The 119,764-nt window shown below is 36.8% G+C and overlaps 6 protein-coding genes, 1 long non-coding RNA gene and 1 pseudogene across 7 annotated transcripts; 1 reads left to right on the forward strand and 7 right to left on the reverse strand.

Annotated features, from left to right (window-relative positions):
• Positions 1–5,100: 5,100 nt before the first annotated feature.
• Positions 5,101–6,481, reverse strand: LOC102920196 (olfactory receptor 4C15-like). The gene is made up of 2 exons (XM_006996951.3): positions 6,468–6,481; positions 5,101–6,040 (listed from the first exon to the last, which is right to left on the reverse strand). The coding sequence occupies exon 2, from the start codon at positions 6,031–6,033 to the stop codon at positions 5,101–5,103; it is 933 nt and encodes a 310-aa protein (XP_006997013.3). The 5' UTR covers positions 6,034–6,040; positions 6,468–6,481.
• Positions 6,482–30,321: 23,840 nt separating this feature from the next.
• LOC102925472 (olfactory receptor 4C15-like) lies at positions 30,322–31,232 on the reverse strand (annotated as a pseudogene).
• Positions 31,233–50,835: 19,603 nt separating this feature from the next.
• On the reverse strand, positions 50,836–51,768 carry LOC102920506 (olfactory receptor 4C15-like). Its single transcript, XM_006996952.4, has one exon. The coding sequence runs from the start codon at positions 51,766–51,768 to the stop codon at positions 50,836–50,838; it is 933 nt and encodes a 310-aa protein (XP_006997014.2).
• A 101-nt stretch (positions 51,769–51,869) lies between these two features.
• LOC143272719 (uncharacterized) lies at positions 51,870–57,975 on the reverse strand. The gene is made up of 3 exons (XR_013050332.1): positions 57,530–57,975; positions 52,913–53,015; positions 51,870–52,053 (listed from the first exon to the last, which is right to left on the reverse strand). It is a non-coding gene; the product is annotated as an uncharacterized LOC143272719 (long non-coding RNA).
• A 13,340-nt stretch (positions 57,976–71,315) lies between these two features.
• LOC121829088 (olfactory receptor 4C15-like) lies at positions 71,316–111,256 on the reverse strand. The gene is made up of 4 exons (XM_076569854.1): positions 111,143–111,256; positions 77,339–77,380; positions 75,855–75,991; positions 71,316–74,159 (listed from the first exon to the last, which is right to left on the reverse strand). Exon 4 carries the CDS (start codon positions 74,115–74,117, stop codon positions 73,182–73,184), a length of 936 nt encoding a protein of 311 aa, XP_076425969.1. The 5' UTR covers positions 74,118–74,159; positions 75,855–75,991; positions 77,339–77,380; positions 111,143–111,256; the 3' UTR covers positions 71,316–73,181.
• LOC121828723 (olfactory receptor 4C15-like) lies at positions 86,057–111,254 on the reverse strand. Its single transcript, XM_076569855.1, has 7 exons — positions 111,143–111,254; positions 108,552–108,615; positions 108,406–108,472; positions 95,098–95,201; positions 92,628–92,739; positions 91,137–91,237; positions 86,057–88,982 (listed from the first exon to the last, which is right to left on the reverse strand). Exon 7 carries the CDS (start codon positions 87,842–87,844, stop codon positions 86,909–86,911), a length of 936 nt encoding a protein of 311 aa, XP_076425970.1. The 5' UTR covers positions 87,845–88,982; positions 91,137–91,237; positions 92,628–92,739; positions 95,098–95,201; positions 108,406–108,472; positions 108,552–108,615; positions 111,143–111,254; the 3' UTR covers positions 86,057–86,908.
• On the forward strand, positions 96,854–99,066 carry LOC143272923 (coilin-like). The gene is made up of 2 exons (XM_076569856.1): positions 96,854–97,543; positions 97,579–99,066. Exons 1-2 carry the CDS (start codon positions 96,855–96,857, stop codon positions 98,588–98,590), a joined length of 1,701 nt encoding a protein of 566 aa, XP_076425971.1. The 5' UTR covers position 96,854; the 3' UTR covers positions 98,591–99,066.
• On the reverse strand, positions 107,230–108,378 carry LOC102921423 (olfactory receptor 4C15-like). The gene has a single exon (XM_006996954.3). The coding sequence runs from the start codon at positions 108,280–108,282 to the stop codon at positions 107,347–107,349; it is 936 nt and encodes a 311-aa protein (XP_006997016.2). The 5' UTR covers positions 108,283–108,378; the 3' UTR covers positions 107,230–107,346.
• Positions 111,257–119,764: the final 8,508 nt, after the last annotated feature.

The raw sequence follows: 119,764 nt of genomic DNA on the forward strand, positions 1-119,764 counted from the left end.
ACACCTTCCCTTTCTTTGTACAATTCTCCATATCTGTTTCTGCTAGTAATACAGGGTAGAATACCATGAGCATTAGCAAAGATAATATAATAAATATATTTATATTTAGTGCATGTACATATGTATACTAGTACTTCTGCGATTGATTCATATTAATAGAAGTTGATATAATTCTTTCATACCTTCATATTTTGTGATTTTCCAAATAAAATGGTCTAAGACTCAAATTTTAGATTTGTGGTTTTCTGTCATGAGGAAAATTTCTTTCCAGTTGTCATGGACGACTTTGAGTGTGAGTACCTAGTGATTTCACATTTATCCAACCTTTCCATATTGTAACAGCTTTCTTCTAATTTCCATTAAAGCTTGGTTTAATTGTCTTCATCATAAGTACACTCACAACTCTCATTTTCATATCTTTAAATTCATTTTCATTAGTAAAGACTATGTACTTTGATTTCCTTTTCATCATGTACTCTAATAACTATTTATTTTTATGTATGTATGTGATGTAGTCATTAGTTTCTTTGTGTGTGCATGTGAGTATACATGCAGAAGTAAGAGGTCACCAATATGGTCTCATCTTCTATTCCTCTTCACCATACTTTTTGAGATAAGAGATTTCCCTGAACCTCAACCTCAACTATTCAGTTAGGCTCACTGGGCAGTGAGATTTGAGAGTACTCATGCCTCCATCACCCCAACACTAAGATTGCAGGCATTCTGCACCATTCCTGGATTTTTACATGGCATCTAGGTATCTGAACTCAAATTCTCACAATTTGCAGTGAGATCTTTATCAAATGAACTATCTCCAAAGTCCAAAATTTATTTTGCATATTTGCTGAAGTTATTTGTGCTATTATCTTTTATAGTTTTTATGTTTACTGATTGTAGAGGATGAGGAAGTAAAACAACACCATATTAAGCAAGAGACAGATATGGAATTGTTACAGGATAAGAGAGGTTATGGGTGTGGGGATGACTCAAGACCCACTGTAATAGCAAGAATATCCTGAGAGATAACTATGACATGTTCTTAGCACTGTTTTAATCTAATTTATGTTTTAAGGAAGTATTTTCTAAAGCATTCTATTATTTTAATTAGAAAGCATCTCTTTATGGCCTTTTTTATCTCTATACATATTTTCATTCTGATATTATCACTCACAATGTATTTCTAAAAATAATGTTAGTACATAATTGGCTCATGCCTTTAAACTCACCACTGAGGAGGCACAGGCTGGGCCATCTCTGTGAGGTCTAGATCATGTGGACTATGCAAGTGCCAACCAAGTACTGCCGGGGCTATATAAGTAAGCCTGTCTCAAAAAAAAAATTCTTTAAATAACTACATCACCTAAAATAAGCAAATTAAGTATTAGCAAACAGGTATACTGTTTGCAATATTAAAACTATTTTAATGATTCTGAAAAACACCTAAACAAAATCAAATAGAGAATAAAATGGAAAGTCAAAACAGCAAAATCTTAGGTTGAATTTAATCTTTAAACTGCTATGAATAAAAAGATAAAAAATGGCTTTCAGTAATTATTTCTCAGCTAAAAATTTAATTTTTTTAAATATCATTATCAAGGTCTACAACTGGACATTTGGAGTTAAGATTACTTAATAATATTTCAATTCAATGTATGATTGAAAAGAGTGGATCTGTTTGCTTCCTGTGTAGTAGTCAGAGTAATATTTTATCTTGTGGCTTAATTTCCTACACTGGAATCAAAGCTTCATAAGGTATTGAACAATCAGTATCAAACCTTTATTTCTTAAGTTAATTCTTAGGGTCTTAATGATAAGAACATTTATGTGTAGGGCACTGTAGCAGGAATCTTAAAAGTTCTTATTAATAATAACAAACTTGGAGCCAGGTATTGGGGTGAATGCTGGAAAATCAGAGAAGCAGAACAAGCCACAACTTCCTCACGTCGGCAGTTCCTCAGCTGATCCTGTTTCCTTAGACTCGAAGCTTCTGAGTCTTCATCCAGAATGAATCTCAGCTGAACTGCTGCTCAAAACCTAAAAGCTTAACTAGCCAAATGCTTCTTGTTTCTGGTCTTCACGCCTTATATATATTTCTGTTTTCTGCCATCACTCCCTGGGATTAAAGGCTCACTTTCTGGGATTAAAGGTGTGTGTAACCATGCTTGGCTGTATCCCTGTGGCCTTGAACTCATGGAGATCCAGACAAATTTCTGCCTCTGGAATGCTAGGATTAAAGGCGTGTGCCTAACCTCTATGTTTAATATTGTGGCTGTTCTGTCTCTGACCCCAGATAAGTTTATTACAGTGCACAATATTTTGGGGAACACAATACCACCACAGGGCACCAACATGACTGTCCAAATGTGAACTGAACAAGGATAGCATCAATGAACAAGTCAAACTGGATCCATAAAACCCACAAGGCTTCAACCCTAACAAAGAACCATAGGCAGCTGGGGAAAGCTGGAAACAGAAGTAACCTTCACAGGAAAGAACACGCCAACTGGTTGACTAGTGACAGTCAACATTAAAAATATGCCTACAAGTAGCACTACAGTGACTGAACAGTTTATATTTAGTAATATAAATATATTATATATATGCATGCAAGAACAATTAGTTTTTTTTAAGAGACCATAAACTTGTAGGAGAATCAGGAGGGATGTGGAAGGGTTTGGAGGGAGGAAAAGAGAAGGATAAAGTCTGTAATCAAATTATAATCTCAAAATAAAATGAAAAATGGAAGTGTATCTGCTATGGGTCATACACCAGGGATAGATCCTCATCCCACCGTCAGGGGCCCCTAAAAACATTAAACAGTTTAACACAATGTGTCATGTGCTTCTCCTCTATTAACACACCACAGGAAATGCAGAACTCTAGTGACTCACAAAAACAACAGCAGCAGCAATAACAAAAACAGCTATGAATATTAGTCCTCAAAAACAGCAGTTCTGTAATAAAAGAAGTCAAGACACAATGTTTACTTTCTTTTTATTTAAATTTTATTCCTGCATCCAAATAAAAATAAACACATACCATGAATTATATTCCATTTCAGGTAAGATTTATTAGGTAATGGTCAGCAATCAGAAACTAACATTTTTATATCCATGACTGTCATTTTAAACCATTTTTGGCATTTTCAACTTGCTTTGCTCAGTTATCTATTATTTCTGTTAGAAACAGAATAGAATAGCAAGCTAACAACAATGTGTGAAAAACGCCTTAGGAAAGAGAGTGTAAGAAAGAGTGCTAAAATTACTGAAAAATTTAAATATCAAAACAGAGTTAAGAAGAAAGAGAAAGCTACTTACAAACAAGGGAATATATGCAATAGTCTTGACATGACAGTTATCCCTTCTAGAATAGATCCAACATCCCACAAATTCCTAATGATTTAAAATCCCATCTCCTATGAACATGAATGTGCACAAGTTTAATTCTTGCACACCAAAGCAGAGTCCTGAGAATTTGATGCTAGTTGGGGCTACATAGCCAGTCAGGAAGATGGTGAGATGCCCTGTGAAAAATAAATCTCATCTTCACGTATTAAATTTGAAAAATAAATAATATAAGCTTTCTCATTTATGTTCTTCTCTCTGTATTTCTAGTCTGTATAATATCAATGTCATCAAGAAACTTATATTCCCCTGGGATATTTTCAGCATATTTCTTCTCCCAATTTCTTTTTGTTTATAGTGGATTTTTCTTTCTTTCTTTCTCTCTTTCTTTCTTTCTTTCTTTCTTTCTTTCTTTCTTTCTTTCTTTCTTTCTTTCTTCCTTTCTTTCTTTCTTTCTTTCTTTCTTTCTTTCTTTCTTTTGTTTTGTTTTAGTTTTTTGAGATAGGGTTTCTCTGTGTAGCCCTGGCTGTCCTGGAACTCCTTTTGTAGACTAGGTTGGCCTCAAACTCATTGAGGTCCACCTGCCTATACCTCCCAAATGCTGGAATTAAAGGTGTGTGCCACCAATACCTGGCTTCACTTCCTAATTTCAAGACCAATTTTCTAATAGGTATTCTAATATCTAAATCCCTTTGCATAATTCCTTAGATTTTTTTTTTTTTTTTTGGTTTTTCGAGACAGGGTTTCTCTGTGTAGCTTTGCGCCTTTCCTGGGACTCACTTGGTAGTCCAGGCTGGCCTCGAACTCACAGAGATCCACCTGGCTCTGCCTCCCGAGTGCTGGGATTAAAGAATTCCTTAGATTTTTAAGAATACAGAGTTCAACTGACTTTAAATTTCTTTTTATTATTTCTTAAGATTTTAATTTCTTCAAAAATGTTTGCAAAAACATAAAAACATCCCACACCATAATTAATCAGACTCCAAATCAATACAACTCATGAGTTATGAAATATATAACTATTATTTGTGTTGTATTTTTTAAAATTCAGTCATGGATATTTTGTTTTTATTGATTGGTAAGTGCATAAAATACATTCAATATGAATACTAAAAATTTATTGTGAAGCTTCACTACATCATTTCTGGATGTCAATTATAATGTATATGTTCATTGAAACTGACTTTAACTTGTATATGACAATCTGTGTATTCAGTGCATAGCAAAGGTGTGATCTCACAAATGGATTTCTTATATAGAGTGTTAATGCGTTCACTGTAGAATAGAGGTGTATATTTTTAATGTGTATAATTACGAAGAGCTTGCACAGGTGAGTGTGGATTTTCTATTCTTTACATTAGGTTTGTGAAGTGTATTATTTGATTGGTGTGTGTATGTTTATTGGGTGCATGTATGTGTTTAATGTGTGAGAACATGTAGGAAATGCTGGTACCAATGCACATGCCTGAAAAGCATTAAGGAGACATTGAACATTGTTTTCTATCACTCTCTACCTCATATCCTTGAGAAAGTGTCAGTGACTGAGGCTTGATCTAGGTGTGTTATTCAGAGATTTGATCTGTTGTTCAGTTCATTCCTGGGACCTGTATGATTCAGTAACAGTGGGTAAAAGATGATCTACCATACCTGACTTTGGACATGACTGCTAAGGATCCAAACAAAGCTCCTCATAATTAAACAGTAAGTACTTTTATCCACTGAGCCATCTCCTCAGTCATGAAAGTACAGTATTTTATTATTTATCAGAAACCACTATCAGCCTCCTCCTCATTTTCCTGATGGCATTTATCATTTCCTTATTCCTAAAAGTATATACCATAGGATTGAGCAAAGGTGTCAGGACATCTGTAAATACAAACACATTTTTCTCAAAAGAGAATGGAGATGTAGGTCGTGCATATATTAATATACAAGGAATAAAGAAAAAAGCTACAACAGTAATATGGGATCCACAGGTGGATAGAGCCTTACGTCGCCCTTCAGAGCTGTGACCTCTCAGAGAGAACAAAATGACACCATAAGAAACAAGCAAAAAGGAGAATATAATAATGCAGATGGATCCACTGTTGGCAAATACCAAAATGACAAAAATGTGTGTGTCAGTGCAGGCAAGCTTCAGCAATGGGAACAGGTCACATATGAAATGATCAATGACATTGGGTCCACAGAAGGGCAAATGCAAAGTGAAGGCAATTTGTATGATAGAATGTAAGAATCCTCCAGCCCAGGCTACACCCATCAGAATACCACAGAGCCTCCTGTTCATGATGAAAGAGTAGTGTAAGGGCTTGCAAATGGCCACATAGCGGTCATAGGCCATGGCTGCCAGAATGATGACTTCCACTGCAGCAAAAAAGTGCACAGCAAAGAGCTGTGTCATGCAACACTCAAAAGAGATGGTCTTCTTCTCATAAACCAAATCTACAATCATCTTTGGTGTAACAGCAGAAGAGACACATGCATCGAGAAAGGAGAGGAATGCCAAGAAGAAGTACATAGGGCAGCCTAGCAGTGCAGGGCTGTAGACAATGGTCACCACAATCATCACATTACCCACAAGGGTTGCAAGATAGACCAATAAAAATATTACAAATGATATTTTCTCAATTTGGGGGTTCTGTGAAAGCCCCAGGAGTATAAACTCATTGACAAAGCTTTGGTTATGCATGATTTTCCTGAGGACTTTTAAAGAAAAGTATATGAAATCTGCAATTATAAGAAAAATATTTCTTACAAATTTACAATAAAGCATCAAAAATATGGTGCATATTTAGGTAAAATTATCTTTCTTAATTTTATTACCACTTAGAACAAAGTAGCAGAAAGTTTTTTGATAAGTATCACTAGATATCACATAGATTTAAGATAGAAATAATTGAATAATTTAAATAACTATCATAATTTTAATATTTTGGGATAAAACCATCTGTGTTAGAGAAACCCATATTGAATTTTCAGCTTGTGTCAATCTCTAAATGTTTCTTGTAGTAAAATATTGAAAGTCAGTGGGAAATCATACCTAAATAATAAACAAAAGACTACAATTTATTAATCACGTTTACCATCTGCATTGAACAAGTAATGTATGGCTGAGTCATCTGCAGTGATGAATTGAAGCTCCATCTATGAATAGAAGAGATAAAATGTATTTGAAATCCATGACAACATTTTGCGTTTAGTTTCAAAGCACAAGGTATACTAGAATTCGAATCAAGTAATCTACTGTTCATAATACAGAAAATTTTGTACAGAGTAACTGCTATTAACATGATGCTAATATAGAACTTGTTGAAACTTCATTTGAATTCATCAATTTTCTGTGTGTCAAAATCTTATAAAAATAATGTTGTTGTCTATAATGACTAAATAGAGTCAAAACTGAGCCTGGGCAGGACTTGGCCTCCTAGTTAGATATGTAACAAGTGAAAAACTTTTAACTAAATTTACAGTTCAAGGAAACAAGATGTTTAAACTTGGATGACCTCTCCTGAAAATTAACAAGGTAAAGGGTGAGATTTTTTTTTTTTTTGGTTTTCCGAGACAGGGTTTCTCTTGTGTAGCTTTGCGCCTTTCCTGGAGCTCACTTGGTAGCCCAGGCTGGCCTCGAACTCACAGAGATCCGCCTGCCTCTGCCTCCCGAGTGCTGGGATTAAAGGCGTGCGCCACCACCGCCCGGCTAAAAGGGTGAGATTTTTAATTAAACAATGAGTATTTCCGAGTAGATGTGGTCTTTGTACCTTCTCCCTCTGTCTATAAAGGTACCACATCTTATTCCATTGTCATGTGTGAGTTAGGATTTTTAATAAAAGTAACAAGATAAATGATTGAGAATTATAAGATGATCAACAAATCACCTGTATGAAAATTATATAGCTAGAGAGAAGAAATTAATTGTTGAATATATTTTAGAGTTCTGCGATTGCTTACAAAATATTTATACAATTTTATCTTTCTTGGAAAGATATAATTCTACAAAAATATTGTTTCATATTCATATAAATTAAGTATAAAACATGTTCCTAAACATATTACTTACTCACTTCTAATGACAAGTAGGAGAAACAAATTTGACAATGTTAAAATGTTACTCATCAATTGGAGGTGTCCCTGGTTTGATATCAATGCCACTCCCAAAGGCTTTTAGTTCCATTTCAGACATCTTTCCTGTGGCTGCCATCATGCTATGCTGTGCTCCAGCAGGGATTAAGCCTCTGAAAGGCTGGCTGACTTGTACAGGGAAGCTCAAGCTTGGGCCTGTGCTTATGGTGTTGTGTGCTGTAACTGGGGCTGAAGTGTCTGAGGCAAAGCAATCAGAGGCTGTCCTGCAGATCCAAAACTAGTCAAGGAGAGCTGAGATGCTGGTAAAGGTACTGTAACCTGAAGAAGATGTGTATCAATCAGCTGAGAACTTCCTAGTCCTGATGCCTGCCCCAGTTGATGTTCATACAGTATAGGGATAGGTTGAGTATTTGAAGTCTGCTGAAAGGCAAGACCCGATTGTGCTTTGGCAAGTCCCTGGTGCTGGACAGTTGGGAAGTTGTGGATAGCTGTACCAGAAAGGACCACACAAGGCTGGGACAGACTGCTTTGCATAATGTCTCTACAATTTTGTTCAAGTGACTGCAGAACCTGGAAAAGCTGTTGCTGCTATTGATGTATAACATACTGCTATTATTGGTCTTTTTATATAAATATAAATATAAATATAAATATATATATATATATATATATATATATATAATTTGAATTTTTGGAAGCTAGCTGTGCTGTCAACTTTGGAAAAAGGTATCCTTGTTTACCGTGTTGAGTTGGCATTGTACAGAAATTAACAGCCATATTGGTCTAGAAATGTTGAACTTAATTTTTTTCCATTTGTACAGGGGTAACACACTGTATTAAATATGTAAGGTCTTATCTACATTGGTTTGATTACAAAAACTAATAAAGTATTCTCTAAATAAAAAAAAGTTATTCATGATATTCCCCTTATAATGCTAAAAGTAATCTACTCACTTGTAAACTCAGCTGCATCATGTGGATCATCTAGACAAATATTCCAGTTCTTGAACATAATTTTCCTGGGAGATCCAGGCTTTAAAATGTATTTGTATCTTCTCCTGAATATAACAGAAATGTTTTGCTAAATATACATTTCTATGAGAATATCTGTATGAATATACACACAAAGATATAAATGCATATGTATATATGTTAATGCATATCTGCAAGTAAAATATAATGTATTTATACAGAGAAGAAAATGGTGGTGATTTTAATGACTTGCAATTGTAGTCATAGTAGAAGAAGAAGAAGCATACATCTACTTTGAAACAACCACTTCCATTACCACTTCCATGATATTCCTAGTGCAGTTCTTCACTAGTATCTATAATGTGAACTCTGTTTCCATTAATAAGCTACAACCAAAGAAAACATTAAAAAAATAAATAAATAATCTAAATTTCCCTGAGTCACTGGATTAGGCAGTAATCAGTTAAGATGATCACCTCATAATTTATAAGTTGTCATTCTGTTCTAAATCAAAATGAACAAAGAACCATAGTGAGTAAGGAGATCATGGAGGGTGGTATCTATGTAGGAAATGTCAGAATGAAACTCCTCATTCCTTAAAATGACAATACATGGACATAAAAGAAAAACTGCTCCAGATTCTTGACATTTTTTTCTCTGATTTAGACCTCTAACCTTTCTTGTAGGGCAGGTCTGGTTACATGATGTTTTGAAAATTTAATAAAACTAGGGACACTGAAACCTTTTTGTGAAAACCAAATCAAATTAATGGTGTAAGTGGAGGTGTAAGAGGAGATGTTGAGTGTTAAGGATATTCTCCAATGGAATCTCACTGAGTATATTAACCACACTTAAGGACAGGCCCCATGTCCAACTGTAGATGGCCACCATGAAATGCACTCAATGTTGTTTTATGAATATTTGTCTCATATTGGTGTTTGGGTATTTTTTAACTTACTGCTCTTTTGTTTGTATATTACAGTTTCTGATTTTATGTTTTTATGGGTTTGTATATGTGTTTCTTTTATATTTTTTGTGCTTTTCTTTTTTTGATTCTCGTTTAGTTGATTAAAAAAAAGGATAAGGGGAATTTAGATAATGATGCAGAGCAAGGAAGATTATTTTATATGAGGTTCTTGCTTTTCCAAACCAAAGTTTCTAAGTGTTTTTCTTCATATTTTTCCCACGTGTATAATATTTGGTTCTATAGGTTTATATGAAATATGATGATTTTGATGGTTTCAATGCAAAGGATGGTCTGATATTCTTAATCAGTAAGGAAATGCTAAAGCTCTGTCCTCACTCACAGACACTCCTGTTTTAACAGCTCTCTTATACAACAAAACAGAGCAACAAAACTGAGTGGAAGTTTTCAAGGGAAACAAAGGCCAATATTAACTTTAAAACTAAATAAATGCTAGCTTAAACTTTTATGCTTACTTAAGATGCACATCAGTTCTGATGGAAAGGATGACCCCAGCTTGGACTATTAGAAATATTGGAGAGGGTCCTTGAACTGAACTGGCTTACCCCAGTGACCAGATCTGTAAATACCCTAACTGTCATCACAGAGCTTTTCTCCAATGACTGATGGAAGCAGGTGCAGAGATCCACAGCCAAACACCAGGCAGAGCTCCAGGAATCCAGATAAAGAGAGGGAAGAGGGATTCTATGAGTAAGTGCATCAAGATCATGATGGGAAAACCTGCAGAGACTATCAAACCAAACTAGTGGGAACTCATGAAAGTTAGATCAACAACTGTGGAGACCTGCATGGGACTTGGATAGACCCTCTGCTTGGCAAGACAGTTGTGTAACCTGATCTGCTGGGTGGTAGGATCAGAATTCATTACTGGTGCATGAGCTGGCTCTTTGGAGCCTACTGTCTATGATGGGAACCTTGGACTTACCTCTACTTGATGTGCCTCCCCATGGGAAGCCTTCTCTTCCTGTGGGGAGGACTGGGGGGGCGGTTCAGAGGGAGAGAATGGAGTGGTGGGGGGATGGAAGATGGGGATTTTTCATTAGTGTGTAAAATGAATGGAAATTTTTTCTTAATTAAAAAGAGAGAGAGAGAGAGAGAGAGAGAGATATGACATGGTCATTCTTCAGATAGTAATTTTCATATAGTATTTTTCTAAATTTGTAGTCACTATGGTTTATGATCATAAGTTATGATTTTGTATTATTTAGAAGCTGATATGCCTAAACAGAAGCTGTAGTTTAAATTTATACCTATAAGATAAAAGACCAATAGTTGAAAATTGAGCTAAAACATATAAAATCTCTTATTTGGTTAAGATATATATATATATATATATATTTGTTTATTTAATAATCTTGTAAAATAAACTCATTAAAAAACAATGTCAGTGTCAACTGAAACTCAATAATTAATAACCTGAAATCTGCTTTTCTACTTATTTATGTTCATCTAAAATGAGAATAAACATAATGTTAAGTAGAAATTTTAAAAAAAGTTTTAAACTCAGCTATCAGCTATGGGAGGACCAAGTTGGAATGAGAATGGGATGGATATGAACAAAGTACGTTGTACACATGAAAATCTCAAATAGTGAATAATATATTTAAAATAATTAGCAAAACTGTTTCATGTGTAAATAGTCATATGATTGGACAAACTATCGTATCTCGAGCATTATAATCCACCATTACAAATGGGGATTAACACTTTTTTTTTACAGCCAAAATGGACACAACATCATTCATGCTTACAATGTCTTTGAGCTCTTCAGCCTCCAGTTTCAATCTTAGGGATCATAGGATTGCAATCTTATGCCACCTTACACAACCAAATTCATTGTGTTTACTCATATTTTAAAAACCATAAGAAAATGTAACTGCAACTACTGATATCAACATTACATTTAGCAGTGCTTACAAAGCCACACTGGGATGAAATATTGAATCAGTCAAAAGAGAAATGTTTTTTATTATAATTACATCATAAATTATTCCAATTGCAATGAAATATATTCACTCATTCAATACATTTAAAAAATGTATTGGAAATTATTCCGGAATCCTATTTGTAATTCTGAAATATTATTTCAGTTTTCAAATTGTACTCTGAAAATAGAATGAGAGGAGGGAATTTCGCAAAAAATAATCTATATTGTCACAAAATGCAATGCTGTCAAAAATAATAAAATATAAGGAATTTTGAAAACATTCATGAAGTATATAACATGAAAATAAGAATCTAACGAGCCACTAACTCACACTAGTATAAATAAAACATTAAATCATGAAAGATAAAGCATTTTAACAGTTTGTTAAGATATAAAAGCAGGCTAAATTGATTGCCCATTTTTATAATTTAAAAACAATGTTGTCTAGAAGACAACAGTAATTATTATGTATTTCATTTGCAACAAAAACATCAAATAAATCCCACAAATCAGTTTTTCTTTAAATTTATGACAAAAGGTGTGTGAGCTTTACAAACTATCCAACACATTAACAAAAGTGGAAGTATTGGGTTAGCATAACAGCATCACATAGTTTTATGCTATGATCTTTTTATGAATGACCTTGCCATTAGCTCAATGCATTTTCTTTCTTTTTTTTTTTTTGGGGGGGGGGGTTCGAGACAGGGTTTCTCTGTGTAGCTTTGTGCCTTTCCTGGGACTCACTTGGTAGTCCAGGCTGGCCTCGAACTCATAGAGATCCGCCTGCCTCTGCCTCCCGAGTGCTGGGATTAAAGGCGTGCACCACCACCGCCCGGCTTCAGTGCATTTTCATTTCGAATTCTCTTTAATTTTAGACCTATATTCTTTTTTTTGGTTTTTTTTTTTTGTTTTTTTGTTTTTTTGTTTTTCGAGACAGGGTTTCTCTGTGTAGCTTTGCGCCTTTCCTGGAGCTCACTTGGTAGCCCAGGCTGGCCTTAAACTCACAGAGATCGGCCTGGCTCTGCCTCCCGAGTGCTGGGATTAAAGGCGTGCGCCACCACCGCCCAGTTTAGACCTATATTCTTATGTGTGAACTAGCTCATTTTCTTTGTATTTCTCCTGAAATATTCTATTACCTTCTTTTCTCTAACAACCATGAATTTGAAAATTCTATAACTATTTCTGATCTTGCTCAGGGACCCTCAGAGCAAGAACTATGGGCACTGAGCCGAGTCCTGAGCAGTGTTCTTGAAAAGGGTTCTCTCCAGCTCTACTAGACACAAGACGTACTATATTCTTTCTATTGATTTTGTCAAGAAGCAGCAATGTATCTACAAATAATAAATGTTCTTTGTTAACTGTGAAGTGTACATAACTCTCAAAACTATAAAATATATGAGCAGAATGGTTGTCATTATAAGTAAATACTTCTAAATGTATCTTTAAAGAATTGTCATTTAAAACAGACATTAATAAATTAAAACCCTATTTGAAATTGCTTCAATGTTGAGTTCCATAAATACATCATATTATTCATCAAAGATTATTATGTGCAAAGCAAAGATTTATCTCTTGTGTTTGTAGCTAAGCAAATTCCTCTCTGTGACTGTGAAATACATGCTTCCTAGATTATTAATGACTTCTATCTCTCATCAATGTTGTTCTGCTGTATTCTCTAAATGTCTTGATTTTTACTTACCTTTTGTTTCTGGTATGTAGGGGAAGGGATTTTTCTTGGTTCCCTTCATGTTATTCCTATTGGGTTTCTGAAACTTCTTCGATGTCTTGGTGATTCAGTTCATCTTAAAAGACAGGCCACACCAGAATTATCATCAATATTCAAGTTCAGAGCTTAAACCACTCATGTTTCTGGGCAGTTCTGAGGTAGAGAACTCATGTTTATTGACACTTAGATGGACACAATCTCACTTTCTGACATTTAGTGTCCTTCATTATAGCAAGTGCTAGTATGCATTTGTGTAATGAGAGAGTTTTATACTTGACCTGAATAACAGTCTGTGGTATGACAGCACTTCCATTCACCATGTTCCTAGTTTAAAAAAAATCTATAAAAATCACAGAGCCTACTCTATTCCAAATTGAACACCACATTTTATATGTACTAGTACATAAGTGACCACATATTTAGAGGAATAAAAGAAGTATTGGAGGGAGGTATGGAGGGAAGAAGGGAATTAAGAAAAGGACCACGGAAGAAAGGAATCAAAGAAGGAAGAGATTTTGTCCTTCAGAAAGGGCTATTTGAGCACTGTGGACATTTGAGCAATTATTAATGTGAAGTGTTGTTCTCTTGGCTCCTCATGTATTGTTTTATTTTGTGCTAGAACCATGAACTTTGGTCAGATCTTGATGAATTTAAGGAATCTGGTCATTAGATTTTATCCAACTCTCTCAAAAACAAGTAGTTATGAAGTGAAAGTTCCATTGTTTTATTAAACAGTAACCTGTCAATGGTATTCTAAGGTTTACATCAATATCACAAGTTGGATTCATTTCTGAAATTACAATTGTGAGCCCTGTGAGTTTCACCTTATATCAGTGCTCAAAATATATGAAGATATATGTTTCCTATTCTCTATGATTTAGTGTCCAATCAGTCTTAACTAAAACTATTGCTTCCATCTCTTCCATCCACATCTAAGGGAGAGCAAGAGAACAGCTCTGTGAGAGGGGAACATTACCTCTGCTTCAAAAATGCTGTGTTCATCGTGGTTGATGAGCAAAACCTAAACAAAGGAACCAAAACTCTTCCTTCACTGTATGCAGAACTTAAAGATGTTTCCGTGATACATCATGAATTTGTGAGAGTTATTTTAATCCCCTTAGGTGTTTCAAAAATGCCTGGCCTCATGGGATCTAAGACACACTTTTTGCATAATTATAATGATAACAATATTCACAATGCTTTTATGTTCATACAAACTTATTTTGAGTGTTTTTTAAAAATTACATTTTGGTTTTGTTTGATAATGTTTTTCTAGACAATGTTTTTTCAGATATAGAACACAATTTTATAATGGATGGAATACTGTATCTCTCTGCAATATTTAACCAAAATTCCTTCTATCACAGGAATGTTTTAATATATCTGTCAGGAAAATAATCAAGATTTTGAGAAACAATAACAGAGATTTTCTTTTAAGGAAAAAATCATATGTATATATTTACATAATATGTCATTATATATGAAATACTAATGGAAATATGTTTACTTTATCTAAGATTTTCTTGTTTTATTTTTACTAATTTTTGATAATGACATATGTGTAAACATGGATAATATTGACCACATAACTGTCTCTTCTTCCCATCTTGTAGATCTGCTTCTTTTCAAGTAATCTCCTCCTACATTTATATGTCTTCATTGACCAATGAGTTATTTGTGGCTGCTCATATGATCATGGATATAAAGCTATGACTGAACCTTTAGATAGTTACTAGTGGCTACATACATGTTGACATCTTTATTAGTATCCACTAAATTCAGGAGTGGTGGAATCTCATGAGTCCTTCCCCAATTTATAATGGAATATTTAAGGATAAATTATGTGCTATTGTCATGCAGGCAACCACAACTTGATGTTTGTTAAGGATTAAAATGGCCATATCACAACTAAAGGCCATGTATCATAACACACCTCCCCATCCTCTAGGTCTTATATTCTATATTGTCCTCTACTTTGAGCTATTTCTTGCTCTGTGAAGAGTTGAAATAGCTGTCCAATTTCTGCATGAACATTGAACATTTACTGATTCTCAGCACTTAGCTGAAAATCTCTGCATTTATACTTACTACAAAAAGAAGCTTATCTGTCTAATCCTGAAAATAGTTGAGTGATATAAATACGGATACTTAGAAGGCAGTTTGATGCTTTGTTCATTTAGACAAAAAATAGCTGTAGTTTCTTCATGAAGACCTGTGACCTCACTAGCCATAGGCATTTGACAAATTTTACATTACCAAGTATGTATTACCTCCTGTAGCACATGATTCAAATCCAATCTGGAAATGATTGATGACCCTACACACTAATAGGCATAGTTTACTTGACACCTCCATGTTTGAGCACTTATAGGCCACAGCTAAGGATGACATTGGATTCCTCTTCTCCTCTTAAAGCCCACATTGCACCTTCTGGAACTACTAGTCAGCCGAAAGTTTTTCCCTTGTGAGTTCTCAATTGTGAGCTCCCGTGAAATAAAATATGTCACATACATCAAGCATACAATGACATGGAGCCCACCTTCCCATTTTAAATGGGACACAACAAGGAAAGAGATCACCAGACAAAACAACAACCTAGCAGAATAAACACAAGATCCTGGGTACCCATATCTTGTGGCATCTGGAAAATGTGAAGGATCATCTGAGTCTAAAGATGTTATTATCTCCTACCCTGTCAGTAAGTTCCATTTGGTCTGGTAGGTACAGTACTCTAGTACTCTGTTGCAGTCCTCATGAGTAAAAAAAAAAAATCAATACCATATTGACAATTCTCTCAAAGTTTTCTGCCAGCTTGAAATACACCCTTACACCCCAGTTCTACTACTTGAGATCTCCTATATGCTACCTCAGTGGAAATATATTTTTAAGCAGTTATTTCTTAGAAAGTGATTCCTTCAGCTACATTCTCAATTCATGTTCTCTCCTATCAGATAGGATTCAAATGTTAAAAGGCAGATCATTTGATGGATGGTATTTTGCCCTCAGGACTTGTTTTCTATTATCTTAGTGCAAAGCAGAGTTTTTCTTTGAAAGAGAGAATTTTTTTCCCCTAAACACACCTTGTCAGCCAAATTTAACTTCCTCAAATTCCCCCCAACTCCCTTGACAATCAGGATATTTTAAAATAATCTTTCTGCCCATAGTTTTCTTTTTTAAAATAATTGGGAAATGGACAGATGCAGTAAAAGGTACCTATAGCAACGATGCAATGTTCCCCTGTACTGAAATTTCCTCCACTGAACAAACTATCATCTTAAAGTTCTATTTTGCTGAAGTTCTCAGGACACAGGCACAAGGAAGTCAGAGTCTTGAACAATGTGTCACACAAATGGGCACCAGTAGAGTTTCTGACTGCATATCTTTATGACTATGGAAACCATTCTACTTCTATGCATACTTCTTTCTGCATTCCTGTTGTTTAAGCTTCCACAAGAATGTTCTACTAAGCACTGCCTCCATCATGCTAGTGTTTTTCTATATAAATATACCAAACTTTTCCACGTTGAAGCCACAATTCCACTTGAAATATTCAAACACACACTGTTTATTTTTATCAGAGCAATAGCCCCATTTCTTGCATCAATTTTATCTGTTCCTTGTTTCATTGCTGCAACAGGATTCCTGAAAACAACATTTCTTAATTAGTAAAGGGTTTATTTTAGCACAGACTCATCAACTAAATAAATGAAAAAAAGTGCTTACTGGCCTTCTTCAGCCTGATCTCATCAACAAAATTCCTCACATGAGATTCTGAAAGCTTGCCTCCTAAGTGACCCCCGATCCTATTAAATTGACAGTCAATTTATATTATTCATTATATATAATAATGAAGAATATCTGTCACTCTTCATACACAGTTATTTGCCTTGCCTCATTGCTTTAGCTAAAACATCAAGCACTGTATTGAATCAAAGTGTAAAGAGTGGACTACACAATGTTGTCAAGATTTTGATCTGGATCCTTAACGTTTTCACTCCTTGAAGAAGCTTCATGTGGAGAATCTATAATTCTTTTAACATTTTTTTAGAAATGGTTCACTTTCACACAGACTTTCCTGGAACTTGCAATGATCTTCCCAGCCCAGCCTGTTGGGTTGTCAGATGTAAATCAAAGTATCCATTCCTATTTTGAATAATAATTTAAAATACTAAAAGTGGAGAATCTAGACACTGAAGAAAAATTTCACCTTTCATTTTTTTTAAATTTTATTTTACAATACCATTCAGTTCTACATATCAGCCACAGAATCCCTTGTTCTCCCCCCCCCAGCCTCCCTCCCCTTCCTCCCAGCCCAGCCCCCAATTCCCACCCCCTCCAGCGCAAAGCCTCCCCCAAGGACTGAGATCAACCTGGTAGACTCAGTCCATGCAGGTCCAGTCCCCTCCTCCCAGGCTAAACCAAGCAGCCCTGCATAAGCCCCAGGTTTCAAACAGCCAACCCATGCACTGAGCACAGGACCCAGTCCCACCGCCTGGATGCCTCCCAAACAGATCAAGCAAATCAATTGTCTCACCCATTGAGAGGGCCTGATCCAGTTGGGGGCCTCTCAGCCATTGGTTCATAGTTCATGTGTTTCCATTCGTTTGGCTATTTGTCCCTGTGCTTTATCCAACCTTGGTCTCAGCAATTCTCACTCATATAATATCTGTTAGTTGATATGAATGCATGTTGACTGTGGAAGAACACATCTACACAATATAAAATGCATGTGAGCAACCTGTAGAAGTCACAGATCAATGTGATTTGTTTGTTTCGTTATGTTTTGATGTTTGTTTACTTTTTTGTTTTTATGTACCAACCAAGTTCCCCCTCCTTCCTCTTTACCCTTTCCTCCTCATTTCCCTTCACATCCACTCCTCCTCCACTGTTTCTCTTCAGAAAAAGGTTGATGTCCCATGTATATCTGCCAGCCAGGGTGTTTAAAGTTACAGTCTAGGCTCCCCCTCTTCCAATAAGGCTGGATGAGGCAATCCAGTTTTAAAAAATTTATTCCTGCTCCTCTTGGACCTCGTTACACACATAAAAAATGCAGAATTTAAATTTCCCAGTAAAAGATTACAAATAATAATACCCAGAATCACCAAGACTTCTACTGTTAATGGATTTAAGATACAAGGGCTATTTCCTTATCATTCAAATTTTACATATTTGTTCCAACACAGATGAATCACCTGATATGTTTCATACTCTATTCTATATCAAGTGTCATTTATTAAATAACTTTTAGCAATTGTTACTAACAATATATGTGTCTCAAACTCTCAGTTTCAGCTATTCTGAGCATCTCCTATTTTACACCTTGCCTTTCTTTGTACAGTTCTCTATATCTGTTTCTGCTAGTAATTCAGGGTAGAATACCATGAAAATTAGCAAAGATAATATAATAAATATATTTATATTTAATGCACATACATATATAGGTATATTATTGCTTCTGTGATGGATTCATGCTAATAAAAGTTTATATAATCTTTCATAACTTCAAATTTTGAAATTTTTCAAATAAGATGGTCTAAAATTCAAATCTTTTTTATGGCTTTTGGTCAAGAGGAAAATTTCTTTCCAGTTGTCATGGATGACTTTGAGTGTGAGTACCTAGTGGTTTCACATTTATCAAATATTTCCATATTGTAGCAGCTTTCTTCTAATTTCCATTAAATTTTGTTTAATTGTCTTTATCATAAGTACACTCACAACTCTTATTTTCAAATCTTTAAATTCATTTTCATTATTGAAGACCATGTGCTTTGATTTTCTTTTCATCATATATCATAATAACTATTTATTTTTATATATGTATGTGCAGTATATTCATGAGTTTCTTTGTGTGTGCATGTGAGTATACATGCAGAGGTAAGAGGTCACCAATATGCAGGAGGCATTTGTTTTATTTTCTTACTCATCCTCTACAATGACTAAACATAAAACTATAAAAGATAATAGCAAAAATAACTTCAGTAAATAAAAAAAAATAAAATCTTGGACTTTGGAGATGGTTCATTTGATAAAATTCTCACTGCAAAGTGTGAGAATTTGAGTTCAGATGGGCTGCATCTGAAAAGCCATGGGGAAGGGTGTCCTCCACCTTCATCCCAGCCTTAGATCTGGAGCCAGTCTGCCATTCTGGGAGTCACTGGACACTTTGATCCCAGAATCCCATCACACTACAGTTGTTTCTTATCCTTTCTCATCTTCTTGAGCCTAGGAACACTGCTGCTTCAGTGGGCTCAGAGCCTGAGAACAGCTTTTTTTTTGAGATGTTAAGAAATGTTTCTTTGTTAGTTAATCATCTTAGGAGACCCAATGGAAATCCTGGAAGGATTTAGATCTCTTCTTGTGAGTTTGGTGGGGAAGGGCATATAGATTGTATGTTTAAAGAAAGGTATATATGAATAGGTCTATATATAATATGACACAGAAATAAATCTATGAGAAATCTGTGTAGAAAAAAAGAAATAAAACAACATCATTTTATCCAAGAGACATATGGAAGTGTTACAAGGTAAGAGAGGTTATGGGTGTGGGGATGACTCAAGACCCACAGTAATAGCAAGACTATCCTGAGAGATAAGTACCAAAGGTTCTTAGCAAAGCACTGTTTTAATCTATTTCATATTTTGAGGAAGTATTTTCTAAAACACTTTATTCTTTTAATTAGAAAGCATCTCTTTATGGCCTTCTTTTAGATCTCTATACATATTTTCATACTCATATTATTACTCACAATGTATTTCCAAAAATTATGTTAATACAGCCAGACATTTTGGCTCATGCCTTTAAAGTCACCACTGAAAAGGCACAGGCTGGGCTATGTCTGTGAAGTCTAGACCATGTGAAATATGCAAGTGTCAAGGCCACCCAGAGTTATATAAGTAAGCCTGTCTCAAGACAAAAATTCTTTAAATAACTACATCACCTAAAATAAACAAATCAAATATTAGCAAAGAGTTATACTGTTGCAATACTAAAACTATTTTAATGATTCTGAAAACACCTAAACAAAATCAAATAGAAAATAAAATAGAAATTCAAAAAAACAAAATCTTAGCTAAAATTTAATCTTTAAACTACTATGAATAAGCAGATAAAACGGCTTTCAGTAATTATTTCTCAGCTAAAGATTTATTTTTTTATGTGCATTGGTATGACAGTTTCAGATTCCCTGGAACTAGAGTTACCATGTGAGCTGCCATGTGGGTACTGGGAATTGAACCCAGGTGTTCTGGAAGAGCAGTCAGTGCTCTTAACAGCTGAACTATCTCTGTTCAGCCCATGAATCAAACTCAGAGCTTCAGGATAGCATGACAAGTGCTCATCCTCACTGAACCATCTGCTTGCTCTTGAATATAAGCTCTGTTTTTAATCTGGCTGCCACTCCACACTAGTTTCATTGTTTCATTCCTCACTAGACTTCCAGTAAAGTGTGCCAAGTCACAATCCTTTGTCTCCATGGAGAATTTCCAGCCAGCCTGGAACATCTCTGCAATCATGTAATGTTTTGGCTTTGCTTTTTACATTTCCCTTAATCCACCACATTTCTCATGACTGCCAGCTCCTCTCACTTTTTTCTCTATTCTTGTATGAGTTTAATGTCCTCCTATGTTTACATTTATAATTATACTTGAAGCTTTGCTTTGATATTTTAGCCTCAAATTGTGTTTTCTTATAGAAAATGAGAATTTTAATCTGTATATTTCATATTTATGACACTGTATTATTCATAATAAATACTATATACTGATTTTAAAAGATTTATTTTTTTGAAATATCATTTCCAATGTCTACAACTGGACATTTGCAGTTAAGATTACTGAATAATGTTTCAATTCAATGTATAATTGAAAAGAGTGGTTCTGTTTGGTTCCTATGTAGTAATCAGAGTAATATTTTATCTTATGGCTTAATTTCCTACATTGGAATCAAAGCTTCATAAGGCATTTGAACAATCAGTATCAAATCTTTATTTCTTAAGTGAATTCTTAGGGTCTTAATGATAAGAACATTTATGTGTAGGGCACCAACATGACTGTCCAAATGTGAACTGAACAAGGATAACACCAATGAACAAGCCAAACTGTATACATAAAAGCCCACAAGGCTTCAACCCTACCCAAAGAACCATAGGCAGCTGAGGAAAGCTGGAAGCAGAAGTAGTCTTCCTAGGGAAGAACATGCCAACTGGTTGACTAATGACAAATAGTCAACATTGAAACATGCATACAAGTTGACTGAACAGTTTATATTTAGTAATATATATATATATATATATATATGCAATAAAAATTAGTTTTTTTTTAAGAGACCATACATTTGTAAGAGAATCAGGAGGGATATTGAAGGGTTTGGAGGAAGGAAAAGGGGAGAATAAAGTCTATAATCAAAATATAATCTCAAAATAAAATGAAAAAAAGGAGGTGTACCTGCTATGGGTCAGATGAGAGACATAGAGACTAGATGGGCAAAGCCTGGCATATCCAAACTTTTGTTACACATGTGATTCATATACATTGTTCAGATATTGCTTTTGACCCAAACGTTAATTCTTTAAACATTTTCCAATGATAAATCAATATAATCTCACAAAGCTTCTGTATGCTAGGATACATTGGCTCAAGCACCCAGTATTTAGTATTTTTGGCTATAGAACTCAATTTGCATGAGGTTGTGTTGATTATGAAAGGAGATGTATGTTATACAAACTTAATTTCCTTCAAATTACACTTGACAGTCTGAATATATTGAAACATAACTGTGACATGGAATAAAAATGTGTAACTTTCAATTATCTTTCCTGATAATTATTTGAATGTTAAGTACTTACATTTGTAGTTATAAAGTTGATAATATTAAAATCATGAAATTGATTAAAATACATTGTTCTTTGAAGTAATAATTTTATTTTTCTTTCTTATTATATTTTCATGATTAAAACAAAATTTTAAAACTTGACTATGTTCTTCCCTGCCTCAAGTCCTTCCAGATATTCTATCCTTCCCTACCCACCCAACTTTATGTTCTTTCTCAAAAATACAAAAGCAATACAATAAAACCCCCAAAGCCTAAAAGACAAGATAAAATACCACTCAAACAGGAAAAAAGAAAAAAAAACATAAAAAATGTAAGCAAATGAGAACACACACAAAGAACTGTAGAGTCCATTATATGTTGGTCAACTACTCCTGAACATGAGGCTGCACTGAAGTGGTTGATATACCCAGTGTCTCTCCATTGGAGAAAGTTGATTTTCCCTCTGCCAGCAGGTATAAATGATAATTCATTTGTTAGTCTTTCCCCTGGTGGTTAGGTCTTCATTTATTTATTCATTCATTTTTAAAAACATAACAAAATAAAATGCAATAAGATACAACAAAACTATCACATCAAAAATGGACAGGACAAACCAATTGAAGAAGAAGAGCCCAAGAGAAGAATCAGAGACCCATTCTTTCTCACACTATGGAATCCCAAACAAACACTTACCGTGAAATCATAATATATGCACAAAGGACCTGGTGCAGACCCCTGCATGACCAGTGCATGCTGCTTCAGTCTCTTTGAGTTCATACAAGCTTTGATAATGTTGATTTAGAGGGCCTTGTTTCCTTAGTGTCTTCCATCCCCTCTGGATTTTAGACTCTTTCAGCCTCCACTCCTGCAAGATTCCTTGAGCATGAGGAGTTTTGAAGGAAACATCCCATTTAAAGCTGTGTGTTCCAAGGACTTTTCCCCTCTGCATGTCTGGCAGTAGCTCTCTGCTTTTATTCCTATTTGTTGAAAGAGGAAGCTTCTCTGATGAAGGCTGAATAAGGCACTGATGTATGAGTACAGCAGAATATCATTCGGAGACATTTAATTACAATTTTTTTAATTTATTTTTTTTTTAGAACAATGGTATTGGGTTTTACCCTAGATCCCTAAGCTAAAATCTGTTGACTCTGGATTATTTTTCCTTCTATTGGGGTAGGAGGCACATGATCACTATATTAGCATCTTACATCTGGTATTGATGGGAAAATAATGCCCATCTTCATCTTTCCTTGTTTTTTTTTTATTTTATTTTATTTTTTATTTATTTTACAACACCATTCAGTTCAACATAATAGCCACAGATTACCCTGTTCTCCCCCTCTCGCCCCCTCTCCCTCCCCCCAACCCACCCCCCATTCCCACCTCCTCCAGATCAAGGTCTCCCCCGAGGACCGGGGTCAAACTGGTAGACTCAGTCCAGGCAGGTCCAGTCCCCCCCTCCCAGACCGAGCCAAGCATCCCTGCATAAGTCCCAGGATTCAAACAGCCAACTCATGCAAGGAGCCCAGGACCTGGCACCAACCCACAGCTGCCTCCCAAATAGATCAAGCTAAATGACTGTCTCACCCATCAGGGGGCCTGATCCAGTTGGGGGCCCCTCAGCCTTTGGTTCATAGATCCTGTGCTTCCATTCATTTGGTTATTTGTCCCTGTGCTTTATCCAACCTTGGCTTCAACAATTCTCGCTCATATAAACCCTCTTCTTTCTCACTAATTAGACTCCCAGTGCTCCAACAGGGGCCCAGCCGTGGATGTCTGCATCCAGATTCCTCAGTCCTTGGATGGGGTTTATGGCACAACTATCAGGGTGTCTGGCCAGCCCATCACCAGAGTAGGTCAGTTCCTGCCATCTCTCGACCATTGCCAGCAGTCTTTTGCGGGGGTATCTTTGTGGATCTCCGTGGGCCTCCCTAGCTCTCTGCTTCCTCCCCTTCTCATGTGGTCTTCATTTACCATGGTCTCCTATTCCTTGTTCTCCCTCTCTTTTCTTGATCCAGCTAGGATCTCCCACTCTCTTTCCCTCGACCGTCGCGCTTCATTGTTCCCACTCATGACCAGGCTGTTCATGTAGATCTCATTCATTTCTTCGTGTCTTTTTTGGGGTCCCGTTTTCCAGGTAGCCTCACTGGTGATGTGAATAGCAGTCCAGTCATGCTTGTTCCACATCTAGCATCTTCCTATGAGTGAGTACATACCATATTTGTCTTTCTGAGTCTGGGTTACCTCACTCAGGATGATTTTTTCTAGATCCATCCATTTGCCTGCAAACCGTATGATGTCATTGTTTTTCTCTGCTGAGTAACACTAACCAAGCAAGTGAAGGACCTATATGACAAGAACTTTAAGTCCCTGAAAAAAGAAATTGAAGAAGATGCCAGAAAATGGAAAGAACTCCCATGCTCATGGATAGGCAGGGTTAACATAGTAAAAATGGCAATCTTACCAAAAGCAATTTACAGATTCAATGCAATCCCCATCAAAATACCAACACAATTCTTCACAGACCTGGAAAGAATAATACTCAACTTCATATGGAAAAACAAAAAACCCAGGATAGCTAAAAGAAACCTGTACAATAAAACAACTTCTGGAGGCATCACAATCCCAAACTTCAAGCTCTACTATAGAGCTACAGTAATAAAAACAGCTTGGTATTGGCATAAAAACCGACATGTGGACCAATGGAATCGAATTGAAGACCCTGACATTAACCCACACACCTATGGACATATAATTTTTGACAAAGAAGCCAAAAGTGTACAATGGAAAAAAGAAAGCATCTTCAACAAATGGTGCTGGCATAACTGGATATCAACATGTAGAAGGCTGCAAATAGATCCATATCTGTCACCGTGCACAAAACTTAAGTCCAAGTGGATCAAAGACCTCAACATAAATCCAGCTACTCTGAACCTGCTAGAAGAGAAAGTAGGAAGTAGTCTTGAACGCATTGGCATAGGAGATCACTTCCTTTCCTTGTTTTTGAACAGGAGATCCTTATGGATATTTTTCCATAGAATCAGGTAACAGAGCTATGTAAACGTACATTTCTCTCCCTCCCACCTGTTCCCATCAGCTGCTTTCAAATAACCACACAGAGGCTTATATTAATAATAAATGCTTGGCTGGTAGCTCAGACTTATTGCTAATTAGCTCTTTTTTATTTTATTTTTCTTTATTAAGAAATTTTCTACTCACTCCTCATGCTATCCACAGACCCTCCTCTTCCCTCCTCCCACCCCTCAGCCTTCTTTCCCAAGCCACCATGAATCCCCACGTCCCCCAAATCGAGGTCTCCCATAGGGAGTCAGCAGAGCTCTTACACTTAAATTAACCCATAATTCTTACCTATGTTTAGCCACCCATGTAGTTTAGTATCTTTTCTCAGTACAGCAATGTAGTGGGTAGCCATTCCAGTGTTGATCTGCAAGTTCCAACCCCCATAGAGGCTTCAGTAACTGTTACACCTACAAGGCGGGCCGAGAGAGGGCCCTGAAGAACTGAGATCTGGATTCGCGGGCTCTCTTGGTTCCTGGACCCTGGATGCTGGCAGTAGATCAAGCAGAGTTCTCCAGAGAACACTGCTGGACTGTACCATGCCTTTCCCAGACTCTGTAAACTATCCATTCACTTGTAAGTTACCCTGCAAAATAAACCTCCCTTTTAACTATGTGGAGTAGCCTTAATACTTTCACCAATACCTGGCACCCAATGTGGAGCAAATTCCAAAGGCCTGGGTGGCTCCCACCCTCAGCCTCCTCCCCAGCTGGCAGGCACTTAAAGCTGCAGGATACCACCTGCAGAGCTCCTTAAAACCAGGAAAAACCTACAGGGTTCCATTCCTGAAAAAGAGTTAATCCTGTCTCAATTCTGCAGCAAGTTTATCCCCCTTCCTCCTTGAACACTGGCTCCCCACCCTAGCCAGAGGCTTCCACAGTTTCACCTAGTTAAAATAGACTTGACACTGTCCCTGGCAGGGGTTTGGAGCTGTGCCTGCTGGCAGACCTATTGTCTGTAGAGGCAGAGAGGAACTTAGAGCAGCCTGGAGCTCTCTATTCCCTAAAGATCCAGGGAGTCACAGGAAAAACTGCCTACTGCCTGTGCTCACTCTGCCTCCAGTGAAGGCATTCTTTAACAGGACCTGCTTTGGAGCTATACCAATGCCTCCTGCTGGCTGAAAAGTGCTACTACACCTCCACATACCACGGAAAGGTAAGACAGGCAAAGCAGCGTCTTATTATACTTATTAAAAATATTTGATAATTTTACACCTTAAAATTGACTAACAAATTCTGAGTAATTCTTGTAATATGGCTTACAACATTACCTCACAAAAATTTAAAAACCTTTTTGCCTGTATGATAAATGACATTTTCTTGGAAATATATGACCTTTAAGGCATATCTGGCTTGTACCTTTTTGGCATTCATCATAATAATTCACACAGTGTTAAAACACTGGTTTAATAATAAGAACAAAAATGAGTCATTATTGGGAATGATACAGGCTTTAAAAGATAACAATGAAGGCTTACAAAAAAGATTCTCTCTCTGGAATCTGCTAACCAGGCTTTACAGGCTTTCAAAGATAGCAATGAAGGCTTACAGAACAAGATTCTTTCTCTGGAATCTGCTAACCAAGATTTACAAAACAGGCTTGTGCCCAAAATTGATTTTATTGATAATAAGTATAGTTATTTAATGGATAGAACACTAACTCTCCAGAGTAAAGTTGTGGCTACTCAGACACTATATAAGGAAAAAAATTATCATTAATTGATAAGATAAGGTCCATGGAATCATTGTTTTGGAAAAACATAAAAACTTCCATGATTCTATGAGAAATCTGAAATCCCTTACAAGAGAAGAGGTTTACTCTCTAAAACAGACCCTAGGTGCTCATTTACAAGCCCTGGAGGAAACTGAATAAACATGACAAGAAACCTAATAAAGAGAAGGACAAGACAATACAGGTTGTAACATCTCCAAATGGCTCTCATACAATGGCTTATCCAGTTATCACCCATGAAAAGCCAACAGATAACACATACCCCGAGCCATATATGACATATACATTACAACCAATTTCAACAAGAAACTTTAAAAATATAAAGAAAACAGTAGTTAAATATGGGATACATTCCACATACGTAAGACAGATGTTAAATTCATGGTCTACCTCACATAAAATCATTCCAGGTGACTGGCATCAGTTAATTTCAGCTGTTCTAGAATATAGCCAGCAGTTACAGTAAAAACCATGGTAATCATCATCATATTACACTTGGTATAAGATATTATGATAGATTATTGTATATACTAGTTAATGTAGCATGAATCTTAAAGGTTCTTACTAATAAAATCAAACCTGAGGCCAGTTATTGGGGTGAACACTGGAAGATCAGAGAGACAGAACAAGCCACAGCTATCTCGCCTTGCCAATTCCTCAGCTGGTCCTGTTTCCTCAGGTTGGAAGCCTCTGAGTCCGCATCTCAGCTGAACTGTGTTGCTCCAACGCCTGAAAGCTTAACCAGCCAAATGCTTAACCAGCCATATGCTTAACCAGCCACATGCTTAACCAGCCAAATGCTTCTAGTTTCTGGTCCTCACGCCTTATATACCTTTCTGCTTTCTACCATCACTCCCTAGGATTAAAGGCTTGCTTCCTGGGATTAAAGGCGTGAGTCACCATGCCTGGCTGTTTCCAATGTGGTCTTGAACTCACAGAGATCCCAGATGGATTTCTGCCTCTGGAATGCTAGGATTAAAGGAATGTGCTATCACTGCCTAACTAGTAGCTTTTCTGTTCTCTGACCCCAGATAAGTTTATTAAGGTACACAATATTTTGGGGAACACAATACCACCAGAAGTTAACAAATTTAATAAAATAGCAGCCTTAGATAATTTGCACTGTTATGGATTCTTATATGTTGATACAAATGTGAACTATTTGTATATTCCTGTTTAAGATAATTTGTATATTGATACAAATACAGAACTATATTTGTTATAATATACATATATTTCTACTCTTATTTGAAATATTTGTATATTGATACAAATATAAATTTATATCTGTCATACTGTATGTATGTACTACTTCTGTTTAGGATATTCTGTATATTGATATATATTTAAGATGATTGTCATATTGCATATCACACTATACATTCCTACCTCTGTTATAAATATCTTGTGTATTGTCATCATCCTTTACCATACATTTGCTTATAGACTGTTTACCTTGTTTACATGAAGCCTTAGTCTTTAGGTTATTTCAGTAGATAAGACTATAGATTTATAGTCACTTATGCTTGTCATGTCTATAGTTATGTTAGTTAGGTTACAGATTTACAGATACATAGGTCACATGGACAGGTAATCTTCAAACACTTCATAGACCTAGAGAATATGGCATTTAAATAACTTAGAATTCTGTTGCCATGAGACAAATTGCTCCTGGCAGCATCAATTTGATCCCGAGAGAACATTGGGCTTCTTGGCACAAAATGGCCAATTGGGCAAAGAACTGCCCTTGCCTCAACTATTGACAATATGAGTGCTGCCCTTCTGGACAAGTGAGACACAGGGAAAAGTGACTTCTGAACTTGCCAAGACAGGGTAAGATGGTCTTTCAGAATTCCTGCTTCTAAAAATGGTCTGTCAGATACTCTAGGTCTGTAGCCAATTTAAATGCACCCACAATGCTGAGAAACATTAAGTAACTGTCCAGGCTGCCAGCTGTCTCTGTCTACTCTTGTAAGATTCCCAAAAGTTGGTTGCATCTATCTACATTTCTCAGGTACCATTATATTCCGTCTCAGGTCTTTGACGGGATTAAAGACTAGCAGTTATAGTTACAACTTTATATATATATATATATATATATATATATATATATATATATATATACACAACATTTGATAACTATATATATATCTTAGAACATATTAAGTATTAGATTAGATTAAGGTTCTTTAGAATAGGACACCTTTTACCTACACTCTAGACTTCTCTGGATTTCAGTATGTGTTTCTTGCTTGATATTGTTCGCATTGATTGTAGTTCCATCTTATCTAGGTCATTATCCCTCATTATCCTGTACAATATTTGATAACTATTCCTTTGTATATAGTCTTGTATTAGGTTAGAACCTTCTTATTTAGACAAAAGGGGAAGATGTAGTGGGTAGCCATTCCAGCCTTGATCTGCAAGTTCCAACCCCCACTGAGGCTTCAGTAACTGTCACACCTACAAGGCAGAGCCAAGAGAGGGCCCTGAAGAACTGAGATCCAGATTCACAGGCTCCCTTGGTTCCTGGACCTTGGACACTGGAGGTAGACTAAGCAGAGTACTCCAGAGAACACCGCAGGACTGCACCACGCCTTTCCCAAACTCTGTAGACTAGCCATTCACTTGTAGGTCACCCTACAAAATAAAACTCCCTTTTAACTTTGTGGAGTGGCCTTAATAATTTCACCAATACAGCATTTTCATCTTGCTTGCTCTGCATCTGGTTGGTAATTCCTGACTCTGCCTTTCTCCTTTCCATCATTCTTTTTTAGGTTGCCCCACTTATCCTTCTTGCCTGGATACTGGCCAATCAGCATTTTATTAAACCAACTCAAGTGACAAATCTTTACAGTGTAAAAGAGGATTATTCCATAGCAAGATCCCAGTGAAGTAGATGATGCAGGGGTACCTAGAGATAAGGTTCAATTTGGGCTCCTCTCTCTACATTTTAAGGTTCTGAGGTCTCACAATGTTCTATAGAAACCAATTTTCCCTTGGAAAGATTTCAATTTTTCATCACCTAATTTCAATTATTTTTTATTATATTTTATTTTTTGTCACCTTTTAAAATGAAAAGTAGTATAAATGCCAACAATTCCAATAGTTTCAATAATTATAGTTCCTTTCAATATTTCACTGGATTCAGGAGAGTATAAAATTGAACTGGTTTTAATTATCAAAAATAATATTGCATAGTCAATTCAGAGTGAACATTTCAGCTCAGAAAAACAATTTTTATCACCCATTATTGTTTTATACTTTATAAATGATATCATGTCTTCATAATGAGCTAATAAATGGCATATCCACCCAAATCAATATTGACATCTTTTTTTTCCTTGCTTTCAGTTTTCTAAGTGTACATTTTTACTTATGTTGATGTATGTGTGTGTTGTGTGGTGTGATGCACATATATGTGTATACATGAGGACTGGATACTATTTGTCTCTATGCATGTAAACATAGAGTCAAAAGAGGGTACTGACTATGACTATCTATGACAGTAAACATCATTGCCTGTGCCAAGGTATCCACTATATCTTGAACCAACTGTTGTTAGAACTGATTAACAGTCTGGCGAGCCCATCTAATCCATTTGTTTCAATTTTGTGAGCATGTACTGACATGGCTGTTCTGATGGGTTCTGAAAATTCCCACTCATATCCTAGCAATGGATTAACAAGTACTCATACCCATTGATCAATCTCCTCAGCAAAGTATATGTAATATTTTTATAATTGTAAAAAACAACTATCAATCTCCTCCACATTTCCCTGATTGCATTCTTCATCCTTATTTTTGAAAATGCATTTCACAAGACTGAGCAACAAAACCACAACCATAATATGACATCCACAGTTAGAGAGAACTTTATGCTGCCCTTCATAGATGTGGGCTCTCAGAGAGAATAAGGCAACACCATAGGAGACTAGCAATAAGGAGAAGATAATGATGTAGGCAGATCCACTATTTGCAAATATAGCAATGACAAAAAGTGTGTCTGTCAATGCAGGCAAGATTCAGTAGTGGGAATAAGTCATGAATATAATAATTAATAATATTGGGTTCCCAGAGGGGTAGCTTCTAAGTAAAGATAATTTGTGTAATAGAAAGCAAGAATCCCCTGCCCAGGCTACCCTCACCAAAATACCACAGAGTCTTCAGGTCATGACGGAAGAGCGGTGGGAAGGGGATTGTAAATGGCTACATAGCACTCATAGGCCATATCTGCCAGGAAATTTACCTCCACATCAGTGAAGAAGTGGACAGCAAACAGTTGTGTCATGCCACATTCAAAGGAGATGCTCTTCCTCTCATAGAAGAAGTCTACAACCATCTTTGGTGTGACAGTAGTAGAAGTGCACACATCCAGTGTGGACAGGAATATCGAAAGAAGTATGTGGGGGACACCAGCAGTGCAGGGCTCTAAATAATGGTTGCCACAATTATCATGTTGCCACCAATTGTTGTTAGGTAGACCAAGTAAAACACAAGAAACAGTATTTTTTCAATCTTTGGGTTGTGAGAAAGCCTTAGGAATTCAAACTCATTGATAGACCTCTGGTTTTGTGACATTCTGAAGAGGAAGATAGAGACAAAGTATGTTCATGTAAATCTGTATAATCTGTATCGTGATATAAATATATCATAAAAATTATATTTCTTTTTTTTAAGAATTATTTATTTATTTGATGTATGAGTATTCTATCTGCATATACAACTTTGTGCCAGAAGAGGGCAACAGATACCACTGTAGGTGGTTGTGAACCACCATGTGGTTGCTGGGAATTGAACTCAGGACCTCTGGAAGAGAAACCAGTGCTCTTAACCTCTGGGCCATCTCTCTGGACTCCATATTTCAATCAGCAAATTTTTGCAAAACTATCTTCAATTTCATAGAATCAATAGAGTATGTAGGTTTTTTCCTAGTGAGAATGTTATTGTACTGTTCTATTAGACTTCTCTCTATAAACATTAAAACATCTTTTTATATTGTTTATGTGGATGAAGCATATTCATAAATCAAAGTAACCGCAGATTCAGAGGGTAATGGACAAGTCACTTACATATGAAAATTTACAAAAACACATAGCTGAAAATAATTAACTTGTTAAATATAATTTAGACTCTTGAGGATTAATTTTTTTCTTTAGGGTAAGCAAATGCTATTATTTATTTATTTATTTATTTATTTATTTATTTATTTATTTATTTATTTATTTATTTTACAATATAACTTAATTTTACATATCAGCCATGGATTCCCTTTTTCTCCCTCCTCCCGCAACCCTCCCCTTCCCTCCATTCAACCCCCATTCCCATCTCCTCCATGGCAAAGACTCCTCCAAGGATTGAGATCAACCTGGTAGACTCAGTCCAGGCAGGTCCAGTACCCTCCTCCCAGGCTGAGCCAAGCATCCCTGCATAAGCCCCAGGTTTCAAACAGCCAACTCATGCAATGAGCACAGGACCCAGTCCAACTGCCTGGATGCCTCCCAAACAGATCAAGCCAATCAACTGTCTTACCCATTCAGAGGGCCTGATCCAGTTGGGGACCCCTCAGCCATTGGTTCATAGTTCATGTGTTTCCATTCATTTGGCTATTTGTCCATGTGCTTCATCCAAACTTGGTCTCAAAAATTCTTGCTCATATAAACCTGTTTTCCAGATAGCCTCCCTGGTGTTGTGAGTAGCACTCCAGTCATCCTTGTTCCACATCTAGTATCCTCCTATGAGTGAGTACATACCTTATTTGTATTTCTGAGTCTAGGTTACCTGACTCAAGAAGATTTTTTTCTACATCCATCCCTTTGCCTCATGATGTCATTGTTTTTCTCTGCTGAGTAGTATTCCATTGTGTATATGTACCACATTTTATTTATCCATTTTTCAGTTGAAGGGCATCTAGGTTGTTTGCAGGTTCTGGCTTTTACAAACAATGCTGATATGAATGTAGATGAGCATGTGTTCTTGTGGTATGATTGAGCATTCCTTGGGTATATGCCCAAGAGTGGTACAGCTGGATCTTGGGGGAGATTGATTCCCAATTTTCTAAGAAAGTGCCATATTGATTTCCAAAGTGGTTGTACAAACTTGCATTCCTGCCAGCAGTGGAGGAGAATTCCTCTAGTTCCACATCCTCTCCAGCATAAGGTGTCTTCAGTGTTTTTGATCTTAGCCATTCTGACAGGTGTAAGGTGGTATCTCAGAGTTGATTTGATTTGCATTTCCCTGATAATTAGGGATGTTGAGCAATTCCTTAAATGTCTTTCAGCCATTTGAGTTTCCTCTGTTGGGAATTCTCTATTTAGTTCTATAGCCCATTTCTTAATCGGACTGTTGGGCATTTTGATGTCTAATTTCTTGAGTTCCTTATATATTCTTGATATCAGTCCTCTGTCAGATGTGGGGTTGGTGAAGACCATTTCCCATTCTTTAGGCTGTCACTTTGCCTTGTTGACCATATCCTTTGCTCTACAAAAGCTTCTCAGTTTCAAGAGGTCCCATTGATTGATTGTTTCGCTCAGTGTCTGTGCTACTGGTGTTATATTTAGGAAGTGATCTCCTATGCCAATACGTTCAAGACTCCTTCCTACTTTCTCTTCTAGAAGGTTCAGAGTAGCTGGATTTATGTTGAGGTCTTTGATCCACTTGGACTTAAGTTTTGTGCACGGTGAAAAATATGGATCTATTTGCAGCCTTCTATACCTTGATATCCAGTTTTGCCAGCACCATTTGTTGAAGATGCTTTCTTTTTTCCATTGTACACTTTTGGCTTCTTTGTCAAAAATTATATGTTCATATGTGTGCAGATTATTTCAGGGTCTTCAATTCGATATTGGTCCACATGTCAGTTTTTATGTCAATATCAAGCTGTTTTTATTATTGTAGATCTATAGTAGAGCTTGAAGTCAGGGATCATGATGCCTCCGGAGGTTGTTTTATTGTACAGGATTCTTTTGGCTATCCTGAGCTTTTTATCCCATATGAAGTTGAGTATTATTCTTTCCAGGTCTGTGAAGAATTGTGTTGGTATTTTTATGGGGATTGTATTGAATCTGTAGATTGCTTTTGGTAAAATTACCATTTTTACTCTGTTAATCCTGCCTATCCATGAGCATGAGAGATCTTTCCATTTTCTGACATCTTCTTAATTTCTTTGTTCAGAGACTTAAAGTTCTAGTCATAAAGGTCCTTCACTTGCTTGGTTAGTTTTACCCCAAGACATTTTTTTTTTCATTTTTTTTTATTATTATTATTATTATTATTATTATTTTACAACACCATTCAGTTCAACATAATAGCCACAGAATCCCCTGTTCTCCCCCTCTCGCCCACCCCTCCCCCCAGCCCACCCCCCATTCCCACCTCCTCCAGATCAAGGTCTCCCCCGAGGACCGGGGTTGACCTGGTAGACTCAGTCCAGGCAGGTCCATTCCCCCCTCCCAGACCGAGCCAAGTGTCCCTGCATAAGTCCCAGGATTCAAACAGCCAACTCATGCAACGAGTCCAGGACCTGGCACCAATGCACAGCTGCCTCCCAAACAGATCAAGCCAACTGACTGTCTCACCCGTTCAGGTGGCCTGATCCAGTTGGGGGCCCCTCAGCCTTTGGTTCATAGATCCTGTGCTTCCATTCATTTGGTTATTTGTCCCGGTGCTTTATCCAACCTTGGCTTCAACAATTCTCGCTCATGTAAATCCTCTTCTTACTCACTAATTAGACTCCCAGTGCTCCACCAGGGGCCCAGCCGTGGATGTCTGCCTTCAGATTCCTCAGTCCTTGGATGGGGTTTATGGCACCACTATTTGGGTGTCTGGCCATCCCATCACCAGAGTAGGTCAGTTCCTGCCGTCTCGCGACCATTGCCAGCAGTCTTTTGAGGGGGTATCTTTGTGGATCTCCGTGGGCCTCCCTAGCTCTCTGCTTCCTCCCCTTCTCACCTTCTCATGTGGTCTTCATTTACCATGGTCTCCTATTCCTTGTTCTCCCTCTCTTTTCTTGATCCAGCTAGGATCTCCCACTCTTTCCCTCGACTGTCGCCCTTCATTGTTCCCAAGACATTTTATATCATTTGTGGATATTGTAAATGGTGATGTATGTCTGATTTCCTTCTCAGCCTGTTTGTCAATTGTATATAGGAGAGCTACTGATTTTTTGAGTTGATCTTGTATCCTGCTATGTTACTGAAGGTGTTTATAACCTGTATACTTTCCTTGGTGGAATCTTTGTGGTCACTCAAGTATACTATCATGTCATCTGCAAATAGGGAAAGCTTGACTTCTTCCTTTCCAATTTGTATCTCCTTAATCTCCGTATGTTGTCTTTTTACTCTGGCTAGAACATCAAGTCCTATATTGAATAAGTATGGGGAGAGCAGATAGCCATAGCTCATTCCTGATTTTAGTGGAATTGCTTTGAGTTTCTCTCCATTTAATTTGATGTTGGCTGTTGGCTTGCTGTAAATTGCCTTTATTATGTTTAGGTATGTTCCCTGTATTCCTGATTGCTCCAAGACCTTTATCATGAGGGGTGTTGGATTTTGTCAAATGCCTTTTCAGCATCTAGTGAGATGATCATGTGGTTTTTTTCTTTGAGTTTGTTTATATGCTGTATTACATTGACGGACTTTCATATGCTGAAATACCCTTGTATCCCTGGGATGAAGCCTACTTGATTATGGTTCTTGGAGTCTGTTTGACAGTATTTTAGTATCAATGTTCATGAGGGTGAATTGTCTGTAGTTCTCTTTCTTTGTTGTATCCTTGTTTGGTTTAGGAATCAGGGTAATTGTAGCCTCATAGAAGGAATTTGGTAATGTTCTTTTTATTTCTATTGTGTGGAACAATTTAGAGAGTATTGGTATTAACTCTTCTTTGAAGATCTTGTAGAATTCTGTGCTGAAACCATCTGGTCCTGGGCTTTTTTTAGTTGGGAGACTTTTAATGATTATTTCTATTCCCTTAGGGGTTATTGGACTATTTTTATTAAAATTGTTTATCTGGTCTTGATTTAACTTTGGTATGTGGTAGCTATCCAGAAAATTATCCATTTCTTTTAGATTTTCCAGTTTTGTGGAGTAGAATTTTTTGAAGTATGATCTGGATTCTCTGGATTTCCTCAACGTCTGTTATGATGTCCCCCTTTTCATTTCTGATTTTGTTGATTTGGATTCTCTCTCTATCTTTTGGTTAATTTTGATAAGGGCTTGTCTATCTTGTTGATTTTCTCAAAGAACCAATTCTTTGTTTCATTAATTTTTTGTATTGTTCTCTTAGTTTTTATTTTATTAATTTCACCTCTCACTTTGATAATTTCCTGGCGTCTATTCTTCCTGGGAGACTTTGCTTCTTCTTGTTCTAGAGCTTTCATGTGTGCTGTTAAGTCACTAGTGTGAGATTTCTCCATCTTTTTTATGTGAGCATTTAGTGCTATGAATTTCCCTCTTAACACTGCTTTCATGGTGTCCTATAGGTTTGGGTATGTGGTGTCTTCATTTTCTTTGATCTCTAGGAAGTCTTTAATTTCTTTCTTTATTTCTTCCTTAACCCATTGGTGATTCACTTGAGCATTATCCAGTTTCCATGAGATTGTAAGTTTTCTGTAGTTTTTTTTTTTTTCTTGTTGAAATCTAACTTAAAAACCATGGTGGTCTGAGAGAACACAGGAGGTTATTCCAATTGTTTTATATCTGTTGAGATTTGCTTTGTGGCCAAGTATGTGGTTGATTTTAGAGACGGTTCCATGGGGTGCTGAGAAGTTATGTCCTTTTTTGTTAGGATGGAATGTTCTGTAGATAACGATTAAGTGATTTGAGTCATGACATGAGTAAAGTCCTTTATTTCTCTGTTGTTTCGATTTGGGAGGTCTGTCCAGTGGTGAAATTGGGGTGTTGAAGTCTCCCACTATTAATGTGTGGGGTTTTATATGTGGTTTAAGCTTTAGTAATGTTTCTTTTACATATGTGGGTGCCCTTGTGTTTGGGGCATAAATGTTCAGAATTGAAACTTCATCTTGGTGGATCTTTCCTGTGATGAGTATGTAATGCCCTTCTTGATCTCTTTTGATTGATTTTAGTTTGAAGTCTATTTTGCTGGATATCAGGATGGCTACACCCGCTTGTTTCTTAGGACCATTTGATTGGAAAATCTTTTCCCAGCCTTTTATTCTTAGGTATTGTCTGTCTTTAATTTGAGGTGTGTTTCTTGTATGCAGCAGAAAGATGGGTCCTGCTTTTGTATCCGTTCTGTAAGCCTATGTCTTTTTATAGGTGAATTAAGTCCATTGATATTAAGGGATATTAATGACCAGTGATTGCTCATTACTGTTTTATTTTGGTGGTAGTGTGTGTGTACTTTTCTTCTTTGGGATTTACTGCTGTGGAATTATCTATTGCCTATATTTTCAAGGGTGTATCTGACTTCCTTTGGTTGGAATTTTCCTTCTAGTGCTTTCTGTATGGCTGGGTTTGTGGATAAGTATTGTTTAAATCTGGCTTTGTCTGGGAATGTCTTGTTCATTCCATCTATGAGGACTGAAAGTTTTACTGGGATATTAGTCTAGACTGGCATCCATGGTCTCTTAGGGTCTGCATTACATCTGTCCAGGTCCTTCTGGCTTTCAAAGTCTCCATTGAGAAATCAGGTGTTATTCTGATGGGTTTGCCTTTATAAGTCACTTGGCCTTTTTCCTTTGCTGCTCTTAATGTTTTTTTCTTTATTCTGTACGTTTAGTTGTTTAATTATTATGTGTCAAAGAGAATTTTGGGGGGGTCTAGTCTGGTGTTCTATAGGCTTCTTATATCTTCATAGGCATTTCCTTCTTTAAGTTGGGAAAGTTTTTTTCTATGATCATGTTAGATATATTTTCTGTGCCTTTGAGTTGGTATTCTTCTCCTTCCTCTATCCCTATTATTAGTAGGTTTGGTCTTTTCATGGTGTCCCAAATTTCTTGGACATTTTGGTTCATGACTTTGTTAGCTTTGTGTTTTCTTTGACTGATGAATCTATTTCTTCTACCATATCTTCAATGCCAGAGATCCTCTCTTCCTTCTCTTGCATTCTGTTGGCTATACTTGCATCTGATGTTCCCAATCTTTTACTCAGATTTTCTATTTTCAGCATTCCCTCTGTTTGTGTCTTCTTCATTTTATCTATTTCCCTTTTCCAGTCTTGGACTGTTTCCTTCATCTGTTTCATTGCTTTTTCATGATTTTCTTTCAGGGCTTTATTGTTTTCTTCCAGGGCTTTATTGTTTTCTTTCACTTTATTTGTCCTTTTCTCTAGTTTTTTATAGCATTCTTCCCATTTTTTTTGTCTTTTCCTCTATATAAGCGTCTACCTTCTTCATGATCTTCTTCTTCTTCTTCTTCTTCTTCTTCTTCTTCTTCTTCTTCTTCTTCTTCTTCTTCTTCTTCCAATTTTTGATGTTCAGTTCTAGATGTTGGAGGAGGTCTAGGTTCTGGTGATGCTGTATTGCTCTTCATTTTGTTGTATGTACTTCTGCCTTGATGTCTGCCCATCTCCTTGTGGTTAATTCTTGGTCTTATCAGTGCACTTGGTCCAGACAGAGCTAACAGATTCAGGAAGTCTCTCTCTCTCTTGTCCAGATGGGAGCTCTCTTGTCCAGGTGGTAAGTTTAGGGCCGGATGGGAGCTCTTGTCCAGATGGGAAGTCAGGACAGGATGGGAGCTGGGGGCCGGTCTCTAATTCTCAGGAAGTGGCTGGGGTCTCAGGCGATGATGGGTGTGGTGGCCAGAACCTGGGGCCAACTTGGGCATGTCTTCCCCGGAGTGGCTGGTGCCCAGGGATGAGATCTAGTCTTGAGGATTAATTAATTAATTTATTTTATGTATGAGTATGCTTCCTGCATGTGCAAATTTGTTCCAGAAGAGGACATCAGATCCCACTATAGGTGGTTGTGAGCTACCATGTTGTTGCTGAGAATTGATTAATTAATTAACTATACAATGTTAACTTGTTTGAGAAATTACTATTCTATAAAACATGATTTAAAATTTATATGAATTTACTGTAAAACATGCTCATCTCTAAGTGTTATCAGAGGGTCAAACTGAAAATGTTAAAATATCCCTCATGGTAATGTTTTCTTACCATAATAAGGGAAGTTTATTAACTTGAAGGTGCAGCTGCTTTATTCATAGACAGCCCTTCCATAAATACTACACAAATAGTCTAGCTTTAGCATCTGTAATATGAACTCTGTATCCACTCATGAGCTAAATTCAAGGAAATGGCAGGATAAAAAGAAATCTTACTAGTGATTGGCTCAGACAGTGATAAAAATGACCAATAAGTTAATTTACCTGTTATCATTCAGTGAAAAAGCAATAAGTACAGACAAGTGCAATGAATAAGCAAAGCCTAGGGCATGCTACACATGCATGAAAATATCTTAATGAAACTCAGCAATTCTTACAATGATGATACTTAGATATAAAAAGGAAAACACTCTAGATTCTTAAGATTCATATTCAGATCCAGATCCATGCCATTTCCTATGGCATAGATCAGGTTACTTTATGACTCTAAAATTCTGTAAGTCTTAGATTTTGATTATAAAATCTTTTATGAAAATCACATAAAAGTGATGATGAAATAATAAATACAATAGGAGAAATTAAGTATTAAAAATAAGTTTTTCCCTAAAAATGAGACATAACTGAGAAGATAATTTTAGTTTTGAGTATTACATTTGCATAGCCAGAGCTCATAAGTAATTTTGTTCTTCTTTTTTTTTTTCAAAGTAAACTGTTTTATCTCATTGATTGCAGTAAAATATGATGGTTTCAGCAGGCAATGCATGCTGACATTCTCAATAATCATCTGTGTAGTGGTTTAGTCCCCATACTCACTCGCAGGCATTTCTATTCCAGGCAGCTTTCTGTATGGCTGGATTTGTGGATAAGTATTGTTTAAAATGGATAAAAGGAAATCAAATTAGGTAAGAGGTTCCAAGGGAATAAAACCACCAAATGTAGATATTAACTAAATCTTTATCTTTTAGTTCTATTTAAGATGCTCAGTAGCTCTTAACTAATGACACCACCATTTCTGCATTACAGAAATTTCTAAAATATAAAACAGTCACAATGGAAGGAATATTGCAGTCATGATTTATGATCATAGAGTTCATGATAATATCATTTAGGAGATAATTGACTTAAACACAAGGTGTAGTCTGAATTGAACTACACAACTTATGAAGAATAATAACTGATACTCAGTCTTAACATAAATAAAATTTACTATTGAGATGAGGCAATTGTGTAACTATATTTCACTGTATAGACAAATATATAGATGGTAAAAAGGTGTGAAATTACAAAATGAAACTCAGGGAGTGATATCCTAGAACTTTCTATAGTGTTTTATTTGTGATATTCAAAATTAGGCTATGTAAAAAATATTAAGGAGAAGTTTTTAAATATTTATTTTCTCTGTGTGAGGCTCTAAGACGAGAAATGGATATGGTTAAAATACATTATGTATATGTATGAAATTATCTTAAAATGGATGAAATATATTTTCAGCAGTGCTGCCCAGTTTTCAGATGACTGCCATGTCAACAAATCAAGATAAACCTAACACAGATAAATCCTCACCGGAATGCCCAGAGTCTAACGAAAAATTTCCTCACATGTGTATCTGGAGGCTTAGCAACTTGATGGTTCTAAATCCTGTCCAGTCAACTTTCCACACTGACCATCATAGTATTTACTTGTTACCTAACTATATTGAACATCAATAGACAGAGTAGACATTCTTGTCTTATTCCTGAATTTAGTGAGAGTGTCTCACTCTTTCCTCCTATTGCAAGACTGTTCTCAACAATCCATAGCTCTCTTGATTTGTGAGAACTTTCTCATTTTATGGACCATGCTAGCCTGATACTTGCATGAATTTCAACACTCCGCATTCTGGATGGTTGACCTGAAGACACAAGTCAGTACACCAAGCTTGAGCTTTAATTTCAAAACAGTAAATAGCGATTCTAGAGAGTGAAAGAAATTTTCTCCTTTCACATATTTGGCTGATAATATTAAAGCATGTTTAATATGAGGGGACAGAGCATTATGTGCACATTTGAGGGAAAGCTTGCACTTGTATATTAGAACCTACTCAGAAAGGGAGCATCCTAAACAGTTTGGTACATTAAACAGTTTTTTTTTAACTTAAGAAAAAAAAATTATTCATTTTACATAACAATCACAGATCCCCCTCTCATACCTCATCCCCACTGCTCTGCCGCCCCCACTCACCCTCCATCCCCTCCTCCAAAAGGGCAAGGGCTCCCATGGGAAGTCAGCAAAGCCTGGTACATTCAATAGAGGCAGGACCAAGCCCCTCCCCCACATCAAGGTTGAGCAAAGCATCCCACCATAGGTAATAGGCTCCCAAAAGCCAGCTCATGAACCAGGGATAGATCCTGATCCCACCATCAGGGATTCCTCAAACATGAAACAGTTTTAACACAATGTTTCATGTACTTCTGTTCTATTAACACACCACAGGAAATGCAGAACTCTAGTGATTCATTAAAAACAACAACAGCAACAGTAACAACAACAACAAAAAAACCTATGAATACTAGTCCTCAAAAACAGCAGTTCTATAATAAATAAATTCAAGACACAACATTTACTTTCTTTTATTTAAATTTTATTCCTGCATCACAATACAAAATAAACACATAACATGAATTATATCCCGTTTCAGGTAACATTTATTAGGTAATGGTCAGCAAACAGAAACTAACATTTCTGTATCCATGACTATCATTTTAAGCCACTCTTGGTATTTTCAACCTGCTTTTCTTAGTTATCTGTTATTTCTGTTAGAAACGTACTGAATACCAATATAACAACAATGTGTGAAAATGCCTTAGGAAAGAGAGTGTAAGAAAGAGTGCTAAAATTACTGAAAATTTTAAATATCAAAACACAGTTAAGAAGTGAGAGAAACCCCCACCCACCCTCCAAGACTGCAACTGTTTCTGAGACACAGCCTGCCAGCACCCAATTGGACCAATGGGTGAGTCTTTATCCACATACCCGAACACACCAGCCCCTAGGCTTTGGGCCCAGGGACATAGCCCTGCGCCCCTACACCACCACCCATTGCAGTCTCAGTTACAAGACAGTTAGCAGGCAGACCTCCTGCAGACAGGTCAGACTACCACCATCCCCCATCAGACCTTGTAATCCACAAACCTCACCTCCCCCAAATCCCACCCACCCTCTGAGACCGCAACTGTTACCTGAGACAAAGCCTGCTAGCACCCAATTGGTCTAAGAGATGAGTCTTTATCCTCATACCTGAACACAACAGCCCCTAGGCTTTGGGCCCAGGAGCACAACCATGCACCCCTACACCATTACAATTCCAGTTTCAAATTAGTCCACAGGAAGACCTACTGCAGAGAGGTCAGACTACCACCATCGCCCACAAGACTTTGTAACCCACAAGCCACACCCTTACTAATCCACCCACATACCATTGCAGCTACTTCCTTAGACAAAGCCCACGAGGACCAATTGGACTAAAAGCTGCTCTTGAGACAAAGAGTCCATCAGCACCAATTAGACCAAGAGCTCCCACTGGACCAAGAGTATGGATCAGCCCAAGAGAGGCTCCCTCAGACACAGACACTGCTTGCACCAAGTGGAGAAAGAGATGGGTAGATGCCAGTGCAAATAGACAGTCAACAACATAAAAACTGTGGTGGTATTGTGTTCCCCAAAATATTGTGCACCCTAATAAACTTATCTGGGGTCAGGGCACAGAACAGCCACTAGATACAGAGGCTAGAAAATGATGGCACTCACACCTTTAATCCTAGCATTCCAGAGGCAGAAATCCCTCTGTATCTCTGTGAGTTCAAGGCCACATTGGAAACAGCCAGGCATGGTGACACACACCTTTAATCCCAGAAAGTGAGCCTTTATTCCCAGGGAGTGATGGCTGAAAGCAGAAAGATATGTAAGGCAGGAGGACCAGAAACTAGAAGCTTTTAGCTGGTTAAGAATTCAGGCTTCTAACAGCAGCAGTTCAGCTGAGACCCATTCTGGATGAGGACTGAGAGGATTGCAGACCAAGATTCAGAGCAAGAGAGGCTCCCTCAGACATAGACACCACTTGAAACAAGTAGAGAAAGAGATGGGTAGATGCCAGTGTAAAAATACAGTCAACAACATAAAAACCAATATGGCTCCATCAGAACCTACATCAGCAAAACCTGAACATCCCAACACAGAAGAAATGGAAGAAATTGACCTTAAAAATGACCTGAAGAAGATGATAGAGATCTTTAAAGAGAAAATAAAAAATTCCCTTAAGGAATTCGAGGAAAAGTAAAACAAAAAAAATGGGAAGAAATCAATAAATCCCTTAAAGAAAGTCAATATAAAGCAATTTAAAAAAATGAGGGAAACAGTTCAAGATTTGAAAACTGAAATTGAGACAATAAAGAAGACACAAACTGAAGGAATGCTGGAAGAGGAAAATCTGTATAAATGAACAGGAACAACAGATGTAAGTATAACCAACAGAATGCAAGAGATGGAAGAGTAGATCTCTGGGGTTGAAGATACGACAGAAGAAATAGATCTATCAGTCAAAGAAAACACTAAAGCCAACAAAGCCATGACCCAAAATGTCCAGGAAATTTGGGACACCATGAAAATACAAAAACCTAAGAATAATAGGAATAAAAGAAGGAGAAGAATACCAACTCAAATGCACAGAAAATACAGACAACAAAATCATGGAAGAAAGCTTTCCCAACCTAAAGAAGGAAATTCCTGTAAAGATACAAGAAGGTAACAGAACACCAAATAGACTGGATCCCCAAAAAAAGTCCCCTTGCCACATAATAATCAAACCACTAAACATACAGAATAAAGAAAAAGTATTAAGAGCTGCAAAAGAAAAAGGCCAAGTAACATATAAAGGCAGACACATAAGAATAACCCTGATTTCTCAATGGAGACTCTAAAAGCCAAAAGATCCTGGACAGACTTTATGCAGACACCAAGAGACCATGGATGCCAACTCAGATTATTATACCCAGCAAAACTCTCAATCAACATAGATGGAGTAAACAAAATATTTCATGATAAAACCAGATTTAATCAATATCTTTCCATGAATCCAGCCCTACAGAAAGCACTAGAAGGAAAAAAAATCAACCTAAGGAAGTTAGATACTCCCATGAAAACATAGGCAATAGATAGTCCCACACCAACAAATACAAAAGAAGGGCAGCATATGGCACTACAACTAAAAAATAACAGGAATTAACTACCTTGGTCATTAATATTCATTAACATCAATGGTCTCAAATCACCTATAAAAAGACACATGCTAACAGAATGGATAAGAAAACAAGATCCATCCATTTGCTGCATATAAGAAACACATCTCAACTTCAAAGACAGACACTACCTTAGAATAATAGACTGGGGAAAGACTTTCCAATCAAATGGATTTAAGAAGCAAGCTGATGTAGCTATCCTAATATCTAATAAAATAGACTTCAACCTAAAATCAATCTAAAGAGACCAAGAAGGACATTACATATTTATTACAGGTAAAAACCAACAAGATGAAGTCTCAATTCTGAATATTTATTCCCCAAGTACAAGGGCACCCACATTTATTAAAGAAACATCACTAAAGCTTAAATCACACATCAAACCCCATACACTAGTAGTGGGAGACTTCAACACCCCACTCTCACCAAAGGACAGGTCTGCCCGACTGAAACTTTACAGGGAAATAAGGGAACTAACAGACAGTATGACTCAAATGGACTTAATAGATATCTACAGAATATTCCACCCTAACACAAGAAAATATACCTTCTTCTCAGCACCCCATGGAACCTTCTCTAAAATCGACCACATACTTGGCTACAAAGCAAATCTCAACAGATACAAAAAAAAAAAAAAAAAAAAAAAATTGAAATAACCTCCTGTATCTTATCAGACCACCATGGCTTAAAGTTAGATTTCAACAACAACAAAAACTACAGAAAACCTACAATCTCATGGAAGCTGAATAATGCCCAACTGAATCACCAATGGGTTAAGGAAGAAATAAAGAAAGAAATTAAAGACTTCCTAGAGATCAATGAAAATGAATAAACTACATGCACAAACCTATGGGACAGTATAAAAGCAGTGCTAACAGGAAAATTCATAGCACTAAATGCCCACATAAAAAAGATGGAGAAATCTCACACTAGTGACTTAACAGCACACCTGAAAGCTCTGGAACAAAAAGAATCAAACCCACCAAGGAGAAACAGATGCTAGGAAATAATCAAATTGAGGGCTGAAATCAATAAAATAGAAACAAAGAGAACAATACAAAGAATCGATGAAACAAAGAGTTGGTTCTTTAAAAAATCAACAAGATACACACACCGTTATCCAAATTAACCTAAAAGCAGAGAGAGAGCATCCAAATTAACAAAATCAGAAATGAAAAGGGAGACATAGCAACAGAAAACGGGGAAATCCAGAGAATCATCAGGTCATACTTCAAAAACCCGTACTCCACAAAATTGGAAAATCTGAAAGAAATGGATGATTTCCTGGATAGGTACCACATACCAAAGTTAAATCAAGACCAGATAAACTATTTAAATAGACCAATAAACCATAAGGAAATAGAATCAGTCATTAAAAGTCTCCCAACCAAAAAAAGCCCAGGATCAGATGGTTTTAGTGCAGAATTCTGCCAGATTTTCATAGATGATACCAATACTCTTCAAATTATTCCACACAATAGAAACAGAAGGAACATTACCAAATTTTTTATGGGGCTACACTTACCCTGATATCCAAACCACACAAGGATACAACAAGTAAAGAGAATTACAGACAAATCTCCCTCATGAACATTGATGCAAAAACAATCAATAAAATATTAGCTAACTGAATCCAGGAACACATAAAAAAATTGTCTACCATGACCAAGTAGGCTTCATCCCAGGGATGCAAGGATGGTTCAACATATGAAAATCTGTCAATGTAATACATCATATAAACAAACTGAAAGAAAAACTAAAAACCCACATGATCATCTCACTAGATGCTGAAAAGGCCTTTGACAAATCTAATACCCCTTCATGATAAACGTTCTAGAGAGATCAGGAATACGAGGAATATACCTAAACATAATAAAAGGAATTTACAGCAAGCTGACAGCCAATATCAAATTAAATGGAGAGAAACTCAAAGTGATTCCACTAAAATAGGAACAAGACAAGGCTGTCCACTCTCCCCATACTTATTCAATATAGTACTTGAAGTTCTAGCTAGAGTAATAAGACAACAAAAGGGGATCATGGGGATACAAATTGAAAAGGAAGAAGTCAAAGTTTCACTATTTTGCAGACGATTTGATAGTATATATAAGTGACCCCAAAAATTCTACCAGGGAACACCTACAGCTGATAAACTCCTTCAAGAAGGTGGCAGGATACAAGATTTACTCAAAAAATCAGTAGCCCTCCTATATACAAATGATAAATCGGCTGAGAAAGAAATCTGAGAAACATCACCCTTTACAATAGCCACAAATAGTATAAAATACCTTGGGGTAACCCTAACTAAGCAAGTGAAAGACCTGTATGATAAGAACTTTAAGTCTCTGAAGAAAGAAATCAAAGAAGATATCAGAAAATGAAAAGATCTCCTATGCTCACAGATAGGTAGAATTAACATAGTAAAAATGGCAATCTTACCAAAAGCAATCTAGAGACTCAATGAAGTCCCCATCAAAATCCCAACACAATTCATTACAGACTTGGAAAGAACAATACTCAACTTGATAGGGAAAAAAAACCAGACAGCTAAAAGAATCCTGTTCATTAAAGCAATCTTTGGAGGCATCATAATCCCTGACTTCAAGCTCTACTATAGAGCTACAGTAATAAAAACAGCCTGGTACTAGAATAAAAACTGACATGAGGACCACTGGAATCAAATTGAAGACCCTGACATTAATCCACATACCTATGAACATATGATTTTCAACAAAAGCCAAAACTGTACCATGGAAAAAAGAAAGCATCTTCAACAAATTTTGCTGGCAAAACTGGATGTAAACATGTAGAAAATTGCAAATAGATCCATATCGGTCACCATGCACAAAACTGAAGTCCAAGTCACCATGCACAAAACTGAAGTCCAAGTATGTAGATGTAAACAACCATCTTATTAAGTAAGAAACACAGAGCCAACACATAAATAAAAGCCTAGAGATCAGAGCAATAGCTAAGAGCTAAAAACCTTACCCTTCACTGTCGCTGTAGTCCTATCTCTCCAAAAGAGACCTACTTCCTCTGTGTGTTTGTCTTTTTTTATAGAGTTTCTGTTCTGCCTTCTCATTCCCCACCACATGAACTCCTAGTCACTGCCTGTCTGTACAGACCTCCAGATCTTCTATGGTTGGTATTGAGATAAAAGGCATGTGTCTCATGCTGGCTGTATCCTTGAACACACAGAGATCTACTTAGCTCTGCCTACCAAGTGCTGGGATTAAAGGCATGCACCATCACCGCCCAGTTTCTGCTATGGTTTGCTAATAGCTCTGATCCCTGGGCAACTTTATTTACTACCATACAATTCACATTTTAGTACAAATAAAATATCACCATACAAGTGGATCAAAGACCTCAACATAAATCCAGTTACACTGAACTTGATAGATGAAAAAGTAGGGAGTAGTCTTGAATTCACTGGCACAAGAGATCACTTCCTAAATATAACACCAAGAGCACAGACACTGAGCACAACAATTAATAAATGGGACCTCCTGAAGCTTTTGTAGAGCAAATGACATATTAAATAAGTCAAAACGACAGCCTACAGAATGGGAAAAGATCTTCACCAACCCCACATCTGACAGAGGGCTGATCTCCAAAATATATAAAGAACTCAGAAAGCTAGACTTCAGAAATACTGAACAATCCAATTTAATAATTGGGCAACAGAGCTTAACAGAAAATTCTCAACAGAAGAATCTCAAATGGCTGAAAGACATTTAAGGAATTGCTCAACATCCTTGGTCATCAGGGAAATGCAAATCAAAACAACTCTGAGATACCATTTTACACCTGTCAGAATGGCTAAGATCAAAAACATTGAAGAGAGCTTATGTTGGAGAGAATATGTAGCAAGGGGAACACTCCTACACTGTTGGTTGAAATGCAAACTTATATAGCCACTCTGGAAATCAGTATGGCGGTTTCTCAGAAAATTGGGATTTCCACAAGACCCAGCTGTACCACTCTTGGGCATATACCCAAGAAATGCTCAATCTTATCACAAGGACACTTGCTCAACTATGTTCATATCAGCATTATTTGTAATAGCCAGAACCTGCAAACAACCTAGATGTCCCTCAACTGAAGAATGTATAAAGAAAAATGTGGCACATATACACAATGGAGTACTACTCAGCAGTAAAAATCAATGATATCATATAATTTACAGGCAAATGTATGGAACTAGAAAATATCATGCTGAGTGAGGTAACCCAGATCCAGAAGGATAAACATGGTATGTACTCACTCATAAGTGGATACTAGATGTAGGGCAAGGGATAGCCAGAGTGCAGAACACATCTTTGGAGAGACTAGTTGACAGGGAGGGGCCCTGCAATAGACACATAAATTGCCCAGTGAAGTAGAAGTGGATGGGTTCTGCATGAGCATGCTGGGGGTCATAGGGTGTTGGAGGGCAAGGCATAGGGGGTGAGAACATAGGGAAATGGGAGGGTTGAGCTGGAGTGTTGACCGAATGGGAGAGCAGGGAAGGAGATATCATGATAGATGAAGACATAATGGGAGTAGGAAGAGGCAGGCTGCTGGGCAAGCTCTCAGGAATCCACAAGGATGATCCCATCCTGGACTGTTGGCAGTCATCTAGGGGGTACCTGGACTGGTCTACTCTGGTGACCAGTCTACTGAATACCCTAACTCTCAATAGAACGAAGTCTAATAGAGACTTTGTTCAGTGACTGATGGAGGCAGATGCATGGATCCAGTATGAGCTCCGGGAATCCAGTGGATGGGAGAGAAGAGGGATTCTTTGGTTGGGGATGTTGAGATCATGATGGGAAGACATGCAGAGATGACTGGCCACAGAGGTGGAGACCCATGAAATGTGGACTAGTGCCTGTGGAGCCCCCACGGGACTGGACTAAACCCTGTGGATATGGGAGACAGTTGTTTAGCTCAAACTGTTTGGAGACATCCGAGCAGGGGTATTGGGATCCATCCCTGGTGCATCGGCAGGCCTTTGGGAGCCTACTGCCTGTGGTGTGGCACCTTGCTCAGCCTTGGTGCAGCGGGGTGGGGCTTAGACCTGCCTTGGCTCTGTGTGCTGGGCTCTGCTGACTCCCCATGAGAGACTTTGATTTGGAGGATGTGGGGAAGGGGGCAGGTGGCTTGGGAGGGAGGGCTGGAAGGTGAGAGGAGGGAGGAGGTGGTATCTGTGAGTGGTATGTTGGGTGAGTAGAAAATTTCTTGATAAAAATGTGGAAAACAAAAGAGAGAGAGAAAGCTACTTACAAAAACGGGAATATATGCAATAGTGTTTGACATGAGAGTTATCCCTCCTAGAATAGATCCAGCTTCCCACAAATGACTATTGATTTAAAATCCCATCTCTTACGAACATGTTTGTGCACAAGTTTAATCCCTGTACTCCAAAAGTATAGCAGACAAATCCTGAGAGTTTGATGCCAGTTGGCTCTAAATAGCCAATCACAGATATATGTTGAGATGCTATGTGAAAAATAAATCTCATCTTTACATAATAAATTTGAAAAATACATAATAAAATATTTCTTATTTATTTTCCTCTCTCTGAATTTCTAATCTTTATAATATCAATATTTTATAGAATCTATAGAAACTCAGAAACCTATATTCCCCTGGGATATTTTCAGCATATTTTCTCTCCCAGTTTGTTTTGATTTATAGTGGGTTTTTCATTTGTTTGTTTGTTTGTTTGGTTGGTTTTTCAAGATTGGGTTTCTCTGTGTAGCCCTGGCTGTCCTGGAACTGACTCTGTACGCCAGATTGGCCTCAAACTCACTGAGGTCTGCCTGCCTCTGCCTCCCAAGTAATGGTATTAAAGGTGTGTGCCAACAAAACCCAGCTTCTCTTCACAATTTCAAGACTATTTTTTAAAAAGGTATTGTAATATATAAATCCCTTTGCATAATTCCTTAGATTTTAAGAATATAGGGTCCAACTGACTTTAATTTTCTTCTTATTATTTCTTAAGACTTTATTTTTTCAAAAATATTTGAAAAACATAAAAGCATCCCACTCCATAATCAAGCAGATTCCAAATCAATACAACTCATGAGTTATGAAAAACTGTATAATTATGTTTGTGTTGTTGTATTTTTAGTTCTAATTCTGTCATGGACATTTTGTTTTTATTGATGGGAAAGTGCATAAAATACATTCAATATGAATACTAAAAATTTATTGTGAAGCTTCACTGCATCATTTCTGGATGTCAATTCAAAATGTATATGTTCATTGAAACTGACTTTAACTTGTATATGATCATCTGAGTATTCAGTGCATAGCAAAAGTGTGATCTCACAAATAGATTTCTCATATACAGTGTTAATGTGTTCTCTATAGAATAGAGGTGTATATTTTAATATGTGTAATTACAAAGAGCTTGCATAAGTAAGTGTGGATTTTCTATTCTTTACATTAAGCTTATGAAGTGTATTATTTGATTTGTTTGTAGAAGTTTATTGGATGCATGTATGTGTTTAACGTATGAGAACATGTAGGAAATGCTGGTACCAATGCACATGCCTGAAAAGCATTAAGGAGACATTGAACATTGTTTTCTATCACTCTCTACCTCATATCCTTGAGAAAGTGTCAGTGACTGAGGCTTGATCTAGGTGTGTTATTCAGAGATTCGATCTGTTGTTCAGTTCATCCATGGGACCTGTCTGGTTCTGATTCAGCAACAGTGGGTAAAAGATGATTTACCGTGTCTGACTTTGGACATGACTGCTAAGGATCTAAACAAAGGTCCTCATTATTATAAAGCAAGTACCTTTATCCACTGAGCCATCTCCTCAGTCATGTAAGTAAAATATTTTATTATTTATCAGAAACCACTATCAGCCTCCTCCTCATTTTCCTGATGGCATTTATCATTTCCTTATTCCTGAAAGTATAAACCATAGGATTGAGCAATGGTGTCAAGACATCTGTAAATACAAACACATTTTTCTCAAAAGAGAATGGAGATGTAGGTCGTGCATATATTAATATACAAGGAATAAAATAAAAAGCTACAACAGTAATATGGGATCCACAGGTGGATAGAGCCTTACGTCTCCCTTCAGAGCTGTGACCTCTCAGAGAGAACAAAATGACACCATAAGAAACAAGCAAAAAGGCGAATATGATGATGCAGAAAGACCCACTGTTGGCAAATACCAAAATGGCAAAAATGTGTGTGTCAGTGCAGGCAAGCTTCAGCAATGGGAACAAGTCGCATATGAAATGATCAATGACATTGGGTCCACAGAAGGGCAATTGCAAAGTGAAGGCAATTTGTATGATAGAATGTAAGAATCCTCCAGCCCAGGCCACCCCTACCAGAGTACCACAGAGCCTCCTGTTCATGATGAAAGAGTAGTGTAAGGGCTTGCAAATGGCCACATAGCGGTCATAGGCCATGGCTGCCAGAATGATGACTTCCATTGCAGCAAAAAAGTGCACAGCAAAGAGCTGTGTCATGCAACACTCAAAAGAGATGGTCTTCCTCTCATAAACCAAATCTACAATCATCTTTGGTGTGACAGCAGAAGAGACACATGCATCGAGGAAGGAGAGGAATGCCAAGAAGAAGTACATAGGGCAGCCTAGCAGTGCAGGGCTGTAGACAATGGTCACCACAATCATCACATTACCCACAAGAGTTGCAAGATAGACCAATAAAAATATAACAAATGATATTTTCTCAATTTGGGGGTTCTGTGAAAGCCCCAGGAGTATAAACTCATTGACAAAGCTCTGGTTATACATGATTCCCCTGAGGACTTTTAAAGAAAATTATATGAAATCTGTAATTATAAAAAAAAATATTTCTTACAATTTACAATAAAGCATCAATAATATGGTGCATATTTAGGTAAAATTATCTTGATTGATTTTATTACCATTCAGAACGGAGTAGTAGAAAGCTTTTTGCAAAAGTGGGAAATCATACCTTAACAATCAACCAAAGACTACAATTTATTAGTCACGTTTTGCCATCTGCATTGAATAAGATATGGCTGAGTCATCTGCAGTGATGAATTGAAGCACCATCTACCAATAGAAGAAGAGATAAAGTGTATTTGAAATCCATGACAACATTTTGAGTTTAGTTTCAAAGCACAATGTGTACTAGAATTCAAATCAAGTCATGTTTTTCATAACACAGAAAATTTTGTGTAGAGTAACTTCCATTAACATGATGCTAATGTAAAACTTGCTGAAACTTCATTTGAATCCATCAATTAACAGTGAGTACAAAACTTACAAAAATGATGTTGTTGTCTATAATGACTAAATAGAGTCAAAACTGAGCCTGGGCAGCACTAGGCCTCCTAGTCAAATATGTGACAAAGTAAAATTTTAACTACAGTTTTAAGTTCAAGGAAACAAGATGTTTAAACTTGGATTTTAAGAAACTCTAGGTCCACGTCCATGACATCTCCTGAGAATTAACAAGGTAAAGACTGAGATTTTTTAATTAAATAATGAGAATTTCAGAGTATATATGGTCTTTGTAGTCTCCCTCTGTCTATAAAGGTATCACATCTTATTCCATTGTCATGTGTGAATTATGCATTTTAATAAAAGTAACAAGGTAAATGATTGAGCATTAAAAGATGATCAATAAATCACCTGTATGAAAATTATATAGCTAAAGAGGAGAAATTAATTTTGAATATATTTTAGATTTCTGAGATTTTAATTACTTATAAAATATTTATGCAATTTGACTTTGTTTGAAAAATATAACTCTACAAAAATACTGTGACATTCATATAAATTTATTATAAAACATGTTCATAAACATATTACTTACTCATCTCTAATGAATAATAGGGGAAATAAATTTGACAATGTTAAAATGTTACTCATAGTATTGCCCTTACAATGCTAGGAGTAATCTACTCACTTGTAAACTCAGCTGCTTCATGTGGATCATCTAGACAAATATTCCAGCTCTTGAACATAATTTCCCCAGGAAGTCATGGCTTTAAATGTATTTCAATATTTTCCTAAATAAAACAAGAATGTTTTACTAAATATACTTTTCTATGAGGTTTGTATGAATATACATGCATATATATATAAACATGTATTTACATATCTGTTAATATATATGTGTGAGTAAGATACTAATGTATTTATACAGAGTAGAAGGAAAGTGGTGACTTTAACGACTGGTATTTACAATGAGCATGTACAATTGCAATTATGGAAGAAAAAGAGGAAGAAGGAGGAGGAGGAGGAGGAGGAGGAGGGGGAGGAAGAGGAGGAGGAAAAGGATCGGTAGAAAAAGAAGGAGAAGAAGGAAGAGGAGAAGAGGAAAAGGAAGAAGCAGAAGAAGAAATTTGCATACAAGCACTTTGGGAAAAAAAAAAACACTTCATGATGTTCCTAGGGTGATTCTTCACTAGTATCTATAATAAGAGCTCTGTTTCCAAGTATAAGTTACAAAGAAAAAAATTAATTTAAAAAAAAAACCCTACATGGTCACTGTGTCATTGGATTAGGCAGTAACCTTTCAAAATAGAGAAAGATGATCATCCTGTAAATTACCAGTTGTCATTCTGTGCTCAATCAGGGTGGATAAAGAACTGCTATGAATAAGGAAATCACTGGGCATGGAGTTCTTCCATGAAATATCCAAATGAAACTCAGAATGTCTTACCATGACAATACATGGAAATAAAAGTGAAATTCCTCCAGATTATTAATTTTTTTTCTTAGATCTACATCTTCACCTTTCTGTATAGGATGTGTCTGGTTAAATGTTGTTCCTAAAATTTAGTAAGTCTAGGGACATTCAAAGTTCTTTTTTGAAAATCGTATGAAAATAATACATAAGCCAAAATGTAGGAAGAGATGTTGCATCATGGAAAGAGTGAATTGAGACAATAATGCAGATCAGGGAAAATGATATCTAATTCTTGCTTTTTCATAGCCAAAACTGCTAAGTGTTTTTCTTTATATTTATTCACAATGTAAAAATACTAGGTTTTATAGGTTATGGTAGAATATAAAGGTGTGAAAACATAGAACAGACATTTGTTCTTAATCAGTGGTGAAATGTTAAGTTCTTGTCCTCACTCATAGACACTAATGTTTCAACAGCCTTCTACTACAAAAGACAAACAAATGAAAAAGAAATAAAACAAAAGATATCAACAAAACTGAGTGTGCGCTTCCAAGAGAAACAAAGGCCAATGATAACCTAAAAATTAAGTAAATGTTAGCTTAACCTTTTATCATTACTAAAATCACCCAGGTTGTCATTCTATAGAAAGCAACTCTAAAGTTTTTGTTACAAAGTCAATAATGGATAGCACACTGTAGTCCCTATGGTTTATCATTGGGAATTATGATTTTATATCATCTAGAATATAACAATCCTAAACAGAAGCTGTAGCCTAAATTTAATTCTACAAAATAAAAGACTAATAGTTGAAAATTGAGCTAAAAATGTATAAAATCTCTTGTTTAATTAACACTAATATATCCTTGCTTATTTCATAATCTTGCCAAATAAACTCTTATTAAAATACTGTAACAATGCCAACTGAAATAGTGAGTAATAACCTGAAACCCTCTGTCCTACTTACTCGTGTTAATCTAAAATAAGAGTAAATACAATGTTAAGTAGAAATCTAAATGCTGTTTTTACCCAGCTATGTGAGGATACAGGAGGAATTGGAAGCTGATAGATTAAAAAAATACATTATACACATGAAATTCTCAAATAATGAACAAAATATACTTTTTAAAAGCTAACAAAACAGCTTTATGTGTGAATAGCTATGTGACTGAACAGACTACCGGATTTCAGGATTTATGGCTCGTGGAAATAAATGGGTTTGACAAGGTTTGTTGCAGCCAGGTTGTACACAACATCACCAGTCTCCACTTCAGGGTCATGGTGTCACATTCTTGTGCCGCCTCGCCCAGCTGAGTTCATGGGCTTTAATCACATTCTAGAAACCATAATTCAAAAGTAACTTGGGACTATTGATGTCAACATTATTTTAAGCAGTGCCTAAACAGCCACACTAGGGTTAAATATTGAATCCATCAAAAAAATGTTTTTCTTATAATCATATTGCAAAGTATTTCAGTTACAATGAGATTTACCTATACAATATATTTAGAAAACATATTGGAAATTATTCCAGAATCCTATTTATAGTTCTGAAATAGTATTCCAGTTCCCAAATGGTAAAATGAAATTAGATAAGGAAATTTTACAATAAAATACTACACTGTCAAATAATTTAAATCTGTCAAAAATACTGAAGAGTAAGGAATATGGAAAAATTCATAAGGAATATAATGTGAACATAAGAACCTAACAATTCACTACCTTATGCTAGTATAAATAAAAGACTAAAATATGAAAGATAAAGAATTTTAGTAGTTTGTTAAGTGATAAAAGCAGGCAAAAATTGAGTGTCCATTCTTAGGAGTTAATACAATACAGAGTTTAGAAGGGAACAGTAAATATGATATACTTCATTTATTACAAATATTTTACCATTAAAAAATTACTTAACCTGGTTGATTTAGTCCAGGCAGGTCCAGTCCCCTCCTCCCAGGCTGAGCCAAGTGTCCCTGTATAAGCCCCAGGTTCCAAACAGCCAGCTCATGCACTGAGGACAGGTCCCAATCCCACTGCCTGGATGCCTCCCAAACAGATCAAGCTAATCAACTGTCTCACTTATCCAGGAGGAGATGGGAATGGGGGTGTGGGCTGGGGAGAAGGCCGGGGAGGGAGGGGAACAAGGTGGGAGAACAAGGGAATCTGTGGCTGATATGTAAAATTAAATTAAATTATAAAATAAAAATAAATTAATTAAAATTAAACATCAACTAAAGCCCACAAAACAGTTTTCCTTAAAATGATGACAAAGATGTGTGAGCTTTACAAATCATCCACCACATTAACAAAAATGGAAGTATGGGTTATGTAACACAGCATCATGTGGTTTTTCACTATAATCTTTCTATGAATGACCTTACCATTGACTCAACCCTTTCTCATTTCAAATGTTCTTTGATTTCAGACCCATATTCTCATGTGTGAACTAACACATTTTCTTTGCATTTCTCCTGAGATATTTCATCACCTTCTTTTCTCTAACAGTCATGCATTTGAAAATTCTATACCTATTCCTGACTTTGCTCAGGAACCTTCAGAGCAAGAACTATGGGCACTGAACCATTTCCTGAACAGTGATGTTGGGAAGGGTTCTCTGCAGCGCTACCAGCCACACAATCTACTATTTTCTTTCTATTCATTTTGTCAGGAAAGCTAATTATAGCACCAATGTATCTATAAATAGCAAACATTCATTGTTAACCGTGAAATATACAGAACACTCAAAACTATCAAATGTATGAGCAAAATGGTAATCATTATAAGTAATTACTTTAAAATATGTTTCAAATGAATAAATACTGACATTTAAAGGCATTAATAAATTAAAACCCATTTGAAATTGCCTCAATGTTAAGTTCCACAAATATATCATAGTATTGATCTAAGGTTATTATGTGCCAATAAAAGATTTCTTGTGTTTGAAGCTAAGCAAACTCCTCTCCATAACTCTGTAAAACATGCTTTTCAGATTTTTAAACATTTCTCTCTCTGTTCAGTGCTGCTCTGCTACATTTCTTAAATGTCTCAAATTTACTTATCTTTTATTTCTGGTATGTAGGGGAAGGAATTTTTCTCTGTCCCCTTCCTGTTGTTCCTGATTGGTTTCTAAAACTTCTTGGATGTTTTAGCAATTCAACTCATCTTAAAAGACAGGCCATGTCAGGATTACCAGCACTGATGAAATTCAGAGCGTCAACCACTCAAGTTTTCTGGAAAGTTCTGAGGTAGAAACCTTATGCATATTGAAACTTAGCTGGACACAGTCTCACTTTCTGACATCAAGTCCTTCTTTATAGCATGTGTTATTGTGCATTTGTGGAAATGATCTCAATGAAAATCTGAATTATAACAGTACTCCCATTCACTATGTTCCTAGTTTAAAAAAAAAAAAACTATATAAAACCACAGAGCATATAATCTTTCAAACCAAACATCACATTTTATATGTACTAATACATAAATGACCACATATTTAGAAAAATAAAATAGTATTGGAGGGGGGATGGAGGGAAGAAGGGAATTAAGAAAGGGACCAAGGAAGAAAGGAAACAAAGAAGGACGAAAGGTGGTTATCCCCCAGCAAGTGCTATTTGAGCACTGTGGACATTTGAGCAATTATTAATGTTGAAGTGTTGTGCTCTTGGCTCCTCATGTAGTTTTATTTGCTACTGGAACCATTGACTTAGGTCACATAATGATGAATTTAAGGAATCTGAGTATCAGAATTTATGCAAACCTCTCAAGAACAGGTAGTTATGTAGTGAAAGCCCCATGGTTCTATTAAAGTGTAACCTGTCAACAATATCGAAGATTTAAATCAATATCTCAAGTTGGACTTATATCTAAAAATACAAAGGTGGGCCCTATGAGTCTCACCTTATATCAGTTCTGGAAATACTATGAAGATATATGTTTTGTATTCTCTCTGGTACAGTGTCCATCAGTCTTGACTGAAATTCTCTGTGGTTTCCATCTCTTCCACCCACATCTAAGTGAGAGCAAGAGAACAGCTCCCTCTGTGAGAGGAGAACATCACCTCTGCTTCTCAGATGCGTTCATTGTGGCTGATGTGCAAAACCTAAATGAAGGAACCAAAACTCTTTCATCACTGTATGCAGAACTTAAAGATGTTTCCTCAAGACATCATGAATTTGTGAGTGATTCTTAGTTCCCTTGGGGTTTATAAATGCCTCTTCTCATGGGATTCTAAGACACACTTTTTTGCATGTTTACATTTATAACAGTATTCATAATCCTTTTATGTTCATCCAATCTTAGTTGTATATATTTTTAAAATTTCATTAATATTGTGTTTTCTTAGGCTTTTGTGTACCATCTTTTTCAAACAAAATAAAAAATTTATAATGGATGGAATACAGTGTCTTTGTGCAGTTTTTAACCAGAATTACTTCTGTCACAAGGAATTTTTTAATCAATCTCTCAGGAAAATGTTTACTGTTTTGGGAAAAGTAAGTTTTTCTTTAAACCCAAAAAATCATACATATATACATACATATGATTATTTTATAAATATAAGCAATAGTAATAATAGAAATATTTTATTGTCTCTAAGAATTTTTTGTTTTATTTTTATTAATTTTGACAATATCATATGTGTTCACATGTATTATGATCATATTGACCACATAACTTTTTTTTTTACAACAGCTAAATGCTATCAGTGTATATTCATTATATTAACACTTCAATGTTGCTTTATCTCTGGAGTATTTCATTACAAAAACTGTGGGAAAAACAGAACAAAACCTTCAATGGATTATCTTGGCTCCAAAACAGTCTGACAGGAGGGATTAGGGAAGTTATTAAATTTTCTAAATCTTATTTTTCTGATTTCTAAAATTAAGATAAATCTTTTACATTCCAAAGTGGGTTACTTTGGTCATTAAGTTAGACCTACTGACCTTTTGCTTCAAGTTTTATTTCAGTTTGTGTTTTCTTCAGAATTTCTATTGCATTACTGAATTCTATATTCATATCCTGAACTGTTTTCCTTATTTCTCTCAACTCTTCATGTTTTCTTAGGTTCCTTTTTGGCATTTATTTGTATTCTTTTTGAGTTCCTTGAACATATTAATAATTACTATTTTTGGTTCATTGTCATATATTACTCAAGTTGCTTACTGTGCTGGATAGTTTTATGTCAACTTGATACAAGCTAGCGTTATCTGAAAGAGTAATAACTCAGTTAAGAAAATGCCTCTATAAGATCAGGCAATAGGCAAGCATGTAGGGCATTTTCTTAATTAGTGAGTGATGGGGGAGGACCCAGCCCAATTGAATGTAGGTAGTGCTGTCCCTGGGCTGGTGGTCCTGAATTCTATGACCTTAGCAAAGATTTCTATTCCTGAAGGATATGGAGCCTGAACTGGCCATCTTCAGTAACCACAGCCACAACCTGTCCTGCCTAAAAGATGCTCTGAGGCAATATGGTCCAGAACTTGTGGGAGTGGCCATCCAATGACTGGTCTAACTTGAGGCCCATACTATGACAGGGAGCCCATGCCCCATACTGCCTAGATGGTCAGGTTCTGAAAGCTGGATGATTCTGAAACCTAGGGTAGAAGCAAATATGGTTGAAAAAAAAAGTCAATGAAAGGGTTCCTAATGATATTCTGCTATACTGATAGAATTAGTGCCTAGTCCAATTGTTATCAGCTTCCTCCAACAGCTGATGAAAATAAATACAGAAACTCACAGCCAGACAAACCCCACAGAAGAGTGGAAGTAAAAAGGATTGTATGATCCAGAGGAGTCAAGGACACCAGGAAAACACAGCCCACAGAATCAACTAAGTAGGACTCAAAGGTGCTCACAGAAACTGAAGTGGCAACCACAGAGCCTGCATGGGATGTTAGGCTCTGCATACATGCTGTGGTTGTATAGCTTGGGGTTTTTGTTGGACTCCTAACAATGGGAGTGGGGATGTCTATGACACTTTTGCCTGCTCGTGGGATATTTTACCTCCTACTGGGTTGCTTCATCTAGACTCGATATGACTGGTTATGACTAGTCTTATTGCATCTTGTTATGCCATGTTCAGTTAATATCACTGGGATGCCTGCTGTTTTCTGAAGGGAAACAGAGGAGCATTGGTGTAGCAGGAATCTTAAAAGTTCTTATTAATAAAATCAAACCTGAAACCAGGTATTGGAATAAATGCTGGAAGATCAGAGAAGCAGAACAAGCCACAGCCACCTCACCTTGCCAATTCCTCAGTTGATCCTGTTTTCTCAGACTGGAAGCCTCTCAGTCCTCACCCAGAGTGAATCTCAGCTGAACTCTTGCTCAAAATCCTAAAAGCTTAACCAACTCTAGTTCCTGGTCGGTCCTCAGGCCTTATATACCTTTCTGCTTTCTGCCATCACTTCCTGGGATTAAAGGTGTGAGTCACCATGCCTGGCTGTCTCCAGTGTGACTTTGGACTCACAGAGATCCAGATGGATCTCTGCCTCTGGAATGCTAAGGATTAAAGGCATGTGTGCCACCATTTTCTGGCCTCTATGTCTAGTGGCTGTTCTGTTCTCTGACCCCAGATAAGTTTATTAGGGTGCACAATATTTTGGGGAACACAATATCACCACATTTTCCCTTTCCTGTCTAAAATTTAAAAAAGCTTATAACTAATACAAGAAAAACTATATCCAATAAGTATATACAATATATACAGTCAAGAATTACATTAACAATGTCTAGTTCATTAACATTTGACAGATTCAGACAAAAATTTTCATTACTTATCCTATTTAAAAGAAGTAGTTCCAGGGCTGGAGAGATGGCTCAGAGGTTAAGAGCACTGCTTGCTCTTCCAAAGGTCCTGAGTTCAATTCCCAGCAACCACATGGTGGCTTACAGCCATCTGTAGTGAGATCTGGTGCCCTCTTCTGGCCTTCAGGGATACGTGCAGACAGAACAGTGTATACATAATAAATAAATAAATCTTTTTTTTTTTTTTAAAAAAGAAGTAGTTCCTTTTTAAAAGTAGATTCAATAACCTCCCTTTTTATATTATATCCACATTCTCTCTTTTTCTTTTCATAATAGAGTCAATAATCTACCTTTTGTCATTTTTCTATCTTCCCCTATTTCTTTTTAGAGTAGATTCAATGATCTACCCATTTATCCTATTATTTCTTTATTTTTTTCTCAGAGTAGAGTCAATGATCTACCTCATATCTATATTCTCTTTTTTCTTTTTCTTTTTTTTTCAAACAAAAACTCTGAATCTAATCTCCTTGTTCAGCTTTTTTTCCTGACCATTAACAATTAACAACTTGTAACTAACCATCATAAACAATGACAATTATCCATAAGTCGGGGAAAAACATCTTTAGGGAATTCTGAAAAGAAAATTTTTGGGTTAACTGTCAAGTCCTGAGAGAGCTAGTTATATCATTTGTCTAGTTTCTGCATAATGGGAAAATATAGGGCTTGTCTCAAGTCCTTGCTGGAGTAGTCTATGAATCTGGATCGTCTCAGCTAGCCATCTTGAAATTGTCCTGAGCAGTTTATATTCCAAAGTCAATCTTTCCATGGTGTTAATCAGCTTAATGGTTTTACCATAGTCCATGTAGAATCATCTTTGTGGGGTCCTATCATTGTTTTGAAGATTTCAAAGTTGCTGTTAGGCATGGTCATGGTTCCCTTTAGAATTTTTTTTTTTTTTGTGTGTGTGTGTGTGTGTGTGTGTGCCTCCTCTGTGGTTTGGAGAAATCACAGTCTGATAAATGTCTGTCTCTCAGAACCATGAATGTTCTTCCCTAGAAGAGAATATCTTCACAGCAATTTCTTCCCACGATTTGTCTCGCCAAACTTCTCCAAACTGACCTTTGCTGATGCTTTCTTGTAATACAATGGTCCTGTCAATTCTTCTCTGAACAAGCAGCAGTAAAGCCTTCATCCCAGGTAGCAGCATTTTTGTTTAATTTTTATTAATTTTGACAATTCATATGTGTTCACACGTATTATGATCATATCGACCACATAACTGTCTCTTCTTCCCGTCTATAGATCTCCTTCAAGTAGTCCCCTCTTATATTTATATGTCTTCATTGACCAATGAATTATTTGTGGTTGCTCATATGAGCATGAATAGAAAGTTATTCTTGGATCATTGGAAACTTACTGGTAGCTACACACACGTAGCTGTCTTTAATAACAACCTTTAAATTCAGCATGGGTGGAAATTCATGGATCCTTCCCCTATTCCTAACAGAATTTTGAAGGACTAATCTTGTGCCAGTGTTGTACAGGTAATCACAACCTGATGCCTGTTAAGGATTAAAATGGCCATATCACACCTAGCAGACAATGTATCATAGTATGCCTCCCTACCCACTAGGTCTTATATTCTGTGTTGTCCTCTATTTAGAGCTATTTCTTGATCTATGGAGTGTTGAAATAGCTGTCCTGTTTAGGGATGATTACTAAACACTTATTCTCAGTACATAGTTGAAAATCTCAGCATTAACCCCCACAAAAAAAAGGCTTCTCTGTCAAATACTGAAAATGGTTGTGAGACAGAAATATGGATATTTAGAATGCATTTTGATACCTTGTTCATTTAGAGGAATAGAAGAAGTTTCTCCATAAGGGCCCATGACTTCAATAGGTATTTGACAAACTTTCCATTAAAAATTTATATTGCCTCTTGCAGCACATGATTCAAATCCAATCTTGTAGTAATTGATGACCCTCCAAATAGTTATGGCACTATTGCACCAACAGGCATAGCCTCCTTGACACCTCCGTGTTGTAGCACTTATAGTCCAAGGCTAGGGATGACATTGGATGTCTCTTCTCTTAAACCCCACATAGTGCCTTCTGAAACAACTAGCCAGTAGAAAGGACTTCTCACAGGACCTCTTAGTTTTGAGCTCTGTGAAATAAACTATGTCACATATTTCAAACATACAATGGCATAGAGCCTATCTTCCCATTCCAAAGGGGACACAGCAAGGGAAGAGATCACCAGACAAAACAAAAACAGCAGAATAAGCACAGAATCCTGGGTATCCATATCTTGAGGTATCTGGAAAATGTGATGATCATCTGGGTTCTAAAAATATTGTCTCCTACCCTGTCAGCAATGTCTCTTTGCTCTGACATGTACAATACAATAGGAATTCTATTTCAGTCATCATGTATACAAAAATCAATACCATGTTGACAATACTGCTGTGGATATTGCTTTATATAAATAAAACACTGACGGCCAGTGACCAGGTAGGAAGTAGGTTGCCAGGCAGGAAGTAGGTGGGACAAGGAGAGAGGAGAATTCTGGGAAGCGGAAGGCTGAGGAGGGAGACACTGCAGCCACCGCCAGGAGAAGCAGCATGTAAAGACACCCGTAAGCCACCAGCCACATGGCAAGGTATAGATTTATAAAAATGGGTTAATTTAAGATATAAGAACAGTTAGCAAGAAGCCTGCGATGGCCATACAGTTTATAAGTATTATAAGCGTCTGAGTGATTATTTTATAAGTGGATTGTGGGACTACGGGGCTTGGGGAACCTGGAGAGAAGCTCTACAGCAACACAATACTTTAAATGTTTTCTACCAGCTTGAAATATACCCTTATATCCCTTTTCTAGAGTTTGAAATCTTCTGTATGCTACCCTTGTGAATGTTCATAGGCAGTTATTTCTTAGAAAAGTGATTCCTGGTTATCCTTTACTTCACATCTAATATCTACTTATGAGTGAGCACGTACCATATTCGTCTTTCTGGGTCTGGGTTACCTCATTCAGGATGTTTTTTTTTTTCTAGTTCCATCCATTTGCCTAAAAAATTCAGGATTTCATTGTTTTTTATCATTGAATAATACTCCATTGTGCAAATATACCACATTTTCTTTATCCATTCTTAGGTTGAGGAGCATCTAGGTTGTTTCTGGGTTCTGGTTATTATGAATAATGCTGCTATGAACATGGTTGAACAAGTGTCCTTGTAGTATGATTGTGCATTCTTTGGGTATATGCCCAAGAGTGGTATTGTTGGGTATTAAGAAGATTGATTCTCCATTTTCTGAGAAACCACTGTAGTGATTTCTAAAGTGGCTGTACAAGTTTGTACTCCACAACTCCAGAGAAGGTAGATAATAATAAGGATCCTAAGAGGGACATGCATGGATCACCGTGGGAAGGTGGAAGAGATAGGATCTCCTGGGTAAACTGGGAGTATGTTCAGGGGCCAGGGAGTGACGGGGATGAGAACATGAGGTAAGGGGATGGTCAAGTTGGGAGAGGGAGAGAAGGAGAGCAAAGTAAGAGATACCTTGATAGAGAGAGCCATTATGAGGTTAGGGAGAAACCTGGTACGTGGGAAATTCCCAGGAATCCACAAGTATGACCCCAGCTAAGACTCCTAACAATAGTGGAGAGGGTGCCTGAACTGGCCTTCCCCTGTAATCAGGTTGATCACTACCCTAATTATCATCATAGAACCTTCACCCAGTAACTGACGAAAGCAGATGCAGAGATCCACAGCCAAACACTGGGCCAAGCTCCTGAAGTCCATTTGAAGAGAGGGAAGACGGATTACATGAGCAAGAGGGTCAAGATCATGATGGGGAAACCAACAGAGACAAGTGATCTGGGCAAGTGGGAGCTCACAGACTCTGAACTGACAGCTGGGGAACATGCATGGGACCAAACTAAGTCCTCTGAATGTGGGTGACAGTTGTGTGGCTTTGGCACTTTGTGGGGCCCCTAGGAGTGGGAAGAGAATTTACCCTTACTGCACAAACTGGCGTTTTGTGGCCCATTTCCTATGGAGGGATACCTTGACCAGCCTTGATGCAGTGGGGAGGGACTTGGTCCTGCCTCAACTTAATATGCCAGACTTTGTTGACTCTCCAGTGGAGACCTCACCCTCTCTGAAGAGTGGATGGGGGATGGAGGATGGAAGAGGTGAACGGATGAGAAAGAGGAGGTGAGGTAGAGAGAACTGTGGTTGGTATATAAAATGGAAATTAAAAACTTTTAAATAAAAAAATCTATAACAGAGAATACCTGAATGAAAAAAAGTGATTCCTTCAGCTACATTTTCACTCAGTTCATGTTCTCTCCTATCAGATAGATTCACATTTCATGAGGCAGGTCATTTTGATGGGTGGGGTTTTGCCTTCAGGATTTGTTTTCTATTATTCTAGTGCAGAGCAGAGGTTTTCTTTGGAAGAGAGACTTTTTTTTTTCTACAAACGCCTTATCAAATAATTTAACTTGCTCAAATTCTTCTCACCCTCCTGGCAATCTGGATATTTTTAAATAATCTTTCTGCCCATAGTTTGCTTTTTAAAAAATACTTAGGAAATGAACAGATACAGTAAAAAGTAACCATAGCAAAGACGCAATGTTCCCCTGTACTGAAATTTCCTCTGCTGAATAAACTAAACTATCATCTTAAATTTCAAATTCACTCACGTTCTCAGGACACAGGCACTATGAAGTCAGATTCTTGAAAAATGTGTCACACAAATGGATATCAATACAGTTTCTGACTGAGTTTTTATATGACTATAGAAGCCAGTCTATCATGATCCACATTTCTTTCTACATTCTGTTGTCTAAGCTAACACAAGAATGTTCCATTAAACACTGCCTCCAATATGGTAAGTCTTTTCTAGGAAAATATACCAAACTCTTCCATATTGAAGCCACAATTCCATTTGAAAGGTCCAAACACACACTGTCTATTTTTATCAGAACAATTGCCCCACTTCTTGTATCAATCTTACCTGTTCCTTGTTTCATTGCTGCAACAGGATTCTTGAAAACAGCATGTCTTATAGGGAAGGGTTTATTTCAGCACAGCCTCATCAATGAGATAAATGAAGAGAAGTGCTCACTAGCTTTTCTTGAGCCTGACCTCATCAATAAAATTTCTCACATGAGTTTCTGGAAGCTTGTCTCCTAAGTGATCCCAGATCGTATGAAATTAACAATAAAGACTACCTGTCATTCTACATAAACATTTATTTGCCTTGCTTCCTTGCTTTTTCTAAAACATCAAGCACTGTATTGAATCCAAGTGTAAAGAGTGGACGACATTATCTTGTTTCTGATTTTGATCTGGATGCTTAAAGTTTTCACTTCTTTAAGAAGCTTCATGTAGAGAATTCATAACTCTTTTGCCACTTTTTAGAAACGGCTCACTCTCACACAGATTTGCCTGGAACTTACAGTAACTTTCCCAGACCAGCCTCTTGGGTTGTCAGATTGAAATAAAGATTTATTGCTATTTCTAATAATAATTTAAATACTTAAATACACTGAAGGAAAATTTTACCTTTCATCTTATCTGTTAGATGACATGAATGCATGTTTACTGTTGAAGAACAGAGTCTATATAAGTAATGTGTGTATGTGAATGTAAGCAAACATGCACAAGCCAGAGGTCAATGTTTTGATGTCCGCTTTTCTTCCTCTACAGAATTTTTGAGCCAGATTCTGTCACTGAACCTGGGGCTCATTAAGGAGGCTAGACTGACTGGCCACTGAGTTCTCCCACTCTCATGCCTTCACCTCCCCAATACTTAAATTACTGTGTTATAGGCATTGACCATCACTTCCGGCTTCTTAGTGAGTTCTAGCTCTTTTTGTAACAACTATTTTTATAACCGAACTGTCATCTCACCTATCAAGTTTTATTTTGTTTTGCATATTTACTGAGGTTGTTTTGTGCTTTGACTTTTTTATAAGTTGTATGTTTACTAAAGTCAGAGAATGAAGTGGATATGAAAATAATAATAATATCTTAAAGAATAGCCAAAAAGGAAGAAATTGTCACAGGCTCTGAGAGAATAAAATGTAGAAATTGAAGATGAGCAAAGATCCCTTATGGTGGTATTCTATTTGTACTGAAATGTGATTTTAATTGTATGTTAATAAATAAAGTTGCCTGGGGGTCAGAGCTATTAGAGCCATAGAAAGAGCGTGGTGGTGGTGGCGCATGCCTTTCATCCCATAGATCTCTGTGTGTTCATGGATACCGCCAGCATTAGAGACATAAGCCTTTAAGACCTAGAGGGCTGTACTTACAGGCAGTGACGAGGCAGTCATGTGTTTGGGTTTACAACCAATGAGAAGGCAGAACAGAAAGATTATTTAAAGACATACAGATAGGAAATAGCTTTCTTTCGGAGAGCTAGGACCACCGCAGGAGGAAGGGTGAGATTTTAGCTCTGAGCTCTCACCTCTTGGCTTTCTCTTTTACATTGGTTCTGTGTTTCTTATTTAATAAGATGGTTGGTTACATCTATAATCCCACCCATAGTAGGGATAAGAATTCAGAGATAGATGGGGGAGGATATATATATATATATATATATATATATATATATATATATATATGTGTGTGTGTGTGTGTGTGTGTGTGTGTGTGTGTGTGTGTGTGTGTGTATTTGGTATTCTGTATGCCTGCATGGGCATCTATTTATTTACATTTGAGAAATTTTCAAAGAACATTTTTATACATGAAAAAGAAAATGACAAAACAATTTTGAGCAAATCAGTATTTTAATCTGATGAATGTTTTAAGTATTTTATGAATCATTTCATTACTTTTGTTGTTTCTGTTCAAGTGTAAGTATGACTTTGAACTATTTGCTAATTTTATACATGCATATGCGTTTGATCACATCCATGCCTTCTAATTTCTCCTTTACCACCCCTATAACATATTTCTCCTACTTTCATATGCTCTGTTCAACAACACATGGCACACACTTAGTGTTGTATATGTGTAAATGTGTTAATGACCATCTTCTGGGGCATGCTCAGTCTTACAGAGGCCTTTAGTATACCTAAAGGTAACTAGCTCTCTCTTCTTCCCACAGTATCCATCTGTTGCCAGTGGTTCCTCAGTTAAGGATGGAACTTCATGATGTCCTCCTTCATCCAGATTGGGAGACTGAATGGATTACTCCTTTCAGATGTTATGCATGTAATTAAAGCCTCTTTGGTTTCATGTGTACAACAGCTCTGTTGTGTCTTGTAAATACTCTCACCAGAGAAATTTAGTATGTGTTAACTCCTTTTAAAATCATGTATGTGTATGTTTTAAGAATTTCCCGCAGTACTAGGCTTCTGTTTTCTTCAAAAGTCGGTAGTGTTAGTTATCTTTATCCACATTCTTTCCTGCTGTTGTTTGCTTTTTTGTGTGTTTCATTATTCATTTGTTCAATGCTTTATATTATGTATTTCTTAAAATGTATTTGAGGTGGTTATCTTTCTCTGCTGATTGAAGTATTGATTTCAGCATTATAGGCTTAGCAATCATCATTTTTCATCTGTTTTAATCATGGGAAGATTTTATTTCTTCTTCAATTTTAATGGATTGTTTTTCTGGGTAGGGTGCTCCAGTTTGACAGTTGTGATCTTTTATAATTTGGAACAAATCCTTCAGACCCTTCTAGCTTTATAGGATTTTGTTCAATAGTCTAGTGTTATTCTGATAAGCCTGTTTTTATAAATGCTATGAATTTTATCTCTTGCAACTTTTAATACCCTTTCATTATTCTGTGTCTTTTATGTTTTAAACTAAAATACATTGTAGAGAGTGCCAATTCAGGACCTATTTGGTGTTCTGTATGCCTGCATGGGCATCTATTTATCTACATTTGAGAAATTTTCTTCTATGATTTTATTGAAAATATTCTCCATGTCTTCACTATTATCTTCTTCTATGCCATAATTTGAAGTTTAGGCCTTTTCATCATTTCCAAAAACTCTGAAATATTCTGCTCATATTTTTATTTATTTATTTTTAATATATTTTTATTTTATAATTAATTTAAGTTTACATATCAGCCACAGATTTCCCTGTCCTCCCTCCTCCGCCCCCCAACCATCCCCCATCCCCACCTCCTCCAGGGCAAGGTCCACCCTGGGGAGTCAGCCCAGCCTGGTAGATTCAGTTGAGGCAGGTCCAGTCCTCTCTTCCCTGCACCAAGGCTGAGCAAAGTGTCTCAGCATAGGCGCTAGGTTCCAAAAAGGCAGCTCATGCACCAAGGACAGCTCCCAGTCCCACTGCCTGGAGGCCTCCTAAACAGTTCAAGTTCATCATCTGTCTCACTTATTCCTAGGGCCTGGTCCAGTTCCACTGGGGCTCCTCAGCTATTGGTTCACAGTTCATGTGTTTCTGCTAGTTTGGCTATTTTTTCCTATGCTTTTTCCAATCATGCTCTCGATATCTCTTGTTCATATACTCCCTCCTCTCTCTCATCAATTGAACTCCTGGAGCTCCACCTGGGGCTTGGTCATGGATCTCTGCATCTGCTTCCATCAGTCACTAGATGAGAGTTCTATCATGGCAGTTAGGGTGTTTGGCCAACTGATCACCATAGTAGTTCAGCCCAGGCACTCTCTCAACCATTGCCAGTAGTCTATAGTGGAGGTATCTTTGTGGATTTCTGGGGCCCTCTCTAGCACTCTGCTTCTTCCTATTCCCAACAGTCCAATTAAAAAATGGGCTATAGAGCTAAACAGAGAATTCTCAACAGAAGAAGCTCAAATGGCTGAAAGACATTTAAGGAATTGCTCAACGTCCTTAATCATCAGGGAAATGCAAATCAAAATGACTCTGAGATACCATCTTACACCCATCAGAATGGCTAATATAAAAAACACTGAAGACAGCTTATGTTGGGAAGGATGTGGAGCAAGGGGAACACTACTACACTGTTGGTGGGAATGCAAACTTGTGGAAATCAATATGGCACTTTCTTAAAAAATTGGGAATCAATCTCCCTCAAGACCCAGCTATACCACTCTCGGGCAAATACCCAAGGAATGCTCAATCATACCATAAGGACACATGCTCAACTATGTTCATATCAGCATTATTTGTAATAATCAGAACCTGGAAACAACCTAGATGCCCTTCAACTGAAGAATGGATAAATAAAATGTGGTACATATATCCAAATCGAGTACTACTCAGCAGAGAAAACAATGGCATCATGAGGTTTGCAGGCCAATGGATGGAACTAGAAAATATCATCCTGAGTGAGGTAACCCAGACTCAGAAAGACAAACATGGTATGTACTCACTCATAAGCTAGATGTAAAGCAAAGGATAACCAGACAGAAACTCACAACTCCAGGAAGGCTACCTAGTAAAAAGGACCCTAAGAAAGACACAGGGATCACCCAGTGACACAGAAATGGATGAGAACTACATGAGCAAACTGGGGGAGAGGGGGGTAATTGCAGGGCAAGGGTTGAGGGAGAGAGAGCTTAGGGGAGTGGGAGATCCCAGTTGGATCAGGAACAGAGTGGGAGAACAAGGAAAGAGATAACATGATATTTATTTCTTATCAACATTTATTGTGTGATCCAATTGAGTGATTCCAAGTCTTCTAATCTGTCTTCCAGCTCTCAATCTGTTTTTCACCTGATTAATTCTGTTAGTGAAGCTCTACACTCATGCTTTTAGTTGGCATTTGAGTTCTTCATTTCCAACATATATTTAATTTTTCTTCAGAAATTCTACCTATTGCATTATATTTTCATATCTTGGATAGTCTTCTGCATTTCACCCAACTCCTACTTTGTTGTTCTCTTGAAGTATATTCATATTGTTTTTGAATTGTTTGAATATAGTTAAAATGATTCTTTTGAATTATTTATTTGCATGATATTCCATATCATTATCTTTTGGTTAATTACTATGGGCTTCTTAACTTTAGAGAAGTAGAGATATGTTGTCTTGCAATCTTGTGCTACTATTGTTACTGCTCTGGAGTTGCACTGCTGAAGGTTTTCTTTTGGGAACTGACACAGCTGGCTTCAGCTCTATCCCTAACCCTCTTTTAAAAACCATCTGCTATCTGTGTGAATAGACACTATCCAAGAGAGAACACACCCTTTGTAGGTATGTCTCTCCAAATCTGTTTCCTCTATCTTGAATAAGCTATAGTTAATAGGTCATTGGGTACAGAAGTTCTTGGAAAGCAGAGGGTTTATTTTGAATGCTTATATATTTTGGAAGGGCAGGATCTACTTGAGGACCCTAGGGAGTGAGATCTTAAAGAAACATGTGTCTTATGTGTTCTGAAAGAGTACACCTAGTTTGAGGCTTGGAGAGAGGGAATTCTGGAGGAGGAGTTGTCTGGCAGAGGAGCATTCTAGCAGTACTTGGATATATCAAAGCTGAGGATGCCTATGGGTTAAGTAGAGTTATGTCTACACAACCTATTAGAGAAGAAAAACCTCAAGGGAAATGGGTTGCATATGGGGAGACAAGGACAGAGCCTACCTGATGGGCAGGGAAAGAATACCCCAGAAAACAGGACAAATGGGGTGGTATGAGCATACTTAGCTTGTAGTATGTGGAAAGTCTTGGAGGAGCATAGTGGGCCTCTTCATTCTTTAAAATAAAAAGTAAGTTAATATTGCCTCCTAGAAGATATGTATACACAGTGTAATTCTCAGCTTTACATTGATGATGTTTCTAAAAATTTATTTTTCTATTATACTTATAAATTTTTGTGCAATAAGTTTAGAACATATCTATTTTCTTAGCCTCTACTCTTCCAGGTTCCATACTCCATTCCCTTAAACACACACACACACACACACACACACACACACACACACACACACACACACGTGCACATGAGTGTGTGTGTGTGTGTGTGTGTGTGTGTGTTTATATGCATCTACCACACTGTATTCAGAAGGCACTGTTTCCTTGCAGTAATCTAGTACCTCTGGCTTTTACTGTCTTTCTGGCCCTTCTTCCAAAATGATCCCTGAGTCTTTGGATGGAGGGCTGTGGTACATGTTCCCTGTAGAACTGAATTTTTTTCAGTTTCTTGTTCTCTGCACTTGGCCAGGTGTAGATCTATGTGTTGATCACCATCGACTGTGAATAAAAGCTGCTCTGTTAAAGTTGTGTAGTGCCTTAGCCTATGGGTATAACAGTAAGTCACTGGGAGTCATTTTAATATTATGTCAGTTTTACATAATAAAATTTTTAGGTTGTCTCCAAGTACTCTGACCTGTCTAACCATAAGTCCTTTGCCTTATAACATTGTATAGATGTTCATATTTTATCTATCAATAAGTTCAAACTATAACTCAGATTGTGAATTAAATACTAATGGACCTACTTTTAAAAACAAACTCAAATGACACAGGAACAGCTGCATTTAAGTTTCTGTTTATGGCCCTTTATCTGTATTTCTAGGTTCTGAGACCTCTCAATAATACCCAGAAACCCATTTTTATTTTATTTTTTCTCATTATGTTTTTCCATACTTAAAATACATATTTATTTTTCAACATTTTAACAAATAATGTGAATAGGAAACATTTTAATATTAAAATGTCTTTCAACATTTCATTAGACTTGTAAGAACATAAAATGTAAATGTCTTTAATTTAATACAGCAATAATGAACAATCAATTCACAAAAAGTATGAGCACAAAAACTAATTTTTTACTCCTAATAATGCATTCTCTATTTAATAATGCAATCTCTTTCTATATGAGTAAATTATAAAGTGCATGTCCATGTAAATATTGATTTCTTTAGTCTTTTTTTTTTAATTTTTTTTGAAAATTTCTTACATGGGTACTCTATGTCATTTCTATCCATCAAACTCTTCCCCTCCTCTCCATCTCAAATTCATGACCATTTCTTATGTCTTCATCAGTTATTTATCCTAATGAGTCTATTAAGTATCGTTCATACATAAATGTGTTAAAGCTGACCACTTGGGTTTAGATAACATAATAAAGGGTTTGTTTCTGGGTAAAATTGCTTTTTGCACTCCCAACAGATGATGTGACCTTGTAAAGTTTACCCTATTCACATTTATATGATATGTCATTGGTGTTGTCATTATTCGAGTTTGTTTTAAGCAACTCTCTTTCTAATATTACATGGGTGCAACATAACAGTTATGCTAAGAAGACAAAATCTAGCATCATGAGTCCTGGTCCTCTTATTCTTATAACCTTTATGTGTCCTCTTTTTTATATTGTTCCTAGATATGATTTAGCTTAGATTGTGTGCTTATGCTTATGTGTACATATTCTCTCTTCTCTCTCTCTCTCTCTCTCTCTCTCTCTCTCTCTCTCTCTCTCTCTCTCTCTCTCTCTCTCTGCAGGTGTGTATTTATGCACTTGATAAAGTTGGGGGCGTCACTACCAGTGCATGAAGGTCAAGAAAAGGGAGTTGAACGCTGCCGAAATAGCTCAGTTGGGAGAGCGTTAGACTGAAGAAAAGGGAGTTGAGTATCTTTATCTACTTTACTCTGTCTTATTTCCTTGGACAAGGTCAGGAAATGAACCTGGAACTTTCTGGGTTTCTGATAGATTTGCCTTTCAACGTTCAACTGCATCCTATGTGTTTCAGCAATACTAGCAATGGGTTAAAAGTGCAGTGCCATACTTGGCTCTAGACATCACAATGGGGATACAAATAAAGTTCTATGGTTACACAGTACAGGTTTTGTTTCTCCAACAGAATCATCTCTTGAATTAATTTATTTACTGTTTTAGTATGCATCAGGAACCACTATAAAACTCCTCCACATTTTTCTGATAGCATTTTTCATTTCCTTATTCCTGAATGTATAAACCATAGGATTGAGCAATGGTGTCAAGACATCAGCAAATATAAATACATTTTTCTCCAAAGAGAATGGGGATGTAGGTCGTGCATATATTAATATGCATGGAACAAAGAACAAAACCACAACAGTAATATGGGATCCACAGGTGGAGAGAGCTTTACGTCGCCCTTCAGAACTGTGGGCTCTCAGAGAGAACAAGATGACACCATAGGATACAAGCAAAAAGGAGAAGATAATGATGCAGATAGACCCACTGTTGGCAAACACCAAAATGATGAAAATGCGTGTGTCCGTGCAGGCCAGCTTCAGCAATGGGAACAAGTCACATATGAAATGATCAATAAAATTGGGTCCACAGAAGGGCAATTGCAAAGTGAATATAATTTGTATAATAGAATGTAAGAAGCCCCCTGCCCAGGCAACCCCTACCAGAGTGCCACAGACCCTCCTGCTCATAATGGAAGAGTAGTGCAAGGGCTTGCAAATGGCCACATAGCGGTCATAGGCCATGGCCGCCAGGATGATCACCTCCACTGCACTGAAGAAGTGGACAGCAAACACTTGTGTCATGCAGCATTCAAAGGAGATCGTCTTTCTCTTATAGAATAAATCTACAATCATCTTGGGTGTGACAATAGAAGACACACATGCATCCAATAAGGACAGGAATGCCAAGAAGAAGTACATGGGGGAACCCAGCAGTGCAGGGCTCCATACAATGGTCACCACAATCGTCATGTTGCCCCCAATAGTTGTAAGATAGAGCAACAAAAATACAACAAATAGTATTTTCTCAACTTTTGGATTCTGTGAAAGTCCCAGGAGTATGAACTCAGTGACAAAGCTCTGGTTTTGCATGATTTTCAAGAGGAAGATAAAGTAAAGTCTGTTCACATCAACCTGAAATAATGAAAATAGATTGTTTCATTTAATTTGCAATATCCGCATCAACAAATTGGTCCATTCTTTTGCAGAAATATCTTCACTAGCTTTTATTACCCTTTAAAACAGAATATTAAGATATTTTGTAGTGCATTGTTGAATATCTGGTAAAATGGAAAGAAAAACAAACTATTGGATACTTCAGATATATTTTAAATATTGTAGCAGAAACTATGTGTGTTAGAAAATGGTAGAGAATAGTTTATCTTTGAAGGTTCAAATTTAATAATTCTCAAAGGACTTTTTGAAATGGAGTATTGGACAATATTTGAAATCACATACCTATATGCAATATTTTATAATTTATTAATTGTGTTGCTATCTGCATTGAATGAGGCAGTGCCATAGAACCTACAGAAAATAACTGGATCAGAATTTTATGTACCAACAGAAGAAGAAATGAAGGCACCTTGGAACACTCCAGAAAATCCTAACTACATTTTAAACTGTGTTTCAAACTATGAGGTAGGAATAAAAATTCAAACTAACTAATCTAATCTTCATTTTTAAAAAAGGTATGTGGGCCAGTGTTTAGTATTACACATGATACAACTATTAAAGAGTTAAAATTTTCCTTACTTCTTGTCAGATAATTATTCATTATCTTCAAAATAATTATATTTTCATGACAACTAAATGAAACTAATGCAAAAATTAGTAACTGCTCAAGACATAGGCCTTAGTCAAAAATATGTGGCATGGGTTATTGTTGCTATTTTTATGAAAAATCATAACTAAAATGGAAAGTTTAAACAACAAAAGATAATAAGTGTTTTGTTTTTGTTTTTAAGAGGCTGGCTGCTTCCTTTTTCCACACATCAACAGGGTGAAGAGTGAGATTTTTTTTCTCAATGAGAACTTCAGTTGGTCTTTCTGTGGTCTCCCATTCTCTTTAAAACTTAAAGAATCTTCTTATTTTGTTTGTGTGTTAATAAGGCATCTTGAAAATGGCAGCAGAGTAAAGGATAAGCCAACCGCCAACACTTGAAAATTACTGAAAACCATATATATCAGAAGTGATGAAAAATAGCTGAATATAAGTTAAACTCTCGATACTTGTTTGTCAATTATTTAAAATTGAAGCTTGTGTAGGTGTTGGAGAGGATGGGCCAACATTTCAGAGTACTTGCTGCTATCCCAGAAGATCTGGGTCATTTCCCAGCATACTTACATCTAAAGAAATAAATCTTAAAAATTCAACCTTGTCTATTAAGCAAATACTATTATATTAGAAATATGGCTAAAGATTATGTGACTTTACTATAAAACATGTTTATTAGCAACTTGAATGCTCATCCACAAAGATTATGAAGACTAAAGCAGGGTGAACAAAGGACTTCAAGGAATATAAAGTCACAAGGCTTTATACTTGCAGTGAATCTCCAGAAGGTTTAAAGGTGGGCTCATAGGAGGGCTGTGTGGGAAAGTGTGAGGAGTTGGAGGAAGGAAAGAGGAAAAAAATGATACAAGTTTATTTTAACAAAAAATTAAAAGACTCAAGTAAACAGAGAGAGAGAGAGAGAGAGAGAGAGAGAGAGAGAGAGAGAGAGAGAGAGAGAATATACAAGGGATGGTATAAAACACTTACTTTAAATTCATTAGACTTGTGCTTAAATCCTGAACCCTCTTTTACTAAGTCCTGAATTAGGTTACCTGATGTTCCTGAAGTTCCAGAAAGCTCAGCTTTCACTTCTGTAAATTCTCCTTATAGGAAGGAGATCAACAAGACTTACGGGGCAGCATTTTGCTTCAGGTAGCCTTCCCAAAGAGAGCACCAAGTGGAGTAGGAGCTTGAAAGGAAAACAAGCCCTGTGTCTTAGTTAGGGTTTTTATTGCTGTGAAGAGACACTATGATCACGGCAACTCTTATGAGGAAAGATATTTAATTGGGATGGTTCGCTTGCAGTTTCAGAATTCATTCCATTATTATCATGGCAGGGAGCATGGCAGCTTGTAGGCAGATGTGGTACTGGAGGGGAGAGTACTACATCTTGTAAGCAACAAGAAGTCAACTCAAACACTCAGTAGTATCCTGAGCATAGGAAACCTCAAGGCCCCACAGTGACACATTTCCTCAACAAGCTCGTAAACACTCCAACAAAGCCACATCACCCAATAGTGTCATCCCTATGAGATTATGGGGGCCAATTACATCCAAACTACCACACCCTATATTCATCTAAAAATTAGGTAAATTTCAGCTTCTTTCATGTCCTATTTAAAAGGATCACTAGTTACAAACAAAATAGTGCCACCATATTTCCAAGAAAACAATTTCTAAAATTTGTGTTAAACTATCTACTGAAAGTTATAGCAGGGTTTGGTTTTATTATTATAAGGGTAATGGATTATAAATCATTTAAAAGATAATTGGCCTAACCCAAGGTCAGCTCTGAAATGATTGATTGAAAATTAAGCTAAAATAAATAAAATTTGTTGTTCAGATTAGACAAATGTATTGAGTTTTCTTCATAATCTTGACTACTGCATGCAGAATAAAGCTGTGTATCAGAATCAAGCAAATCCATGTAAGTGATATGATGGAACCTTCTGTTCCATCTTATTTGTGTTTATCTTAAATTAGGTCACAATCAAATGTGCTGAGGATGAAAGAGTAAGTGATCAGTCCTACACGGGACAATTCTGAGGTTCTGGATACTGGTAGAGTTCCTGTGTTTCACTGTCTAGGACCACACTCATGTGCATATGGGCAACACTACCTTGATACGGTGAATTATCAAAAGAAAACAAAACAAAAAACAAAAAAAAAAAAACAAGAGAATCATAATGTCGTAAGAGGTGTATTGCATTTTATTTGGGAGGACTTGAAGAGTTGAATGAGGGCAGATAGGATCATGTTCAATTGCATACATGTATCAATTTTTTAAATGTATAGAAAAACTGAAAGTATATTAAAATTGGACTAAATACTCTGGTAAGTAGAAGGAAAATGGATCACTCTTAAAAAAAACAAAACAACAACAAAAACCAAGCTTCAGTGAAATATGTTATTTACCACAGGGGGGAAAAACCTAACAGACTATAAGATTTGGGTCCATGAAAAATGAATTGATACTTATTTACTTTGGTGGGGAATTGACAAGGTCTAAGGTAGATAAGGCTGGGCTTAAACTTACCATTTAGGTTAGGGTGATCTTAAACTCCTCTACAGTCAAAACCTGGAATTAAAACATTTCACCATTACACCTAGACAAATCCACAGTTTTGTAACACGATATTCTGCAGACTACACTTTGTAAGGGACATATGAGTATTTATTTTATGATTATTTTAAAGATCTGTAATACATGGTGATGTGAAAACTGAATCACTCAAAAGACAAATGTCTTTTCAAATATGTTTTTTAAAAGTTACATCAATTAAAATAAAATTGGTTTATTCCAGTAGTAGTTTTAGAAAACACATCAGGAAGTATCTCAAAACCACAAGTCTGTTTATCTTTGTATTAGTAAACTCAGTCTTCATTGTATATTCTAAAAATGAAATGAGACGATGATCCATTGTCAAGTTGGAACAGAGAAATATCTAAAACGCTCGAAACAGGGTTGATTTGTAGATAAGGAAAGTACAACTCACTATCACATCATACTATTAATGAAACACTAGTAACATGAAGATCTCAATTGTGAAGCATTTTTTTAGTGAGTTACATCAGAAATTCAAGGAAAATTTCATGACCATTTAGTGATAGTTTTACTACATTTTACAGTGTAGAAGTGAATTATGCAATTATATAAATCTTATAATATATAAGATGCTAATATCATAAAATATTTTAATCATCAAAATTAAAATCCACAAAATTAATTTTCTTTGAAGTTCTGAAAAGGTTGTGAGGTTTGTAGGTCATTCACCATAGTAGTGAACTTCTATGCTTACAATGTAACATTTCACATTAATGTTCTGAGCAATTATAATCTTATCTTAAATGGCCATAATGCTGAGACAACCCTCTTCCATCACCATATAATCTTGAATTTCAAATCCATATTTTTTATGTAAGGACCAACTGACTCTGCCAATGTTTCTCCTGAAACATCCCATGCCCTTTTTTACCCCTAAAAGTCATGTAGTTGAATATCCAAAGGTTGTTCTTGATCTTTTCCTTATCACAAAAGGAGCTGTGGCCTCTGTGCCATCTCCTTGAGGAGTGACATTGGGAAGAGTTCCTCCATGTACTCTGCTGTGCACATTACCCCACTATTCCCTTCCCATCCTTGATAGCATTAAAGCTAATTATCATGCTAATCTGTGTATATAAGCACCATGCACTCAACAATTGAACCGCTGGAGCACATCCAATCAATACATAGATAAGAAAATTACTTTGTTAATGTAAAGTGTGAATAACATGCAAAACTATCAGAGAGATTAGCAGAAATATTATTCTAGGTAGTTGATTTACATATATTTCAAACGAACTACTGTTATCATCAATGATATTATAATCTTACTTAAAATATCTAGGTGGTAAGTTTCATAAGACAGTCATATTCTTATTTCAGACAGTTAAGTATCAATAAAATATTGTTTACTTATATCTGTCGCTATTGAAACTCCTCTCAGCAACTCTCCAGGAAATACTTTCTCTTTGGGTAACTACTGCTTTTCCTCTTCATGATTGCTCTGCTATCCTCTAAATGTCTAAATACTCCTTGTCTTTCTATTTCTGAAATGTAGGGGAAAGGACTTTTCCCTGAATCCTATCACCTCCTTCAAAACAGATTCAGAAACTTATCTTTTGATGTCTTGGTGATTTGAACACTGTTTTTTAGGGTTTTTTTCTTTGGATTTTTTCTTTTGAGACAAGGTTTCTCTCTGTAGCCTTGGATTTGAACAGTTTTAAGGGATCAGGCCAGGACTAAAGCACTACAGCTGTTCTGAACTTCATCTAAGATTTTCCTGAGGTAGAAACCTAGTGTTGGAGGAAATTAAGTGTTCTTAATTCACATCATTTATTTTGTGCCCTTCTGTGACCATAATGTGTTTCCTGAACCATGTGTTACTATGTAGCAATGTAAAAAGACCATTTTATATTTGTTTGCAATATTGTACAGAGTTTAGTACAGCACTTCAATGTACCATGACCAGTCGTGCTTATTCAATCTCAAAGCGTACCACATTTATGTCCAAACATAGGAAAGGTCATTTTTACTCACCATAGCTGAATATGCACTAGGAAAAACAAGTAAAGTATTATTGCAAAGATAATATAAAATGCAAAGTATTAATGCTTTGTACATTACTTGATTTCTGTATAAAGATGAAAAGGTGAAAAATGCTTCATTACATTAAGCATGAAGAAATTAAGAGTGAAAGAGAAGGAAGAAAAATGCTAAGCAAGAAAGCAGGCAAGGGACATTATTAAGAGGAGGGAGAGAGAGGAGGAGGACAGGAAGGAGATAGGGGAAGGAAGGAAAGAAGGAAGCAGAAGAAAGAAAAGTCTCCACTCTCTAACAACTGCTATTTATTGGGCACTTGGGCAGTTACTACTTTTAAAGGCTGTTTTTTGGGCTTCTTGTATATCACGTTTACTATATTCTGTATGCCTGGTTTGGGGTCATAAAATCAGCATTGTGAGTAAGGTAGATAGATGTATATAATACCCTGAAGAACCCAGTTATGAAGCAAAACCCTCAATGTTTTCATTAACCACACAAGAGCCTGAGCAAAAATAAAACAAACAAAGTTACCACAGGGATAACTGGCTTGTGGTGGCCAAGCGTTCATAGCGACATCGCTTTTTGATCCTTCGATGTTGGCTCTTCCTATCATTGTGAAGCAGAATTCACCAAACAAATTTTAACATGCCCTTTCACAATCAAAAACCCATCTCTGAAAGTGTAAAAATGAGTCTTTATGAGTCTTACCATGTGATATTTTGATGAAAAATTAGGAGACAGGCAGCTCTTCTTCCCTATTGTGGTAGTCCATTCAGTGGTGACCAAAAGACAATGTTTGTAGCCAACGCTTCTTTCCAGTCTAAGAGCTATACCAATGAAGATGGAGAATGGTAGCCATGTTCATTTCATGTAGTCTTAGTCACATTTTAAGGATAAAGGCAAAAATAGAGCCAAAAATCCCTCCTTAATTGCAACTAGAATTTAATGTGGGTTCCCTGAGAGGTGCTCTGCCTCTGGGACTTGCTCTTCGCTCCCCTGGGGTTTGAACAATTTTGTGCCCCATAAGTGGCTGAGATACAATATTGTATACTTTTTTTTTTTACTAGGTAGGGTTTTTGTATTTATATTTACACCAAAATTCATCCTGAGAAAATTCTTTGGGAGATTTTATTGATGTTTTCGTGTAGCATCATGTCAAGGAACAGAAGAGTTGTATAATGGATAGGATACTGTATTGATGGGTAGAATTTAAGTTAAATTCCTATATGTTCACCCAATGTAACAGATGAGTTTTGACATAGGGTCTATCAATTAATCTATAAGAATAATATGAGGGCTGGAGAGATAACTCAGAGGGTAAGAGCACTGGCTGTTCTTCCAGAGGTTTTGAGTTCAATTCCCAACAACCACATGGTGGCTCACAACCATCTATGTGTTTTGGTGCCCTCTTCTGGCCTGCAGTACAGGCATACATGTAGGCAGAACACTGTATACATAATAAATAAATAAAACTTACAAAAAAAAGAGGGAATAATATGAACTGTTCTGTGGAGAAACTGGTGTGGCCAGTATGAATAGCAACGTCTCTATTTCCTCTATGAATCTTTTGTTTCATTTTCTTTTTTTCTTTTTTGATGATTTCACAAATATGTATGATGTATCATAATAGCCACACATCACTGTTTCTTATCCCTTTCCCATCCTGGTGACTACCTTCTTTCCAAATAGTCCTTCTATATTCCTGTCTTTTACTTTTGACCCAATGATATTAGGGTTGCTTTTATGAAAATCAGTAGAGGATTATTATGTTCAATTTCCCTATGTCTGTATAACTGAAAAAAAAATGATACACCTATCTCAGGAGCTTTGACTGTCAATAGCTCCTTGGTGAGGAGTGGGCACTCATGAGTCCCTCCTCTATCCATGATGCAATGTTGAAGGGTCCAATTTTGTTTTGGTCTTGTGCAGGTATCCACAGGTTCTATATTTTAAAAATTGCAGTGGCTATGTCTTGTACAGAAGACAGAATTTCATAACACTATTTCTGAACACTCTATTTTCACATTGCCTCTGCCCTTTTCTTCCAAGATGTTTCGCAGTTCTAGAATCAGGTACTAGTTTTAGATAAGTTTTGGATAGCCATACACTCTGTTCTTGGCAGAGTTATGTGTGTCTATCACAACACAATGCAAAAGGGAGCTTCTCTCACCAGTTATAAGATACTCTAGTGCGTAGATATGGAGGCCTGTGATTGTGTTCTTTTAGATAAACAACAGCTGTTTATTCTTGTCTATGGTCTGTGACATCCTTCTTCAGAGGTTTTAACTGGAATAAGGTACTAAGTATGTGTTCCTCTCCCATGGAGCAGGTCTCAAATAGTATTTGGATGTGTTTATTAGCCTTCAAACATTCATGTCATCAGTGCACCAGTGGGTATGTATATCTCACCTGATAGGCCAGTATTCAAGAATGCAGGGCCCACAGCTCCTGAGGAATTAATTGGTTTTGTTGTTGTTGTTGTTGTTGTTGTTTTATTTTGTTTTGTGCATATACATAGTTTAATACTTTCTGATAATACTTTATTTCCTAGCAAGCAGAAAATGATATCTTGAGAAATTCTTAAGTGTGAGCTCTGTGAAATTAAATCAAGATACATATTTCCCACATTTAAGGGAGCACTGAGGGCACAACAAAGAATCATAGAACTCAACCTAGTAGAGCAAATTACTAATCCTGCTGATGCACGTCCCTATTATCTTGATTTGTATTGAAAGCATGGAGCTTAAAGGGATTTGGTAGCTCAACTATTCCAACTCTGTTGACCATCACAGAGACACTGCCCACCTTGGGAATCATCTCTACCCCAAGCTTGAAATTTGGTCTGCCTGTATCATATGGCCTGGAATCCCTGTACTCTGTTATCTCCATTGCCATTAAGGCTTCACCTTCACAGCTGTAAGGGCTTGGGGTGCTCCAACCCAACTCCTGTGTCTATTGCTAGGATTTAGACTTTAAGAGAAAATTGGGGGCAAGACTCTGTGAGCCCCAAGATCTTACATCATTCATAACTACAAATATGATACCAGATATATAATACTGCTGACATTACCTGACACTTCCAGATGTGGCCTGAACCTCATGCTTGTCTCACAAATATATGAGTGTGTCCTGAAAAGGGGGAAGCACTTTCATGTGAATTCTTTCCAGGAACAGCACACTCCTTCAGATGTATCCTGAGATCACACTCTCTTCTTTCAAATAAGTTCACTTTTCCCTGTGTTGGAGCCTTTCATGGGTGGGAGTCATGTCCTTAGGTCTAATTTGCCATTATCACAGTTTAGAGAAGGATGCTTCTCTTTAGCAAATGTCACTCCTTTTTTAAGCACACATCTTGCTGTGAAATTTATCTAGACAGCTCTTTTCTTACTTGACAAATTACACTTTTAAAAATTATGTTTTACCCAATTTTCTGCTCTCTTTCACTGAAGACTATGGCATGCACAATAAAATATAGCAAATGTTCAATTGTCCTGAAATTTCTTATTCCAAATAAATTAGTTCATTATCTTTAAACTCAACTTTACCTAAACACATAACATGAGCAGAATGAAGCGAGATTCTTGACAAATATATTAATGAAAAGATAAATTTTCAGTTTCATGGAGTAGTTTTTATTTCCCCTGAAGACCCCCTGAAGAGCTCTCTACTAACTTCTCTCTACTATTTTCTTTCAGTAGCTGGTTTTCCAAGCTTCTAAAATAAAGACCTGCCAAAAGATAATTTTATCTTCAGCATACTTTCTAGCACACTGTAACAAGTTCTTCCCAACTGCTGCCATGTTTACCATGTTTATCAAAGCTATAACCTTGCCCCTTGTACCACTTATCCATATTGCTTGTCTTTCTTCTTCCTGATACCAACTTCATGTTTACAGACCCTTAAAGTGGAAATGCTTTATTTTGGCCCACAATATGGGAATATAATCCATCCCAATGGCGTGCCATAACTACCACTGTAGTTAGAATTGAATCACGAAATGCTGGAGTGAGTTATACAATTTGAGGCTCCTGTAAGAACAAAGAGTGATCTTAAATACTGAACCATCTCTCTAACCCAAGAAGTTCATATTTACAATAGTAAAAATTATTGGAATCTTGTAAAGTTCAAAAGAGACAATAAAAATTATATGGAATCATAATTATGGATTTAAAAGCTTCTGAGAGATGAAGATGGCCCCCATCCCTTGTAAAATGTATCTAGTATTCCATAATCTTCCATCTATATAAAATTCTATTTTAATACATTAAATTTGAAATTCTAATAATGTCTTGGTTTAGCTAATATTCCTAGGATAAAAATAAATGGCCACATTGAAATTGGTAAAGTAGTCGTTTATATGTCTTCTACTTCCACATTATTTTCCTTCACAGAGGGAAATTGGGCTGGGAACTCAAGCAACCTGAAGGTGGAAATTCAAGGAACCTGGAGGCAGGAAGTGAAACAAAGACCATGGAGAAACATTGCTTACAGACTTGAACACCTGGGTTGCTTGATTTGCTTTCTTATACACCCAAGGACCGCCTGCCCAGGAATGGTACTACCTTGGTGGTAGACCCTTATATAACAATTACCAATCAAGGAAATACTCACAGGCTTGCCTTTAGGACAATATGATAGAGATGTTTTCTAAATTAATGTTCTATCTGCTCACGTGACTCTATCTTGTGTCCAGTTGGGAAAAAATATCTAACCAAATAAGTTCTAAAGATGAACAACTGAATATCATTGTAAATATCTTTCACTTCTTTGATAAAATTTCTTCCAAGATATATTTTGAGGATATTTGAATCATATTCATTCCCTGATTTCTTTCTTCATAGGTTTGTAGTTTACGTTCAGGAAAGTTACTCACTTTTGTGTGTCTAATTTGCATCCTGCTACTTTGATAAATGTTTTTGTCAGGTACACAATTTTCTGGTTGATGTGTGTGTGTGTGTGTGTGTGTGTGTGTGTGTGTGTGTGTGTGTGTGTGAAATAATATCATGTAAAAATAAGAATACTTGAGTTCTTTCCTATTTCTTTTACAGATCCAGTCAGATGTGCTCTATGTACATTGTTCAGAAACTGTTTTGACACATATTGTGCTGGTACATTTTTCTGAACGTATCTCTTGATCCCAAAAAGACTGAACTTTTGACATATCTGAAAGAAAGATAATGATATTCTTTGAGATCATTTGACTCTGGACTTGACTTTCTATTTTAGGGTATACTCAGCCTATTTAAGTTTAACTAGCCTCTAAGACAACAATGTAAGCTACTATACATATTTCCCATCTAATAAGTTTTTCAAACTAAGATAAATTCATAGATTTACTATTATATTTATGTACAGTCCCATGCTGCTAAGACAGTATAATGCATGTCTGTGTTGTGATATCATTTCCTGAAAGTAGCCCAAAGTTGAAAACAGACTAAAACAAGTAAACAAAATCCCATAAATACGTGAAAAGCGTGTTCAGGTAGGCTGATAACATATGTTTGCAGTTTGGGTTACCCCTTCTGGATCAACTGGAGTCAGTAAGTCAGTTCTTCCCTTTGAAAAATCCTTACAAAGAATCTCTTATTACTTTTCCATAACATGTCCTCTGTGCTTTTCAATTAACACAGAGCAAGCCCCTTTCTTGGTCACAGGAACAGACACAGCAGTGACTGGCGCAGACATGGAACCAAAACACGCACAACACATCAGATGGAACTAAAGCCAAGCGGTCCAGATACACACAACAGATAACAGATACAACAGTTACCACAAACTACAGACAGGCACAAAAACAGGGAAAGACATAAGGAATTCAAATTCAGGCTCACTCTGTCTCAAACTAGTACAAGAGAGAGTTTATGTCTCTGTTCCTTAATGTGATATCTACACATTTTAAAACTTCCTCTGTGGTTTCTTTAATCATTAAGTGATGCACCAAATCTTAGTTCTGTATTTTTTTCCCAATAGGAAGTCTCATGTGTCTTTTGTAGTATCATGTATATTATCCCTGGCAGTTAAAATCACTGAGAAACAAATGCTATTAATATTTACCATTTTTTTTAACCATAAAATCCAGTTACTTGTTAGTGTTGCTGATTCTGAGCAGAAAGAAGGTGTTTAACAGTAAGTTAATTTTCTGCAAAGTCCTTTTGACAATATGAATGTAAGAAAACATAACCAGGAAGCGGCATAAAATGTCTATATTTTAATGATATTGTTTGATAAGTTTAAAAATGTAATTATCCTTTGTGCACACAAAGTTAAGAATCTTAAAATCACATAATAAATTGACATTTTGGAAACTAATTTTAAATCTGCTTGCTTTGGCTTCTATTCATTCTGTAAAGAGTGGGGACATGTGCCCACTATGTCACTGTCTTTGCAATGGTGTGGCTAGGACAGCAATGCCCCACAAGCACTTTTTGTTGTATGGGAATAGGAGGTCTGCAGGGGTGTTTATCTAATCAGGTCCCAGAGCTCATTGGGATAGGATAGTCCCATCATTCAAGAGAAACTACAGCTGGTCTCAAGGATTTTATCAGTTGAAGGAGTAACTCATGTTTCCTTCTAGATATGAATGGACCTACTTTAAAAGTTAGGGACACCTGGAGGTCAGGTTCTGGGTCTCTCTCCTCCTCTCTCTCTCTCTCTCTCTCTCTCTCTCTCTCTCTCTCTCTCTCTCTCTCTCTCTCTCTCTCTCTCTCTCTCTCTCTCTCTCTCCTAGCTTCTGAAGTCTCAATATGTCACTTAGAAACCTGTTTTCTCTTGGAATAACTTTATTATTTTTCTTGTCCAAATACACATTTATTTAGTCAACCAAGTTTTTAAATGAAGCATAGTATTAATAGAAAGCAGTCAAATATTTAAGACATTTTTAATATGCAATTAATAAATGAGAGGATAAAATTGAATTGCTTTTATTTTTATATAACAATGCCAAATTATCAATGCAGAGTGAAAATGTGAACCTAGAAACTTATTCACATTCCCACTATTGATGTCTTCTGTATCAAATTGTATCAAATAATGTTATTTCTTTAAAAAAAAGATCAATGCTTTATTTGCCCAAGAAAATATTAAGTTCTTTATTCCTTACATTTAACATACATTTAACAGCATGTTTTTTTGTTTGCTTATATTGCTGTGTGTGTGTCTGTGTGTATGCATGTGTGTGTGTCTGTTATACACATGTTACTGTACATAAGAGGTGATTGTTTTTTGTATCTGTGAAAATTCATGCAGAGCCAAAATATGGGGCTAACTATGAGTATTTGTTGCATTCTGCCTCATTATCTTAAAGCAAATCTCCACTGAAGCTTGAGCTTCAGTGTTTCTCAAATATATACGCTGTGAAGCTAAACCCTGGGATTGATAAATCTCCCATTGACCAGTACTAGAATAAAGTGTGCTTCCATGCTTAGACTCTCACATGAGTTCTGGAAAATAAAAATCTTGTCCTCATGTGGACAGAGCAAGTGTTCTTACCCATTGATTCATCTCCCCACCAGTGTAAAAGCAATATTAAAACCTAACAAAAACCACTTTCAATTTCTTCCACATTTTTCTCATGGCATTTATCATTTCCTTATTCCTGAATGTGTAAACCATAGGATTGAGCAATGGTGTCAGGACGTTGACAAATATAAGTGTGTTCTTCTCAAAGGAGAATGCAGACGTATCCCGTGCATATATTAATATGCACGGAACAAGGAACAAAACCACAACAGTAACGTGTGCTCCACAAGTGGAAAGAGCTTTACGGCGACCTTCAGAGCTATGGGCTCTCAGAGAGAACAAGATGACAACATAGGAGACAAGCAATAAGGAGAAGATGATGATGCAGATAGCCCCACTGCTGGCAAACACCAAAAGGACAAATATATGAGTGTCAGTGCAGGCAAGCTTTAGCAATGGAAACAAGTCACACATGTAATGATCAATGACATTGGGTCCACATAAAGGCAGCTGCAATATGAAGATAATTTGTACAATAGAATGCAAGAAGCCTCCTGCCCAGCATATTGCCATCAAAATACTACAGAGCCTCCGGGTAAGGATGGAAGAGTAATGCAAGGGCTTGCAAATGGCCACGTAGCGGTCATAGGCCATGGCTGCTAGGACAACCATTTCTGCCCCTGAGAAGAAATGAACTGAAAACAATTGTGTCATGCAACATTCAAAAGAGATGGTCTTCTTCTCACTTAAGAAGTCTATAAGCATCTTGGGTGTGACAGTAGAAGAAACACATGCATCCAGGAAGGACAGGAATGCCAAGAAGAAGTACATGGGGGAGCCCAGCAGTGCAGGGCTGTAGAGGATGGTCACCACAATCATCATGTTGCCCCCTACAGTTGCAAGGTAAACCAACAAAAAAATAACAAACAGTATTTTCTCAACTTTTGGGTTCTGAGAAAGGCCCAAGATTATGAACTCAGTGACAAAACTCTGGTTTTGCATGATTCTCAAGAAGATAGCAAAAATAAACTTTCTTCATACAAATCATCAATTGTTAAAAAATGTTTCTCATATGCTTATATTTCCATCAACAAGAGAGTCTATCCTTATGCAAATTGCCTTGATTAATTCTATTACTGTTGAAAATAAAATATTAGAAAAATGAAGGATATAGTTATATCACATAAATTGAGGAAAACATAAATTATATATTTATATAACTTTAAAAAAACCACATTTTAAGTTTCTGTTATGAACACATTTCACTTTTGTGAGAGGAGAAGTCTAGTGTAACTGTATTATCAGCTCTTGAAGTGAATATTAAAAGACATTTTATAACATTTTTAAACTACATATGAATAAAAGGCCATGGCTGAGTAGCCCACAATGACTTGTCAGAGAACTGCCTTATACAATAATAGAATAAGAGGCAAATGTACGTTTAGGTGGACACAAATCCTGGCTACCTTTTAAATTTGTTTAAAAATAAGAAATATATTGTAACCTCAAATAATAAATTATTCTTCACCAAAGAAATTCTGTGCCAGGCAGTGGTGGTGCATGCCTTTAATCCCAGCACTCGGAAGGCAGAGGCAGGCTAGTCTTTGTGAGTTAGAGGCCAGCCTGGTCTATAAAGCAGGATCCAGGAAAGGCACAAAGCTACACAGAGAAACCCTGTCATGAAAAAAAATTCTGTAAGAAGTATCTAGAGTAGAAAGAATTGATTTTTCACTTGTATTTCATTTTAAAGTGTGACCAAAACACTATAAAAAAATCTTCTTATCATCAAATCTAAGAGAAGTACTAAAAGAAATTTCTCCTGTTCTGGTCTCAACCTTCTGGACAACAGTACATGACATTATTACTATTTTATTTGTCTGACATTCTAAACTAAATATAAGACCAAACAAACAAGGAATGTTTAACTTATATGTTCTAAGACCCAGGAGGTCTCCATGGAGTCAACTTGATGACAGAGAGATTGTTTATCTTAGTTATAGCAGCACAGATAGTTGTTTCTCTATTCTCCTTCTCTGAATTACCACAAAAGCATCTTCTTATTTTGTTCCTATGTGAGTGATGAAGGTTCAGAAAGTGATGGTCCAAAACCACATATCTAAAAATTGGTGATACCACACAACTGAAAAAGAGAAATTACACATTGAATTAATTTTAGTCTTGAGACACAATTATATGTTACTTACTCATGCCTTTAAGTTGTTTAAGCAAGTATTATTTGATAAGACAAATGGTTGGAAATATGTATGAGCTTATTATAAAGCATATTCATAAACAGCCTAACTGCTCATCTCCAAGTCATGGTAAAAGAAATCAAATTGAATGTGTGAAAATGTTACTCATGGTCACATGACCTAAAAGTTATAGGTATAATTTATTCTCTTGAAAACATATCTGCTTCATACATAGTAAGTTCCTCCATATAAATTAAGGAATATTCCAGATTTTAAATTCATTTGCTCTCCTACTCACAGCTTCAAAGGTCATTTGTTTCCTCCCCTGTCTATACCATTGAATTTCACTGGAAATAATATTTTAGTCTATGAGCATTGCCGGGTTTATACATGCATATATAAAAATATACATGTGGACATCATACATTTTTGGCTAAAATTTTGTGAGTAAAAATAATGCAGTTCTATTGAAATGAAAGATTGTGGTAATTTTAAAGACAATAATTAAAATGGAACAGAAAAACATTTACTTGTGGTCTCTACACCACTCATTAAAGATGGAGAAGTTGAGTTGGTGCCTACTTAGAGCTTTCAACCCTGTGTTCCAGCATCTTTTGTACAAGAGCATACTCTGCAAGCTGTAAAATGAGAAACATAAACAGCCAGCCAGCCACAAAGTCTTTATCTACAATGGTGTACTGTCTACAAGATATGCTAGGGCAACGTTGGCACAAAGCTTGAGGGAGAAAACAACAACAACTAATTAGACTTAAAGCCCACTGCATGAGATGGAACCCATACCCAACACGGCTTCAGTGACCAAGAGCCAGAGACTAGATAGTGCAGGGACCTAGGTTAAAGCCAAATAATACTATCTAGATGATTTTTTTAATGTAGTGATAAAATGACTCTTAATGAAATTTTGCTACTAACAGTACATGAACAGTGCCTTGTTCAGCTATGAGCAGAGAAGCTTCCTCTTACAGCAGATGGGAACAAACATTATGGCTTCTAGATTAGTGCTTTAATGAGATTCCTGAGTGTGCAAGTGGGCGGGTGTCTGTTTCTTGTGCCTTCTCTTTGGCCCTTTTCCTTCTGTTGGTTTGTCTTGTCAAACTCGAATGTGATAGGTTTTGTTTTTAATTATTATATTTTATTTTGTTATACTTTAAAGTAATGAATTAGTAAATAAAAAAGAAATCCATCATAAGATGGTGCTTCTATTTAATTGAAAAACACACAACCATTTCATGATATTCTCAGAGCAGTTCCTCATTTAACAACTATAACCAAAATCTGGATCCACTCACAGACTACAACTAAAGGATTAAAACCTAACCTTAGAAGATCATATGCTCAAGTAACTATCATTTATGATAATCTGAGAAAATCATTATATAATTTATTGGTTATTATCCAAGAATAAAGCAGAATGGACAAAAAAACCTGTAATGACTAAAATTGTGGGGTGTGGTATCCATGAATAAAAATGTCAGAATGAAATTCAGTGTCTCTTACAATGATGGTATTTGGACAAAAAAGCAAAACTGCTCTAAACCCTTGAGCTATTTTTTTTCTCAGATGCTTACTCTCACTTTTTTATGGTATAGGTCAGATTATTTTATATTCCTAAATTGCCTTAAGTCTTGGGTGTCTCTTGTGCTAATGAAATTAATTTGAAGGAGTCTCTAAAGTTCCTTTGTGAATAACACATGAAAACAATGATGAACTTAGAAATGTATGAAGAGATGTTAAATGTTAAGAACAATTTGACCCCAGAGAATTAAACTGAGCAGAGAAGATAATTCTATATTTCACTCTTATTTGTGGATAGTAAAAGGTAATGATTTCTTTTCATCATATTTATATAGAGATAAATTATTTTATTTCACAAGTTACAGTAAAAAGAAGGTTTCAATGCCTAGAATATCCTGATATTCTTTATAATTAAAATATCTGAAATGATATTACAGTGTAGTTATGTTTTATGATCATATTTATAGGAGTCAGAAGATACGTGAATTAAGCACAAGCTGTAGCCTTAATCTAAATTGAATCCTGCAACATAAAAGGGATAATGGTAAGATACAAGCCTTACTGACCTGAAAGCCTTTGCCCTCAGAATAAATTGTCATTATACCAGAACTTGCTTGTCAGGCTGCAAGGTAGAGTGGCAATCAATAGTCATACTCAGCTGTGATGCCTGTGAACCACAATAATCAACATGGCAAGACATCCCTGAAGGCGTAATAAGGCATTCCTACTTCAACATTAACCAGCATCTTTCTAAGAAAATTAAGGACTAAATTCAATAGGAGGAAAATTACACCCATTAGCCAAATACTCAAGGCTAATGTGGTCATGGACTTTAGAGGAAAATCTATTACCACTGCTTTTCTAGACCAGCCTAATTCCTAACTTAATTCTAAAACTTTTCCTTAAACATGTAGATGAGTGTAGATCTCATCCCTCATCAAAGAAGGTTCTCTTTGCAGCAAATGGAGAACATTACAGAAAATTGATTAAATGTACAGATAGACTAATCATGAGGAACCCAGTCCCAACAGATACAACTAAGGTTCAGGGAACATTTCTGGAAGAGTACAAAAATATACTATACAGTAAAAACTGTAGTACAAGAAATTCTGCTGTGAAACTATGCTTCCTATTAAGGACAGAGAAGCTGCATCTATGACATCTTGGAAATATGTCTGTCTAAACAAGGCCTGAATAATGAGGAGGACACCAATACACATGCGAATGTGGAAGGAGAAATCCCATGGGCCCCACTTCTAGACAAAGAACCACAGGCAAATAATGACTGCTGAGAGAGGGAGAATGAGTCTTTCCCAGGGATGAGTTCCCAGGTTAGGTATCCAATAACGAGTGGTCAGCCCCGATATCACTTAAATACTTGCAACAATAAACAGACTGAGCAGGCTGTGTTTTTTAATTTTTGCATTTATATGTTATATAGCAATAACATTTTTAAAGGGCCATCAATTTGAGAGATTATGAGGAGGAAGACACACAAACCCTGGTGGGAGGGACATGGTAGTGGCTTGGGGGGAAAACAGGCTAAAGGGGAGTTATCTGTGTTTAACTTTGATGTGAGAGGTAAATACAATTTTAAAAGGCTAATTGTTGAAATATATCCAACTATAAAAACAATTTGTTGTTTAGATGAGGCAATCATCCCCCCCCCCTTTTTTTTGTACATCATCTACAACTGAATGCACTGTAAAGCAATGCAGCAGACTCAAGTGAAGCTATGCAAGACAACCTGGAGCTTCTGTTCTATGGTATTTGTGTTCAGCTAACATTAGACTAAATAAAATGAAGAGTAGAAATTAACAAGTTATTTGCTTTATATTGTGGGAACATCTAGGATATGATCACAATACACTGTGCAAAATTTTCAAATTAATAGAAAATACATGAGAATGTGGGTAACAAAACACCTTGATGTGTAATACTCATGGGCCATTTACTGATCTACCAGAGCACTGGGATTTTTTCCATAAAAGACAGATAGACTTTGCTCTAGTGATAAAGGGAAACACAGATGCAGCCCAGGCTGGGCACAAACTCACCATGTCATTGAATTCCTGATCTTCCTCCTTCCACCTTCAAGTTCTGGGATTATAAGCATGTGTGATCACAAACAGCATAATCCATAAATTTTATTAACATATTCTGTAAACTCTATGTCAAAAAGAACATGAACATTGATGTCAAATTTCTTTAAAATGTGCTTTATGTAAAAAATGAGATTAAACATAAAATCAATAAAAAAATATGTCTCATAAAGTCACACTTTAAAATGTACTACAATAACTTTAGCATTGCTTTTTTAATACAGTAATTTTGGAACACAAATCAGAAATAATTACAGAACCTTAAATGCATTTTTATTTTTGAAACAGGATTCCTCCTAAAAACTTTTATTCTAAATATTAAGTGAGTAGAGGAACAATCACCCAGGAATGTGATGCAGTGTGCAAAATATTGAAAAATGACAAAAATGTAAAACTTCCATAAGGGCTATGATATATAATTAAGACTATTACAAATTACTATAATATGATAGTAAAAATAAAAACCCAAAGATATGACATAAAACAGGAGGCATTTAAAATCGTTCTTAAGTGACAATGAAAATATAAGAAGAACATTAATAATTCATTCACTAACATAAATATGTACTATTTTCTATGAGATATTAAAGTGATAAATTCCATTAGTAAGAAATATGTTCTTATGATTATTAAAAACCTGAAAATTAAAAACGAAGATGACACACACAAAAGCTAATTTCCTCTAAATTTCTGAAAAAAAATATTCTTATTTTCACTCTATCCATCTGATTACCAAAAGTTGAAGTAAGGAGTTAGCTTAACAGGCATCTTATGTGGACTATTTCATTATATCATAATCTTTCCATTAACAACCATACATTGGACTTGACTCTATCCCAATTCATTGTTCTTTGACTTCAAATCCAAATTCTCACTTAGGAACAACATGCATCCTCTTTACTTATCCTAAAATATCCCATGACCTTTTCCACAGCAGCCATGGACTTGAAAATACTAGAGGGCTAACTTACCTTACTCAGGGGCACAAAGTAGAAACTGTGGTCACTGAGCCTTCTCCTAGCAGAGACCTAGGGAAGTGTGCCTCCCTGGTCCACGGTCCACACTGCCCACTATTTCCTTCCCATTCATTCAAGCAGCACAAGTAATTGGAGTGCCAATATGCCCTCATAACAAAATGACTTCATTAACTGTGAGGTACATGTAACACTCAAAATGTTCAGAGATGAATAGAGGGTTACCACTATAAATAGTTGCTCTTTAATATATTTAATATAAATGGCTACTGTTCTTACAAACGATAATTTATTGAAGTTTTGTATGAAATTATCCCACATTTTAAATTATATAAGTCCAATATATTTTTAAAATAAAGTTATTATCTACCAATAAAAGCTTCATTTTTTTGTGTTTGTAGCTAACCAGTTAGGTTTAGATCCTTGACTTTCTGGAAAATACATTCCCTTCAGACTACTAATCTTTTCTCTGTCCACAGTGTTACTCTTGATTTCCCTACATATCTAAAGTTTACTTCCTCTATTATCTCTGCAATGTAGACAAAAGAGATATTCTCTTTCTTTTTATATTTTCCCTGAGGGATTTCTGAAGCTCCTTTGATGTCTTAATGATTCTGCTCATTTTAAGAGTGAGAATGGCACAAAATTCTCGCTCTAAAGGAGTTAGAGTTTCACCCACTTAGTTTTCCTAAGAGCTTAGTGAAGAGCTCTAAGGCTTTGAGGAATGTAAGTGAATATGATTAAATCTGAAGACTTCACTTTGTGAATTAAGTCAAATTTTGTTACCTTATATTCTTCCTGTGTATTATGTGTTGCTGTGTATTTGTGGAACTAGACCTTTTTATATTTGACTTCCACAGCTTTTTAAAGATACAGTAATGCTTCAATTTATCATGTTCTTTTTTCAGCATCCTTAATAATACCTCAAAGCATCCAACCTTTCAATGCAAGCTTCAGAATGGGGAGTTACTAGTATATAAATAAACATATGTTATATTGTCATCTAGACAAAAGAAAAATAAATTTGTGCTGCAGTTCTAAATTGTTTGATTTTAATGTGAGGATGAACATTTGAAAATATTCTAAATTTTGATAAACTTTGAAAAAAACTGAAGGCTCAAAATAAATTTATCAAAAGACATTTCAAGGAGGGATGGATGGAAGGAGTTTGCACTTAACAGTTATTTGAGCACTGTGAGCACTTAAACAATTATTTACTATTCTCTGATTTCTTCATGGAACATTTTATTCACTTAATAAAAAACCAATTTTGGTAATAAAATTTTTATTAAGATAAATAATATGAGCACCAGGCTTTATAGAACTTTCACAGATGTTTGTAAAGTAAAAGGGGCATAATTTTGCTAAACAGCAGGTTGCACATAAATCCAAATGTTGAATCACTTTATCACAAACTAAACCTTTTCCATGAAGGTGCATCATATGCTTACTTTGCCTCTCTAGGTGTGACTTCTGTGAAAAATTTGAAGATAGCCTCCTTTTCATTCAGTCTTGACCAAGATTCTCCACTTGTTTCCATTTCTTCCTTCCACATCTAAGGGACAGAAGGAGAACAGCCTGGCAGTGAAGGGTAAAGAAGGTTACCTCTGCTTCTGCGATGCTGAATTCATCATGGTTGCTGAACAAAACATAAATTAAGAGTCCAAATATTCTCCTCTCACTGTATCTGGCATTTAAAGAGGTTTCCTTGAGGCATCATGAGTCTGTGAGACTAATTTTTAGTTCTCTCAGGGTTTGAAATTTTTCTGGTCCCATGAGATTCAGTGACACAATTTTGTGAAACTTTCCACTTGTTTCAAAGCTTATAATGTTTCCACGTCCATCTAAAGCTATGTTGTGTATTTTTGTAATTTGGAGAGGGTTTTATTTCCTAATAATTTCATATATTATAATTTTCAGAAAAGGTAGATTGTTCTACACTGGATGGAATACAGTGCTTCTGTGCATAAACTAGGCAAAAAGCCTTGAGTCAGAAGGAATCTATCTTTAAGGGAAATACCCATTGTTTTGTTAAACACTATCAAAGACTTCTCAGTAAAGTATAACTTTTTATAGTTTTATATTCAGTAAAATATAATTATTTTGTATATAAACATATGCGATATATAAAATAATAGAAATATTTTTACCTCTAAGTTTTGCTTTATAGCTACTTATTTTTCACAATTTCACATACTTAACCAATGAAATATGATCATCACATTGGCCACCAATATCTCTTCCTTCACCACTTCGCTTTAATGGTATCCTCTTCTCATTGTCATCTTTTCCCCCTGACAGTCATATGTTTTTATAGACCATTGAATTTGATAAGGGAGGATTGTGTGAGCACAGTTAGCACTTATTTCTTAAACTATGGGGCCACTTACCCAAGGCTACATAGGTGAAGAAAATACTGAACTACTACACTTGGAATATAAATTTAACTATCAATAACTTCTCAAGGAGGATCAGTGCTTCCTGAGGTCATCCCAAATCAATGATGAGATGACCTAATCTTACACCAGGCATGTGTTGATGTCCACAGTGAATGTTTTTTCATGGTTGCAATGTCTGTGCTACCTCTATCAAACAACTTATTATAGCATACCTATCCATCCTCCAAGAATAAGAATATTACAGTTAAACACCACAAAATGTTCCATTAGACACCAGAGGTATTAAGGTGGAAGCACATGGGAAGAGTGATGAGAGATAGCCTGCAAGGTGTTGGAGAAAGCAAAGGCAAGGGGGAAATAGTGTAATTCTATTTTTAAGAAATTTTCAAGGGACACAAACCACAGCAACAATAAAAAATAAAAGGAAAAAAAGAAAAGGGGGGAGATATGAAAAACTACTTAAATTTTAGACTTGTACTCAGTTCCATATCCTTTAGATTACAAAATATTCCCAAAAATCTATATGTCTCACGTTTACCATCTGTAAATGGTTCCAAGAGCAAAGAGTATCATTATAGTTTAAAGGGCATTGTTGTTGTTTCACAAAGCCTTCCTACAGAGAGCAGCAAGTGCAGAAGGACGTTCCAAGGAAAACAAAGCCCTACATTCACCTAAAAATTAAGTAAATCTTAGCTTCCGCTTTCATATTACAATTAAAATATTTACTAATGCTAAGCAAAATAAGTGTCATTATATTTCTAATAAAGCAATTTCTAAAATTTGTTTTAAAACATTCACTGAAGAGCAAGATGGCAGCCTCCGAGATGGTTAGGCTACGGCTTCAATTTGACTACCCGCCGCCGGCCACGCCGCACTGCACGGTCTTCTGGCTTCTGGTGGACCTGAACAGATGCCGAGTTGTCACGGATCTCATCAGCCTCATCTGCCAACGCTTCGGCCTCAGTTCCGGGGCGCTCCTGGGCCTCTACCTGGAAGGGGGGCTGCTGCCCCCCGCCGAGAGCGCGCGCCTGGTGAGAGACAACGACTGCCTCAGGGTTAAATTAGAAGATGGAGGACTCCCTGAGAATCTGGTCGTAAGCAATGGTGGCGACTCTCATTTTGTACCCAGAAAAGCGAAGAAGCGGGCTTTTAAGTTGGTGGAGGATGAAGAGACGGAACTGGGTTCCAAGTGCTCAAAGAAGCCCTGGAAAAAGCAGGAGGAGGGCCATAGTGAGAAGGCCTTGGGCCCGGAAACAAAACAGGTTCCAGATGAGATGGGGAGGGCGAGAAACAAGAGAAAGAGCAAAGTGACCGGCAGCCCAGCAGAGGAGGAGGTAGAGGCCAAAAAGAAATCACCAAAAAGAAAGGAGAAATGTGAACATAAGAAGCAGACCAAGGCCTCCAAGTCTTCCAAAACACCAGCGCCCAAGGAGTGGAGCCCACAGAACTGCAGCTCCCCCAGGGGCTCCCCCAGGGGCTCCCCCAAGGGCTCCCCCAAGTGCTCCCCCAGAAGCAGCCTCACTAAAGCCCGAGGAAAAGCAACGTGGGACCCAAAGGGAGCCCAGGCTACCTGTCAGAGTCGGATTCCGGTCCAGAGTCAGTCGGCGATGACCACTGCAGTGTCACAGTGCAGGGGGGCACCTTTTCCGAGAAACTGTCAGCTGAGCTGTTGAAAGATGGGCCCGCTACAAAAACTGCAGCTGCCACCAGACAGTCCTCAAAACCTGCCTTCGCCTTCAGCTCCGGCAAGGGCAAGGCCGCCCGAACCTCCTCATCCAGTTCAGACTCCAGTTCGGAGTCAGAGGACCAGTTTGTGGTGTCCCAGAACATCCCCGAGGGCACATCGGACTTCCTAAAGGCAGCAGGCCTCTTTGCAGGGCAAGGGTGTCCAGAGCTGATGGTGCAGACGCCGGGAATTATGGGATGGAAAACTGACTCAAGCAGAGGCAGGCAGACGGCTGGTCCTTCTCCCAGTGTGCCTGTCTCCAGCAGTTTGGGAAGAGGATGGGGACGAGGAGAGGACTTCTTGTTTGGGAAGGGACTGAGGGGCCGGGGTGTCCGGGGCCGAGGTCGAGGCCGAGGCCATGCTATCTCCTGTATCTTAAATAGAAGCTCTGAGAGCCAGAAACAGAAACAGTTAAATGACATCCTAACGAACTCATCCATTGTGATCCAGAATCCTGTAGAGACACACAAGAAGGACTATAGCCTATTGCCACAGTTGGCAGCTGCCCCTCAAGTCGGCGAAAAGATTGCATTTAAGCTGTTGGAACTCACGTCGGACTACTCCCCTGATGTCTCTGATTACAAGGAAGGAAAAATATTAAGCCACAACCCAGAGACCCAGCAAGTGGATGTAGAAGTCCTCTCATCCTTACCAGCTCTGAAAGAACCTGGGAAGTTTGATTTGGTCTATCACAATGAGAACGGAACCGAGGTGGTGGAGTACGCTGTGACGCAAGAGAGGAGGATCAGTGTGCACTGGAAAGAGTTGATTGATCCGAGACTGATTATTGACTCTTCAAATAGCATCTCAAGTAAATAGCTTGTCTGCACATAAGCTCTGACCTCATCGCCTCGAAGTCTATAAGGATTGTTTGTGACCATGACCATAGCCTGGAGTTGTAAGAAGATGATTAAATGTCATTTGGACTCTCTGTTATCTTCACTTTACCATATTAGAAAAAGAGATCTACCTCATCGTTTAGAGACATGGGTGTTAGTTTGTGGACCTTTATTTCCCTCAGGCTAAGTTCAGTAACCCAATTGAAAGCGCGGTGTTCCCTGTGGGCGGACCAGTATGGCAGGGCGCTTGCCTCTCTTCCACCTGTCAGACCACAGTAGCAATCGTCAGTAGGAGTTTACAGTACCACTCGCAAGATCGTGCTGTGCATCTTGTTTTTTAAGTCACATTTCCAAATACTAAGGCATGTTTCTTGACTTATTTTTTTACCATGTGAGTTGTTCTGTTAAGCATGGAGCATCTCACGCATTCTGAATGTTTTATACTTGTCATCCTCAAGACTTTTTTTTTTTTCTTTTTTTTTTTTTTTTTTTTTTTTGTTTTTTGAGACAGGGTTTCTCTGTGTAGCTTTGTGCCTTTCCTGGAACTCGCTTTGTAGACCAGGCTGGCCTCGAACTCACAGAGATCCGCCTGGCTCTGCCTCCCGAGTGCTGGGATTAAAGGTGTGCGCCACCACCGCCCGGCCCATCCTCAAGACTTAATGGAGTTGGATTTGTTGCAGGTGATGAGTTAAGGAATCCTTTCCCATTGTTCCAGCTGTAAAATACAGGGTTCTCAGGGCCTGTGTGTGTAGAGGGCAGTGGGAGGACAACCTCGTATTGCCTGGAGGACAGTTGGCCTCCCACTGCCAGAGGGCTGGCCATGAACCTCAGACTAGGGGCAAGTGACCTTGCCACCAAGGATGCCAGGAGTCTTGGCTCAGTGTGCTGAAGTGAGGATCTTGAACAGAAACTTCCTTTTCTGTTATTATTCAGCAAAGCTAAACGCTGAATATAAACTGTGCAAATTGCTTTAACAAAAACTTAGATTCCTCCTTCAGTTTTGCAAATTTTTAAATAAAATCATACTGAACTCAATTTCCATGCTGAGTTATCATGTTTGAGTCCTACAAATAGTCATCATGGTTTTATAATCATTTTTATAACAAGGCAGCTTGCTTTGCACCTGGGAGGCCCAGACAGGAAGTTTAAAAGTTCAGGGACAGCCTGGGCTGCATAGTGGGATAGTATCTGAAAAAAATTGTTGTTGTTATTATTATTATTATCGTTATTATTATTGCTTTGACCCATTCTGTTGTCAAAAAGTGTGGTTCAGTGGAGTTCCATACAATCTGGGAGCTGTTGGATCAATGAAGATGCTGTTTAATTAATCTGTATAATGGGAAAGTATGTCAAAGTGTGTATTTGCCGATTTGTAGTGATGAGTTTTACTCTAGGAGGGCAGCTCAGCCCTAAGTGGTGGGACTTCAGCAGTGAGCCTTTGTATAGCATGCTGTCTTTACATGGCTTGGAAAACAGATTGAGAAAAGTAGTCAGTATTGACTGGGCTCAGAAGTGTGGACCTCAGGGTGTGTTTTCAGATGTAATCAGCATATGAACTGCCCTTCCCTCTATGCTGAAAATAGAATGCACAGAAAGATGAAGTCAGTTAGGGTTCATAAGCTGCTTTCTGAAAAACACAGGAGTTTAGAAAAATAAGTATATCATGTCCAATGAATTAAAATTTGTTTTATGAAACCTTTGCTTTATTTGTATATACACAGCCATGTGAGGACTGGGTCCCCTGTAAAGTATTTGTGTGTTTCTTCATAAAGGACTGGAAAGATGGCTCAGTGGTTAAGAACACATACTGCTTTTATGGAGGACCTGAGTTAATTCCCAGCATCTGATGCCTTGAACACCCACTTATGAGTACACCCCCCCCACACACACACACATACACACAATTTAAAGTAAATCTTTAAAAAATAAAAAATAGCTAGGTGGTGGTGGCGCACACCTATGGTCCCGGTACTCGGGAGGCAGGGCCAAGCAGATCTCTGAGTTCAAGGCCAGCCTGGTCTACAGAGTGAGATCCAGGACAGGCACCAAAACTACACAGAGAAACCCTGTCTTGAAAAACCAAAAATAAAATAAAATAAATAAATAAAATAAAAAGTAATTTTTGACACAGTCTAGCTATGTCTAGTTCTAGGCCCTAGCTGGCCTGGAACTCTGGCTTTGTAAGCCAGACTGGCCTCAAGTTTACTGAGATCTGCTTGACTCGGCCTCCTAAACACTGGGATTAAGATGTGAGCCATCATGTCTGGCTGAAAATAAAGTCTTTAAAAATCAAAGTATGGTGGAGAGGAATAGGAGTGGCGACCTCTGACCTTTTTATGCACTCATGTGCGTGTGTGTGCACACACAGAATCACTTTTATGATAAATGAATTATTTCTCAGTTAAAAAAAAGGCATGTTGCAGCTGCATAGCGATATTGCATTAACATAAAGGAAATGAGCAAATTCCTCAGAAAACACATTAAAAAGGACATAAGAACAAATTAAAAATCTGAATTTTTTAATAAATACTTTATTTACTTTTATTTTATATGCAAAAAAAACATTCACTGAAGTGTATAGCAAGATAATGTTTCATTATCACAAGGGATATAATTTCAAATTAATTAGAAGATGACTGACCTAACACAAGGTCCATTCTGAGTTTAATCTTTTAACAGTAAAAAAAAGTAGTTGCAAGTTAAGTTAAATACAAATAAAATATGTTATTTAGATTGCATAATCATATGCCAGTTCTCTTCACTATCTTGACTACTGAATACAGAATAAAGCATTATAGCAGAATCAAGTGAATCCATGTAAGTGATATGATGGAACCTTCTGATCTATCTTATTTGTGTTCATCTGAAATTAGATCAAAGTCAAGAGTGCTAAGGATGAGAAAGTAAGTGATCAGCCCTACATGGGACAATTATGTTTCCCCTACACCATTACCAATGCTCAGAGAATAATATGGAAGAGAAGGAGGAAAATGTAATAGCCAGGGAATCAGAAGGAGTGCTCTAAAATGTTTTGTGGACATGATGTAGCTATTATCTTCATGAAGTCACAATAACTGTAGTTACTGCAAAAGATAAACAAAGACAAAATCCTGGACTGAATGTAGAGGATCATTTCCAGGCCCCTGTCATATTGAAGAGGTATTCACCCTTGAAGTTCCTGGGGGATGAAAAAAACATTCTTTACTAAGGATCTGACCACTAGTAGATTACCAGCAGTAGATGCTCCAGTAGCTGGCACCATATACAGGTGCGTATGGACAACATGGGTATATGAATTTAGCTGATTATCAAAAAGGAAGAGATTTGTCATTCTAGGAAGGGCATATGACAGTTGATACTGGAGGAATTTGAAGAGAGGAATGAATATAGAAAAGTTTATATTTAATTGTATACATGTGTGAAGTTTTTGAATATTTATAAAATCATAAAATATGTTAAAATTAGGCCAAATATGATGATTATTAGAAAAAAATTATTCATTTCCTTTTCTCAAACTGTCAAAAAATAGCTTTGTGTGTTATGCATTTGTCACAGAAACAAACTAAGAGACTGTTCAAGTCTATTCTGTACGTTCTTCTCTAATGTCTTTAAGGTGTCAGGTCTTATGGTGAGGCCATTGATCCATTTGGATTTAAGTTTTGTGAAGAGTTCTAGATTTACTTTTTTCTGCACATGGCTATTCTGTTGTGCCAACACCATTTGTTGAAGGTGCTATATTTTCTCCAATTGTTGGTCTATGACAAAAATCAGTTGATTGTAATAGAGTAGGCTTATATGTATATATTCAAATCTATCCCACTGATATATGTATCTGTTTTTATGACAGTATTATTAATTTTTATTGTATGTCTGTGTAGTATAATTTGAAAAGACAAGTGTGGTATGTATTCTCTAATAAGTGGATGTTAGGTTTAAAGCCTTCAAAAGACATAGTAAATCTGTATAGCCACAGAGTTTGGGTATAGAGTTACAGACTGAGAGACTACTGAGAGTATAACGTTAATTAGAATATATAGTTATTGAAAGATGGAATAGAAAGAATAAGATAATTAAATGAAGAGGGGGAGAGGAAGGAGTAGTAAGGGAGATAATATAGGGTTGAACAGCTAACACCATGGGCCATTTGAGAGGTCACATATAAACCTATTACTGTAGAATCCTCTCTCTCTCTCTCTCTCTCTCTCTCTCTCTCTCTCTCTCTCTCTCTCTCTCTCTCTCTCTCTCTCTGTGTGTGTGTGTGTGTGTGTGTGTGTGTGTGTGTGTGTGAAATTAGTCTAAATATAATCAATAAATAATGAAGGCGACAAAGTCACAAGGCATCTCTCATGATCAAGTGAAATAGCCAGTGCCAGAAATGGGTCATATCTAATTCAGTTGTTGGATAAAATTGCCCCATAGAAACACCCAAACAGGTAATTGACAAGGCCATTGGTTCCTTTCTTCAAATGTATGGTAAACCCCTGTTCCTAAAGACCATATTTATGTATTTCATTGAGGATGGAGAAGTTGAGCTTGTAACTACCAAGAGCCTTCACCTCTACTGAGTAGGGTTCATAATACTGAAAGGTAGCCTGTACACTAACAGAAGAGAAAGTTAACCACTAATCCAGCTACAAATAAATCTACAGTGGTGTCCTGCCTGCAAGACACTAGTTCAATAGTGACACTAAAGTTGTGGGAGTAACTAACCACTGTTTGAATGGATTTCAGGCCCACTCCATGAGATGGAACCCATGCCCAACAATACTTGGGTAGCCAAGATCTTGAGATTAGATAACAGAATAGTATGGTTCTGCTCACAAAACTTAGAAATGAAATGACTCTTAATGACATGCTGCTAAATCCATAGATGCATCTCAGTCAGCCATCATAAGAGGCCATCCTCTTGCAGGAGACAGTAACTATTACAGAGATCCACAACTGGGCAATGTTCAGACAGTGAGACATCTTGACACTCTCAATTCTAAGTGGGGTGTCTTCCTCAAACCTCTCCCCTCAAGGAGGATATGGCAGCTATGCAGAACAGTCAGAAAGGTTGTAAGATCCAGTGGGACTGAATGACAACAAGGAACACACCCTTCCAGAAACAACAGGACTAAGACACATATGAAGCCACTGTGGCAGCATGCAGAGAGACATCAAAGGTCCAAGGCAGATGGCATGCCACTGCTGAGAAGTGAAGTGGACAAGAACCCCCATACCTTATTAGGAAGCTATCTCCAAATGACATCTGCTCACAAAGGAAATCAGTTTTCTCCAGTGGAGTCTCACTGGATATACATAACACACTTACATGGAAGCCCTGTGCCCAGCAATAATGGTCAAAACAAAATGAACTCAATGGTATATTTTTGAAGACTTTTTGTCTCATATACTTTGCTTGGTATTTTTTAAAAGGTTTTAATGATTCTATGTGGATTTCACATCGTGCATGATCCCCTTAATCTTCCTGTCCTTTTATATCTATCTACCTGCCCTCTGCCCTTGCACCATCCCCCACAAAAAAAAATTAAAAGAAAAATCTCATCATGAAAGCTGTAGTGTGACACAGTGAGTCACACAGTAAATCCTTTAATACATAATCTTTACTTAAAGATATTCATTGCAAAGAGTCATTGGTCTGGTTTGAGGCCTCTGGTTTCTCATACAATATTGATACTGGGCCCTCACTGAAACTCTTCTTGGATATCCTGTTGCTGCCATGTGTCATGGAGATCCTGCAGCTTTGGATCCACAGGATAGGCCATTTAACATGCTCTAGCAGATCATAGATAGGGTGGATATTGCATTGGGCCAGCTCATCATTCTGGGACTGGGTGGTTGTAGGGTGGGTCAGTCTGCCAGTTGTCCCCATCCTCACCACCAGGGGGAGCTCTATAGCATTGTCTCATCTAGTCTACCCATCTAGACTACTCATCTAGTCTATACAGCAAGGAGTAAAACTGGTTCTTCTGTTTTCATGCCCTCAGGGATGGCTCACCCACACCTACACCACCAGGGCCAGCTCTACTGTTTTGCTCAGGCAATGTGCAGGGGCTGCTATCCAAAGTGCTGCAGCTCGTGAGGGGCAGGGACATGTTTCCTGCTCATGATCTCATGGCCTGATCTCCCACATGCCACAGGCAGCAAGGGGCAGAAGAGTGGAGAGGGTATCTCTACTCACTCACAGGACCATATGTCAGATGAGGGGCAGAATCAGCTCTCCTACTCTCAAGCCCTCAGGGCCAGCTCACCCACACCCCTGCCAACAGAAAAGCTCTACCATACTGCCCAGGTGAGGTGCAGGATGTGCCCATCTGAATGCTGTTGCCAGTGAGGGGGCAGGACCAGCTCTCACACTCTCAGGTCTGAGGGCCCAGCTCCCCAGCCTGCCACAGATGGTGAGCGGTGAGGGGCATCAGGGAGTCATCTCTCCATGACCCATGCTCGCATTCTTGGGGCTGCCTCACCTGAGCCCCTGTTGACAGGGTCAGCTCTACTGTGTTGCCCATATAACGTTGCAGCAGGGCCCACTTTCCCAAGTGCTGCAGTTGATGAGAGGCTGGGTCAGCTCTCCCACTTGCCACAAGTGGTGAGGGGCAAAGGGAGGGCATCTTTCCCTTACCCACACCACCACAGGGCAGATGAGGAGGACAGGACCAACTTTCCCACTCTAACACATTCAGTGCTAGCTCCCTGGCACCCCTACACCACCCCCAATCGCCTAACCCTCCCTAAACCCCCACCACTCCCTCCTCCACCACCCACCGTGAACAAGGAAAGCTCTATTGTAGGGACCATGTGAGGTTCAGGACCAGTTCTCCCTAGGGTTGCATCCATTGGGGCGGGGGTGGGGGGTGGAGGGTGGACAAGACTGTAGAGACCTATCTCTTCAGACTTTGATGGTAACAGGAGCCATGGACATCAACACAGACAGAAGCTGCAGCAGGGCCACAGACCCAGGCATAGGCCTTGGAAGCAGCTGAGGCCAAGACATCACCATGGCCCAAGGTGACAAGCAGGCCACCTACCTCAGTCCACTCTTCACCACCTGCCTTCACCACTTCAGATCTCCCTCTCTCCACAGGACATGAACCATTCTCTTTCTCTCTCTCTCTCTCTCTCTCTCTCTCTCTCTCTCTCTCTCTCTCTCTCTCTCTCTCTGTCTCTCTCTCTCTCTCTCTCTCTCTCTCTCTCTCTCTCTCTCCCACCCATACCCCACCATATATTTGCTCACACAATAGTGCCTGCCTGCCTGGAGCTACAAGGGGACCAGGTTGGAGAGTGTTATCACCTCACTGCCAGGGCAGGTCATCCTGGCAGGGGTGTGGGTCTTCTACTCAGTCTTAATGATGCTGGGTAAGTCTTTTGATTTTTGTGTTTTTACGCATTTTATGTGTCTGTGTGTGCCTGTGAGTTCCTAGTGCTTTTTCTTTTCTTTCCTTTTTTTCTGTTTGTGTTGTCTTATTCTCTATTTTAGTGGCTTGTTTGTTTTCTGAAGAAAGAGACAAAGAAGTCACGGAGTTGCATGGGTGTGGGGGGTGCTAGGAGAAAATAAGGGAATGGAAACAATAATAATAATATATTATATGAAAAATTACTTTTCTACAACAGGAAAAGAAGTCACATGTACAGGAATGCCTAGAGCTCAGGTTCTGTTTCAACATCTCTCTGTATTTCTAAGTTCTGGAGTCTCAGGGTATCATTTAGAGACTTGTTTTCTCTTGGAATGATTTCAATATTTTTCTTCTCCCAATTTCAAATACACATTTATTTTGCCAACCATTTTTAATGAGACAATGGGAATAATAAGGATTCAAATAGTTAAATGTTCTCAAATATGTAATTAAATAAATGAGAGTATAAAATTAAGCTGACTTTCACTTTGGTAGAAGAATCTTGAATCGTCTTTTCAGAGTGAAGGTGTGATCTCAGAAACATAAATTCTCACTCCCTCTATTTATGTCCTCTGTATCTAAAGATGCCATCCATCTATAGATTCTAGAATGTAGTATTTGTCCAATAAAACATTGACTTCTTTACTATTTTCATTGAGTTTTTCAGATGTACTTTTTGTTAGTTTGTGTTGGTGTGTATGTTATAAACACATGTGAGTACATGTGAAGGGTAAATAGTATGTGTGCCCATTAACATTGATACAGAACCAAAAGAAGTCACTGGCTATAACCACCTTTTGCTTTCTACCTTATTTTCTTAAAACAAATCTCCATTGAACCTTGAACTCACTGTTCATCAGATAAATTCACAATGAATTTAAACTCTGGGATCACAAAACTCCTGTGCACCAGTACTGAATTAAAAATGTGCTTCCACCATGTTAGCAATGGCATAAAAGTTTCTGGAAAGTAATTCGCAAATCATCATGTTGACATATCAAGTTCCTTCATCCAATGAGAGTAGAATATTGTAGTGGGTAGCTGTTCCAGCTTTGCCCTGGAAGTACTACCCCCACTGAAGCTTCTGGCAACTGTCACACCTAGAAGGGGGCCAAGAAGGGGCTCTTTAGACCTGAGATCTGGAAGTGCTGGCTGTCTTGGTTCCTGGATCCTGGACACTGGATGTAGACCAAGCAGAGTTCCCCAGAGAACACCGCTGGACTGCACTTCACCTCTCCTGGACCCTGTAACCTATCCCTTTACTTGTAAGTTACCCCACAAAATAAACCTCCCCTTTAACTATGTGGAGTTGCCTTAATACTTCCACCAATACAATATTTTAAAATTGATCAGAAACCACTTTCAATCTCTTCCACATTTTTCTCATGGCATTCATCATTTCCTTATTTCTGAAAGTGTAAACCATAGGATTGAGCAATGGTGTCAGGACATTGACAAATATAAGCATATTTTTCTCAAAGGACAATGCAGATGTAGGTCGTGCATATATTAATATGCATGGGACAAAAAACAAAAGCACAACTGTAATGTGGGATCCACAGGTTGAGAGAGCTTTACGGCGACCTTCAGAACTGTGTCCTCTCAGAGAAAACAAGACAACACCATAGGAGACAAGCAATAAGGAGAAGATGATGATGCAGATAGCGCCACTGTTGGCAAACACCAAAAGGACAAATATATGAGTGTCAGTGCAGGCAAGCTTCAGCAACGGAAACAAGTCACACATGTAATGATCAATGACATTGGGTCCACATAAAGGCAGCTGCAATGTGAAGATAATTTGTATGATAGAATGCAAGAATCCTCCACCCCACGATATTGTCACCAAAATACTACAGAGCCTCCGGGTCATGATGGAAGAATAGTGAAGGGGCTTGCAAATGGCCACATAGCGGTCATAGGCCATGGATGCCAGGACAATCACCTCCGCCCCTGTGAAGAAGTGGACTGTAAACAGTTGGGTCATGCAACATTCAAAAGAGATGGTCTTCCTTTCATAAAAGCAGTCTAGAATTATCTTGGGTGTGACAGTAGAAGAAGTGCATGCATCCAGGAAGGACAGGAATGCCAAGAAAAAGTACATGGGGGAGCTCAGCAGTGCAGGGCTGTAGACGATGGTCACCACAATTACTATGTTGCCCCCAATAGTTGCAAGGTAGATCAACAAAAATACAACAAATAGTATTTTTTCCACACCTGGGTTCTGTGAAAGCCCCAGGAGTATGAACTCAGCGACAAAGCTCTGGTTTTGCATGATTCATAAGAAGACAGTGAAAGTAAACTTTATTAATATAAAATTCTCAATTACAACAAAAAATGATGCTTATAAATTTATAATATCACCATCAAAAAGATGGTACATCCTTATGAAAATTACCTTGATTGAGTCTCTTTCAACTGAAAACAAAATACTAGAAAACTTCTGAAGGCAATTGTTGTGTAACCTGAAGAATTGAAGCAGAGGTGAATTATTAAATTATTGAAAGTAATCACAATTCTAACACCATACTCAAAGACACTTACTTGTGTGAGTGGTAATAAATAGCTCATCTTTGAATTATCAGCTTTTGAAAATCTGCCGAGTTTTCTTTAAGAGAAAAATGAAAACAATATTGAAACTATAACCTAGATATTAACCAACGACCTGAATATATAAATCATGACTGTAATCTTCATGGAATGAGACAGTCTGAGCAGCCTGCACTGACTTTTTAGAGCACTGCCTTATACACCACTAGAGGAAGAGCAAAGTGTGCTTTTGGGTACACACAAAACCTTGGCTACTTATTAACCTTGCTTCACACTAGGAGGCAGATTGTAACCTCAAATGAATTATTATTCACAAAAAAATTCTGTAGGAAGTGTCTAGCACTACAAAAGATGAATATATTGAAAGAGTTAAAAATTTCACTTCTACTTCATTTTGAAGTGTGACCAGATCAATAAGAAAAATAGGCTGTCATCATCACACAAATACCAAAAAGAACAACAACAACAACAAAAACTCATAAATCATAAAGAAGCAAACACAGAAAATGTTACTGTCCAGGTCTCAAGCTCTTAGTCAACAGTATGTGACAGAGGTTATTGTTATAATTTTTATGTATTATTATATATATTATATAAAGTTATATAATTTTTATAATTTTTATTTTTACAATATTATGATCTAAGTTACAAGACCAAACAAGGAATGATACACCTGGGATTTTAAGTAACATGTGCTCCAAGACCCTTCAGGTCTCTGATGAATCAACTTGTTGAACAGTGAGATTTTTTTTTCTTAGCTGCTAGTGGATATATATGTTATGATGGATATTCTTTCTGTTCTCCTCTGCATTAACACGAAAACATCTTCTTATGTTCTTTATATGTTAATGATGCATCATGACAGGGGAAATAGTAAATGTTGAATGTTCAGAAGTATATGGACCAAAAACTCAACATATGAAAATTCATAACAACATATATCTGCAGAATAGAAACCATTCTCTGAATTTGAATTAGACTCTTGAGACTTAATTATTTGCTACTTAATTATGTAATGTTTATCTGTTAAACAACTATTGTTTGAAAGGTTGATAATAAAAATTGTTGAAGATTTGTGTGAAATTATTATAAAATGTTCATAAAGTGCTTATATGCCCATCTTTAAGAACTATGAAGAAAGTCAAATTGAAATTGTTAAAATGTTACTCATAGTCACATGATCTAAAAATTCTACATGCAATTCATTTACTTGAAAAACCTATCTGTCTCATTCATAGGCAGTTCTTTAATAGACACTAAGGTAATACTCCGTCTTATGGAATTATTTCCCTCCTTGTCATGACTTCAAAGAGCATCTGTTGCCTTTCTTGTCTAAACAACTGAAATCTCTTAATAAATATGACCTTTATGCATGAATGATTCCAAATAAATACATGTATATATACATATATATATATGTGTGTGTCCCTATACATATTTGTTATTTCAAATCTCTGAATAAAAATAATGCAATTTTATTGAAAATGTGATAATTTTGATGACTGCAATGTAAAAAGAACAGAAATAGCCAGTCAGTGGGGGCACATGCCTTTAATCCCAGCAGTTGGGAGGTAGAGGCAAGCAGATCTGTGTGAGTTTGAGGCCAGTCTAGTCTACAAAGTGAGTTCCAGGACAGCCAAAGCCACACAGAGAAACCCTGTCTTAAATAACCAAATAAATAAATAAATAAATAAAAGAACAGAAATAAATTTACTTACTAATGAGTCTATCATGTGATGCTGCTTGTATTTAATTTTAAGTAAACAACCATTCCAAGGTGTTCTCAGAATAGTTACTCACTAGAATCTATAATCTGAAATCTAAATCTTTTCAGCTGCTACTACCAAAGAAACAGGAATAAACTAACCTTATAATGTCATTGGATCAGACAAACGTTATTTATGACAGACTGGGAAAATCACTATACAATTGTCGTCTAGCCATAAAGCAAGATGGACAAAGAACTGTAGTAACTAAGAAGACCATAAAGCATGGTTACCCTGCATGAAATGTCAGAGGAAAACTCAATATCTCTTAATAGGATGGTATTTGTACAAAGAAGAAAAACTTTTACAAAGTTATGAGATATTTTTCCTCAAGTCTAGATCCTTATCTTTTTCTCTGGCACAGGTCAGGATATTTTATACTCCTAAAGTTCTGTAATCTTTCAGTTTCAGTTGTGCAAATAAATTTATTTGGAAGGGATATCCAAAGTCCTTTCATGAAAATAATGATAGAATTAGAAATGTAAGAAGAGATGTGAAATAGAGATTACCCACAGAAAGGCAGATAGAAGATCTTTACATTCTTCCTTTCCTCCAAATCCAATTCCTCAGTCTCATGCCAAGTTCTATAGTATACCACCTCTGCTGCCTCCAAGTCCTTTCTGCCACTACCTGTAGAAGATCACAAAGATCTTCTCCTATAGCCTCCTTCAACATCCCATTCCATTGTCTCAGCCACAAACTCCCAGAGACATTCCCTAGTAACCCACTGTCCAAAGGAAAGAGTTAGGCAATCTTCACTATCCTTCTTCCCTTTGAAATCCAATCCACCAGTCTCATCCAAGCTCTGTTTCAGGATACCTGCCTTAGCCTCTCTTCCCTCTGTGTCCTCATTTTCATGGGCTTATGCAGATCCTGGTGCCATACCTGGCTTTTTCCCTCCTGTGGACTCCCTCAGACAACTCCTTCTAACCCATTTCAATTCCTAATACATAGAAACACATTCTGTCTCAGAACTTTTCTTGGTGTGATGTCAGAAGCATTCTTATCAGGCAACCCACAGACACTCTTCTAAGAACTAGAGAGGGCAACAGATACCAATGAAAGGAACACCCATCCAACAAACAAAAGAAAAAAAAAATATATTAGGACCAAGAATTACAACCATCACAAACATAGATGCTTAGACCCCAAAGTAAAAACAAATTCAGTAATAGCCATCACAGTTTGTCCCCACTAGATCCCAGCAAGCCCTACTACAATAGGCCCTAACAATTGCAATACAGCTGAAGCACAAGACAAAGACTTGAAAAATAGCCTCTATGAATATAATTGAGATCCTCAAAGAGGAAATGAATAAATCCTTTTATGAAATCTGTGAAAACATAATCAAGCAGTAGAGTGAAATGAATAAAATAGTAAAATACCTGAAAGTGGAAACAGAACTAATAAAGAAAATACAGACAGAGGGAATACTCGAAAGGAAAGAGTTAAGAACTCTAACAGGAACCTCAGAGCCAAACTTGACCAATAGAATACAAGAGATAGAAGTGTGAATCTCAGGCACTGAAAACAAGATGGAAGAAAGGGTTACCTTTGTCAAAGAAAATATTAAATATGAAAAAAACCAGGAACACATCATTGAGGAAATCAGAGACACCATGAAAAGACCAGATATATTCATAATATGAAAAGAGGTAGTAGAAGAAACCCAGTCAAAGTCACAGAAAATATTTTTAATGAAAACATAGAAGAAATTTTTCCTAACCTAAAGGAGGAGATGCCTATCAAGGTTCAAGAACCATATAGAACAAAAACTAGGCTGAAGCATAAAAGAAAATCTCCACAATATATAATAATTCATAACAACATAAAGTTCAAAGAGAACATTAAAAAAAGGGAAAAAAAGACCAAGTAATATGTAAAGATAGAACTATTAGCATAACAGCTGATCTCCAAGGGCAGCTATAAAAGCCAGACAGGCCTTGACATGTTCTACAAACTCTAAGAGACCAAAGATGCCAGCACAGACTGCTATACTTAGCAAAAATTTCAATCACATTGGATGGAGAAAAAGACATTCCATGATAAAAACCACATTCACGCAGTATCTATCTACAAATACAGCCCTTCAGATGGTGATATAAGGAAAACTTCAACCCGAAGAGGTTAACTACATCTACAAAAATATAAGGAATAAATGATATTAGAACAACAAATCAAAAGATGGAGGGGAAACCCACACTACAACAACAAAATAACAGGAATCAGCAAACACAGCACATTGATAACTCTCAATCATTGGTTTTAATTTCCCAATAAAAAGACACAGACTAAAAGAATGGATTTCAAAACAGGATCCATCCTTCTGTAGCATTCAAAAACACACATTAATATCATGGATCACTTCAGGCTAAATTGATGGAAAAATATATTCCAAACAATTAGTCATAGGAAGCAAGCTGGTTTATCCATTTCAATATCTGACAGCATAGACTTCAAACCAAAACTAATCAGAAGAGATGGGGAAAGACACTTACATACTCATTAAAGGAAAACTTTACCAAGAGGATATTTCAATTCTTGACATCTATGCATCAAACACAAGGACACTCATGTTTATAAGAAAAAGCTTACAGCTTTTACACATTACAGCTTAAATCACATAATGACACTCATACAGTAGTAGTGGTGACTTTAGTATCCCATTCTCCAACAGACAGGCCATCTAGACAGATACTAATCAGAGTCATTCTGCAGCTAGCTGACATCATAAGCCAAATAGACCTAAAAGATATTTAGAGAAAATTTCACCCAAACACAAAAGGATGTACCTTCTTCTGATCAGTTCATGGATATTTATACAAAACTGACCACATATTTGGACACAAACAAGTCTCAACAGATACAAGAAAGTTGAAAAAATACCCTGTATCCTATCAGATTACCATGGATTAAAGCTGAATATCAACAATAATAAACCTTAAAAACTCATAAAAACTTAACAACTCACCACTAAATGAAAAATGGGTCAAAGTAAAAATTTAAAAAAGGAAATTCAAAAAGAACCTTTAGGACTGTACAAAATTAAACACAACATGCCCAAACTTTTGGGGTACAATGAAGGAAGATCTAAGAGGCAAATTCATAGCACTAAATGCCTTTATAAAATATGGAGGTCTCATATTAATAACTAAATATAACACCTGAAAGATCTAGAATAAAAAGAAGAGTCAATACATGAAAGGAGAAGGTGAAAAGAAATAATCAAACTTCGAGCCAAAATCAATAAAAAGAAAGAAACAAACAAAAATACAAAGAATCAATAGAACAAAAATTGGTTCTCTGAGAAGAAAATCAATAAGATTAACAAAACCTCAACCAAATTAACTAAAAAGCAGACAAAGAGCATATACAAAATAACTTAATTAGAAACACAATGGAGGATATAAGATCAGGCATTGGAATCCAGAGAATCATAAGGATATACTTCAAAAACCTGTACTCCATCAAATCGGAAAATCTGAAAGAAACTGATAATTTTTTCAGAATATACCACCTACCAAAGTGAAATAAAGATCAGATAAGCAACATAAACAGGCCTATAATTCATAGTGAAATAGAAGTAGTAATTAAAGTCTCCCTAACAAACATTTTTATCTTCTGTACATCTAAGAGAGGACTAATATCCAAAACACACAAAAAGGTGGTATCAAGAAAATAAGGTAATTAAAAATGTATAGATCTAAACAAAATTCTCATAAGAGAAAACTCACATGGCTGAGAAGCACTTGAATTTTTCAACAGCCTTAGTCGTCATAGAAATGAAAATAAAAACAACTTTGAGTTCTCATCTTTCACCAGTCATAATGGCCAAGATCAATAAAACAATCAGCAGCTCATATTCTCAAGGAAACAGAATAAGGGTAACACACATCTGTTGCCCGTGATACTGTGGATTTATGCAGGCACTATGGAAAACAGTGTGGTGGTTCCTCAGTATGTACTTTAAGAACCAGCTATACCACTCTTGGGTGTATAACAAAAAGATGCTTCATCCTTTATCCTACTACAGAGATACTCATTCAACCATGTTCATTGCTACTCTATTCATAATAGCCAGGAATTAGAAACAACCTAAATGTCCATCAATGGATGAACTGATAAAGAAAATTCAGTACACATATACAATGGAATATTACATATTCACTGAAAATGAAATTAGCAGGTAAATGGATGGAACTAGAAAAGTCATCCTGAGTGAGGTAATACAGTCCCAGAAAGATAAATATGGTATGTATTTTCCTACATGTGTATGTTAATTGTTAAGTCATTCATAAGCATGCTATAATCCATATAACTACAGATGTTAGGAGGAGAGTGGGGTACTAGGGGTATGTGTGGTGTTGGTTGAATCTCCCTAGAAAGGAAAAATAAATTAGACAGCGTTGGGTGGATAGAGGAGTATTAGAGAGACTAGAATGGACAATAAAAATGGGGAATTGGAGGGTCAAATGGGGCATGGAAGGAATATCAAGAGGGACAGTTAAAACTTAGGGCCATTTGAGGAGTAGTATTGAAAACTAATTAGAAGACACTTCTAAAAATATATATGTATATGACAGTGATCTAAATGATCAACAAGTAATGGGGGAGACAGAACCCTAACTTTTCTCATCACCAAATGAAGCTTACAGTTCTAAGAATGTTTACATAAAATGAAGTTTTTGGCCATAGGGGTCCCATGGGAGACTGCAAATACATCTGGCTATTGCCAAGACATTTTTTTTTCTCTGCATAATCTCATGGTGAGGGCCCTATTGCAGAAGACAACCCTTACAGAACTCATTGTACATGAGAAGTTGTCTGTTGACAATAGAGCCTTCTCCCCTTTGTTCTAGTACCTTTGGTTCAGGAAGGTACTCTACATGCTGCTGGCATGTAGCGAGGGGACTTGGAAGGGGATGGAGGGAGAAAAGAAAGGGGGGAATTATATAATTATATTTTATTTTGAAAAAATAAAAAATTAAAGATAATAGTTGAAAATTTATACAAATATAAATAAAATATATTATTTAAATGAGACAAACATTTTTCTTTCCCCCTCTTTACCTTGGCAAATGAATACTCAATAAAGCATTGACAGAGTATCAAGGAAATCCATGTGAAATACAACCCGAGTCCTCTGTTCCATGTTATTTTTGTTAATCTAAAATTGGACTAGAGAAAACATTACTTTGAAATTAAAAATTGTTCAGTTTCTAATGTTGGATGAGCTAGGTTATGATCAAAATATCTTGTACACATATGTAATGAAAATCTCAAATGAATAAAAAATACACTACAAATATGGTTAAAAGACAACTAGATGTGTGATAACCATGTTCCATAAACCAATTAACTACAGCTCAACATAGATAGACTTTATTCCTGTGGTGGTGAAAAGAAATGATGTATCCTAGGATCAATTAAAAACTCATCCTAGGATGACTATGAATTTATGATCATCCTACCTCTGCCTCATAATGTTGAGACCATAAGCTTACATGATTACATTCAGGCAAATGCATGGATCTTATCATAATATCAAAAAAACTACTTATTAAAAAGATGTGCGAAGATTGACATCAACATTTTATAAAAGTGCCTGTCTGTCTGCCAGTGTTGAATCAGTCAATAGAAAATTGTATTTTTAAAGTATATGTTGAAAACTACTCCACTTACTTTGATGTTGCTTCAATGGAGCAATGTTACAGATTACATGTTGAAAATAACTGTAGAAGCTTCACAATGTTTTTATTTTTGATACAGGACGCCAGCCCCAGAATTTTATTCTAAAAATAAATGAGACAGCTTTACAATATAATATAATGTAGTACCTAAAAACTGAGAAATGAGAACAATGTAAAACAGTCATAAGAGTTAAGGTAGGTAAATAGGACTATTACAAATTACTATCACATAGTTCTATAAATAAAACTCTAATTATATGATATCAAAGGTAAGGCTTTTTACCAGTTTTATAAGTGAGAAAAGAAGAGGAACATGAATCACCATTCATAGTTATTATAAATATACACTATTTTCTAAACGGGAGCTTAAAACCATAAATCCATTAGTGCCAGAATCCAGCTCTGGATGACGGCAGGGTCTAAAGTGGGTGAATGCAAGAGAATTGAAGGAGAATCCAAACACAGGACAGTTCTTAGGTTTGTTTTACGGGAAATGGACAGAGAGGAAGTTCATCTCGGTATGTCAAGACCTCCTCTGACAACCTGAATCTCCCACAGGCTTTATTTATACACAAAATCATTTCCTCATAGATTTTAATCATTGATTACAAAACATTTTCTAAATTCTTTCTTGATTACACAAGCATGTCGAAGTAAAAGAAGCAAAAAAAGCAAATAGCAAATTTCATGAGAACTAAAATCTAACATTATGATAAGATTTTTTAACTCAATGTCTTTTTCTTTAAAAATTAGTATCATAAAGCCTTGCAGTTACATAAATACAAAACAGGATGTCTCTATTTAAGTTTGACTAAGTCAATAGACCAGAAGTTATTTCCTACTACCTGCCGTATCAAGCTTCTCCTGTATTATTCTATTGATCTACTGTAATGAATATCTGATCTTTCTAAGCAAAATCTAATCCCTCAGTCCCTTGTTTAATTTTTTTCTTTTATATCTGGTGTAAGACCTCCATCCTTGATTTTTTCAAAGTACTTTGCTCTGCTCTTTATTCTTTCTACAATATCAGAAAAGGGAAAAGGCCTGATCTGACAAGTCTGCTCCAGAAACCAGGAAGTTCACCGAGCCCGAGCTAGAATGTTTCTCTTTGTGTCTTTGTCATAAACTCTTGTTTCCTTATGGTCTCTATCTTTATTATACTCCTGCAAAGTATAAAAGAACATCAAGATTCCTAAAACTGCTTACTTTGCCTTCAGGAGAGTACCTGAAAGCTTGGCATTAAGTTTTGTTTTGTTTTGTTTTGTTTTTTAGACAGGGTTTCTCTGTGTAACTTTGGAGCCTTTCCTGGAACTCACTCTGTAGCTCAGGCTGGCCTTGAGCTCACAGAGATCCACCTGCCCCTGCCTCCTGAGTGCTGGGATTAAAAGCATGTGTCATCACCACCCATCATTAGTTTTATATGTCCATGCTAGTTTTGTGTTTCTGAGGCAGAACATGAGAACCTAATGATTCAGCTATAGTTTACTAGCTTCTAAATTTTCCCTAAGTTTTCTTTTTTAATGATTTTTTTCCAGATCCTGTGTCTCATGATTACTAATACCACTTAAGAAATAAGTCTATAAAAGACTCATTTTTTTTGCTGCATAGCTGATTCTCCTAGAGAGCTACCATGAGTTTTATTCTTATTACCATCAGCTTCTATGAAATGTTACATTATCACAGCTCTAGCCTTCAGTGAAGGGCCCTTAACATCAAGGAATTCCAAACATTAAACATGTCAAAGACACGGGCAAGAGTTGTGCAGCAAATTCCACCAAGATCAGTGATGGGTCAGTCTAAATCATCCAAGCACTGTAGCTTTGTCAGGAAGTGCCTCCAATATGATTAGCATAGTCACATTAGTAAGACATATACTGTTATTCTTATTAAAAAACCTGAAAATTAAACACCAAGATAACATTCATAAAATCTAATTTCTTTACAATTTCTGAAAACAATGTCAGATTTTCAGTCCATCCATCTGATTACCAAAAATTGAAGTAATGAGTTAGCTTAACAGGCATCTTATGTGGACTATTTCATTATATCATAATCTTTCCATTAACAACCATATATTGGACTTGACCCTTTCCCAACCCATTGCTCTTTGGTTTCAAATCCATATTCTCGTTTATGAACAACTCACTTTCTCTTTACTTATCCTAACATATTCCATGATCTTTTAAATATATTTAATATAAATGGCTACTGTTCTTACAGATGATGGTAATTTATTGAAGTTTTATGTGAAATTGTCCCACATGTTAAATTCTATAAGTCTGACATATTTTTAAATTAAAGTTATTATTTACCAATAAAAACTTCATTCCTTATGTTTGTAGCTAACCAGGTTTATTTTCTTGACTTTCTGGAAAATACATTCTCTTTTGATTACTAATCTTTTCTTTGTCCATAGTGTTATTCTAGATTTCCCTGCATGTCTTAACTTTACTTTCCCCACTATCTAAACAAAATGGGGAAAAGAGATTTCCTCTTTCTTTTCATGTCCTTCCTGATTGATTTCTTAAATTACCTTTGATGTCTTAGTGATTCTGCTCATCTTAAGAGAGAGAACAAAACAAACTGCTAGCTCTAAGGGTACCAGAGCTTCACCCACTTTGTTTTCCCAAGACTTCAGTGAAGAACTCTAATGCTTTGAGAAATTGAAGTGAATATGATTAAGTCTGAAGACTTCACTTTGTGAGTTGTGTCAAACTTTCTAAATTTATGCTCTTTCTGTATAGCATTATTAGTGTATTTTTGCTAAATTGGAACATTTTATAGTCAATTTCCTTAGCTATTTAAGATATAGTAATGCTTCAATTTATCATGTTCTTATTTAAGTATTCTTCATACAACTTCAATGCATTCTACCTTTCAATGCAAGCAGAATGGTGAGTTACCAGTTTATAAATGATATGTTTAGATAATCGAAGTATTGTTGAGGGGTAATAGAAAAATAATTTGTGCTGCATTTCTAAATGTTTGATTTTAATATAAAGTTGAAAATATATTTGTTTTCATTAACCATGGAGAAGTGCTTAAAAATTATTGGAAAGAATTTTCTTGGATGGATAAATAGATGGAAGGAGTTTGTGTTGTGCTCTTACAACAGTTATTTAAGCTCCATGGGCACTTGAAAATTATTTATTATGAAATGTTATTTTCTGGTATCCTCACATTGCAATTTATTAGATTAATAAAACACCAATTTTTGTCACAATATTTCTACTACTATAAGTAATATGATTACCAGGGTCTACAGAACTCTTACAAGAACAAATACTTGTGAGGTGAGTGGGTATGGTTTTTTAAACAGAGTAGGCCTCACACAATATTCGAATGTTAAATCACTTTACACAAATTAAAAATCCTTCATAAGGGCACATGACATGCTTACTTTGCCTCACCGAGTGTGATTTATATAAAAGATTTGAAGATAGCCTCCTTTTCTTTCAGTCTTGATCAAGAGTGTCTGCTTGTCTCTGACTCTTCTTTCCACATCTAAGGGAAAGTTCTGAGAGTGAAGATGGAGGATGTTACCTCTGCTTCTTGAATGCTGTGTTCATCATTGTTGCTGAACAAACTGTAAGGAAGGATCCAAAATATCCCCCTCAATGCATCTGGAATTTAAAGAGGTTCCTGGAGACATCATGACTCTGTGAGACTAATTCTTAGTTCTCCCAGGAATTGTAAAATTTCTGACCCCATGAGATTCTAAGAATCAATTTTGTGGAATTTTCCACTTATT

This window comes from Peromyscus maniculatus, chromosome 4, assembly GCF_049852395.1.
Source record: "Peromyscus maniculatus bairdii isolate BWxNUB_F1_BW_parent chromosome 4, HU_Pman_BW_mat_3.1, whole genome shotgun sequence".
Lineage (NCBI taxonomy): Eukaryota > Metazoa > Chordata > Mammalia > Rodentia > Cricetidae > Peromyscus > Peromyscus maniculatus.

Bases quoted from the DNA above. Each gene is read 5' to 3' on its own strand.
- LOC121828723 (XM_076569855.1), bottom strand. From the start codon at position 87,844: ATGCAAAACCAGAGTTTTGTCACTGAGTTCATAATCTTGGGCCTTTCT.
- LOC121829088 (XM_076569854.1), bottom strand. From the start codon at position 74,117: ATGCAAAACCAGAGCTTTGTCACTGAGTTCATACTCCTGGGACTTTCA.
- LOC143272923 (XM_076569856.1), top strand. From the start codon at position 96,855: ATGGCAGCCTCCGAGATGGTTAGGCTACGGCTTCAATTTGACTACCCG. The intron at 97,544-97,578 runs GTGCTCCCCCAG...CTAAAGCCCGAG, and splicing joins TCCCCCAAGGGCTCCCCCAA to GAAAAGCAACGTGGGACCCA.
- LOC102920196 (XM_006996951.3), bottom strand. From the start codon at position 6,033: ATGCATAACCAAAGCTTTGTCAATGAGTTTATACTCCTGGGGCTTTCA.
- LOC102921423 (XM_006996954.3), bottom strand. From the start codon at position 108,282: ATGCAAAACCAGAGCTTTGTCGCTGAGTTCATACTCCTGGGGCTTTCA.
- LOC102920506 (XM_006996952.4), bottom strand. From the start codon at position 51,768: ATGTATAACCAGAGCTTTGTCAATGAGTTTATACTCCTGGGGCTTTCA.